The sequence below is a fragment of the Aphis gossypii genome, chromosome 1 (assembly GCF_020184175.1).
Source record: "Aphis gossypii isolate Hap1 chromosome 1, ASM2018417v2, whole genome shotgun sequence".
In the NCBI taxonomy this organism is placed as follows: domain Eukaryota; kingdom Metazoa; phylum Arthropoda; class Insecta; order Hemiptera; family Aphididae; genus Aphis; species Aphis gossypii.
The window spans coordinates 14,198,006-14,310,790 of NC_065530.1; the positions used below are offsets into that span (position 1 = coordinate 14,198,006).

A 112,785-nucleotide genomic window follows, 5' to 3' on the forward strand; every position below is an offset into this window, starting at 1 on the left:
GCAAAAAAAAAAAAAAAAAACGGTGTTGGACACGGTCGGCTCTAATCGTCCCTTGTATTTTTATTGCGTAGGTACATCGAACCAATAGGTCGAAGGACGTCTTCTAATTTTTATTTCTCTCCAGTCCTCCTCTTCCGGTTTCACGGGTAAGTCACGTTAAACATCGAACGAACGTACGTACATACGAACGAACGAACGAATGACACTCGGAACCACCGCGTTGCGCCACCGGCCGCCGCCGAGGCGCGTGCAGGGCGTTTACGCAGGTGCGGCGGCCAGACGTGTTTTTTGGACGCGCCAACACGGAACGCGAGTTATACGGTTTTTCAGTGGTAAAACGCGCGCTTTGCCGACCGCAACCGACTACACCATAACAATATTATACGAGACAGCAGTGGGCTCTCGCCAACAATAGCGCGTTAATCGTCGTGGATATTTTCGACTCGAAAATCGTTTTTGTTTTTTTTTTTTTTGGCCGAGGAATTTTCAAAAATCTCTTCCGTATTTTCCTGTCACGTCACTTGCCCGAACGGAATTCTTCGATCGGAGTCCACGCGTACAGGACACCACTGTCCTGCAGCCGTAGCCGCTGCAGTGGTCCCGGTCCACGTCGGTGGACTACAGACAACTGAAATCTTCACCGTTATTTTATATTCTTTACCTTCGCCGCTGTTACATACATTCCATCGACATGCGTTTTGAGAAATGAGTTAAAAACACCGCACAGGATCGCGGCGTGGTTTCTCTGGTCGTCTAATGTCAACCGCGGTTGAGGTTTACGATTGGAGCACGTGGACAAATTGTAAGTGGCCTTAGATTTTAAATATTTTACTATTGGTTTATATTATGTGTATATACGTATTGTATACAATGCAAATGCTTTTAATAGTTTTACTCGATCGTTTATCGAGACATTTTATTGGATTTCAAATATGCAAAAACATTTATAAATAGGTATAATTCGTATACTTTTTTTTTTTTTTTTAAGTATTTTTATTCGAGAATTAACAACAATAAAGTTAAACGACTAGTGCGTGATTAAAATACGTGCATTTTCACAGTTTATATTTTATAGGCATTATGCAGATCAAATAAAGAGCGAGTTTATATTACATATATTATATAGGTATTCGGTGTTTTAAATACCTACGTCCAAAGAAGATAATAAATTGTTTATGAACGTTTTCAAAGACCTTTAAATTCTATAAAGTATATTTTATTGATGATTATTAAATAATATATATATACATTTAGTAATAAATATTATTATCTGTGTGTGAATAAACACGATAATTTATTAAACAAAACGACAATTTTTTATCTCTGTATACTTTGGTGTTTGTGTCACAATTTGAACATTTTTTTTTTTTTTACTATACTTATTTAATAACAATGAAATAGGTGTTTAATCTACTTCAGTTTTATTTTGTTTTCTAATGTCTTAATGAAAAAACTACCTTTCAACTATAAAAACATAAATAATAATATATTATTAGTAGTATTGCTTTTATACATTGTAATAAAAAAACATTGTTATTTTAAGTTATATTATTTCGGAAAAACTTATTTATAATACCTTTACGTCATTTAAGCTACATACATTTTAAAATAAGCAGAAGAGTTAGACGATCCCTACACTCTGACCTTACTCACGAATAATTGTCAACCCTTTAAGTTATTAACACTTTTTGTATTTATTTTTTAAATTTAATAAACATTTTTTATAAAATAAATAGGTTAACAAATACCGTTCAGAAAGAATTAAAATTTTTTTACTTTTTTATTTATAAGCGGTGCAAATAAATTGTTTTCTTTATGAAATATATTTTTTAACTGAACTTTTTTTTTTTATATATCTATTAATGATTTTAAATGGTTCTATTTTTTTTTTTTGTATTTTTTTTTCATAGAAATGCGTGTTATTTAAATAATATAAGGTATTATTACTTTATAGTATATGTATTAATTAATATCTGATTAAAAATAAATCATACAACATACACAGTTAGTATAATATTATAATATATTGTCGGTTACCTGAGAGCCTATATAATTGTAACCACTTATTTTATTATTAAAACATGAATCTTGATGCATTTTAATTAAGTAAGTGGAAAATAGATGTTGTAGATAGATAGTTAAATAATTTTGGTTTACTATTTTATGTAATTAGATAAGAGTAAATTAATGTTTCAATTTTGACTCTATTCAAAAATTGAAGTGAATCAAATCACGACTGAAATATACATAATAAGTAATTAATTATATTTTTAGGACTTAACTTTTGACGGCTATATAATTTTGAGTTATTTAAAGAATGATTATTTGGACTAAAAGTTTATTGACCGGATTCAAATATGTATAATCATATTTAAATTATATCAAAGTGTAGTTTAATATTTGAATGAAAAAGCCCAATGTTAATTGAAAAAGTATTTCATACTGAATGAATATTATATTTGAAAAAAATTAAATTAAATTTGTATTCAAGTATATTATAATATTATCAATTAAGATACCTATGTAACATGTTGGAATGACAAATGTTTAGCCATATTAATTACATTTAAGCAAATAAGTAATTACTGTTAAGTCTTAAAGATATATGAATTGAGTTTGTCTACCACATCAAAATATTTCTTTAAGTAATTAACTAGCTATACGTAATACAGTTTTTAATTTTAATTATTCATTTTTATAATACTTGAGATTGTAGTTTCAAAGTGAATTTCATCTTGAATTCCAAATTAAGTGTTATTCTAAATATTATGTTCTAAATATCTAACAAAGGTAAATTATTATTATTGTTATTTTTTTTTAATTCATACGAATGGTATATTGACGCTTTCTACAAGATAATTTCACTCGAGTAATACTAACTCACTTTTCAACCACTGTTGATTAAAACTATTATTTATTGTCTGTTTTTTATAAAAAAAAAAAAAATACATTGTCGTTTCATAATATAACAAAACCATATTTCAAACAATTATATTATTCAGAACGATGATTGTCTGTTATATATAGGTATTTAATAATAAAAACATATTAACATATACAAATTATTTGTACAAAAAAAATGTATTTAGTTACAATATCATTATCATATAGGAAATGTGACGTATACTATGAATTCAATCAAATAGATACAACTTTTCTTATTCAATATTTAATTAAAATAAATTTATTAAACGAGAGCTAATCAAGCCAATACTCAAGTACAAACAATAGTATAGTTGTTCTATTTTAGGAGAAAAATATTTGTATGAGAATGTATTTCCATAGCTTTTAGTTGAAAATGGATAGATTATAGGGGAAATGCCAACTATTATACAGCGGAAGTGTCAAATAACGGAATGTCATTTTGGTTGGGATGTTAATGGGAAAGAGGGTGTAAATCTTTTGTTTTGTTATAGCAAACATATCGTTTTGCAGTTAGTTTTTGTAAAAGCGCTCAGAATTCCATTTCGCAATATTCTATGTGCATACAATACGTATTATAATTATATTAGTATTCATATAATCTGGAAATAAAAATTTATTTTTGTTTACCAAAAATACTATACTATACCTTATTAGTCACACAATCGATATGGATAATATTAATTTATGTATACTGCCTATATGCAGATCAATCTGAAATTGCTCAATTAAGTTGAATGCACGAGTATAATACACGCATGTATAACAATAAATTTAGGAAAATTAATATTAAATTCAATATTGTAGACTATTATAAATTACTTGAGTATTGTTATGTAAAATTTAAAGATAACATGAAATTTCATTGAAGTTAAAAAAAATATATAGGTATATATTTTTTTTAATGTGATAAGCGATATAAAATGTAATTAATATAAATAGATATTTTGTGTACAAAACATTGATGCCCAACATTGTGTTAAACTTAATCGAAGTAATCATATACAAGGTGATTATTTTAACAGTAAATACTTTTTATCTAAAGAAATATAAATACTATATAATTTACTATTATTATAGGTAGGTAATTCTTTTACTGTTCGTTAGGAGTTAAAACGATAATTATGGAAGTAAAATATATATTTACATTTTTTTTCATAATTTTTGGTTTGTATTTTTACTCGATTCCAGTAAAATAAAGTACTAAATTATTACTTGAACTTGTTTTTTCCCTTATGATATTGATAAACTATACTTTTATGTAGGTATTTAGACCAATGTAATATAATATAATGACTTAAAGTTATTAGTATATAAGCGTACACATAGTTGGAGATGGTAAAGTTTAATTTAGAAAACTCATCTTAATTCATTAGAATATTTCCTAAGATTTAAAGACCTTGGGTTACTTCTTAAACTCGCAACGGAATCCATATTGTTTAGCACATCGTCGCTTGGGATGTGCAAAAGCTGTCGTGATAATATGCAGGACATACACACTAATTTTAAATTACTTCGATTGTATTAAGCATTTCGTATGAACACACTTAAAATATTTTCGTCTACACTGAACTCCTTAAAAAGGTGCACTCAAACTCTATTATTAGCACATGTTATTGAGTCATGTACCTACTTGATTTAATATAAATTAATAATTGTGAATATTGTGATGATATTTCAATATTTGAGCAAGTGATTACTTGAGCTATTCTTCACGCAGTTGTTTTCTTTCTGGCTGAATGATAATTTAAAGACAGCTCGGTTAACGCTGTTAATGTAGTTTTGATAATACAATCATATATATATATTTTTTTTTTATGAAATGCTTACATTATTTGATTTGAAATAATTATTTTCAATATTGTTTCGTGGAATTTTCGAATATGATTTATTTATTCACATTGGCCAATGAATTTCATTTTATTTTTAACACTGACATTGAATTATGAAAAACTGTAATTTTCTTTAAGAAATACATTTTAGCATATTGAATATTATATGTGTCTATCATGAATTTGATTTAGTAATCTTTATTCTATTATGATTTTACAATCGACCAATTTCCCTATGTAACTGTTTTCTTATCTTTGACTTTTTGTATGATTCTTTGGGCATATTTTATTGGTAGTAATTTTATAAATCATAATTCATAAATAAATAATAGTCTAAAGTATCGTGACATTGACGTGCTTTATTTTTTTTAAATTAATTTTTATCACTTAATAGAAATTAAACCGCCCATATTAAATCTGACTATAGATATATTTTGTATGCATTTTGGCAAATAAATTATGCTAAATACATGGTAGTATTGTAGATAGTAAGTTAATTATAGTGTAATAGCAATTTTTGGTGAATTGTAAAACACATTTCATGGTAAAAATAATTCAGAGAAAAAGGAAAATCCATTATCATATTATTATTTGCATTTATTTGATTAATAAATTAAATTATTGTGAGCCACTTCCTTCTATTCTATATTAAGATTTATGAGAAATGGTAGTTTTGATTATACACTTAAAGGAATATTGTTAATGTTAGGTATATTAAATAATTGAGTTCATTTTAATTTTCTTTGTTTTATAAAGAAAAATATTAGCGGTTCTTATTATAAAATTGTAATTTCAATTTTAAGGATTCAAAAATTAATCGAGACAATCGAGTTACAATTTTATGTATATTGTACTTGATAATTTTTATTTTAGGAGTGTTATAATAATTGACATTATTAATCTGTAGTTGTAATTAGAATATTTTATTTTGTTAGCCATAAAAAGCATTATTTTCATTATGTAAATTAAAAAAGTTCATTTTTTTAAACTTTTAAACTTTGAAAACTTAAATATTTTAATTAAAAGATACTATTCAATGTAAATATTTAATTGTTATTGTTTTTTATACTTTTTTTTTTTGAAACACTAGTATGCCTAAAAAGTTATTTGTTTTGTTTTTAAATTGTGCGGGTAGAAACTTAAGGAATCAATTAATAAGATTTTTTAAAACTAATAACCTTGTGCATATTTAAACCTGTGTATAGAATGAGGGCGCTAAAGTAATAATATCGAATTTTTAGATGTTTGTGCTTATAATACTAATAATGTTTTACTAAAATGCGATGTTCAATCGTATATAATTTTTATATTTTACAAAGAGTGGTGTTACACATTTTTTCAAATAGATAATAAAAATAATCGAAATGGATCAATCTATTTCTGGCAGATAATAAATATATGAATTTATACATATATATTTTAAGTAATAAGTGATATGCGTTTGTCCTGTAAATGTTGAACATGATACCAAAACTACTTTACCTGTCATAGGAACCTGTACGCATGAAAAAGTGTATGTCACCCAATTTATATGATAAGCACGTCAGTTAGTAATCAAAATGAAAACTACTATTCTGTAAGGGCAATATCAAAATGACAGAATAAAAGATGATAGAAAGGGTAAAGAGATTTTCTAGATAACATGTCAATACAAGGGCCAAAAGTAGTCGACAAAGAAAAATATTGTGTATGAGACCACTGACGCTTAACCCTGAATGTGGGGTAATACAGGCGGGCGTGAGGAAATAATAAATCAAAATAATCTGCCGGTTTAGACGGCTTAATGTTTTCACATTTTTTCACAAGTTCTGTGAACTATTTGGCAGAAAATAACTAAAAAAAAAGTCTGAATAAGTCAACTGTGGAGAAAAAAAGATGTTACATAATTTAACGGCTTTCACTATTGGCACGTAATCGGGTGACAATATTAACGTGTCTCATGCTTACATTTAAGACGATGGATTTAAATAAGAAGTTAAACCTAGTATAATACCCAAAAAACTCTGTTTTTCTTTGCATATATTTAAGCATTTTTAAGTATTAGATGTATTGATCAGTGTAGTACATATTCAAATTGATTTAAATTAAATAATAATAAATAATTATTGTTTATATAATTATATTATATTAGGTTTATCAAATTTTTTTAGCTTTTATCGTATTCAAAACGATTTGGTAGTTTTTCTAGAGTCTATGAGATATGAGTACCTATATAATATTATGATCTAGGTTAAAAGCTATGATTACCGTCATTTTTCAAACTCTTAAATTGTTTTTTTTTATCTATTTTTAAGTTGGAATCTAAATTTTGAATTTAGGTCAACATGAAGAAAATAAATAATAATAATTGGTATTTTATTACATTTTTATATTTTAGGAGAAAAAGTGTGTTTTTAGAGTATTGCATTTACATTTAGAAATTCACGAGTGAAACCGCTATAATATATTTGTTTCTATTTTCATATAATTTGTATTTGTTTTCATATAACTAAATTTTATTCTTTTATAATATTATATAATATATTACATAATTAGTATTAAATATTTAGACTAAAAATGTCAAATTTATTATGTAAAAACGTTTTACAATATAAATTATTCTGTTATATTAATATTATATTATCTTTATTTAAATTTGCTAAAGATTTATACAAATCTAAAATATTTAATTAACAATAACTATTATAGATAATTGGATTATAATGAATTTGATTATTTATATTTAACTTTGAAATACTGATGAATATCTGTGCACTTTGCGTATTTCTGTGGGTAGGTAATATTTTAAATAAAATTAAATTTTTTAAGGAGTTTAACTAGTTTTATGATAGTAAAAAGATTGGAAATTAACAATTTATTATAGTTATTAAAATATAAGCTATATCAATAGATTATCTACTAGATAATTTGGTAAATAGGGATCAAATCATAATACCACAATAATTAATCCAATAAATGAATGTGTAATTTTCAATATCATCGTTATAATAATTAGAAATGCTTAAAATAATCGATTTAGTTACACTTAAATTAATAAAGCCGAGTTGTAAAAACAGATAAACTACAATACACAAGACAATTTTCAATACGTTATCTGATACCAACCAAACTAATTATTCAATATAATATAATTATGACAGTAAAACTTCGTTTAAAAACCACATTTATCCAGTTGATCATAGGTCCATAGCTATAGAATCAAATTAAAAAATTGACAAGATTTAACAAAAACTATATAGACATTCGTTATAATATTATTTCTTCCTTATAGTTATATAATAATTTACTTCTACCTAGATTAATTAAAACCCTGTAGACTAAAAAATCATGTATTTGAAGTTAAAAATCTATTAAAAAATTATCTAATACACTCAGATAAATTTATGATAAATTCGGTAATTTCAAATAAAAATCAACAACTGACAACGATATTTGATACTATGCATTAAAAAGCTTAGGATGTGATTTATCACGAGTTAAACGTTTTTCAACTAACTAAAATATAGCTCGGTATAGGTTGTAAATATTTTCTTTAAATATTATTTGATACATTTTTGAATTAATGATATGAAATCCTTTCAAAACTTTGGATCTCTAAGATTGATAGGAAATTCTTAGCTTTTATCACCTACACTTTGAAGTCGAATTTCCGCCATATGATTTTATGACGTGAAAATGTGTTTCTTATAGTCTCGTAAAAGTCAATAAAGTCACTGTTTTGTGTTGACAGGCTATATTTTTTTGATGATGTAGATTATGTATTTATTGTGATCTATTGTTGAAAACTTACATTTCATTTTTCTTATCATAGTAATAATCAGTAAATGTTTTGAAAATGTACTCATACCTTTTATTATCTTCTAGTCAGTAGTCACTTATTTAGATCCCATTTATTCTGCATAAAATTATGTTGATTTTTTTTTTTTTTTTTTTTTTTGATACCATTATTTATCGTTATTATTTTAGATTAGTTATGTTTGTATTTAAAATTAAATATTAATAATCATTTAAGTTGTAGAAAATGAATATTATTTTAACTTAATATTATATTTACTTTGTTCTATTTTATTAAAAAACAACTCTAGTTAACAAAAACAAATTAAATTTGTTCGACTTCAAAAAATAATATTATTAAGTTATTAGATTATTAAAACCAAACAGCTCAGTTTTTAAACGGAACTATTTAATGATGGTATTAAACGAGGAAGTTTTATTCCATTATTAGAATTTAGATGTAATCTTATGTAACAAAAAATCTCTTGGGAAATAATGTTTTACAAGATATATGTGTAATTTGGGATTTTTTTTGTTATGCATAATAAATATTATTAGCATAAAACCAAATTTGTGAATTTCACCGTTATCGAATGACGATTACCATTAAAGCCCTAAAGGTAAATGATAACCATGAAAACTTGCCAACGCCATGTTAAAATAATTCAAATTAGATTTTGTTATATGTTTTATAAAATGCATTTCTTTTAAAAATACATTTGAACCAACAAATAACTAACTGAGATAGTCTAAAGTAGGTCTAATAATTTACCAACACAATCGTTGTTAATTATTGATTTTAATAATTATTCTACTCTATAATTTACTTTTATATAAGAAAAAGGTTTAAGTTTTTTTAAAAAAAAAAAAAAAATGGGTCATATACAGTTTACACTTTACACTCAAAAGTTACAATTAATTTAAAAGAAAATAATTTGAACAGGTGTCTAGAAATGTTAAAAACATTTAAAACTTCTCAAAAATTGTTAGCAAATGTGTATAAAACTGTCTTATTTTCAGACACTTTTTCATTCTGAAACACATTATTTGTAAAACATAATTATTAAATAAAAAAAACGCTAATTGATGTGTGTACAATATAAAAGCTTTCACAATACATCTTCTGACACAGAGATTTAAAACGATTTTAATGGGAGCGAAAATTACATCTACAACAACTGCTTCAACAAATACCGAACAAATTGTATTTAAATAAAAAAAATTGCTATTGTTTAGTTGTAGTAGATTTTTTTCAAAGTAAATTTTCCATTTATGCAAAATAATATTCTTGTAATCAACGTGTTAATCTTGAAATTAATTTCAAGTATATTCAACAATAATTACAATGAAATTCTCAACAAACTTCATTATATATGGTCTACATAATTTCAATATAAAAAAACTAACTATGCAATTATATTAGTTCTCTGACAAAAATATACAAAATTATATTTATGAAAATAAAGAAATCGCAAAAATAAGACGTGATTTTTTTTATGCTCCTAACAATTATAAACTAAAGTTTTAGTAAACATAATCATTTTCAAATAATATGTGAAAATACAAACAAATAATGTTTAAACGAATATTGAAAGACGATCAAAGAACTTTTTTTATACGTTACTTACATTCATCATCAAATATAATAACATAATAATTTGTTTTTCAGTTTAATATCATTTTAATTGATTTTAGTTATTTTCAATGATTACTCGTATAATCGATGTTTTTGTAAATTATTCATATTTTATAGTCATAATACATATTATTTTACAGAGGGTTTGTTAAAGATTTAGACATTTAAGAGAAATGAAAAATTATACAATGTTCAAAAAATGATTCTAGATGAGTCTTGGTTTAGTGAAATGTTTGAATCGGTTGTCTTAAATAAATAAAAAAGATACTTATTGGAATTGACATCTAGCCGAAGATTGATTTAGCTCAGAAAATAGTAGTGTTTATTTTTCCAACAATTTGAATAATAATTTTTATTTTAGATACTGGGAGTAATAAATAATTAAAAGTCATACATTATAATAATTCTTACGAAAATCGTGATTTATGTAACATATGTAACGTGCTTTTCTGATCAGTACATATGTTTAAGGTTTAATCTTATTATTTATGTAACCATTTATTTATAGTAACTGTTATGTTATTTATTAGAATGCATAACACATTATAATATTTGCCATTTGGTATGCTTGTTAGTTAGCTATTTGGTAAGGTGATTTAAGAGGAAGGACATCACACCTCCATTAGTTTTCTCTGTCATTAGTTCCAATTTTGTTTAGGAACCTTTAAAAATAAGGTGAATTGACCTATTGTACTTACCTATGTAAGAATATTATTTATGTTTTCATAAGGGGTTTTTACGATATTTTTTAATTGTGATTTTTACACACTCACAGCTTGATTAAAAATATCAGTATCGTAATACACATGTGAAACTATAGATAATATTCTTAGACTTATGTTTGCCAATATATCGATTGACTGTATTGTTAAAACTGTGAAAAGTTACCTATTATATGATAAGATTAGAATAATATCAGACGATTTAGAAGAAATATGTTAGACGTACGTGTTGCGTCCTCCTAATAAAATAATGTGTCCATTTCAATTTTGATAAGCCATGTTATATATTACTATAAAAAAAGTGTACAATTGGTAGTACTCTGAAAACAATGTCTACAACCAAACTTGAATATGATAGTAAAGTGAAAAAGGACTATTTTTAGATTTATTATGATATTTATCAATGGTACATTTTTAAGGGTATTTATGGTATCCATCAGTCGTATCCTATGAGTTTGAAACTTATTGTAATAATAAATACAACACGAGAATCTTTATCTTTAGAATAAGGATTTAGTGGGACGAAAAATCCCTAGGCCATCCCGACCGTTTTCAAATGATAAGCTATGGGGTAATATATTTTTTATACTATGAAAAAGTCATAGGATGTTAGTGATAAGTCCGAATGGTTACCTAATGGTTACTACTGGTAACAATTTCATTGACGGGGCTTTCACCAAAACTTCGAAAACGCTACCCCTCTCATTCATGGGTATTTATTATAGAGATTAACCTATCCATTCTATAATACTTATGGTAAGTAACTGGTAAGTTCCTTTATTTATTTTATTTCCACATTTACAAAACTAAAAATTCACTCGGTGACATGGATCCCCATTCTCAGTATCGTATAAAACAATCTTAAACATCCAATTTTAAAAATTGAATATTCAGTTACTTAATTAATATGCTATGATGTTTAAAAATAATAAATAACAGTTACTATAACTACAATTTGAATCATGTAGATATGAATTTCGCTACCTATATGCAATGATATTTTAAAAAATATTTGCATTTATTCTGACCTGTGATGTATTTATTTCATGAATCTATTTACATTATTTTACAGTTAAGTACTAAAATAATAATAATTAAATAAATACAGCATGTTTTTGTAAAAATTAAATCAACCTTAGTATGTTGATACCATTATCAAAACACATTTCTTTAATACCAATATTAAAAAGTATAGCTTTATACTTAATGGTTTAGGCTTACGGATTTCCACCCTGAATCTATTTTGTATACAATGATAATAATTTATATAATTGAATTCAAATATATCATATCCATTACAATAATCAACTCGACACTGATTGCTGTATATCAGAGTGGTATTCACTTGCCCAACTTCTTTTAACTGAAATATTTTCTTCTATCTTTATTGTATTTTAAACTTCATAATAATAGCGACATAATATATTTGTTTGTTTTAATTTTTGTTGATAGCTTTACCTCGTATGTATTCATAGGTTTTCGTTTAGGTACGTATTCTGAAGATAATAGGTACCTACTTACCTACCCAATTATATTAAAAACTATAATCTATGTTTCTTAGTATTAATTTTTGCTTTATTCATAAACTGTACACAGAATAGTACAATATTACGAGTGTATAATATCGTTACTATTGTTTTAATTAAATGAACAATATTATATACATTTGATTTTAATGTATTACGGTTTAGTGTTATTCTGAGTAGTTTTAGGTTTCAAAATTAAACATTTAGTTTTTATTGAAATGTTCAATTATAATAATTACTAGATTTCCTTAGAGTATTCTAAGAAATAGAATGTAACTATGAACAGTTTTTAATAATTTAAAATTTGGATTTTTAAGTAAAAATAAAAGATACTTATTTTTCCAGTAACAATTAGAAAAACACTATATTATTACTACGCATGTTAAATATTCATAAAATATTCATATTATTATAAATGCATGCATGGCATAATATAGGTATATATTGTCTATCCGTGGTTATGTTTGCACAAGTGTTTAATCCATTTTTTCCCGATACAACACAGTTTTGTGATATAATACAAATTTCACTGATTGTATGTGGTTCCTTTTATACGCTCCGTTGGACAACTTTTAATTTATTAATTAGTAGATTTTATAGATAACATTAATGATTCAATGACTAGCAGTCGAGAATGGAACGAATTGAATCTGTAGTAATTGGTCTGGAAAATCGGGTTATGGTTTCGAAAGAAAATGTGAGGAAAAAAAATGTAACGCTATTGTACTCGTACATAGCAGGTGCCATATTTAAGATTTAAAAATACTTTTGTATCGTTTCATGTATAATAATATATGAACAACACTTGGTGTCATTGTCATTATGGTGTGAAAATGTATTTGTGTGTCACTTCTAAAAGGGGACTAACTTGAATGTAGGCACACGAATCCAACCTGTATAAATCAGAGGTGAAACTCGAATAGCGAATAAAATGCAATTTAGTTAATGTAATAATTTAGGTACCTATACAATAATAAAATACAATTTTTACTGATACACTGTTTGTTAATAATATGAAATATTACATCAATAATGTTATTTAAACATTAATATTTAAACTATAATATTGACCGTTATTTAGAAAAAGCAAATTAAAACGGCAAACATATCTACGATTATGACTGAATGATTTTTTTTTTTTAATTATTATTATTACCTGACGGCCATCATAATACAATATTTTTTTTAATTTATAGATGCAATAAGTATATTATATTTCACGAAATCAAATTAATTATCATTAAAATTAAATGAATTAGTAGATACAATTTTAATTCTATCAATGTAATATAACATATCAATATCAATTAATCATAATCATATTGACATTTTATAATCAAATATCTTTAGTTAAATAATAATGGTGAATTAGATATTTAAATGTATGTATAGGTACCTATTATTATAATTAATTAGATGTTCAATGCTAGATTTCTCATGTTTCAGAGTTAACACTGTTATGTAATTAATAAAACGAATTGTTTTTTAACCATTCTACGAATAATTGATTGTAATTGATAATTTTAATTACTATCGTTTTTATTTGTTAAGGGTTAAATTGTTATATTTATTATATGATATAATATAATATATGCGTGTACCTATGTATGTTGTTTTAAATAAATAAATTATTAGACATATTGTATACGCCGAGTAGGTAAATTTAAGAATAAATGTTTTAAATTTATTTTATATTTCATTTGCATAATAATTTCATAATTATAAAATTAAATTAATTAGTATAAGAAATAAACGTTTACATATTTTACTTACACGTGTTAGTTAACTGTCAACAAATTGTTAGTGTATTGTGTGTTACATAACCTGTTGTAATAATGTAAAAATAATTCATTAGGTACTATTATTTGGTTGGTATTATAAAAGAATTAAAAAAAAAAAAATATTTAAATATTTCAGTGAAGTATATTTTTCATGTTGTGTCATTTGTACTATCAACGTACCTAAAATATGTTTGAACCATTATATTTTTGTTTTTTACTATCCATAATTTTTACACTATTACCAATTGTGCTATAAAACTAGTTCCAAACGACGATACATCAGTGTAAACATAAGTTGAGTGCCTTTTTTTAGAATTCTGTCGTCAGAAAAAAAATCATTAAAAATTCACTTCTCTACGTAATTTTCATTATTCTTTCACACTCAGCTGTATTGCTCTACTTTAAATGTAAATTAAATTCAATTAATTTGTCCTGATATACATTTATTATGTATATACGTGTGTATTTCATGATTTTTCTATTATGTTATTGTAGTCAAATGCATTTATTAAAGTACCTAGAATTGATATGTTATAAATCTGTAATTAAATTTTATTAATAACACATCGATCGTACAATAATGATATGGAATATATACATAAATATTATACTTGTGCAGTTGAATGTATCATGAAAATATAATTTATATATCTATCTTATAGAGTTATAGCTATAAATGATACCTTTAGTTATCACTTGTCGTGATATATTTATTTACATTAATTCAAGGCGTTGATTTATGAGTACTCGAAGGTAATACTTTTTTTTTTTTTTAAAAAAAAAAGGAGGATTTTTATAACCTTATTTTAATAAGTTTCTATTGAATGTTTCATATCATAATTCGAGTAAATCGTAAAAAAACAATAAGCATAACTGTAAAAAATACTGTTCATGGATTATTATTTTTACTTTGTAAAATAGTGATTCATATACTCGTATTGTTATTGAAACTAATAAGATTTTTATAAAGTAATAAGATTTGAAAAATATAATCAATTCAAATAGCTTATAATATATGAATTAATTGTTTTTTTTTTATTAATATTTAAAAAAAATTATTAATATATGATAAAAAATGTGAATTGGTTTTAAAATTATGTTGTACAATGTGACTGGTAAAAAACTATAAAAAATATTCAAGCTACTAATCGAAGCACTAATATTGTTTTCATTTATAATCTATTATTACTTAGGTACCTATTAAAAAATAAATGAAGATGAAATATATACTAATTTATACCTACTTACTTTCATATTATACATAGTGTATAATAAATATCAATGTAAAATAACTGTTTTATCTAAATTATTTATAAAAAAAAATATATATATATATTGTTTTGTTTTTAAGAAATGCAAAATAAAGAATATTCTTCTATAAATATAATTAAAATATATTTAAATTTAGCTATTTTATTTATTGTGTTATGAATTAAAGAACAATAATATTATAATTCATTTTTTAAGAATATATTATATTATCTATAAATATTATTATAGTTTTTGAATAATATTATTTGAGTGTATTGAATAAAGTGCAATTATTTTTACAAGGTTTCGATTAGGTATAAAATGTATCTCAGTTAATCTCTTGTCAAAGTATATATTTGTGTATTTGTATAATGTATATATTATAAAAGTAATTTAAGATAATTTCAAGTTTTGTGAAACAGTTCATATTAAATTAACAATTTATCAAAATTGGCCTACATATTATGTGATAATATATCATATACACTAAGACATTTTACTATTGTTTTGAGATATGAACACTGCTCATGTTGAGAAACTTTTCAATAACCTCTTTTATTCTCCTAAGCGTCATAGACCATAGTTCACAGGTACATTTATCATTCTACACAATTCTTGCTTTTCGCCACATAAGGTCATTTACACACGACGAATAGAGAACGCAATGTAGGTATCTAGAAATACTTGATAACACAAATTTTAAGTTTTAGATTCTGACTAGAACGATTATTGTATTGATTTTACAATGATGTGTATTTGTATTTTTTTGTGTGTGTTCACGGTAAGTTAAGGATAAAACACTTTAATTTTCAAAAATGGGGGAATGGGTGGTAATAGGTAGAAAATTAATTCGAGTTTGAATTTTTGTATTTTAGAGATTAAAATAAAAAATTTCCCGTAATTTTTTTTATGATTGGAAAAAAACTTTTTTTTTATATCTAAATTTTGATATTTTAGTACAAGATTTCCCATAAGTAGCTTATGACGAAATCATAAAATCTAATGTATATATTGACAATTATTTTTTTAGACATATATTTAGTTTAAACGAAATAAATTATTTAAACAATGAATAACGATGTTAATATTTTTTAGAGTTTAAAAACAGTTTTAGTTTCAACTCAAAACTGTTAGGTATATTACTATATTATGCATTTTACAGTCACAAAGATATTTTAGATTTATTTTATGACAATTTTTATTTTATACGTTGAATCTATTTTTACTGTTAACAATATTTACAGGAAGATGAAAATAAATTTTAAGTTATATAAGTTAATATTATAATACCAGCTATGGTAAAAAAATAATATTTATTATAATAATTAAATATTAACAATAAAATACAAATTAATATAATATTTGTAGGAAAAATTTTGAAAAGCAATTTACCGTCATACTAAAAGTAGTATACATAATTTTAACAGCTATATAAAAAATATGCCTAAACTAAATTAATAAATATGGTGTGTTTGGTACATCTTTGAATTCAAATTTAACATGCCCATATTATAGTGTCCCCCTACCTCCCCCCCAAAATCGAGAACTTGATACTTAATTTACAGCAGAGTGGTATTTGCTTACCTTTTTTCTTATGATTTATTTTTTATATTTTTTTATAAATCTACCTATGTTTATGTCTTTCACGGTTAATATGCAATTATAATAGTCAAGTTAACTTTATTTACAGAATTAATTTCCCATATTTATTGAATATTTATCTGTATATTTTCATAATGTAGACTATTTATTTACAAATATTTCACAGATAAGCTTTGATAATATATAATAATGTTAGTAACGATATAGCTTGCCAATTTCTATCGTGTATCGTATATATTTATAAAACAAATATTATAATTTACCATCAAAACTGATTATGTTAAGTGATTATTGGATAATAATTTATAATACTTTTTTAAAATTATAATGTAGGTAATATTTTATAATTTAAAACCATTATATTTAGTCTCTACTCTTTCATCTTTGAATATCATACATACATTTCATGAACAATAATTTGTGCTTTTGCATTTGTAATAAATTCAAAATTATTTTAAAAGTGAATTTTATTACTATTTTTAAATCAATAGACATAAAATAAATTGTTTGCACTAAATGGCTAAAAACGAATAAAGAACCATTAGTCAGAAATCGTCTATGCTTTTTTTTTCTATAAAAGAGGAAAATATATTTTGATTCTATCAAAACTGTTTGTGATTAATCTTCAATTACTGTATATTTGATAAATTGAGTTTTTCCAATTCATATTACAATTATTCTCTTTAACGTTGGAGTTTTGTATATTTATTAAAATTATAAAATTCCATGTTACCATCAAAATATTGTCACTGTCAATCAGTATGGAGCGTGTGACCGATGACAATAATATTATACGGGCCTGTCATCGGGACTCGTCTGGCGGATAATGGTATTTGAAGGGTTCTGATAATCTTTCGGTCGAATGTGTAATTCCCCACGTGTCGCAAAGGTTTGGTTTGGAACGCCGGAGAGTAGGTAAGTAATACGACTTTGCGAACGAGAGAATTAATAGGATATAACTTAGTAAGGGTATTCTAATATGTATTATATTATATATTATATTCAACACATGTCTGAATTTTATATAATACATACACTTGTATACCTAGAATAATATATATAAGTACCATTGCAGGCGTAACTTGACCAACGATTTTAGTGGTTACAATGATTAATAGAATAATTATTCGTTTGATAAATCTACTTAAAACCGGATTACAAGGGGTCCAGTGGAGAATAAGAGAAAAACAATAATGGACGATTTATTGACGATTAGCTATATTATTGAATTATTATACTAAAAGTTAATAATACTTATCATGCTATATACATTATATCATTATATTCCGTATGTTTAGAAAATTAGATTTTATTATGAACACGTAAAATAATATACATTTATAATATTTAATTACAACGTATAAGTTAAATAATAAAAAAAATAAAATAAAAGCAAGTTTGTAACATGTGCACGATGTAAACAATTTAAAATTAAATCTAATCCAGAAAAATCGTATGCCAGCACGATGGCACAAATTATATAATACATGAGTGTGTTCCATATTATTATCCATATAGGTTAAAAATGTATGTCATCGAATGCGATTCGGAGATAAAAAACATATCCACAGAAACTATAATATTATTACATATTATTAATAATCCATTGATTACGACGTTGATCGTTTATGAATACTTCACACACAGTAGGCGACGATTGGTTCTCATATTTTTCAAGACCAACTGAAATCGTACCGTTGCTAAACTATCAAAATGTCTAAACGTCGTACGTACGTAAAAATTACAAAAAAAAAAATTGTTTTCCCTTTATCAACTCTACAAAAAACAAAAATGAGAACAGAGAAATATTTTTTCGAAAAATTTAACACATCGGGCTTGAAAGCAAGGTTAATTTTTGTACATAACTCGGACCCACGTCATATTAATTATTATATTATACTAATTATATTGTTCCTCTGAAAAGAGTAAAAATATTTAAACACCACGATACGTAAAGAATATCATATTTTATTATTTTTTTTTTTTCAGCTCGAGTGTCGTGCGTTGAACAGAAGAAAATGTAATGGGCAGCGGTCACGATGACGGAGCTGGCAAGGTGTGGTTGGCGCAGGTCATCTGCCGCCTGGTATACTCCGTGTACCAGGACAACGGCCACTACTACCACAACGGATCGGCGACGACCGCGGCCACCACCGCAGCCGCTGCGGCCGCGACCGCCGCCGCCACCACCTCGGCCACCGCCGCCGCCGTAGCGGTGGCCGGCACCGAGATGGTGATGACGGCGACGACGAACGGCAACAAGTTGCTGGTGACCGAGGCCCGGGTCGACAGGCTGGACTGCGGCGGCACCTGGACGCTGGACTGCCGGCGGGCGGCGGGCGCGCTGTCGTGCACCGACTCGTCGCTGTCCGGGGCCGCCGCCGACGCCGACGTCAGGCTGTACCTGCCCGCCAGGCTGTCGGCCCACTTTGACGGACAGCCGGCCGTGTCCGTCGGCCTGCCCGAGACGGCCCGCGGCAACGCCGTCACCGTCGTCCGTTGCGATGGTGACGGTGGCGGCGGCGGCGGTGGCCACGACCGGGACGACGTGAACCAAGTGACGTGTTCGATAAGCGGCCAACAGTGGCCGCCGGCCACTACCGCCGCCGCCGACGACGACGCGGACGACCGCCGACGTTGGTACAACTGGAAGTATCTGTTCGTCGTCGTGTTCATCGCTTCCGGCGGAGTGGGCAACATACTCGTCTGTTTGGCCATATGTCTGGACAGGCAGCTACAGAACGTCACCAACTACTTTCTCCTGTCCCTGGCCATCGCCGACCTACTGGTGTGCCTGTTCGTCATGCCGCTCGGCGCCATACCGGGTTTCTACGGTAAGTGCAAGTCTATGACCTATGGTTATTATGGTCACACCCAAATGCGTTTAAACGTCCGGTGTAATACGAGGCGTCAAATGTACAGCTCTCTTGTGAGTCTTTTGGATTAACATTTTGGAACATTCGCCGAAAACATAGGTCCGATATTCAATAAACAGTTAACTCATGACCGAATATCATTTTACTATCAGTACTTATATATTATCAATGATAGGCAAAAAAATAAAATATATATCGCGTGATTATCTGATAGCGATTGTCGATTCAAATCATTAACAAAACAAAAAACAGATAATGAATAATAATCGACATTGTGGAGATACCATAAAATTTGAGTTCCGAAAATTACCAATTATTTATAATCATACAAATAATTATAGGTACCTACATGTGATATGTGTGTCTTTTTTATACCAACATTTTATATTTTATCGTAGTACCTATATATTATTATGTAAATTTTATTACTTTTAACTGTTTTTTTATATAAAAGTTTAAGTGAATTGAAAAAAATTTAGTTACTTGTATGTATATTATAATAATTACACAGAGCACCACAATTTTTAGTTTTAAAGGTTTAAATGTTTAAAATATTTTTTTTTCGTTAATCGCAGTATATAGTACCGCAACCAAAAAACATACATATTCACAAATATTCATTTGGTAGTTTTTTGTTCATATTATGTACCTACCTATTATATTTTGTATAATGATAAAACGTACAGGTCTAAATTAATTTAATACCAACTTGTTTTTTTTTCCAGTTAGTAAGTAAGTTTTAGTAAATATAAATATAATAAAAAAAAGTATTATTCTTACATATTTTATATTGGAATGATAATAAAAAAAAAAAATGACCAACGACTATTACCTAGCGAAATTGGTTTATGAAAAGGTCATTTTAAGTGTAATAGGTAAACTCCCGTTATGACCGTATCTTACTAATCGATCCTTCTATATGTGTCTGTCCTTGGTTCATACTCTCTTAAGTTTACACTGACGTCCGGTGTCCCGAAGGTGCTTTTCTATTTCCTATCCTGTTTTCTTTCTCTCATTACTTTCAAAGTACAATCTCACTTTACTCATTCCCCTGTCCCTTTCTATATCACCTTTACTTTTAAAAACTATCATGAAAATTCCCCTAGTATCCATATAATGTACTTCGAAATTCACGACCCCATTTTTTCTCCCCAATCCTTACATAAATCTGTTGTTTTGTGTTATGCTGTAAGTTAAATTAATCTGTTTATTATTATATCAACTATAACCTCGTTATTTTGTGCTTGCTTCGTAAATATAAATAAATATGAAACTATTTATAAACATTTGGTAATTCCGGTATTTTTATATTTGTTAGATTTCAATATTATTATGCTATTTATTGTATTATTATAATAATTATCGTTTCTTTTCTACAGTTCTAGAAATAATGTGACGTAGGTTAGCTCGTATTGCTTTGCATAGTCGCAAATACATTATTGATTGATTTTCAACGGTAGTTATGATCACTGATCTTAGTCAAATAAGTAATTATTCTGTTTTACCTACCTTCGTGCATTCCTCTACACATTTCATACAGAGCAGGAAAGAACAAAAAAAAAAAAAAAAAAGATTAAACTAGGTAAAGTTCAAGTATAATTTATTATTAGATTACTTTAAATACAACCAGATATTACTGTTGAAATAATCAAGTCAGTTAGCTTTATAGACAAAATGTATAATAGTACTAGTCACATTACTACACATTCATATTATTTATATTTTTTTTATTTAAAAAACCTAGACGCCAATATTATTATTGTTTATTGTCCTAGATCTTAAATCAGCTATTCTGTTGTGAATTGCGGTCTGTTAAAACATGTGTACCGTGATATAATATGTCGATTACGAAACACAGATTTGCGTATAAATTTGCGGTTAAATTTGCATATAGTTAAAAATATTATCCACAAAACAAATTAAAAAGATTGTTTCAATGCTATATCGGATACGTCTTAGTTGAGTGATTAAGAAATATCATAAAAATTAAATAAATATTCAACGATTCAAATTAATTTTCAGTAATTTTCGGTAACCGCTAATGCTATTATTGTTATTATTATCATTTAAATCAAAATATATAGTAGACATAATTCAATTGCATTTGTATAATTACTGTATACGTAATCTGTTGTTTTCTGAAATACATAGTATGTCTTAATAATTGATACTAATGTTAATTTCTGTATTCAAAATAATTACATTTGCGAACCTATCATGATTCATGCAAATAAGATGTAAAACAATGTTTTTGTAAGTTCCATAGTGAAAAATGGTATTTCGCAGTTCGTTACATTTGGAACATCATGCAAAAATTAGGAAATACTTTACCGTAATTTAATATTAAATGCTGTTTTATTTCCTTCAAATTCGAGATTTGACTAAATTACATATTATTATTATTTGTGTTTATGAAAAGAATTCTAGAGATTTGAGGAGCTTGAGTAAACCATTATTTTTAATAATGAGGTCACCAGCACAAAGTTCAATGCTAAATTAATTTAAAACGAGGTTAGTATTATTATAATTATTATTTAAATTTATTCGTTAAAAAATGGCATTGATTTGACAACGAAATTGAAATTTTTTAACATAAGTAGGTAATTCATTTATCTTTAATAAATAATAATAAAAAAATCTCATTAGTTCTATTAATTAAATCACTTTAATACGATTATACATGTAAAAATGTACTGTTCAATAATTTAATTAATTTTGATGCTGATAATAAAAACTATATGATATTAGTTGGTCGAGGGTTGAAAAATCAGTACTTAAGAATTCCTAGAAATTATTTTCTTTTCCGCTGGTTTTATGTGAACAATGAACTGAACGACCAAATATAGGTACTTATTTATTACACAGACATTTTATTGAAAATATAAAATATTTGTAGTTTAACTATAGGTAACTATATTATTGATTTTATTATAACTGTTAAAAAATCCAAAAGTAATGTATAAAAAAGGAGGTGATTTTTATCGTTAGCTTATTTATTACAATAAAATACAATACTATGTGAGTTATATATACACAATAATGTATTAGATAAAATAAAAAATAAAAAACACCGGATATCCCACCTATACTATTCTCGGTGACTATTTACTAGAAACTAAAGAGATTACACTTATCATAACACTTATGCGATGATGTTATTACGTATAATTTCGTAAAAAAAATATATATAAACATTTTTACATATCCGTAATGATCGATCACCTAAAATAAATGCAAGTCACAGAATTCGATTTATATACATATATATATAAATTATATCTACTAAATGAATAAAAATGGATGTTTTAAATTAAATTTATGTACGTATCTATATTTTTAATTCACAGTCGGCTTTGGATATAAACTTTATGACAATTATTTTTATCAGCCTTAATTATTTAATACAATTAATGTTAAAAATGTTACTAAGTATATTAATAATGTTAGTTTTTTCCTATATCAAAATGAGACATTATTAATTTTGTAAATATATTTTTACAATATTATATAATCGTATATTGCTGCTCTATATAGGGACAATTTGTATATATTATGTACTATAATATGTTCTTATGATTCATTGAGTTAGACATTTGTCACTTAAACTCCTTATACAATGCAGTAAAATGTGTTAAGAATATAAATATATTAAAAACGGATTTCATTATCTTCTTTATTTGATTTTAATCATAATGTATAATACATTAATATTAAATGGTAATGAAAAGTACATTTTTTGATCTCTTCGTAATCTGAAAGGAAAATGTATAATGATCACGATAATTCATTTTTTGGTATTGTATTTTTATTTTACACAACAAAACAATTTTTGTAACATTTCTGTCCATCAAAAGAGGAATAATTTATTTGAGTATTACTGAAAAATAAAAACTATTATATATATTTATCCGGAAATTAGGAATAAAAAAGTATTATAATGAAATATAATGTAATAATGATTATTTAAAAAGTTATATAAAAAATATAGTTATGAATTTTTATTTCAACTAAGTTAACTGTTGGAAGTCTATAACGAATATCATACGAAAATGTACCTGTTCGTCTCTATTATAAATTATGATAAATATAATACAATATCCGCTGGTGAATAATATTAATTGAAATTATTTGTTGTGTGGTCCTTGAGTATGTTTAAACTATTTTTACTTGATTAATCAAAAATGTTTTATTTTGTTAATTTTTTTTATTCTGAATAAGTACCAACTTGACTTTTAACTAGTAATATACATTTTTATATTAAATTTTAAATATTAATTAAGTCTTTCCTCTGTAAAAAGCCATATCATTTAAAATTTAAACATAATTTTTACAAGTAGATTAATATCATAAGATAATAAATTTTTTTTTAATTTTTTTATCCAAAATTTTAAATGCTTTTCATTTGATTTCAATTGTATGAAATTAAAATTTAGAATAATATTATTATTCATACGTATAATACCAATGGTATTAAATTATTATTGCTATTACCATAAGATTAGTATTTTCGTATTCATCGAAGTATATTAGATAACAATATAACAATACTAAACTGAACATTTAAAGTTGTATAATCTATATATATATACATATATGCTTGATTCGATCATATCAACTGAAATTAAACATACCTTTCTAGTGACCCAACAAAACTATCAGTTACACACACAACCCAAGAGGGGTTGGTCACGTTTTATAAGCCTTGACAACTTCAGTTTCCTGTCATGTGCATTCTGAAACCCTTTTTAACCCAAAATATCACGGGGAAAAAAAACAAAATAAAGGATATATTAGGCGAAGGATTATTTTTAATCATCAAATTAAATTCACATCGTTTATTAAGTGTAAAGTAATCGGATAAAATATTATTAAATATTATGTTTAACACTGTTGGTATTTCAATAAAATTAATTTTTTTATGACATGTATTGAAAGCGTATTGTCATTGTGTAAACGTGAGAAATCTGTAAAATGTCTGCAAATAACACACACACACACACACATAATAGAATAGCATGCTCAATGAGGAATAAAGGGGTTAAAATATGATTTACACAAAAGCTCATAATGATTAAACACAATGATTTGCCGTTTATCAGCAAAAACGAGTTGCAACAGTCCGGTTCGATGATGTAATAATATAATTACATTATAGTGCGGTGTCTGCCTACCTAATAATAATAATAATATTTACACAATCATACTATAGGTATATAAGACAAAAATAGTATATGAATAATGAATACAATCATAATCATAATAACATAATAATAATGACGAAGACTAAGACTAAGGCGACGACGACGACGACAACAACAACGACGATGATGATGATGATGATGATGATGATGACAATGACTATAATGATAATGATAATAATAATGGCAATAATATTCTTGAAGAGTGAGTCGTAAACAGGGGACAGAGCCTCTCGGGACCAGATGTATAATAGCGCACCATAAAGACCACTGTTAAAGCTCCAAAGCCACGGCTCGAGTTGGCAAGTAGTCAGCAAAAACTGCCCTTCATTCTGGCTTGATTAATCTGTAACGTCATTTGGGAACATTTTACCTATCCTAGTAAAAGATCGCAAGGTATATCCTATATCTCTCTACGTATACATATTATGTGTGTGTTTGCCGTCGCAAAGGTACGATATGTGGTTAGAGATGGTGCCCGCGCCGGTGGCCGATTATACGTTACAAATAAGGATAAGGAAAATAACGTGCATTCGTGTTATAATTTTTGAACCCCTTAGCAGGGAAACAAATTTAATACGTGTACAGGTGTGGCTACTGATCGGAAAAATTGTTTGGATAAAAGAGAAAAAAGCTGCAAATATTACGTAAATCATGGTTTCGTATTGTTATTATAATACATTACCAGCTATACACATGCACTCGTTGCCCTTACGAAAATGCATTTGCTTTAAATTCGGTTGCCTAAATGCTAACATTTAGCGTGACGAGTGTGGATAAATAATGTTTTTGGTTTTCTGATATGGTGTATGTTTCCCAAGTATTAACTTTACATAGCTGTCCCGCCCAGAGTTGCTTTTTTTTAACCATTTAATAGCAGCATTTTTTAAAATTATTTTGTTTTTTGTTTTGTTTGCTGGACGACCCAAATTTGATTTCCGTTTTAAAATCTAATTACTCATAAAGTTGCAATAGTGTGAACTAAAATCAACGAAAAAGTTTTCAACTATTATACTACTACATCAATTATTCACCAAAATACTAACTTCTAATAATAATTAATAATTGGTAACATAGATGAAAAAATCTTTATTTGGGTATTCCCTGATTATTAAAAAAATAATAATTCGATTTTTCATTAAACTAAAGAATTATAAAAAGGTTTATAACTTGTTCTACAATGTATCTACTCTTTAATAGAAAAAAAAAATAATAAAATAAAATAATTGGATAAGTAGTTCAGAGAACAGGCCTGGCAAAGATTTGCATTTTCACATTTATATATTATAATAACATAATATGAAGGTTTTTATCTGGCGACTAGTTTGTATACTAAAAAAGATATTGAAAAGTAATTTATTCGTCCGTGCTCTAACAAACTCCTTTGGTCGGTATTTGGTTCGAATTTTTAAAATAAATACATTTCATTATTTCATTTACTTTTAAACTATTATTGTAATAATATAATAGTGTATCGTTCATTATTTAACATGTTGTGAGTCTTATTACAAACTATTTTACAATAAAATATCTTTTGCAACTCAATACGTTGAAGAACATTTATTTTATTCGATGAGGTCCATCTAAAAACGGTGTTCTGCTTCGATGTTTTTGTCGAAGAATCGCGAAACTTGCAACACATTAAATATATTCATGGTTTCTTCTTTTCTGTTTTGGTAGTTCAAACTTGAGCTTTTCAGTCAACGGTTTTATGTTTATAGTAGGTAGCTACTAAATGTGATTTATTTCCTACTTTGCATTATCCTTACAACTTCTGTTATTAGAGATTTTACATTTGAAACATTGAACCCAGAAAGAAATACGAATATCGTTGAATGATACTATTAATAAAATACAAAATAAATACATTTGTTTTTTCACGAATAAGGACATTAGCATTAAATAATTTAATAAAAATAAATTTTAGTGTTTACTTTTCGAAAATCAATTTTTTACAATTCCTTATAAAATAATGGGATACATTTTTAAAAAGGTTTGCTTAGGTTATTTTTTTAATAAGGTCTTATTGAAAATTAACTTATAATAAAAATATAAACGTCGCTGTATATTTTATTATAAAAATAATTTTAAATAAAAAATTATTTTCTAGTGTTAATTAACATAATTTATTATTTAATTATTTATAATAATGAGAACATTGCACTTCTATAAATAATATTTTTGTATCAAACTATTATTTAAATTAAAATAACTTTTCATTTTAAAATTAGTTTTGTATTATAATATTATTATGTTATTTCATGAGAGTAGAAGTCATTTTTTAAAACATTAATAAATTATTATTATTTTTATCTATAAGAAATTATTCAAATTACAATTTATAGTATATAGTATTTTAAATAAATTATAGCTTACGAGAAATACAAGTATAAATGATATATATATATATATACCATGACACGATGTCAACATCACAAATCATACAGTATTGAATTGGTTGTAACGTACAATATTACGATATTTTAACAGTTATCATATTTTTTACACATGATTCAGCATAATTAATTAAAGTGTATCATTTTTCGTTTCAAACAGTTTGTGATTATAACTTTGAATAAATATTAGAAATTTTAAATAATATTTACTACCTATTTTATAATTAGGTATTATGATCTAAAATGTATAGGTACATAATATAATGTTTAATGCAAGTACAGAAACCTCAATTAACGGACTTCTTAAAATTTCGTACGGGTTTTTTTTTTTAGAATCAAACCACAAACTTCTAAAAAACTCGACTCTCTGTTTAGTAGACGCTTCTAAATAGTGGAAAAAATTTCAGCGACTTTATTATTAATATTACCATTTAAATAAAATAGGTAGGTACATATCTATATTTTGTAGCTTTATTATTATGGTAATTACATGAATAGTATGTTCATATAAGTTTGATATTGTGTTCAAAAATACTATTTAATTTGAAAACTATGACGTGGCATTATATACGTTACCTTTTAAAAGTGTGTATGTTAATTAATAAATAATTGAAGTGAAGCTAGTTTATGTGGGTACAATTAAAATGATATTCTTGGAGTATGATTTATATGCACACAGGATTTTCTAATTGAGGTAAATGCTATAAAATATTTTAAGGGGATTCCATATATGTAATGATTTTAATATTATGCAAACCGTCTGAGAAACACGTGGGTGACGTGTGTTTTTGTTTACTAATTCCTACCTGCGTCACTAAAAGGCTTTAACTTAAAAATCTGTTGTTTTGATGCATGTTATTATTTGTATTTATTTTATTTCATGATTACGATTTTTATTGAGATTATATTATACCATATCGTTAATATACTATAAACCATACCTAAAATTTAATTTATACATTTTATAAATCAATAATAATTATTAAGATTTGTGATTATAGTATTTACGTATAATATTATGTGAATTTGTGTACCTATTTATTAGACACATTTAATAGTAGGTAGACATGAGCTAATTTTTTTAACAGAATGTCGATTTCCAATTAACACTAACAATATGTCTATTATAATATTATGTTTTACATTTTTCTATCGATTGAATTGTATGGATTTGTACAGTGAAATTTACAACTACTGAACACGTACAACGGAATTGATTTGTCAATGTTTCCACTTTCCCAATAACTATTGTTTTATATTTATCATCATTCCCTCGTACAACTACGTTTAATAAATATCAAACAATATAATGGCGATCATTTGTTAAATCGGTTGACGGTTTTGTCTCCATTATGAAAATCTACAAACGTGAACATATAATATTTTTCCGTACAATTTGTTCATTTTTTACATTAATACGATAGTTATTAGCTTGGATGATAGGTGTAAACTCAAATTTTAAATTTTGGCAAAATTCTATAAATTGGATTCATGTTTATTTTAATAAATTGTAAAATATATAAATTCCAAGATTTTTTTAGGAAAAATAAAATAAATGCTATAAAAATCAATTTGATGTAGATACCTACTTACCATTTAATTAAAATATTTCACCAATATTACAACTTGCAGTTATAACTAAATATTTTTAAAAACTAGTATACCTATTTTCATTTTAAAATCTTTTCTTTAGTATAAATCCTAATCATAAAAAACATTATAACTCAAAAATTTTAATTTATTTTTATTTTTTTCAAAATGTGATAAACAAATTTTAGCAGTTATTTTATATTTTATTTAAACAAATAATTATTAATTTCAAATAGGTACTTATTAGCGCATGATCTTGTTTGTTCTATATACATTTTTGGTAGCAATTAACTTGGTTACTCGATATAAAAGTAAGCCTTTAAAAAGTTTTGGAAAGGTCATTGTCATTAACGAAAAGTTATGTCTAGTAGAAGTTTAAGTTTATCGACTAATATCGGTGATTATTACAACTGTCGCAAACTAGAATACGTATTTCATAGAGAAAACTTGGTTTAAACCTTTATAAATTGACAGATCTAAAAATCCAATTTAGTACACTCAAAACATAAATAAGCATCACGCCTTTGATAGTTTTTTTGCGGATAACTATTATTTTTTTTTTACAAATACACAGTTTTAAAAAGAGTAAAAATAAAATTCTTTATACCGGCTGAGAAACGCGTAGTATCGACACGTATAATAAATACGTATACAAATAGTATACGTAAAATATAACACGTTATTATTTTGAATTTATATAAAAAAAATGTATCAATTGCCAATACGTATTATTTAAATTTTAATTGTTTTTTTATAAAATTGAAATTTAGAGTTTTTCACGGTATTTATTATAACTTGCATATTGTGCTTTAAATTAATCGTATGTAACCTTAACGTTTATAAATACATTAATTTAATAATATGTATATTAGATAACATAATATGATTTAATATAATATTATTACAGAATACAACAACAGGAATAATATTAATATGTAGTAATAATAGTAGTTTTCCTCACTGATTGTAGGTCTTATAGATTTGTTTTATTTTCTAACATTTTATTTGTAACTGTAATTTAGCATTTTTTTAAGTTACGGTATTTGCATTTTTTTTCGTGGTGACTGTGGATAGAAATTTTAGTCTCTTGACCTGGAATAACGTGACTATGCTGTATTTTTTCCACTAGTTCGGATTTTAATAAGAATAAAAACACGGAACTAATGGATGTGTAAAAAATAGTAATTTCTGAATTGTACAATAACTATGGTTATTGTGCTTAAGAGTAAAAGTGTAAATTGTACTCATCATTGAAAAAATTAATTGAGTACCTCATATTTTACACCAGTTTTGTTCTATGAAAAAAATGTACATTTTATATCATATATCTCATTATCTTATGGCTTATACCTTATATATAATATATATAGTTATAGTTATTATTATTTTTATAGTTATTCTTTTAACAATTAATAAACTCACATGTATTATTATGTGTTATAAACGAAAGTATGAACCATCTTAAGGAAAAATAGTCTTTGGAAAATTTGAAAAAGTTATTGAAAAACATTTTTAATAAATAATTATATTTTTATCGTTAGGTACCGTTTTTTAAGTTTCTTTGTTAATTTTTTAATTATACCTACTTTTACTATTCGTAATAATATAATATTTCAAAGCAGAATAATATTATTCTAATAATTTTAATACATAAGTATTGAATTTTGAACTTCTACCTTATCATTTATTTTTAATTTATAAGTGCTTGTTGTAAGTATAATAAATTATATATTAGCCAAGTAGAGTAGCTAAGCCGTACTAAAGGCACCTAATAAAATGTCGGCACACTGATTTGTTCATCAAAACATTAAATAGGTACTTGCTTGTAGATTATATTGATCCAATTAACTACTTCATAGAAAATTTAATTTCGATATTTATGATTTTAAAGATTTTTGCTGAAGTATTTCTCTATTTACCTGAAATACGAGTAATATTATTATAATAACGTGACTTGCTATGAAAATAGTATCCGCAGAAATATAAATTGGTTGATTGGGATTGGTAATAATATTGTATTTATATCCGAGATTAATCTGATCGTTACGGTTGAGTGTACTTTAATTGAAGTCAAGACGACATGTGCCGGACACTTGCCCGGGAGACGTAACTGTGCCCGGAAACGCGTGAAATGGTGTATTCCGCTGAGATTTATGCGGGAGGTAGCAGTGAAGCTAATGGAATACACGTGATCATCACTAAGGTGGCCTAGGTACGTTAAGTCAATTTGATTTGATTTGACTTCATGAAATATTCATCAGACAATATAACAGAAGAGTATCGAAATATTGGCTGCCAATATTATGCCGACATTGGTGGTGTTAATTTTTCCTCGTTCGTGACTGGTGTTAGAAGATAGCTCAAAAATAATCACATTTTTTTTTTGGTTCCCCAGAGACTGTGTTTGGAAAAAACCAGTGACGCACCGCTTAACACTTAGCAATAAATACGCGCAAATCATAGAGAAAAAAAATATCATAATTAAAATATTTTAATCAATTATATTCAACCATGACTAATTAATATGATAAAAATATAACTTAACTTACTTATTTTACTTTGTTTTATTGTTACCTAAATTTTTGCTTTGAATATTATTAATTTTTATACTACCTTGTCAAACTCTATATTTCAATATACTTGGGTTAGGAACATACATTTAAATTATGTCATTAACAATTTATACTTTATAATTATATAAATAAACACTTAATATGTAGGAACTTATAACATAAACCATTTTTAATAATTCAAAAAATAATATTACTATCGTTATTAAATTACATAATATATATTATAGTAAATATCTCCTTATTTTATAATAATTTTTCAACTTTGAATAAACGATTTTCGCATAAATTGTTGTGTACTTTGTACTTACATTAATGTTGAATTTTAATAATATATAATTATTTTCAACACTGCTTGAATTTCTATAAATTGTCAACTATAACGTACATATTTTGACTTTTATATTCAAATAGTTTATTATTTTTCCATATAGTTATTTTTATGGTAATCACTTCGAAATCCTTCGTCGAAAATAGGAAATAATATATTTATGTCTTGTGATCTACTATTATACGTAAATTCTATAACAAGATCCTTAGGGGTAGATGGTGACAGCTGTTAAGTGGCCAAACAGAGATTATATTATAAATTATAATATTCAATACCCACCATCCCTTCACTTTATATAAGTCAGAAGGTTCCTGCAGATTCTAGGTATATAAACGATTAACATAATGTAGGTTCTGTGAGAAATCAATAATGGATTTACATAAAAAAGTAAAATGCGTTTCTCCATAAGAAAGTACATTGTAAGACAATCAAAGATTTTTTTTTCAAATAATGTAAGATGTAAATTATTTTAAAAGAAAATTGTTGTAATCGTTAAAAAATAATTGTTAAACATTAAAAATTATATTTATTCAATGTTTATATTTTGTGAACCTTTTAAATCATGATCAACTCTATTCAATCTTATTCATGTATTTAAAAATTAATTGATTCAATTCGATTTATTTAATTAAACATGTATTAGAATAATTTTAAAATAAAATTAATATATATTTATGTAGGTATGACATTTATATTAAAGGTACGAATGGATTGTTTTTTTTTTTTAATTTCTATTATAAATATTTTATTTACTACCAGTACTTACTTAATTTTACTGCTGCAAGAAATGAATCTAATTATTAAATTTAGAATTTAAAATATACATTTAAACTCGTTTTCTAATTAATTGTATTAAAAAACTACACTCTAAACTGTTTGAACTAAAACCAGAATATTGATTTAATTTTTATATACCTACAACATAAACAAGTATCAATACTTATATTCAATACCTAAGCAATTTTAATTTTGCTAAGTAGTTATCAAAAATATTGAAATGGCTATTTTATATATTGTAGTTAATTCATTAAATAATAAAGAAATATACTAAAAATATTGTACGGATTTTCTTTTGCGAAAGTCATGTAGAAAAATTATAATTAGTTATATTACTGGTACACACACTTACAAGGAATGTACAATAAATTGATAAGATTTAATTCAATTTTTAGAAGTTCAGTTACCTTACTACTATTATAATCCTTATTGTATGTAACTATCAATGATTACATACATAATATTGTGTAGATATTTATTATACTACGTAATTTTAATTTTGTATTATAACTTTATAAATTTTTCTGAAATACTAATTATGTGTGAAATAAAAGTAAAAAGTATAATACAATGTTTGATTCAATAAACCAGATTTTGAAATTAAACCATGCTAATAAATTCACAACATTAAAGAGATTTCTTCTTAAATTGACGGTTGTTATTTAATTACTCGGAATCGTGGCTTCCCGACGTTAACCTATCTCTATATAATACACAGTTGAAAGGTTAATTCTAAAATGATAATATTCACTCTTCAATGGTTGTAATTCCATTGATGATTTGTTTGAACTGATTTTACTATAATAAAATGTAATATTTTATAAAAATAAATGTTATAACTGTTATAACTCGATAACTGAAGAACAACAATAGATTTTATTGATTATAAAAAATGATATTACATATTAATATGTTAAAAATAAAATACTGTGAAAACTATCTGGTAAATAATATCTTATACAGAACAATAACTCAAATTTAACATAAACAAATAAAACTAAAATTAAATAAAAACCGTGATTTATTTTAATGATAAAAAGAGGTGAGAAACAGATGTGAAGTTTTAAAGAAACTTCACTATTTTAATTTAATGTCGTGAAGTATTAATTTAGGTACCTACTTTTATATAACTCTCCGGAACTCTTAGCTGGAAACTTAAAAGAATGTGGTGTCGTGATATTCCAATTTAATAAAACACAATAATATCAAGCTAAGATGTATTATATAAATAAGATGTTCATGTGTTTTAGACATTGTATAGTATTGGAAGCCAAAAGACACATATCATTATGACAGATTAATGTTACATTTAGGTGGTCAAACATTATTTGAAGAAATTAATTAAAGTTTGATGTGACATCGGTTTGTGGTGAAGTTTGAAACATTTAACTTCACTCGGATGAGTGGTATTATTGTGACCACATACAACATCACTTTGGCCGGACTGTTGCGGTCTTTCACACATATTGATCAGTGCAACGATTTCCATCATACTTTACATCGCTATATCGTTGATACGTGACACGATATCGCCGCGTGTGACCTTACCCTTGTCAATATTGTGTAATTGCAGAAAACTACAAACGTTATTCATTTCGTATTTTTTTCTTTAGTTTCGTTTAAAATTTAAAGAATATATTGATAATACATGATACTTCAAGGTTGAACGTCATCAAAAAAAAAAATATATATATTTATACATAAAAAGCATGACTTGGTTTCATTTTTTTTTTAAATTTTGTGTACCTAAGTTGCTTCCATAACTTCCATAGCGTCAACGACTAAAATTTAATTTTAAAAAATACCTGAAAAACCGTAAAATTCAAATTTGGTCTTTTAAAACCGTCATGTAAATCACAGAAACTGTTGAAAACTTCTATGTCCGAATCGCTTAAAAACGAAATTGTGGAATAATTTAAATTGAGCATCGGTAAATTCTAATAGTTTTACAAAAAACTTAATATTCTTAACCATCGTTGATTTTAGAATTTATTACTTTAAATTCTTGTAAAAACATTTGCATGATGTCATAGTTATGAATACATCGGTTAGTTGAAATTTTTTTGTGACACTTATGAAGTTTCGGAACGAAACGAAGATTGTTGAATGCTATGATTTCACACTGAAATTTTTGAGAATTGACTCACATCAATGAATAGTTTTTAAATATTGTACTTAGAATTTTCGACAACATATTATATACATATAAATCAAATAATAGTTATAAATCTTTTATTTAATAATATTATTCATGACATTTGTTTTAGAATACCGGAATAAATAAGATTAAACATTTACATTAGGATTTTAATTTCTCATGTTAACTATTATAGATTTAATTCGAAATTAATTATTATAACAATATGGCATAAATCAAATTATTAATTAGCAATAGTTTTATAAATGCATAATTTTCATAAAGTATATAAATTATTAAACTTGTGTTTGATATTTATAAATTTAATATGTACAAATTATGAATAATATAATGGTATGACATTATTGTATGTTTGATATAAATTTTCAATTTATTTAAATTATCAATATCTAGATAATTATCATAATTATATATAATATTATACTATGATAATTATCTAACAATTTGGGAAGAAAAATTAAAACATTTTATCATAACATAATTTTATACTTATCATATCAGTATAAAGTTATTCACACTAATTAGTTATGCATTAAACAATATAATATATATTAACTAAAAAAGTTTTTATGCTTTTCTTATTGGATCTACTGAAAAACAATGATTTAGATATATATACAAGTTTTTATTGTTTTATATTTCACAAAACTTCTTGATTAATTGTCTAGGTTTCTGTGTACTTCGAGCACTAGTGTAAAAATTATTAATACAATATTTGTTTATGTGTTAGATAAAGTTTATTTTTTTATTATTCAAGACTAAATTTTAGTTGTTTCTTTTTTACAATGATAAAAGTATAATCAGATATTTATGAAGTTGAATTTAATTAACTGTCCAATTTTATATTACCAAATTAGATTTTAATATTTAATACATACAATTTTCATTTGAAATATTAATATGTCTATATACATATTAAAATAAAAACTGAATATGTAAGCAATAATATTATGTTTTTTTAAAATTATTTTGTGTTACGAACGTATTTTTATCAATCAAAGGCGTGTTACAGGTAAATTCAAACTTAATATAACAACATGAGATTTCAATGTTAATCATTCTTAGATATAATTCTCAAGCTTTATTTGTTGTGAAATTATATTTTTGTTTCTAATAAGTAAACAATAATATTTAATAGCTCTTAAATTTATTTGTAAGCGTTAGATTATTTTATTAATGTATGTATGTTTATAGAAGAACTATTTATTATATCGTGATTTTATTCATTAATAATAATAAAAAAAATAATAACAATTCAATATAATTAAATATTAGTTAATTCACATTTATTTTAACTATTTGGAAGATTAATGAAAAAATTCTTAGTGTTTTTTTCTCGAGACTCAATCAGCATTGGATTGCTATTCTGAATGCAACAAAAAGTTCTTACTATGAAATAACCATAGTTGAACATTGAACAATTTGATGTTTTATTTGTAATTACGATGGAAGGTCGTACACATACAATTTTTTTTTGGAATTTGGTTTATAAAAAAAAACTTTTCAACTACCCTGCTCAATGCTCCGTCTACAATGCTTAGTTTCTAAGTTTTTATGCTACGGTTAGAAAACTTTCAGAAAACAACTAAATCCATTTTTTTTTGAGTTAATATCGCTGAAATAATTATAATTTACATCATTACATAATATTATCATATGTATTTTATGTTTTTATGTTTGAAAATTACCTATAGTATATTAATTATTAAAATTAATACATTTTTAAAACATTGTCAAATATTAAAAAAATTCTATTTTACCATACTTGAGAGTGACTACATTAGAACGATGGATTTTTAATTATTTACAAACAACTAGGACAAATAATTTACTCTTAATTACTATAAGATAATATATAGTATTATTTTGTTTTAATTTAAATCATTCGGTTACGTATAATAAATTTAACTTCGTTATTTAAATTAATGTTGTTTGGAATATTTTTTAATTTAAAAAACATGTAACCGAATACTAACAATAAATATAAGTTATAATAAGTCAATCTTAAAAATTGTTTGCATGTAAAATACGCCTATTGAATAATATTAAATCATATTTGTACCTTTCTATGACTTAAATTCGAAATCCTTAGCAAAAATTGTAATTTTTGCTTAATATGTTTAACATATATATATATTTTTTTTACTACCTATGGAATTTATTCATTCAAATTAATTTACATTTTATAATATTTCAATAAAAATTATAAATGTATACAAATTAATATCTAAATTAAGTATAAATATTTAATATATTTCAATGAATTACAATATACAAGATTATTGTTAGCAATTAGTATTATAAGATATTACTCCTATTTTTAACTATAATTTTTCATTATACTTTCATCATTTCTTTTTAAGTTCTAATAATTTATTTATAAAAAGTAAGATACAATTTTAGTTTTAACCATAATTTTCTGAAATGTGTATGCTATTATTTATTTATTATTAAATCGAATATAGTATTTTTAAATTATTTTAAACCCATTTATATTACCTAATGGATACTTAAGTTTTTGAAGATTTTTATAAAATTTGTTTATTTATTCTAACATTCCAAATAGTATTAATGGTTTATCAAATTAATTTAATTGAAATTATTCTTTATATTCAACATTTAAATAATTTAGACATTAACATAAACTCTCAACTCCGATAATGTATGTGTTGAGGATTAGATTGAAAAAGACGCAATGTGGTACATAAGACTACCTATCACATTTAGAGACATGAATTATCGTTTAGTTATTCATTAACAAAATTCATTACCTAGAATGGAAATCTAGCTGTTCAGTATGCGTAACTGATGCAAATGCCTGCTGTTTTTAGAAGACATAATTTGTTACAAATATAACGAGAATTCAAAAATACCAAAGGGTAAAATAATATATTGTAAATATCATTTATAACTTATTACAGTCTTCATCTGTTCTTAAACTTGTTGTGATTAAATATAGATACATTAAATTGCTTTGAATTATACATTATGAATCTGTTATAAAACTGTATTTATAATCTATAAACTTTATTTATTATAACATTTTTTTGAAATAGTTATTTCTTCTTTTTATTCAAATTAGTATAATTGTATTTTAATTGTATATTATTAATTGTTATAGGTATCTATGTAAACCATAAAACAATATAGAAGTGATTCTCTTCGCTTCATTATTTTTTTTTATACTTCAAATTTTGACATTTTGAACACGGTATTGTAGATAATGTTGTTATAACCCTTTATTGAATGAATATTCAAACATTTAATTAATTTTTCATTTTAGATTCCTAGTTGAGTAATACATGTTTGATGTGTATGTCTTTCGTTACCTTTTAGAATAATAAAAGTTTTTTAATCTTCTACTCTGAGAATGGTACCTAAATAAAAATTGAATGCATTTGGTACTTTTTCAGGGTATCGAGGTCAAAAGTACAAAATTTCCGGTACCTACTTTTCAAAATGATAATATTTATGCAACACTAGTTTTTGACAAAAGTAGTTTTATTATTTTTTTTTTTTTGTAGTTTAAAATTTAATAGAAACTTGAAGTTTGCACCATATTATGTATATAAGTATTTCCTTGACGTGGTAGTATAATTATCAACATTTACATTGTTGGTTATTTTTGCGATATTTACATATATTTGGCATTTTCGAATTGTTTAGTTTATGTTTTTTTTTCAATTGTTGATAAAAATGTTTTTGTTCAATCAGAAAGTTTTAACTTTTATTAAAAAGTTGTAATACTATTTTAAAAATATTGAAAATAAATAGTTTATATAACTACAATTCTCAAATGTAATACTTGTATTATGTACGTATAACATATTCTTTATTTATTTACTTTATAAGTAGGCTTTTTTGCTCTTTGCGTCGTCCATCAAATATCTCTAATACTTTCGATCTTTTAAACCTTCTATGTTTCTTAATCCTATCAAATTTTCCGTTATTCAGTCCATTTAACGTTGACGTAGATTTTCTATATTTTGTTTTTTATTTGATTTTTTAGTAAGAACTCCTTCCAACCTTTTTGATTTTAAAAAAATTTCATAAGTTCATTATCCGCTCGTATTGACCAGTTTTAAGATTTAGTACAGATTAATAAAATAAATTAAAACAATTAATAGTACAATAAAATATTCGATATTTTTATTGTAAATTAATTAAACGTATCGTTCTATTAATAAAAGTATAAATTATCAATTGTAATATAAATTAATTACAATAATATATTCTTGTATGTAGACGCCGACACACATTTTTCACTTAGAATTGTTTTTCATCTTTAACGAACGATTTATTATTGAATTAAAATTTGACACATCCCTTACGGTGATCTATTCAATCACGAGATACAATAGAAACATACAACTATACAACAGACTGAGTGTTTTGATTTTATTATATTATAATTTGATTTTATTATTTTTAAATTTAAATTTTCCTGTTTCTTATAAATAAATATTTATTATTTCACATTTTGAAAAACATAAAATTGTTTAAGTGAATAAATATCAGTAAATTATGCCATAGCTTAGGATTAAAATGCTTATTTAAGTAATATTTATTTATGTACTATAACTGCAGTTAATATTTGATTAATATTAAACTATACTAAAGTGAAAAACAGAACATATGTTAACACTCATTTTTATTATTTGTTGAAATATATATTAAAAGTATCTATAATAAATATGAATATTCATCAAAATTGTATTAGCAAATATATAATATAAAAATTTAAATTCCAATGATAATGCAATGAGTATTTTTTTTTTAATAACTTGTCAAAATAGAAGTAGACAACATCCAAATTAGAAAATATTATAATCTGATCTCATATTCTTGTGTATTTTTTCAATTTTATCTATTTTCATCAGTCTTAATGAATTATAAATAAAATAAATATTTGTTTTAATGTCATAATATTTAAGATAAGCGTGCATGCAATTAAGTTTTGCATACTTTTTCTTAGTGATTCCGTTTGATAAGAAACATTCATCAATTATTTTATATCTATATTTTTTATTATTTCAATCATTGACATACGTATTATACTTAATAATTAATTATTATGATCTAAAATTGATAAAATTTAAATTTTTAAATTATTAAGATTGAAAATGCGTAAAGTTTTTAAGCTTTTTAGAAAATATTGAATATTGTTTTTTAGTTCTAGTCATTTAGTTCAAAATACCAATATTTGATTTGTTTTTAAAGAAATAAAAATAATGATTTATTTTTATTGTTTGATATTTGGTATTTGGTTATCAATAGAATAATTTGAATGTTGTTTATATTATGTTTAAGTCTTATTTAAACGTTATTATTATATTGTTATTTATTTCTCAGGACATCAACGGTCGTCGATAGTTAATTATTATATTGTTTTAAAAAGATAGAGATAAATATTCGGAGTGGTAAAGTCATTCTAATATTGCGAATTGCAGTATGTTCTTAACTGTTTCAAGATCGTTGATCTCTTTTGTCTCATAAAAATGAGAGCAGTTAGAGAGTGAGACTATATATTTTCTGATAATGTTCAAATTACATATTTAGTCTCCCTAGCACTTTCACTACACACATTTTTAAATTGATACAAGCTAAGGTAGACTTGAACCATTTAGGGTAAAAGCAAACTGTGACATTTTAAAATTGTAGTGCTGGGGAAATGTAGTTAAGCTAAAATATTGTTATATGATATTATAAGCTTATAAGAACTACAAGCTATTTATAAATATTTTACTAACTAAGAAAATCAAAACTGTGTTATTTATTTTTGTTAATCTCGTATTCATGTATAACTACTTTATAAACTTAACATTTTTATAATTCAAGTCAATGGTATTAAACTTATATTTATATATTACTAACATTTTTTTTTTTTTTTTTTAAATTGTATTTGTAAAATTGTAACCTTTAAAGTACCACTCTTTTACTAAAAAATTAAATCTCAATTCAATGTTTCTTATATTTTTTTTTACCAATTCTGTAAATCATGTCACGTGTATAATAATCTTTGAGTCTCGTATATTTACTTTTTTTTTATGATTGCACTTGTAAATCATATTTTATTTTTGATTACTATGTTAAATTTCTAACATATATTCTACATAACTAAAGTTAGTTATACAAACTACGTTTGTATGTTATTCAATTAATAACAAAACATACTTTTAGTCTTTGGTTACATCATACGATTACTAATGTAGTAAATTATTCCGAAGTATCTATAAATTAGTTTCCAATATTTGGTTCTCAAGTTAAGTTAGTATTGAGAAACTTGCCAACCTTTGCTTACTTCAGGTTACAGTAGAAAGATAAATCTATTGGCAGGTAATAGTAGTTGTTGCAATAAAAAGCATCTCAGCAAAACCATTTAAAAAAAATAGACGTTTATTATATATTTTTATTTCTGTAGCTAAGCCAAAATCGTCTTTATTTTCATCTGTTGATTTATTGTATATTATTATTATTATTTTAAAAAATATTTGTTCACGTCGTTTCAGTGTTTAAAAATGTTTATTTACGTAAAACATAATTTTTTATAATGACTATTTTCAACTTAAAAATGATCACAATGATTTTATGATAAAATAACATTATATTGGGTCATCATTATAGAAAAATAAATTGTGTATGCAAAGACAGTACATTAGTACCTTCTCAGTAAACACGAGAAATATCTTTGTTCACCACGTAGGCACGTTTATATAGCACAAACCGTAAAGGTACAATCTGGAGAACGTTATGTTTCATATATGATTAAATGTAATATTAATATCTATTCAATATTGATTGACTTTTATGAATAATGCGATTAATCCGTGAAGTTTCTGTGTAATCCTATAATCATTCGAACGGTTGCCATCTCCGTTGCCGGATGGAATTGTCTGCGCTCACAGCGGTGGTGAACAATTTTAAATCATACCATCAAAAACTTTTACATTATAATACTATCGTAATACTCTCATGCCATCATATTATTATTATTATCATATATTATAGGCATGTTCAGTCTACAGTAAACGCTGACGATAACAATACCATTATTGAAAATAGTATTAGACATTGGCTTTGTTGTGTGTTGGGTACCTATATTGGTTTCGATCGTAGGATAATAATAATTATTAAGATTAAATACGTATTCGAACTCGACCGCGTGCACATAGAATATTATCATTTTTATTTAAACTTTTCATTAGAAACGTTTCACAGAAACACTCAGTCAGTTGTGATACTATTATATGTATAACAAAATATGTACAACCAACGATCTGAACAATGAATACTTTTACATATTTTATATAGGTACAGAATTACATTTTTAAAATATTTAGATTACTTTGATGCTATTGCCTATTTATACCATGCACCCACTTACACCGTTCTATGGTAAATCGGTTTTAATACAAAATGTATAATACCTAACAATAATAATATAGACGTGTATGATATCGGCTTTTTTCGAAAGTTTGTTTATCTAACTTAGATATTTCTTTAGATAATCTACTCCGACCACAAACAAAATATACATTGATGGTTGGCAAGGAGTTATGATTGTCAGTTTTTAATATTGTTATTTTTAAATTGAGTTACTTATGTTATTTTGTGTACCACAAAATGCGATATTATACCAGTGCTAATATTAATTCATTATAATATATTTGTAATTAAAGTTACCTATTGTTAAATGAAATAACATAAATATCAAGTATTGTAATAATTAAATATTAATTATATCATAAATGCAATGTTATTGGTAAAAATAAATAAAATCCCCACTATATTAATAATGAAAAAAATTAATTTAATAGCAATATCAAAAATATTAAGATTTTAGATATAGTTGTTGATGTAGGCAACAGACGGTTTTCGGGCATAACGTTTTTCGCATACCATGATTTATAATTGTATAATAATACGTACAGTAGGGAAGTTACCTACTTCTCCCACTGTTTTTAGATTAAATAAATGTTGTTTATCCATGTATTTTATGTTCATTATTTCATACTCAATTACTATTCTTATAGTTCTTATTTTGTATTTATTTGAACAAGTTTTAAAATTACTTTAGAATTTAGTTTAAAAACTATCTTTTATTATATTATTATGAAAAAACTTAAAAAAAATTAACAATCATATCACGAGAATACAGTACAGTAATTTTACTGTCAATGTTTATTTCCAAGAGAGTCTTATAACCTTCTTCTTAATTTTATCAACTTGCACAGTATATTTGTTGAATGTTTATTATCCGACGGGTAGGCTATGAATACATTTATGTGTGTCACAAAATCGTAAAACAAGAAAGTCCATATTGTACATAGTAAAGTGCAACTCTATAAAATATCCAAAATGCTTATATTTATAAATTAAACTTTTACAATAGGTATCAAAATAATTTAAAATAAAAACATTATTGTACACTTGTAAAATATTTGCGAGTCAATGTATTAAATAATGAATGTATTGATCTTACAATGATATATTATATTTGTTTCTATTATCACATTTTCGAGATCGTAAAAATACTCAAATTTTCAACATTAAGGGTGGTTTCTTGAAGAAAATCGAATCTAGTTATATTACGATTTTCACATTTTCACTTTACATGTCATCACCAATTGTTGTGCTCGCGTAAGTATTTATTTAGATCAATGGCGTTCGTCCAGCATGAGGGACGAGGGTGTTATAGTTGAGGATCCGCACACATTGCATAATATTGTTATTCACAACTCCCACCATCCTAAAAGACCTTACCATGATAATATTACCATATTATGTCCGAGCATATTAAAAAAAGTCGCGATCCTATATAGATCACAACATATGATTTAATTTTTTCGATAAACTCTGAACGAAAGCGGACTATTGCTTTGAACACTAGTACGGTTAAACGACGACAATGATAATAATAATTTCTATAATTTATGCTCGTCCTGTTTGTTTTCAGGTGAATGGCCTTTAGGCGTAGCTTGGTGCAACGTTTATGTCACGTGCGACGTGCTGGCGTGCAGTTCTAGCATTATGCACATGTGTTGCATATCGCTGGGAAGATATTTGGGCATAAGACATCCGCTCAGGACCAGGCATCATTATTCCACCATGAAATTGGTGTGTTTCAAAATTGCGATCGTCTGGTTTTTGTCTTTTTTGGTATCGTTTTCGGTCACGCTTCTCGGTAAGTGCTTATAACTTTTCAATACTTCTTATTTCATAGTAAATTATTTAATATTTAATTGTTTTTCCGTATAAACTAGAATGTAATATATTTTTTGTACTAATATATATATATAAATATATATAATATTATAATTATTTTTTATTTATTCTTAAGTCAAAGAAGTCCTCGTGTTATAGACAGGTACTGGTAAATATGAATATAAAGCATCTTTCACGGTGCCTTCTTGTTTTCGGTATCCAATCCATTTGTTTTTGTTGTAAACAATTAAATGATATATATATTTACTGTATTTAGGCACATGTTTTTATTTACATCATTTTAAATATAATATTGAAATTAATTAATTCAATACTGAATATATTATAAACACTTATTATATTCCTGATTTTCACCAAACAGATTGAAAAACTTTTTTAGTTAATTAATAAATTGTTTGTGCTGGTGTGATTCCTAATAGTTATATTTTTTCTATAGGCTTACTGCTCAGGTACATATACCTACGTTTTTACTAATTTTTTTTATTTATTCTTAAGTCAAAGAAGTCCTCGTGTTATAGACAGGTACTGGTAAATATGAATATAAAGCATCTTTCACGGTGCCTTCTTGTTTTCGGTATCCAATCCATTTGTTTTTGTTGTAAACAATTAAATGATATATATATTTACTGTATTTAGGCACATGTTTTTATTTACATCATTTTAAATATAATATTGAAATTAATTAATTCAATACTGAATATATTATAAACACTTATTATATTCCTGATTTTCACCAAACAGATTGAAAAACTTTTTTAGTTAATTAATAAATTGTTTGTGCTGGTGTGATTCCTAATAGTTATATTTTTTCTATAGGCTTACTGCTCAGGTACATATACCTACGTTTTTACTAATTTTTTTTATTTTAGTTGATAATTTGATACCATGCACTCTCTTTAAATGAAATATAAAAAATAAGTTTGATTATAAAAGGTTTTGTTCATTTATTTCTATATATAAATAATCATTTATTTACGTTGATTTTTACTTAAAAGATAAAATAATAAGAGAATATTATAACATGATATGTAAACCTTTTTACTGATTGGGTTTACTTTTTTATTTAAAATAAAAATTAATAAAATTCTGCAAAATGGAGAGTTTTTCAAGTACAAGAATTTTTTTCTATTGAATTATTTTATATTGTTTTATCTATTTTATAAATTTTAATTTATATGAAAACTTGGTTTTATTTTTAACAAATAGTTCTTGACAAAATTTATTGATTAATCTTTTAACCAATGGTTTTGTAACTTAAAGTATTTGCTAAATAGTATAGAATACAGACAAAAATAGTTCAGTAGTTATTCATGTTGCAAATTTAAAATTTGTTTAAAGCATCAAAAATTCCAAATACATAGTTGTGTATATCATATTTTTTTTTATATTTTAAGAATTTTATATTTTTAGAGCCATTTCACCAATTTTAGTGTAATTGTGTATTAATACGAATTAAATTATGTATTTAACTATAACAAAAATAGTAGTCCAATAACTTATGTAAATTTATATGGAACAATACCAAAATTGTATTACGTTTAAGTCAATTTTGGTTCTTGTATATTATTAATTATTAAATAATGTAAGAAAGTTATACATTATTAATACTATAATATAATAAATCAAAATAATTTTAAATTTAATTTAAGTAATGCTTTTTCCAGCCTGAAATATTAAAATATTTTTTACTAGTGAAAAAATTATTTTCAATTTTGAATGTATTTAGATTCACTACTAGGTTAAGTGTGTATTCACTTGCTTAATTTTATGTACTTACTTAAGAACTCGTTTTAACTGACTCGACTGTCTAGAGATTCATTCAATAGCGTCTTGTTTTTGTTTACACTATTAAATAATTCAATTAATAGCCCGAGTATTCTAAGTATGATCTTATAATATATACACATCAGTTATTTTCAAATCTCTTCCGTCTATTTTATAATTACGTTAAACAAACTATGCATAATAAAATACAGTCTAGAGTATAACACATTAATATGTAATATTTTATGCACCTCTCCTAAGCATTATAAATACGTAGGTATACATACACGTACTCGACTAAATTATAATGTTAACAAATTATTTGTGTTTGACTATGAAAGCTTTACTGTTTGATTACAACTAAAACTTATAGAGTGACATAAATAATTTATATTCTGAATCAAAGTTTTTTTTATAGTTTTATTTTTATAAAATTGTATCTAACGCGCCTATATTTAATTTTAATAAAGCTTAAGTTTTTTGCAACTTACATTTTAAGATAATAGATACCATAGCAATTTAACTTAGGAAGAACGCTTGTTATTGTTATATGGTTTACGGAGATTGAGGCTTAAAATATAAAATATTTAAATACATAGATAATAATTATATTCTATATAGGGTGTATATTATCTGATCAGTATATATTACAAACAGTTTTATAAATCATAAATACTCATAGAAAACAATAATAATACTTTAAAAAGGTCATGCTATGTTTGATCCTCCATAATATAACATTTTTTTTTATTGATTTTATGATTTTATTTAAATTTTAAAACAGTTTTTATGGATTCTGAAAACATTGATATCTATAACTATTTTATTGTATATTTAATGAATATTATGAATATAAGCATTTAAAGTGAAAACAACTAGATAATAACAGTTATAATTATTTGCCTTAAAAAAAAAAAAAAAAGCGTAATTAAACGTACCTATATAAAACATGATTAACTACTAATTTCATTTTAAACATATTGTATAATATACATATCATCGTATCGTTTTGATTACACACTTCGTAAAACTTTAATTACCTTGGCTAAACAGTGTCAAAAATATAAAAGAATCGAAACGAATTATATTTGATTTGAAATTAAAGTTTACGAAAAAAAAAATGTACACACATTTTCGATAATGACCGCGTACAATTAATGATAAAAATCGAAAAGACATATAAATGCTCATCTAACGGTTAGACGGGTCGTCGCCACGAGTATAATACACCAAGCCGCACTGTTATGTAACAATGTGGTATACTCTCTCAAATGTTTTGAGTGTCGTGTGGTTAATTAGCCGAACAGACGATTGGACCTAACGAGCGACATCGAGGCGTCACGAAAAGAAAAACAACGCTCGAACGTAATGGTTAAAAGGTATATCGCCGGGTCTTAGCCACTTCTCACCGGTGCATTCGTCTTATCAGAAAAATATATGCGACCCTGCGAATTATTTCAAGGCTCTCGTGTATACAACTACGTACCGTACGGGTATAAGTCCTTCCCCAACACCGTAATAATATTTCCACGCCACCCACACTCATCCACATAAATACAGTACACATTCGCGTACTCCTTTTTAGCTCTCCTCTCTATTACTCTGCTCTCTTTCACACTCGTTCGCTCACTCACTCGATCTCTCTCTCTCTTTCTCTCTCGTTCTCTCTCTCTTGACGTACATTACACTTATATAGCTCAGGAGTAGGTAGGTATATAATATAATATACCTACGCGCGTATACACCAGGCGAGCTGGTTATAAAGACAACAAACGAGCACCTGTCTTTTTCTCACGGTTCGCCTTGAATAATAAATTATGAACGTGCGTCGACGTCCTATAGGGGCGGCAAGTCGGGGACGGGCTCTCCGGGTATAATATATAGGGGTGGGCCAGTCAAATGTGCAGCGACGGCGGCGGACTCGGGAACTGCACGGAAAAGCGTTCTTCTCTCGTACACACGCTCTGCGTAATCGCGTGATATTATTATAATAATATATTATAACACGTCGTGATGTTATGATAACATTACGGGGGATGACGATGTTTTCGTTCGTTCGACGTAATAACATAGTACCAGACCGTTGTAAAATTACGGCGTTTCGTGTCGTTTTCACGTTTTTACAATTTACATTATCCGTGAAAATTTCCAATATTTTTTCTGTTTCTACGAGCGCGTAAATTATTACGACTGTTGTAGTACTATTATCACTACTACGGATAGGTACGCGTCCGACCTTTGATCACGTGTTTAGCACCGTCCACACTACACCCGCACACCATCTTATATCAACACCGTCAGTCGTTTATTGGATTTATGTCGTCATATTTTCTCGGTGTGTATGTGGTTGAAGTGTGACAGTGTTGGTGGAAGGAGAGAGAAAAATAAAATAAAACAATCTCATCACATCGAATCCGTCTCGCTGCCGTGCGCCCGTGTGAGACGTGAGTTAACAACAAGTTGTTGCTTCGAGGCCTCGAGGGGTGTTCGACGCGATGTGTTTTGTTTTCTTTGAAAATAATGTGTGTCAGTGTGCGCCTGACTGAGCGAGTGGGAACCCGTGACGAGCTCGGATCCAGGAATGAAAAGAAAAAGGGACGGCCATCATCGATCGGATACGAATAGTGGTTATATTGTTATATACTTTATTGAGTGTGTCACAATTGGAAAATTTAAAACGATTATTTTAAGGAAAATTCAAAAAAAGAAATAACTTAAGCAAGAAATGAAATCATACTTTCTGTTCTGAATATTTTTAAAAAATATCTTATTATTGTGTTTAACATATAAATGTACAGCAATACATCATCGAAATGTTTGAAAAATAATGAATTAATGGAAAATTATGATTAGATCATAATATTATTATCGATGATAATATTGACAAATTAATATTGATGAATGACAATATTATTTTAATTAAATAAAGCCCTTTTTATACATAGGATTCCTTGATGTTCTCGAAAGTATAATAGTATTGTATTCTCTACACCAACATAAAAAAGTTTTTATATTAAAATAGCTCATCAAAATACAAAAAAAATTCATTCGAAGAAATTGTTAAAACAAAACATTCAAGTGACCCAAATTCTGTTCTTTTTACCATTTCTCGTTTTATTTATCCACCTTATCCGTATCGCAAATAAGGTAAAAAAAAAAAACTATTAGTTTAAACCTTTCATCAAACATAAAGTATTTGTTTATAACAATAGCGTTTATCTTAAACTATAACTGCCATTTAAAAATAATATATATATTATGTTTATTTTATTTTATTCAAGATTGTATATAACTTTTTAGAGACTATTAATACTTATTTTACATTGATAAATCATATTTTATATAAGACGTATTTTAATTATTTTTTAGCCTTATTTAAAAAAAATGTACATTTCTGGTAATTTTTTATCATAACCATACTAAGCTAATTTAAAAATTATTCTTAATTTTTTTCAAAAAAATCTAAAATGTACATCATCTTAACATTATGTAAACTAAATATATTATTTATTTTACATATCGAATACAAATATTGACTAATCCACTTTATTTTTGATTGTGTTTATTCATTATTGTTGAGATTTATAAATAAAGTAACTACAGCAAAATTGTATAATAATATATTTGACAATATTATCATTGATGTTGAAACTAAACAATATTAAAATCATTTTACTTAATTAATTAATTAAATACTTCTAAATACCTACTAAAAATATAAAATTATTAAAATCAATCGAAAAACGCAACTTGTGTGCAACTTCTTACTATAAATATACTATTATTCAAACACTAAATAATGTTTTATATTTTTTGCTCGTATAACATATAAAAAGAATTGAAAGTTTTCGACTTAGCTTTAATATTGTATTTTGTATTATATTTTACAGGTCTATACAATCCTAAGAACATTATGCCGGATCCAGGGGTTTGTGTAATCAACAACCGAGCTTTTTTCGTTTTTGGTTCGTTGGTCGCATTTTACATACCGATGATCATTATGGTGGTCACGTATGCCCTTACTGTTCAGGTGAGTTTTGTGAAGTTTTTTAATTGGGGGTTTTTGTCTGATATAGTATTGTATTACATATTGGATATTATATTTTGCGTATGGTTTTTTAAATACATTTTATATTAAAAACGATCGTCGTATGCAATAAAGTCGCATGAACTTTTTAAATTACATGGTCAAATACTATACCAACAGAAACCATTTCTGTACTTTTTTCCGTACGAAAATTGTTGAAAAAGCAAAATGATAAATGAATGTTTGAAGGAAGCCGGAGAGTTTCACTTTAATATATTTCATTACGTATCCCAAATTGTCCGTGATGTTGCTGAATAAATGTTATATTTGTATAAACTTGTTTGTGTATGTATATAAAATTAGAAAAGTTTTGTATTCATTAGACTTTTGTTTAAAATAAAATAGTTTTTAGATTTGAAAGATTTATTATATCAAAAAGTAGATATATCAATCAATTGGAAAAAAAAAGTTGTTAAATGCACAATAAATGATGATGGGCTGATCTGCAGATTACTTAGTCCAACTCTTTAATATACGTAAATATTATTTCTATTGACTTCACAAAATCATAAAATATTTAACTAACTAGAGTATCTCGAATAAGAATTAATTAAATGCAGGAAATCTGACAATATAATTTTAAATTTAAGTAATTTAGTTTGTGCTTAGTTTTTAAATAATAAATCATTCCAAAATAAAATAATTTAGGTCATTAAAATCGTCATGTACATATTATGACATTATATACTTTACTTAAAATAAAAAAAATTTAATATAGGTAATTTACCTTCTTTTAAAACGTTTGGACTCTGAGGTCTCTTGACAAATAACAAACATATTCTATATTATATTTTTGTAATTTAGTTCTTTCTCAAAATATTAAAAAAAAAAAAAATTCTTGTAATTATAATAAAAAAAAAAAAAATATATAATAATATATAGTTACGTATTATATTATGTTCTTAAATTTATCTTTTATAAATTTGTGCATTACAATATTATTGTAGTTTAATGGGTATTGAATACACGAATACCTATTCCTAATATTTTATAATATTTGAATATATAATTAAATCATTTTTATCTGTTATCAGTTATTTTTTTATTACACAATATTGTTCAACACATTCGTAAATAAAGGATAACAAAATTAAATTATTTGTAGTATACCTATAGTACTATAACAACAATTTGTTATTTCAATAATAAAATTAATTGTTTAGAACTTTCAACCCATGACACATCATTCTTGACGATGGGGTAAATTAAATTTAAACAAGTGAGCGCATACCAAAAGTTATTGAACAATATTAAAATAAAAAAAAAATAAAAATAATAAATTTATAAACTATCGAATAAACCCTTATGCAATTTAGATGTACTCCAACTTTCAGTCTATAAATGTTTAGTACCCATATTTGTAAAGTGTTCTATACACATTCTATGTACCTTGTTCTTAAATTTTAATGGCTAAACCATTCTTATTGTTATACTATTTGTCATTAAATATTCTACAAAATCATCAAAATAATACGAATAAAATATTATGCTCATGTATGTGATGGGCGATGGTATATATAGATGACTGACATTATTAGGTAGGTACTGCAAATTACAAACAATACAAAATACATAAAATGAAATGGAGAAGTTAAATTATATATAGATAAATAAATCAAAGAAATATAAACATTAGATACCTAATAAAATGTAGAATATAAGTTTGCCATTTAAAACATTTATTTTAAAAGGTCAATTTTAATAGATTTTTCTTTTCATTTTTCAAACAATTGTTAACTATATTTCGTTAATAAGCTTTCCAGATTCTTAGAGGAAAACGAATAAGGCTTCACTAGTGATTAAGTTAACCAATTGAATTTGATTTTTTCATAAAAGAAAATATCTATTGCTAGTTGATTTTCCTTTGAAATTTCGGAGACTGTATTTACAGAGGCAGCTTATGGTGGTAATTTACAGAGAAGCAAAGTCGTAAGAGGATTGATAAAATGAATGATTTATTTTAAACGTAATCATAAAACTGAAATTAAGTTTAAAAATTATATTAAAATTATATACACGATTAACGGTCAATATTTTTTTATTACTTATTTTTTTTTCAAAATTATTTTTCATTTTTTATACAAACATAATAAATAAATAACCCCAATTGGTACATAAGTAGGTATATTAATTAGATATAAAATAATACATAATATTTAAAATTTTTTATTATTTGAGAATAATATATATATATATTTATAGTTGAATAAAATGTATTATTTGAGACCGTTATTTTATATGTTTTGAGAATGTTCAGTTTAAACGGACGTAGGGGGTATGGCTACAGCATCCATTACAGTTTAAATTATATATTTATATATTTTAAAATGCGTATAACCGATAAGTCTTTCAAGCCAAACAAGTGAGATATTCTAATTACACATTAAACATACAAAATGCTTTTTAAACATTTTTAACAGCAATTATAACAGTATTATAGTATAGTATAATAATAAGCCATATTTACATAATAACATTATAGGAGGGTATTTTTTTTCTGAATAAACTCTGTTGCCAATTGCCATATGATTATTTGTCACTGCAGGTAGGTATAATTAATCGGCATTGACTTCATAAAGTACGTAATAAGGTTTAATTATCATATTATATTTTGAATTTACAATAATTATACTAATCCAATTTATTAGAGATATTTGTAATACTATAGTATCCACTTCTCAGTACAACTAGTCAGATTTAAAAATAAAAGAGGTTGAAAAGGTTGGTCATAAATAAAAAACTAACTACAATAGAAATATTAACAAAACGTATAATTAGTTTAATTTGAATTCGTCGAATATTTAATTAATGCGTTTTTAGCATTGGATTTTAATAATTTATTACTATCCATATCGATTAATGTACATCAATATTATATCACGATATTTATTTTTTTAATATAATTATTGTACTATCGATGAGAGATTAACTGTCAATTTTTTTCACATAATGAAATTTTTTTTTCGTAAATTAATAATCTTATGTTATACCTACTATACACCTACTGTACAAACGCAATAGTAAAACACACACATATATATATATATATATGTATAGAAATAAAATAATAAAAATAATATGAAGATATTAAATAATATTTTGCTACTTTACAATATTATGTACTATAATAATTGATATCTAATTAAATAGTTTATTTTATTAACTAAAAAAATATAAACTCTAATACATATTTTATATTTACAATCAATATCAAATAACAATATGGATTTTGGTATAGGTATAAATATATAATAACTCGTTCGATATCATTCATCGTTATACATATTTTTTTTATTAATTAAAATATTAAAGTAGGATATAAATATTAAATATAAAATAATTCATTATATTTTATATTTTTTTTTCTGGGTTATTTAATAATAAAAATTGAAATTATTCATAGCAGTTTTATTCAAATTCGAGTATGACAATAACATCACTTTTTATGTATATTGATTTATCGTTATTACCAAGTGTGTTCGTGAGTTGTAACTCGGATTTAAAGTGTACACAAAACATACGAAACATAATATCAATGTATACACGTATTATAATACCTGTAAATGTGTAGTATGAATGGGACATGAATAAACTATGTATCTATGTATATCTGTATTTACGACTGTTAACAATCGGGTGAATATATGCAAACAAATCATAATTTAAAAAGACGTAAAGTGTTTTTTTCTGTCATCACCCTAATGTGGGACACTCTACTAATTCTTTTGAAAAGTATACACGTCTTACACGTTACATATACTTAACCGTTTTCAATTTATTTCAAAACAGTAAATATATATTTTTGTAATCATTAAATGTCAATATGGATGCAAAAAAGTGTTAAGCACTTGATAATAATCATGTCGTTCAGAAAAAATTTATAAAAAAAATTCAAATAAATAAAATGTATTAATTCTTACATATTAATCATGAGCTGTTTTTAAATGAAATGGAATATAACTTAAATAAGTCTACTTGCTTTATGAATATATATATATTATATATTCAAAATTTACATATTGCGTATCATCTGCCTCGTGTGTAGATAAATATAGCAGTTGTATTTTAAGTTAATTTAAAACATTATAATTGATTTTCATCTTTAATTTTTTAACTCGAATAGGTTTTTGTTATTATTAGTTTTTCATCTCAGGCTTCATTTAGATAAGACACTTACACGTCATTTTATGTGCCAAAATATCCAATTCAAGAATTTAAAACCAAAGCAGTTTTAACATTTCCCTGAGCAAAAACATTAATAATACTTAATTATATCAATTTATTGTATTCAAGAATTGTTTAACTAATTACAACTTAATGATTTCAACACATTTTAGATTTTTGATGGAGCAAGAAATGTATATTGATTTATTGATAATATATTGGTGTAATTAAAAAAAAAATTTAAAAAAAATGATTTAACATCCTTTTTTGAATAACAGTAAACAGTTTGCTTCAAGTTTTAACATCTCTGTATAGTGTATGGTAACAAATTGTATGTATAGTATATGTTTTGGAAAATAAAAGTTGGAAAATCCTAGTATTTTTTTTAATAACTTAGAAAAACTAACAAAAATCAGTCAACTATGTGTACTAATTTTTTTTATAAGATCATTTTTTTTTTGTGATTTACTGAATTGAATAAAAATTACTATTGCAAAATCAATGTCATATGTTATATCACAAGTTTAATCAATGGTTACTTATCTTTTGAAATATAAGATTACGAAAGTTGATAATTTTTACATTTATGTTTTAACTATCTGTTTTTTATTGGTTGGTATGTATTTTAAATAATCACAATATTATTGTTATTTATTTATGAAAAACATTGACTAGATACCTATTTTATGTAAAAATTTAATTTTCAAAAAAAATGTACTACCTAATATTAAAATGTTGTTCCTATCGTTTGTTCCAATAAGACTTGTTTATGAATTCCAATATATTTTCCTGTATAAAACCGAAGTACTTAATGTAATAATTAAATGTTTGTTAGACACAGAGTAATTTTACGGTCATTAAGTAGTTTTGAGTATTTTGATCTTCCGTTGAAGATTACAAGTACATGGGCGTGTGTACATCGTTTATGTATTTCATGAGTGTTACTATACTTATCGTTGGGTGCCACACATACTAATGTTAATTTACTACGTGGTCAAAGACAATCTCGTGCAATAGATAGACCCCAATTACGCGTTTAAATGGTCCAAAAAAGAACCCTATTCTCCCGCCAGCTCCACATTGAATTATTATAATAAGACACGGTACAGTCGCATCAAAAATTTAAGATACTGATTTTTTTTTTTTTACATAGATTTTGAAATCTCAATAACTAACTTGGAATATTTATCATTTTGTAATGATAGATTTTCATAAAAATTAGAGTAAACGAAGTACAAATAATTTCCTATATATATTTTTTCCTATGAAAACTAAATACGAAGGTGCAGGGAACACAGACACCTAAAGAAAACGACACGAATTCTCGTCTTAATACCTTAAGACATTTTTTTGACTTAAAATTTTAACGTTTCAATTTTATTATGACGAAAGAAAAATACTAAAGTTGGTTACGTTGTTACGTACCTACTTTAAACCGAAAGAATTTTAATCGGTGCACTCGTAGAAACGCTCAAGTATAGTATCTTGAAAATAAAGGTTCACTGAATCGTATTTTACCGGTATGTGTCGAGTAATTTACTATTCACAAGACTTTCGATTTGCTATAAGAACGTTCGGAACATGACGTGTTGTGTTTTGTTTCCAGTTGTTGCGGAAAAAAGCCAGATTTCTGTTGGACGACAGTTTCGTAGACGGCCGGAGGAATGGATCGTCAGCGGAACCGCATCTGTTCAGACGTTTGGGCGGCCGGTTTTCAGCCAACAAAAACCAGAACCACTTGACTGGGTAAGTGTGTATGTTAAGACGGCATGTCGTTTTAAACTTGAAACCATGTATTATTAATAGTTTGTCGTAGTGTTGCACGATAATAGCGTTAGCATGATCGTTATTACAGACACTTAAAACGGAAGCGAAACACATATTATTATGTTTTGGTATAGGTATCTTGAAAGGCGAATATTTTATCATGGATCATATTTATTTTTCTATTAAATATACTTTTAATATACCTTTTTTACAACGATTTTTTTATGATTTTAAGTCATTAAAATACGATCGTTTTGAAAACCGTTTGATATAATTTTTATTTAATGTTAATTATATTAAATAGACATTTTATGAGCCACTATAATAATATATTCCTATTCGTTTCCTCAAACACAGATTTAGCGAGAACTAATTTACTGTTTTGTGATAAAAGTTTCACCCACTCTCGATGGCATCTATTATATATATATATATATATAATATACACTATACAGAGTCCTGGTCCGGGGTTACGATCAGCTTTCCTTGCTTTTTTGCACTAAACTTTTACACAAATAGCCACGCCCGACATCAGATGATTAGTGGTTAGACATATATCTCCCGTCAGAATATCACCTCGAAGATTATGTTATAGAAGACCACCGTTTATCAGAGAATAAATTCCTCACCGTTACCGCGTTAAGCTGTCTTAATATTATTGTCGGAGACCGTAAACCGCACTTAATTAGAAAAATGAAACCATTACCTAGTATTTTGTTAGGGGATCGTTGAGAGTCGGCTGTTTTTGGATTAGTTTTTGTCGCAGATAATAGGGCAATGCATTTAGTACCACCGATTTATAATATCCACGAAATCGATATTTTAATATTGTACTCGGGTGATTTAAACGATATGAGAAAAATCATAATATACATCTTGTCACTAAGAAATTTTCAATTTATATTGTATTTTCATCACATTTACGAGTGATACATAGGGTGAAGAGTAGGTAAGGTAACTATATTTATGTACCTATCACTTTGATTGTTGCGTTAGTAATCACGAGTTTCGTAGAAAAACATTTTTACGTGTCTTACATCTGTTTCAAATGGTTGAACGGTCTTCAATCAATGATTTTTATGTATTTGTCAATTTAGAAAGACGAGGACTTTTTGTTTTTATTTTTTTTCGTGTTGTATGGTATGTGTTCAATAAGAACAAATATAAGCAAATATTTTAAATTACACATCATGTTAAACCAATGTATTTATAAATTATTTATACGAGTATTATAATTCATAAACAAAGATAAAGATCGCATTTTTATAATATAATAAATAATATTATATCATTATTATATTATAATATTATACCAAAAATATAATAATATATATACCGTAAACTTTTGCTATTAAACATAAAATTTATAAAAATTATTGAAGTTCAAAGAAATTATAATTCAGTTATACTAGAAAATATTATTTTTGAAAAAATTTGATTTTGAATTTTGAAAAATAAAAATCGAATTTCTAATCATGAGGTCATAACTAAGACTAGGTTTTATATACAATTAAACACATTTTTAATTCTAATTCTATTAAAAATTAAATAGTTTTCATATAAAACAATGATCGCGAATAACACGATTTTAAGTATTTTACTATTAATATTTAAATCGTCGGTAAATAATTCTTGAACACATTGTCATAATAATTTAGCTCCTTCACTTTAAACATTCTTTAAAACAGTGTACAAAATTTAAGTAAATTAACTCATGAATAATAATGCCATAGGCATTATCACAATATAACTATATATCATATTATATATTATTATGATAGTACTGTATATTTTATTAGATATAATTGAACTATCTGTTTATATACATAGTATATTTACGACAAATAAAATAGTAACCATAGATATTTTTTTTTAGATTGATACGATTTTACATTAGTTTTTTTTTTTTCAAATAAATGTTCAATAACTAAATATGTAAAAAAAATGTTCTATTCAATATGGTATGAGCAAAATCGTGGACATGATTGACAGCCAATGTATTTGGACACAAAGGAAAAACAATACGGCAATGCGTAGAAATCGTAGCTTTAGTTATAGTTAAACATTATCTAGTATTACATTTTTGATGAACTTAGTATAGTACATAAATCATTATCTAGAACTCTGCAAGTATATTTTGATTTTGGTACAAGAAATTAAAAATGTATGTTCAATCAAAGTCACCCGTAGAAATCATTCTTGGAGATAATCACTAGTCAGCAATAAATATTTTGTACATCATAAATAGTAAATAAATATTCTTGATTTAAATAATAAATAATTAAGTATTCATAAAATTAATTTTATCTTAAATATAAAATTCTTTTTCCAAAATCATTTTTCGAAATAACTTTAAATAATTTAAAATAAATAGTTTTAAAAACGTTAATGTATTTTATTTAGTGTTAAAATTAAATAATAAGCTACCTAGTTTAAATAGATGCATATATCTTTCATTGACCAACTAACGAGTAAAAATCGATGAAAACATGTATATTATGTCATAACATATCGATTAAGTTATTTTTGACGCAACAGTAGGTAAATCAGCCTCTTAACGAGCTACATGCAATTTACTATAACAACTGAGTTTGAAGAAAACTTTTTTGCATTTTAAAAACTTAATTTTTAATTTAAATTTTTATGTAGATTATTATTAATTATAATAAATAATTATTACAATAATTTATACAAAAAATAAAATGTATACATATGTATATATACATACGAACGTAAAATCCTATTTACAAATTATAGTATATTTTAATAAAACAAATAAATTATTACTTATATTATAACGATAGCATTAATAATAGATTGAAATCCTTTTTTAAGATTTTAAATTTCTACAAATATAAACTACACTTAGGAAATATACAAAATTATATTCTCTATACTTTCAAAAGTGTACTGAAATATTCAACTGGCTTTATTAATTTTGGAAATAATTATTGTTTGACCGATGTGAAACTTATTAAAATTTTATCAAAACATTTATTACAGACATTTGTAATAATTACTTACTAATTAAACTCATATAATCAGTTGGCTATCAGTAGCCGTAGTGTAAAGTCGTCCGCAGTACTCCGTTACTCCGTAATCGCGCGTGTTTTTAATTAATTTCAATGCATTCCAATAATAAAAACACTTCACCTCAACCTTCCTGACACTTCAAAGAAAAGAACTAGCAGTGCCGCTCTTACACCTCCTCACACTAGTAAAAATAGATTCTCTCCACTATTAACTCTACAAGACACCGGCGAAACGAACATTAACACAGAAAACGACAGTACTCAGCAACCTCAGGTCAGACCTAAAATCCCACCTATATATGTTTATAATATTTCCGACTACGAAAACTTTCATACTTCTTTAGATAATATAACTTTCGACAATTTCTCCATTGTTAATACAAAATCTGCCCTAAAAATTAATTTAAACTCGATTGATGACTATAGATCTGTAACTAAACATCTCGACGAGACCGAAATTGAATACCATACATACCAACTTCCTGAAAATAAACAACTTTCTGTAGTCATTAGAAATCTACCTGTTAACATATCGGAAGCTTGTATTTACAATGAACTTCAAGATCTTAACTTTGAAGTTGCTTCAGTCACACGCCTTCAAAACCAGTTCAAATCGCCAATTCCAATCGTAGCAGTTTTATTATCAAAATCATCTACTGAAATATTTTCCTTAAACAGATTTCTTCATTGTATAATTATAGTTGAACCACGTAAGCCCTCCAAGGATATCCCATAATGTACAAATTGTCAAAGATTTTCCCACACCAAAAAGTTCTGTCACCTACCATCAAGGTGTTTCAAATGCGCGGGTGACCATCACTACAGTCAATGTCAGAAACCAACAGACGCCCCTCCAAAATGTGTCAACTGTAATAGTGATCACCCAGCTAATTATAGAGGGTGCACTTTTTACAAAGAAATATCAAGAACCAAAAATAAAAATAAAACTAGTAAAAATCCGTCCAATAGCAAAAATCACATAAACACAATACCCAACGCAAATACTCAAAATATACATTCAAACCAAGATAACACTAATACGCATTACACATACGCCTCTGCGTGCAATAGTAATAGCAATAATAATAATTATAGAGGCAAATCAGCCAAATCCACAGATAACGATAGTGATTTTATGAAAACTCTTTTACCACTAATTAACACATTTGTTACCCAATTAATGCACAAAATAATACAAAACCTGCCAGTCATCATTAACAGCTTAAACTTAAACACCAATGGAGCCCCATAATACCCTATTATTAAACTGGAACGCTAACGGTCTTAAAAATCAAAGAAATACTTTACTAGCTTTTCTTAATCATCACAACATTCATATCGCATGCATTACTGAAACGCATTTGTCGCATTCAGATAAAATTAAATTCCCTGGCTACAAAATTTATCGCACTGATCGTATTACACAATCTCGTGCCATGGGCGGAGTGGCTATTCTAGTACGGAACAAAATCAAACAACAACAACTGCCTACACTTGCCCTTACGTACCTAGAAGCCGTAGCAGTTTCCATTAACATAAACAATAAGTATATAACGTTCGTCAGTGCGTATCAACCTCCTAGTCGCCAAATGCTTATCGCAGATTACGAACAAATCATGAACCTAGATAACTCGGTTATAATTGCCGGTGATTTAAATTCAAAACACATTAACTGGGGATGCCGTGTTACAAATCCAAATGGCTCTAAATTACAAGCATTCATAACAAACACACCTTTTTCAATATCAGCTCCAAATACTCCTACTTACTTCCCAACAGATATAAACCGTCTGCCCGATATATTAGATATTTTAATAATTAAATCTGTCCCATTTGTATGCGTACATGAACCTCTTATCGAACTCGACTCGGATCACATACCTGTTAAAATAACGATTAACTCACCCTCTCTTTTCCGCCGTACAAACTAATCATTATTCAAAGGCAAACCAGACTGGAATAGATTCTCTAACCATGTACAATCTAATCTGAAAATACCTACAAGCATACTTACCACTCAAATAGCAGAACAAACAGCTGATCATCTGACGGACGTCATAACAGAAGCCGCTCAGTCCTGTTCTAATTCAGTACCGCAAAATATACACAGTCCTGGCATTTTACCACACTCCATATCTTCACTTATTCGTCGCAAACATTTAGCCAGACGTATCTGGCAAAACCATAGGAACCCTACAGATAAAAAAATACTAAACCGACTCACCAAAGAAATTCAAGTAGCATTACAAAATTACCGTGTATCCTCATACAATAGTTACCTGTCAAACATGCGACCGGGTGAATCAAATTTGTGGAAAGCAACAAAACGACTATTAAACCAAGATATCAACACCATTCCCCCTCTCCGCACTGATGATAAACTTGTCATATCCGATCAAGAAAAATGTGTTGTTTTTTCAAACATGCTGCAAAATACCTTTTATCCCAACCATATCTGTAATCCAAGCAATGACCTAAGAGTAAAACACACCTTAGAACTACCAAATTATGAAGTCCAAAATTCTATTAATCACGTAACGCCAAATGAAATCAAACAAATTATTAAAAATCTCCCGAACAAAAAAATCACCGGGCCATGACAAAATTACAAATCTTATGTTAAAAAAATTACCACCGAAAGGACTAGTGTTTATTACCACTTTATTTAACTCTTTATTGCGTCTTGGTTACTTTCCACCCAAATGGAAAGTCGCAAACATAATACTAATAAGCAAACCAGGGAAGGACAAATCAAATCCTGACAGCTACAGGCCAATCAGCCTCTTATCTTCAATTTCAAAATTGTTTGAAAAAAACCATTCACACTAGACTTCTTTTCTATTTAAATGCCATAGATATTATACCTAAATTCCAATTCGGGTTTAGATCAAATCATTCTACGGTTCAACAATTACTTAGAATAACTGAACATATTAATACTGCATTCGAAAAACATTGTCATACTGGAGCGGTATTTATAGATATTTCAAAAGCTTTCGATAAAGTCTGGCACGAGGGCCTAATGTTTAAACTAAAATCCATTAATACTCCAACTTACTTGTTCAATATTATTAATTCATTTCTACTTAACAGGCAGTTCGCTGTTAAAATAAATGATAACACCTCAGACCTTATGCCTATATCTGCTGGTGTACCTCAGGGCTCTAAGCTTGGTCCCATACTATTTAATATATATGTTTATGATATTCCCCAGTCACCTCGCACGAATATTGCCCTATTCGCAGACGATACTACAATATTCACAGAATCTCGTAACATTGAAGCAGTAACTACAAATCTACAAGCACATCTTCATGAAATATCTTACTGGTGTAAAAAATGGCGTATTCAAATAAATGCGTTCTAAAAGCACAGGTGTTATCTTCAGTCTTCGTCCTTACCGCTCCCCTGAACAACTAACATTTAACAATGTAAATATACCTTGGAGCTCGTCAGTAAAATACCTCGGCTTGATATTGGATAAACGGCTAACATGGCAGCCTCATATCTCATCCAAACTTCAACAGGCATATCAGCGACTCTCTATGTTATACCCTATTCTCAATAAAAAATCGCCAATACAGAAAAAATGCTCTCTTCTAATATATAAACAAATTCTACGTCCACTACTCACTTATGCGTGTCCGGTCTGGGGAAAATGCGCGTCCACTCACATCAATGAAATTCAAATTTTTCAAAATAAAGTGTTACGTATTATTGCCAACGCACTTTGGTTTATAAGGAACGCAAACTTACACAAAGACCTTCTCATCCAGGAAATCACAGACCATATTAAAACCGCATCAAAAAACTTCCATACCTCACTGCTCAACTCCTCTGGCTCACTTCACTATCAACTTCACATACATCCGCCTCAACGTAGATTAAAACGTGGACGTCCGCATGACCTTCTGGTTTAATAACTCCACACAATATACAGTAGCTATTTGTTACTCGTAGCGTCTAATATTAAGTTTTATAACTTGTTATGTATTATATTATATCTGTTTATACCTTTTTATTGTTAACATTATTATATCAGTTCACTGTTACTCAATTATAGTCAATTACGTCTCGGCGTAACTATCACTAATGTACATATTATACTAGATAGCAAATTCATCATACTATTTAAATTTTATATAAATTAATAATCATGTTAAAATTGTTAAAAATGTACCATCCATTGTATATCAATAGATGTAGATAGCCAAGGCTAGGAACATCTTATTGTATTAAATAAAAAAAAAAAAAAAAAAAAAAACTCATATAATATATGTATATAAACACATATATACAAATCAATAATAGAATGATACTAAATGATGAACTAATTAGTTGTGAAGTATTTATTTGCATTAAGTAAACATAATAATGCCGTGAATCAATTTCGTTTTGTATTTACTGAAATGTAGTGACAGAATCACTATATTCGTAGAATTTAACAATTTCAACTATATTATTCATTTAAAAATAAAAACCTGATTTTTGAAAAGTATTAATGTTTTTTTTTTTTTTTTTTTAATAGATAACATACATTTTTTACGTACATTGAACTCATTATAATATAAAATATAAAAATTATATAAGTCGTTAAAAATTTACGATTTTTTGATTTTTTTAAAATTGTTCAAGTAATTTATTTTTTTTTTAAATAATAATGCATGCATTGAATTCATATTTCAAAGCCAAATATTTTTCTGATTATTTTGATATTAAAAAACTGAATCTCAAACAAGCAGTTATTTACTATGTGCTTTAGATGCACGTTTAGCTTAGATGAATTATTGGAGTAGCACTTAAAATATACTTTAAAATTCCAGTTTATTTATTGATTCACTCAACTGAAGTTTAAATTGTATTTTGATATTAATACACATATACATATTTTTATTTAATTAATAATTAGTTAATTATAAGATTTATTTTTTATATATTGAAATCATCACAAAAATATTATATAAAGGAATATTTAATCAGTTATTTCATTTTGGAACGTTTTAAAAATCCACAAAAAAAATTTACAAAAACGTTTATACTTTTCTAAAATATACTTTAATCTAAAAAATACCTTGTTGATATAATATTATAATAGAATAATAAAGTGTGAGATTTAATACCAATATGTTTATTTATTTATAAATAGTTGTTATAAGTTGTTTGTTATTAGTTGCATATTAATATGTTGCTTATTTAAAAAATTAAAAAATTGTAAAAATATTAATATTTTAATTAATTTTATGATTTCATACAACAGTTATATTATATAAAAATAAAAAATATTTATAAATTTTTATATATGATCTTTAATTAAGAATAAGCAAAAAAGTTAGTGCAGGTACGTTTTTTTGTTTTAAAAAAAAAATAATAATAAAACAAAATTAATAGATATTAGTTTAAAATATGTTTTGCTAACACAAACTATGGTTAAAAATATACCACTGTATAGTAACTGTTAAGTTTGTTTTATAAAATTAAATTTTAGATTTTTTATTCGATTTACAATCATTAGGTTGGTTTTATAACAGTAAGTCAGTTAATTATTTTTTCAACTGTTCATACTGTTATATGCACTACTAAGGTTATACTTTGCAGTGAGCAATAGTTTCCCGTTGTCTTTTGCACAGATTGAACATAAATAGTTCTAAATGTGTTCAAGTACTGAACAATATTATTTAACTTCATATTTAATGTATTCTGTTTGTGTAATGTTCATCGTGATCTTTCGGAAATTTCAGAAATTTAAATTGTGTATGATCTATGGATCATAATATAATTATGTTTGTGTTTCGAACAACTTGTTGTTACAGATGGCAAGTATTTTTTTTTCAATTATCTGTATATTTTTAATAACTCTAAATATTATATTGTTGTTTCAGATCTAGAAATTACCACATTATATTAGTTTTAACTGATTTATTGTTATAACAATATTGTTTTCGTTTTAAATATCTTTGAAAACTTTCAATCCTAATTATTTAATTTTATTAATAAAAGAAAGAAAATCTTCATTCTATTTAAAAGTGAACTGCGTAGTCCGACACTAGAATTTTTAATTAAAAACGCAATAGAATGAAACCTTACCAGAATAAAATTTATTCAGTAAATGATAACCGATAAGTCCGTGACAACAAGATTTTTTTGCTATAAAGTTTCGTCTCTTGTGTTTCCCATTCTGAAAATTTCTTTTTTTTCCGTAAGGTTGAATAGACTTATTGTACTTATAAAAGGTTGATTTTACCAACGTTTTTCAGGAGATATCCCTATAGAACTCTAATCTGTAGTTCATCTATACTTAAAAGTTTAAATACTTATAACTAATTAACAACAAGTTCGAAATTCGAGTTTTGTCAAAAATCGAATTACTCTTAAAAATATCCCGCTTTGAAATATGAAATTAAAAACGTGTGTTGTTATTCAAATAAATAAAATTATGTAAAAAATATATTTTCATAAAAGTTAAGATTTTTAAAACTTTGGAATATAGAAATTTAAATGGATTAAGCACTTTGTAAAAAAAAAAAATCATAACCTTGGGTAAAGTAATAATTATTCTATTGTACAATTTAAGTAGATTCGGTTTATGTTTATTTGATAGATGGCCAATGTGTTTACAAAATTGATAAATATTATAAATACGAGTACGAGTACGAGCATTATACTCCGACGTTACAATATTATTTTTTATAAATTTAGGGAAAATCACATAATAAGCTGTACATAAATTTTATTTTATAATGTGGACCAAATCAATTATCGTTTAATTATTCGTCAAGATAAATCATTTATCAGATTATATTTTGAAATATTAATGTATTATTAGGTGTTTTCTATTTTTTCGGGGAAAATATTAAACTACATTTAGTAATAAATATTGTATAAAATCAATTAAAAATTAAAATTGTTGTTTGTTTATTATGAGTTAATATTTGATATATTAAAATCATTGATGTGTAGATTGCCCTAACAAAAAGGTAGTTACATTTTAATTTTTATGACACTCCCGGTGGGTGGAATTAATTTATCACGGTGCGAAAGGAGTTATAGTAACAGTTTGTTATCAAGTATTTATAATTTATGAATAACTTTTACTCACTTTTAAACCATTATACATGAATAATGATATTATGAATGTACCTAAGTATAAAAATATAATTCGAAGAAAATATTAGATTTGTATCATATTTGAGAACATTGTATATAGTGACTAGAAAAAATCAAATTAGGTTTTGTATTATAAAAAAAAGTTTTCTTTTTTTGTTTTAGTTAATATTGAAGGCATAGTATTTATTCTTATAAAATAGGACTGAAAATCAAACATAATAAGAAAATCATTTAGTACTTGAACATAATACAGTAACCAAAAACTATTAAAATTATTTTTATTTATTTTATAATTAAAATAATAATTTATAAAGGTTTAATAATGTTTACGCAAATAACTTACTATTAACATAGCTTGAAAAGCAATACAAGTATAATTCTAAAATAATTGTGTGATGTGGTAACCTTAGTGTATCCAAGACTATAATGTTAAATAAATTGAGTTATTAATAAGCAATATAATATTTTAGTAGGTTTATTATTTTTCTAGGTTCGAATCATATTTGAACATTTTTCATAAATTTTTAAATATTTAAACTGTTTTAAAATTTATATTTTTTATTAAGTCCCGAAATTATTTTATAATAAAATATTATATAAATCTGTTATAGTTCTAACATATAGATAAAAAATACATTTTTTTTGACAAATTGAACTATTTTATTTATCTCAAATAGTAAAATAATAATATTCAGAAATAAAATATTTGAAATAACCCGATGTTCCTGTAGGCTATATTGCTTGATATTTTAAAATGAGTAAAATTCTTGTATACATTATTTATTTATTTATTTATCGTTTGTGATTAGTTTTAAAATTAAAGGATAACAAAAAACGAGTACAAATTATATTTAAATCTTTTTGGAAATTCTTGGTAGGAAAAAATTTAAGATGAAATTAAAAATGATAAATATATCTTAAAATAATATTAAGTATTAACGGTACGCATAATTTATAGTTTTGAAGTGTCGACGAAAACTACCAAAATATTTTTTATATAAATGAATAACACTTTATTTACCTACTTTACCATAATTTTATTTACGTTACATTTTTTATAAGCTGTTTTTTTCCTTCCGTATTAATTTACCTTTTAAATTTGATTTTCTCTTAACGCTTTACATTTTTTTTTTTTTTTTTATGAATTTCCGTTTTTATGTGTTTATTCTTATAGTTAATTATTAATTATCAAATATTGGTTATAGTTCACAGAATTTAATCAGCACAATGAGAATATGTCAAAGATAACTTTTAAGAGATAGATATTATAATATTATAAAACAATAGATTGTTATACTTTACTTATTCTACTTGAGTTTAAACAAACTAGTAACTATTGCAATTCATATTATATACGAAGTTATTTTATCATCTATAATGGAAAACTTTAAGTATCAGAAAATTCAAATATTTGAATGAATATAGATACCATATATTATTAAACTAGTAATTTAGCAAAGATTAATATATTATTTTAACCAACTTATTAAATCGAAAATGTGATTATTTCTTATGGCATATAGTTATGAAGAAAAAAACTGCATTATTTCAGATACTTTTTTTCTTGATTGGTTAATTTTAGGTCTTGAGGGAAGCGATGAGTTTCAATGATATAGCCTTTTGTTTTTTTTTTTATTTTTTAGAACAGTAAAAATCTTTCAAAATTTAAATGTAATGTTGATTTTTAATTGAAAACTCTATATTTTTGTTTTTTTTTTTTTTTTTTTGAAGAAGTTAAGTCAAGACTGAAATTAACCATTACATTTAAAAATGGAAATATTTATACAATATACTGGTTTTTGAAAAATAATGTTAAATATTTAGTTTATACTAAAAAAATAATATTCAAAGATTATTTATTCAAAGTTTTTCCATCTTGTCATTACTTTATATGCAGAGAATAATTTTAAAAAAAAAAAAAAAAAATAGATCAATTTTAAGTTATTTAATGTACCGTGATCCTATCGTATTAATCAATAACACAAGATATGATTTATATTTTTTATTAGTAGAATATACTTATTGTATTACTTTCAGAACAGTAAGTTTATAATATAGTAATATCCTTAAAAATATAGTTACGCTCACATACCGCCTCCGGTGCGGTGTAACGACTAATAATCGTTATTGGCATGTAACGATATATCATTTAATTCAAATTTAACACATCCATCAAAGTGATTTATTCATTTACGAGGTACAATCGAAATCTACTGTACAGCAGAGTGAGTTCCTCGGTTTTTTTTCTTCACAGTTTTATGAACAATCACGGCTGTGCGCAATGATAAATAGGAAATCACTGCACATACCAACACAACTAACGACAGTGTATGTATTTTCCTGATACCCGTTGTCAATCAATGCTCAAATGATTCACGCGATCATTTAGAAGTGCCAGGAGTATAACGTTTTCTGGTTTAAGTTGATAATATGTTCTAGCACTAAAACCAACTACCCTATTCATCAGTATAAACACGACAGGTGCGCGCCTCATTTATAATAGACTTGTGAAATTATTACTGTTTGACATTATTTTTCATTATTTTTTTCAATAACGTCGATCGACAATATTACAGTTTTATGGTTTTCGTGTTTAAAATTACAACGGTATAATAATTACTATAGCAAATAAAGGTATTACTTGGGTTATACTTTCAATTGAATTTTCATTTAGTTTAATCGTGAGTTATTATGTCTAGGTAGCTAATTTAACTTTGTTGATACTGTTAGCATTATTCTTTCAAGTACTACGCTAGAAAGAATTTATATTTCATAGTCAATACTTGGTTTTTATAGGTTTATATAGAAATACTGATCCTTATTTTTAATAATTAGTGAAAGTTTCATAACGAGAAGATTCACATAAATATTCTTAACATATTTTGACGGAAATTTCCATTTATTCTGTTAAATACAAAATAATATTTCAAATAGAAACGTTCATTAGTCAAATACTTAAAAACAATATGTATATGTAAGGTACTTCTTATTTGAATTTGAATACATTAATTTTCTTGTTTATTCTTGTTTAAAAAGGCACTATAAATAATGTTTCTATTCTGATTTAGTCTATTAATGGTTAGTTTCAAAACAATGTTGCTTAAAAATTATTATAAGAACAAAGTAATGATAAGACGGAGTTAAAATACAATAGACATACAAGAACAAGTTTGTGCATTGTATGACCCAAAAACTCACAAACACGTATGTAATTTAAAATGTATTGCAACTTTAGCTGTTCTAGTGATAAATGGTAATGGCTTTTCCACATACAGTGATAATCTGTTATCCCAAGAACAAATTATTTTTAGTTATATTTATTGTATAATATATTAGTTTTTTTTTTTTTAATTAAATAGTTTCGTGAAAAATAAAATAGGCCATATTAAATGTCCGTAAAAGAAATACAAGAAGTTATATCACATACAATATACATGTAGATTGTTAAATGGTTCAATTATTATCTTAGTTTGTTAATTAACATATTCAAATGGTACTATGGAACATTTTAAAATCTATTTATCTATAGGACAATCAAAAACTATTTGTACTTGATAAAGGTTTTTTCAGTATAATAAAATATAATTGTCTTCAAACATGTAAATAAAAAAAAACAGTAATAGGTACATACTTAGTAGTTATATAATAATAATTGAGAATCGCCCTAATTTTTTTAAACACTTTTCTGACTGCCTTAAAGTTTTAACTGAAATAAGCTAGATCATATTAATATTATAGTTAAAATTATTCATTAGTCTTTATGTGTAAAATATTCAAAATGTATAATAGTATTAACTATAGTAATATCACTAATAATTCATTATTAAAGTCTAGTTTCAATTTATTTTTCGTATAAATGTTTAAGGACTCTCATAGAATAATATTTCCAAAGTAGATTCAATAGTTGTATTCAACTCACAAATACAGTTTTAAGAAACCTGTAGGAAGAATTCAAAATATATTTTCCATAGAACCATTTGTATTTTAATTAAATAAAAAATCTTTTACAAAACACCTTTTGCCTTCTAGCTGAAAACAGTCATGTGAACCAAATATCTTGATAAATACCTTGAACTACTCAGTACATTATATCATTAAATTTGGGTTAATGTTTTTAATCAATAGAGATTTAAAAAACGTTTCTTCTATAAAATTAACTTTTATTTAAAAAAAATCCTTGTGATATTTAATTAAAGTAATTGGTTTTTTTATTTATTTTTAAACTTATGATACATGCAAATAGTTTAAAAAACTTTTCTTAGCTGCTATTTTACTATAATTTTTTTAAAAATTACATGATCATAATTTGGTTTTTCACTCTTTTAAAAGAATATTATAGCTTGACATTATCCAGTTAGTTAATTTTTTGTTTGTTTTTTTTTCTGATAATAAAAAAGTCATAAAAAATTCAAAATTGACATTTTTAAAGTACATCCTATATCCAATTTGCTTAGTCGGCACTACATAATATAAGTATTATATTTAATGTCTTAATTTTAATAAGTATTCATAATTATACGTTTTCACATAATATACCTATTCAACAGCACTATTATAATAACGTTATGATTGTACTAATATATCTATAGAATAAAGTTTTTTGATAAGGTGTTATAGTTTTTGATAACGATTATAATTTTAATTCAAATACTGAAAGTTCTTAAATGTGTGTTGTAATTTTGCTTCTCATTTTATAACGTCAGGAGTACTTAATACTTGTATAATGTATATACATATATAAACTATATATTGTTTGCTTTTTGTCTAGACACTGTTTTGAGGGTGATAAATGTTCTCTAATTCTTTCACGTAGCGAGTCCATTAATCGAAAATTAGATGTAGATTGTACTTCGAGTTTTTAAAAATGGCAAAACTCCCATTATTTTTCGAAACAACCGACAGTTTTATCGGTTGGCGTTTCCGGTCCTAGCGGTACACCGAGTACTCGGTTCAGTGGCAGGATCCTTTTCCACATACACACGTACAAAACTTCCATCGTTATTGGCAACAAGTTAAACGTATTCGCAGTTCAAAATATAAATCGTTAAACGGTTGTATCTATCCATCGAATAACATCATTAGAAACAAGTAATATCATCATAGGGACGAAAAAATAAAACATAAACTGCGATCCACAGAATTATTTATCAGAAAGGTTATATTGGGTGCTTAGCAAATCTGGTTATTAACGTATCACCAGGATAAGTATGATACACGATAAAAAACATTTTACCGTAATAGGACTTTTAGTGTGTGGCTGATGTAAATGTTAACGCAGTAATTCATAAATTACTACACACACGCTTGCATTCGTTCATTTTAATGGTTTTTTTTTTTTTTACACACCTAAAACATAGTTGTACGATTTTAATTTCGATCATTCAGCGATGTGTATAAAATCCGAAAATACAATTTTCGCTTTGGTCGTTCCTCGGGGAACTTGTAAGCGTTGACGGTTAGATGCACCAAAACTTGTAAGTGTCTTCACATAAAATGCCATCCGTTAATCAAAAAGTTTCAATTCTTTTTCCTGTCTTGTTTGTTTTTAAAAATCTACAGTTTCACATTCAATCAGAGGAAGTAATATTCCCTAGATAATTTATTTCACAGAAAAATTCAACCCGTCACCATTATAAATGTGTATTCTTTAAAACGTACACGTGTATAGTATTTTAATTCAAAGTCCATTGAAGATATTCCGACCATAAACGACCAATTTTAGTTTTAAGTTTTCACGAAATTTCCAATAAACAAAATTAAAAATATTTAGAAGGTACCTATCTAATTTTCAATAAATGTTTAAATTTACGGTGTTATTATAGTTTCACAATGTGATCAATTTGAAAATAACAATTCATCTTCTTTAAGTATAATAATAATATATTTACGCATATATTAATTATTGTATGTTAATTTTTGAACCAAATGGGCAGACAGTACAGACAGAGTATATTATATGCATTTCGTACGTCGTCATAAACATGTCTGAATACTGTTTTGACGTAGTACGATAAATTGAGACCTTGGCTAAAATATAATCTATAATTTTCTATAATAATTGTATAATTCATAAATTTATAATACAATACCGAATTAATCATTTTGTCAGTGATACTTATATTATATTATGACTAATAAACTATGAATAAGTATAGATTATGAGTATATTATTTTTAAATTGTAATTATTAATCGTTGTTAATTTGCTTTGTGTTAATTTTTTATTTGACCGTGAAATAATTAATATTGAACTAAAAAATTTCTAGGAAAAAAAAACAATTATTAATTTTGTAAAACTGTGAAACAAAATTTTCTTTTGTTTATTGAATACGTGTTCGTTTTTTTCTAATAAATATTTAAATGAAATATCTTTTAATTCATTATTATTATTTTTCTGCATATTCTGGTATGAGTTTTGATTTTAAAATATAAAATTAATTTTCTTTTTATCAAGTACATCATTAGATGGTACATTATATAAAGACATTTTAAAATATATATACTGTTTTTCATTATTAATTAAAGGCTTTATAAGATGGTAAGGTAGACAAAATATTGACGTAAGTAAGATGATTTCCATAGAGTATTATTGTTTTACATATATTTTGACCATTAAAATCGAATCAAAGTCAAATATGTTAAAAATGAATGTTATTTTTTTACCCTTGTGGTTGTTTTTTGAAAAGTTGTTAAGGTTGTAAAATGTCTGTTTATCAGGAAAATAATGGCCAATGGGTATTCTGCCAAATCACGTGGGTTTACGTTTTACTTTTTTTTAAATTGTTTTATAATTACTTTTATTCGAGAAAAGGATATCTACAGCTTTTTTTATTCAGTTTTATTTATAATGAATTGTTTAATTTTTTTTTAAATACCTTAAAATATTTTTTCAGTACCTATATTAGAAAGTATTGCGAAATATTCATATATTCAATAAATAGGTCGGAGTTATAAATCTTATGGAATTAAATAATTGAAATATTTATATAATGTGTAATTTAAACATAATGACGCAGAGTGATATACAGCAGATATAAATTTTATATAAATATGCATGTATGACAAATTATGGACGTCAAAAATATATACTATTTTGTAATAAAATTAAATAGCGAGTGATTTTTCAAAATAGTACAGTAAATTAATTATTCATTTTTCATTTTCCTTAGGATGGTGTATTTTTTGAGTAAAATATCAATTAATTTTGGACTAATAACCATATTTATTATGAAAGAATATAAAACAAAAATAATTTAGTAAAGTATATAGGTAGTATTTGTTTTCTAAAAGTATAAACAAGTACATACATTTCTGAACCTCTTCGGCAATACATATATTTTATCGTGACAATATTGTGAATCTTCAAAGACATTTAATTAAGCTTTTTTTTACTTTGAAATGTGTTGTTCTCTACCGAGGGTAATAAAAAAATACTCACCACATTATAAATATCTAATAACCAAGACTGTTTTTTAGTCTCGATCATATTTCATAATAAATCTGGTTTGTTTGAATTATGACCATGTATTTTATTATTTTTACTTATGATTTTTTTCTTTGAAAAATTTCTTTATATTTCCAATTTTTAATCATTTGAGTATAAAAATCAATTAACGATTTTAAAAATAGAAAAATAAAACTGTTAATAATTAATATTGAATAATATATATAAATAAAAGTGACAGTAAAACATATTGGGTTAAAATCAGGTTCATAAAACTATTTTTATTTTTTTTTTGTTACCTATACAAAGAAAACAATATTTTTATTGTGTTGGTTATAAAAATGTAAGTATTTATACATTTTTATATTAATATTGATTATTTACTTTGTACTAAGTTCAACTTATTATTATTATTATTTGATTTAATATAATATGATAAATATCAAATATAATTAGAATTGCTATACATAAAACATAAACATATTATATGAGTGAATATGTATTTATAAAATAATTTATTTAAATATATAACAGATTAAAGTTTCTTACATCAAATAGGTAATCTTAACTTTCTGGTATACTAAGTTTAACTGATATTTTACTCTACAAAGACCTTTGCATTTAACAAACCTATTCTCGTTGTGTGCATAAAAACTCACAAAGGGTTAATAACCACTTAAGGTTCTTAGTCAATAGTCACGCCTATAAAAAAATTCCAAGTAACCCACTTATACTTCTGAGAAGGAATTTGCTCAGGAACCGTTTTCAGCTTCAAATTAGTACTTCCCCCTCTCCTGTTTCATTTGATCTAACTCTATATGTAATGTTGTATTACTTTTAAACACAGATTTAAGTAATAAATAAATACATTTTGTCCGAAATGTATAATTAATTACATATTGTTCTTTAAACATTTAAAATAGTTTAAAAGTTAATCTAAAAAATAAAACATATTTATTTATTACAACATAATATATCTCATTACATAAATTATTGTCATTATTATTATGAAAAGCCAATCTAATTGTGTCACTTATACTTTATAAATTGTCTCCAACTTATTAATGACGATTGTTCATTAATATTTATCGATTGAATTGAGATACATTTATGTTTTTTTTATTACCATAATAAACAATAATAATATAGTATGGACATTTTAAAAGAAATACAGTTGAATAATAAATTATCGACATTTGACATTAAGAAGAAATTATAACACAACGACGTGCACAAATCGATATGCGAATAATTGAATTATCGTGCAAATTTGCGGCACAAAATTATGTACATCAGTGGTCATTTAAAATTTAAAACCAATGACGAAGCATTTGTGAAAAATTAAAAAAATAACAGTTGTACATAGTACTATTGTGGTATTGTCATTCCAACTAAATCAAGATGTGGTTTCTATCACCTCAAAAAAATATGATAATAATAATAACAATAATAATAGAAATAGAAATATTAAATATTGTAAAATAAAAACATACATTTTTCGGACATCAGTCATTACTGAAAAATCGTAAAGCGATTGTCCATATCGAAGAGGTCAAATATATATAAACAAAAATATATATTTGTTCGAATCGTTCGACCATATAGTGTACGGTTAATATTCGTTTCTCGTAAAAAGTAGATTTATATAATTTTTATTATAACATTGTAATTATTGAAGTTAAAATGTACTTTTTATGTATTACCTACCCCTAATTAGTAGTTTGGATGGTGCGTAGTTTAAAATTGTGTAAGACGCGTGTTTTGCATGAACGATCATGATGTATATTATGTATTTATATAGCTGTACCGCACTTAAACGTTTGCACATTCCAAAATCGGGGCAACCAGTACCGATGTTGATGATAATTATATAATATTATATGTCGAACCGATAACGTGTTATTGTTTTAGGCGGTTACAGGCGGGCAAAAACGACAACAGGCAGTGCGATCAGCAGACGCAGTTGCCGGACGCGGGGTCCGCTGGCGCCAGCGACTCGAGGAATTTCCGGTTGAAGACTCTCAGACTTCAGCTGAACATGAACCCGTCGACATTGAATTTGAGGTATACATCCGCACGCACACGGTGTCGAGTCTATATTATACGGTCGTGGACCGCTCAACTGTCTAAGTGTGACATAGGTTCACGGTTCGTAAAAATGTACCGTCGCGGTGGTTATCTACGCCTTTTTAACGCACATCCACGGTCCGCCAATAACAATATAATGATTGATATATAATAATTGTATACATAAGGTTTACTCGCACTGTACTATTGTAATCGTGTATGTGTTGCACCTCGGGGAAAAAAGCGATCGGTATTATTATTCTCGATATTTTCAATTTTCCTTTCGCCTACCGCCGACGTTTCCGGCTACCCTATATACGCACCCTTTGTCGGAAGGACACACATAAAGTGTATAATAGGTATCCTGGTCTAGGCGAACGAAAGCTCACGTCCCGTCTCTCTGTCGGCGGTCGGTTTATGGATTTTCGCGCACTTTGCACTCGGTGAACGGAGAACTACCCTATTGTGAACATCCCGTACACCGGATCAATCAACCTGAGGAAACAGCCATCCCCGTTCCGCCGCGCGCAATGAATGGAAAACATCGAATATTGACGGACTGCATCAGATTTTTACCCTTTCTACCTTTGTTGTTATGGCATATAGGCTTCGAACCTCACGGATTACGCCATACCTGCACAGGACGCGCAGTAATAGCCGCGGAAGAAAAAAAAATATTACCCGAACGCTCAGAAAATACAAGCGAAACAGACTCATTAGCATAAGACTGTACGCGAATTAATGTATTTGATTACGTTAAATAACACGATTTATAATTAAAAAAAAAAAATAACTAAATAAACCACCATTTGACAAACGGAGAAGAGCTCGCAGTACGAGCCTTTTTTTTATTTTTCGTTATTATGACTGACTTAATTTTTAATACTTATTCAATCCCTTCGGTCCTGCCAGTCGACTGCGGTTTTATAACCATCGTCGTGGGATGACCGTATTCGTTCTTTTCATTCGTTTTGGAGAATATTAACGAACTTAAATTTAACTAATTGGTAAAACTACTCTAATTATTATTTCAATGGCGTTATAAGTTAGTCCGTAGTTTATTTTAGGTACGTTTCGGAGCTAAAATTAAATACTACATTTCAAATACGTTCTGTTTAACATATTTTATACAAACCAATAGAATTAACATAAAATTATACAATAAATAAAACTAGTACACAAAAATAATTTAATTATTATTGCATATTGTTGTATATTTCTTAATTAAGATTTACACTATAAGTATTAGGAAAAACAATTATTTTATGTCTACCCTACATAAATATTTCAGTAGAATATTAGTTCTTAAAGAAACTTTTCTCTATTATGGGTATACCTATTGAAAATTATAAAATAGTTTTAATTTTATAAAATTTCTTATCTCAATAAAATGTCTGATGTTTTTAATAATACTTAGAATTTAAATTAATTAAAAATTTTAGCTATTTATAATGTGATTTTTTTCTTTTATATTAAACCTATAGGACGCCTTTTAAATGTATTAAATTAGAACTTTAAAATTGCAGTTGATTGTTATTAATTAATTTTTTTTAAATTTACTAAAATGTTGACGAATTTGTAGCTTATAAAAATAATGCAAGAAAATGTTGACTTTTGTATCATTCCAAAAAGTATTTCTGAAAAAAAAATCATGTGGAATTGTATGATCAACAGTATAGTTGTGAATCAAAATATGAAAATTATTATTTATGAACCAATGAAAAATATACAACGAGAATATTGTAGATATAACGGTATCTTCTTATTTCTGATATAAATACAATATATATTACATTATATTTATTCTATTAAAAAGTTTCCATTAGAGCTATTTCCTTGAAGATTTAAGTTGAAAATAGAGAGGTTTTAAACTTGACCTATTTTTTGTTATACAATATTAGTGTGTCTTTTCTTTCTCTAAATTATGCGTGATATGTGACCGATTTTTGGGTTATAAAAGTACTCTAAAAGTTTTACAGAACAACTCCTTCAATTAGAAGTATCGATTTCTTGAGTGTATAGGTACATTAGATAATATTCTAATTTATAAATTATATTGCTATAAAAAACTATCACAAAATAGAGAAAAAATTTGAGACAATTTAGGATGTTTAGTGCCTACCCAATACGGTTATTTAAAAATAATTAAACACGATACCTATTTATCAATGATAATTAAATATTTAAATAAAATAATTTTCGTACAAAATTTAATTACAAACTCAAAAATCGAATTAATAGACATTTTTGTAAAAGTTAGTGAATTTTTTAGAATACTTATGTTGGTATGATTAGAGGTCGCAACTAACCTAATTTTTAAGGAATTTATATAAATAATTAAAATTTAAAATATTAAATTATATATATTATTTAAAATTTAAATATGAATTCAAAGCAATTCATAAGTATTCCCAATTCCCATGTATGGACATTTATTACGAGATTATAAAGAAAAACAGTTTCACTTGAAAAAGAACCACTTAATACGATTTTAATAACTATTAATTTTCTATCTCTATATCAATTGGAGCATAGCAAATGAACAATCAACTGGTCCAAAATTATGCTGTTCACATTAATAATAAAATTAAATCCTTTCTACATAAGTTAAAGATAAAAATATTATCTTATTTACCATACGGGATTTTATTGATATAACTTTACAGCGAGTTAAAGACATTTTAAAATTGTAATATTTTACAATTATAACTGACTTTTAAATTCAAATAACAATTAAAATCTATCAGGGTATTAGATCATGATAGAAAATATTCTTAACTTTAATATAAATTATAGGTGAATTCACTCTTACATTAAGACTAGCTAATATCACAAGATTGGATTTTCTAAACTCAAATTAACTATGACGTGCAGTGCAAGCCAAAAAGAAAGATATCAAAAATAGTTGTCACTATAAGTTATAATTAAGTTAGAATCATAGTTAGAAAACTAAAATTAAACAGTAAAAATAAAAATAATGTTTAGTCGTGATATATAACATTTTTTTTTTTTTTTTTTTTTAATCATTAATACGAAACAAACGTATTATTGTTTAAAAATTGGTTATTTTTTAAATTTGAATTCATTTTATATTAATATAATATTATATACTCGTATAAATAAATAAGAAAAACGACGTCACGGCAAAAAATATTGTCTTTACAGTTTACATTGTACATAAATTAGATTTATCGACTATGAACATTGTAGTTTAAGTGATTATTTTATAAATAAAATAGTTTTTACTAACAATTTTTGCGTCATATAGGTAGGTATAGTATTAATTGTTAATACTACTATATAAAGATATATAAGTTATAAAACATATATCATTATGTTCAAACAATATTTAAATTGTTGTCCATTTTAAGTAAATTTTAAAAATCTTTTCACACTTAGTGTTTTTACAACTGTCTAAAAATATAACTTTAAATTCATTTAAACTGTATAATAATCATATTTATTTATATTAGAAGGTATTCTTAATCTTAGACTTGACTTGAATTTTAAATACAATAAAGTTTCATGAATAATTATTATTGTAATACTTTTTGGTACTGTATATTTTCACACATTTATTTTATCTACTTAAATTATGAGAGAATTATAATTTTAAAGACTATTTACATTTAACAAATTCTTATTATTAAATCATAGCATTAATAATTCAGTTTTAAATCATTTTTTTTTTTTTTATATAAATAATCATTTAACAACTTATATAATTACTGCTTAAACATTTTTAGATATTTAAAAAGTGCTCGTGACTCGTGATCTCTATATTATCATGCACATAAATTTGTTTTTAGTATCATTAAAAGTACTATATCTATTTCATATTGTTATCTTCCTACGCTAAAATTTATGTCAAGCGATACGATTATGATAGCGTATCGGCTAAAATAACATGTCCTTGATCTTAGTTTACACACGAAAAAGTATACACGTAACCTATTCAAGTGTAAAGTGTGCTAACGTAATTGTTATTATTAGTTATATTATAATGTATTATTTGGAAAATATCCAACGACCATTATTTTGAACAAAAGGCCATTTAATAACCTTAAACATATATCCATACGTATTAAATATATATATATATATCATAATACAATAAATATAATATCATATTGTAATTTAGGTATAACTACCTCCGACATTTTACAGACGTGATATATTAGAAAATAATATGGTAGCTATACAAGTATTAGTGTCGCTTTGGTATTTATTATTTTCGTTAATTTTCGGATACATACAGTTATAGTGGCTTTGTGCACAGCGTTTGTACTAGGGGAGATTAGTTTTAAATAATTTAATTTTAGTATCTATATACTAATAGCGATTACAAGAGAAATTATTTTTATAACATTACTAGTATAATATTATTATTATATGCATCTACTTCGATTTAGTTAATCACCTTATAATAAAACGGATTTTAATCATTTTATCTTGTGCGTGTAAATAATATTTTAGTCTATAAAAGTTATTGTGATTTATTAAGGATTATATATTATAAATATTTTCAACATATTAATTTATTTGTAGTGACTATGACTTAAATCAATTGTTTCGAGGTAGGCATGTATATATTATGTTCGTACAATAATTGAATTAAAAATTACAAAACCGTTTATTTGGTTGACAATTGTATATTATTATATTCATATTATTATCTCAATTAGTCCAATTTTCAATTATATCCGAAACATAATATATATATTGTATACAATTAAAAGTAAAATTTTAAAAACTTGTCAAAATAATATAAAATATATGATTTTAGTTATTTAGTGTATTATTTTTTGTGTACAGAAAATTGTATTATAATATGTTCTGATAACAAGCTACGATTAAAATAGGAAAAATAACATTACTGAATATTGTTAAATTATTAGAGTACAATATACTCGTATTGTATGTATACTGCGTGTACCTAAAATGTAAAAGTCCCATAATATTTATATTTTCAAAAAATATTATTTTTAGTAGACTTTTGTTATAGGAAAGTATTTTATAAATTATTTTTTAATACTAATAAAGGATATTAGTCTTTGGGGACTTTTCACCATCAAACAAATGATATAGGTTTTAGATATACCACGGAAAAATATAATATGATTTTTATGTAATTAAAGTTTTTTCATAAATGTGAACGATTCGATTCCTTAATTTCATCATAAACAAATATAATATGTAGGTATAGATATTTAAAACGTATATTATTTTAAAACAGTTATTCCCGCTCAATCATACAACTTTTACGATGGTCCATGAAATATACAAAAGTTATAAAAGAACATTTTTAGAGTTTTTATCAGCTAATCTATATATACATTATTGTATAATTCATGAATTAATTTAAAAGTAGATTATTAAAATACAATTCATTTTATCATTACAAATATTGTTGTGCGTAAATAAAAAGTTATATGTTCGTGATTTTCTTTATTATTATTAATTATGCAAATAGTATTATTTTGTAAATTCAAAAAAAATGTTTAACAATTACTTGTAAAAAAAAAAAAAAAAGTAATAAATATAATATTGTTTATCTATGTATTATTCATCGTATAATAATTTTATTAACGCGTGTTTACAGATTTCTCGCTAACAGACAGAAGCGCCAAAGTCTAGCTGCCGCCAACGCGGTTAGAACCGAACAAAAAGCCAGCAAAGTATTGGGAGTTGTGTTTTTCACGTTTGTGTTATGCTGGTCGCCATTCTTCTTGTTGAACATTGTGTTTGCCGTCTGCCCAAAGGAAGACTGCCCCGTGCCCGACCATGTTACCGAGGTGTGCCTGTGGTTGGGATACGTGTCTTCGACGATAAACCCGATCATCTACACGATATTTAACAAGACGTTTAGAGCCGCATTTATCAGGTGATTTAAAGTCTAAAAAAAAGACTGAAATCAATATTACATAATATTATTGGTGTCTAAATGTACCGATTTCGTCGAGTAAGCATTGTTACGATGTTACTGTGTACGAGACCATTGGTTGTTATACCTACACACTCGTCGACGGTTTCAGTGGTAACATTTCGTAGAATATTACAAATTATAATAATGATACTAAAAAAGTAAAAAAAAAAAAAAAACTGTACGAAAAATTCTTATTGAAAAAATATTACCGACGATTATTGATTAAAACCGTATTGGCTTGAGGTAGGTTTCATTCCATCGGATTATTGAAACGGGTTGGTCTAGAATATTGCGTTGCTGTAATTAAATTTACAATCGACCGAGTGTACTTAGAACTTTCCAATTAAAAAAAAAAAAAAAAAAAAAAAAAACTAACGTAATATAAATAAGGTTTCCTTTGTGTTTCGAAAACAGTGTAATGCTTTTCCAGATTTGTTCAACAAAAATGTGACAAATGATTTAATTGCCACTAAATATTCTTTGGTACGATCAATCAGGGGTACATTTCAAAATTTCAAAAAGACTAAAGATATATTTGTTAAAAAACCTTTTTTTTCTTTACAAAAGTTACATCCAAAGTCAAACTATTGTGGGTCTTCGTAAGGATAATTTGAAGTTTATTATCTCACTTTTATGGCTGCAACTGATAACTCGTGAATTATCGCATCACCGCACGACTCATCTTGACTCATCTAATCCATAAGAAAAGGAAAAACTAAAACTATTTCTATCTCACTTTTGCTGATACCGTTTACGAGGCGTTTTACACAACAAATAATTTTACTGCAAAATGTGAAATTCAAATACAAAGCATACAACGTAATGGGTTATAAAAATTATAAAACACCTAAAAAAAACTCCAATACTAAATACACTAAAATGTGTGGATATATTGTTATATAATTACTATAATAACAATAGTGTTATAATAATAAAACGTAACGTTAAAATGATAATGACGAAACAAATTACGGTCGACGTGTTTGCGGTGTTCCCTCGCATATTATGATTGTAGGTTTAACGGATTGGGGTACCTGATAAATATATATATACATACATATTATAAATAGGTAATTTATTGAGATCCATTTAATTATTATTTTAACTGTAGCCAGGGAGAGCTTCAACAAATAAAGCTCAAATAATATTATGTTTTTGTTTGTACCTATATTTATTATGACTCATAATCAACAATAAACATTATTATCCAGGGTTTGAAAAGACACTTGCGTATTTAATAATTATCTCGAGTACTTTAGTGTATTGGAAGTTGTTGGCCAAAAACAATTGAACTTGACACAACGTATATCTTTAAAAGTTTTAAAATGAGATTTTATATATATTAAATTATTTAATATATGTATAATATGTGTATGTTGATAACTATAATATGTCTATAATTCGCTACTCAAGCTAAAATAAAAGGTTAACTAGTTAAATGATAGAAGCCGAGTTATAAAGTAAATTTATAATTTCACTATTTAAGTATTAATTACATTAACTTAGCTTTTTCCAATTTTTTTTTAATAATAATACAACGATTTAAAATCACTTTTAAATTCATAGTGAGTAACTATATATCATTGATTTAAATCATAGTAAGGCTATTTGTTTATTTTTTTTCGTTTTATAACATTGTACACAACAATTTTAAACAAAAATATATAATTATAAATTCCTTGATTTAAAAACGTATTTGTCACTAGCGTGCAATTTCTTAAACAGTTACAATTAGAGGGCAATAAAAAAGAATCATAAACGCATTTTTAACAAACTATTCGGTTGTTATTTAAAAAATGTCAATGTTTAATTAATTAAAAGTAAAAATAAATATTTGACTTGACCGAGACAAATTAAATTGTTTTATAAAATAACTTAAAGCTTTTACAGTTAAATATATATTTTATGTTAACCATTACTTTATAACTTAACGTTTCTTAACGTTTACCTAATTGAAATAACTCAAGTTAATCGTTTTAGGTTTCTAAACATGACTTTAGAAAACCTTATATCCGGTCATTATTTACCAGTTCATAGTTTGTTGATATTGTTGATAATAAAATATTTTATGTATTTTATCGACCAGGTCGAATCCAAATTAGTAATTTCCATTTTAATATTAGTATTCACAATTGAAAAAAAAAAAAAAACTAGAAATACGTTTAATTTGTGTCTTGGTAATATAATTAATGTTAAATTTTTGCAGTTGAATTAATAAATGATTTTTAAACGGTTTTGTTCAGAGCGTATTCATACTATTAATATAGTCATTATTAAAAAATATCAAAAACGTCTTATTATCTATTTAAAATATTATAAGCTGTCCATAATATTAAAAAATAGGTACTTTTATCACGAAACCGTCAATCCTGAAATATTATTGTCACGTGTGCTCGCGGTACACGTCGTCGGGTCACCCATTCGGTTCGTCACCACTCGACCGGAGTCGGATCTGACCGACTTCCGGTTTGCGGTGTTGTAATTTTATATTATACGAGTAATCGCGTCCGATTCGCAACAGATTTTTTAAATATTTTCGTCACGTCCCGACTGTTTCAGGTTGCTCAAGTGCCGATGTCACAAGACCAGACCCCACCGGTACAGATCGGTGACGGACAACCGACATTCGGCTCTGATCAGCACTCCGTCCGGCGCGGCCGCCGGAGCCGCCGCCGTGCCGTTGTCCCTGTCGCTGCAGACCACGCCGCTGACCACGTCGCCGCCCGTCAACGACGGCGCTACGACTACGTTCGCCTCTACGGCCGTCGCAGCCATCGCCGCCGCCAAGAAAACGCCGGCCGGGCCCAAGTACCCAGACTCGTTTCGCGTCCAACAATGTCCGGAAGACACGGCCAAATACTGACCACCGGCGACAGTCGTTTCCGCTCAGACGAGATGTCTCGTACCCAGAATCCCGAAAACACACATCACGAGTACCTAAATATTGTCATTGTGTAGACTCGCGGTATAACGATAATAATAATATGATAATATTATTTGGATCTCATAAAATCATATAAATATTATACCTATTATTTGTGTCCGGTCAGACCGAGTTGTTCGCGTACGACACGTGTTGTACGCCTTCGTGTTATTATAATATTATAAGTACCTATAACGGGACGACGTGTAATAGAAGGGATTTACTATCTGTGTAATCGTGTAATAATATTATTGTTTTAGAATTTTTCTTGTAATCAATATTTCAGTTTTTTTTTTTTTTCATTCAACTATGTTTTACGAAAAAGAAAAAAAATCGTTTTGTTGATTAGAACAAAAGTCATCGCACTAAAATTATCGCAGATTTACATTATATTTCTCAGTTTAATTATACTGCGCAGTTATACCCTGCAGCTGTAAATGATTATACGCAGAGTGTCACTTTTGGATTCACTTCCACCAACGGTCCGTGTTGAAACCGCGGTAATAATATGTAAAGCCGGAGTTATTGTACATTATTATCATTATTAATCATCATCATTTTAATAGACATATCACAATATGCGTCCACTCTTCTTTCTTTCCTACTTTTCTTCTCACTAGCTCTTTGGCTGTGCTCTCACTCTCCCGGTACGCCTACACGTTCATGTCCATGTTTCTTCGTACGGTGTAGATCGGGGGTTCATTCGCGCTCGGAAAATATAAACGACCGCCGACGACGATGGAGAAGGAGGTCAATCAATCTTTATGAATACTCCCTATCCGCAAGAAAAATCCACATGCACCGAAGACCGAGAAGTAATATTATATGAAATATCGCACCTCTCGGGCGGACGAAAAAAATAAAATAAAATAATAAGAGCGCACTGCGGTTTTCGGTCGTAAAATTGATGAGCACCGGGCCTAAAAATCCGAGTAGGTATAGGATATCGGTTTAACGAGTTTCGTCGGATAGGCGGGGAGAAACAAGAGATCGACGAATTCTTCGCATTGATAATTATTATTGAACTATTACTATTATTAATGTTAATATTATTATTATACGTGTATGTGAAAAATATTATATCAGCGTGTTTTTCATTTTTATTTTCGTTATTATGTTAAATCTATAATATTTCGTAGGTAGAAAATAATATAATATATCTATAAACATAGTTATTAGGTACGCGTTAAGAATAGTTTAGCACGATTTTGAGGTATACCAAAACTTAAGATGTTAATTATACCTATTCTTGCTTTTGTATATTTTTAGCAAAGTATAACGGCAGTAGTAATTGTTATTTAAACACCGATGTTTGTCAAACTGATTTACAGATTTATAAAATGCATAGTTTATAAGAAGTTAACAGTAGTTACACAATAGAAAAATTAGGTTATTATTATTATAGAGCTTTAAGCTTTTAGAAATAATAAAATTATCGATTAGTCATTATTGTTCTTTATTGTTATTATTATTGTTTTTGTTGTTTTTTTTTTTTTTAATATACCAGTGTGTTAATGTCTTAAGTTACGTTCAAATTAATTTAAACTTATTATTCGAACATTTGTATTATATAATACGTGCGTGGAAAAATAGTTACTTATTTATTTTTAACGTAAAATAAATTGTAGTTGATAGTATTCATATAAGTATTGTTATCAAAACAAAAAATAATATTAATGGTATTCTTGACGTTAATGTAATTTAAAAATTATGCTGTTTCAATTTAAAAAATAATAATTCATAAATTATATAATTATGACAGGTGTTGTAAAAGTGTTCATTGGTATTTCTTATGAAAGTTGAAGAATAAATAAAATCATAAACATGTAATCGATGTGGTAATAGCCTATTTTATATAATAAAACCATCAAACTATCAAATCCGTAAAAAAATATGTATTAAGAATATTTGTTAATTTATAATTTTTAAATAATTATAGAAGATAAATCTATAATAATATAATATTATGACACTCTTAACATTCATAACCTGTTATCAATATTTTAAAGTTTTTAAATAAAGTTTTCTTTTATTAATAATTTTAAAACATTTTTATTGTACACACTATGGTTAGTTTTTGTTTAAATCACACACTTCATGTGTTGGAACTTTAGGAGTCTATAAATACGTAGCATTAATATAAATGCATTGTATTTTACTGTTTCAATAAATTTTAGAAAAATTCTCTATTTCCATAAAAAATTTAAATCATTTTATTTAAATATTGATGGATTTCAACAGATAATTTTTTTTTATATTTTATCGAATTTACGGTGTAGAAATTTTAATAAAATGTTAGGTTTGTAGTTCGAAAAAGTATCGTTTTTGAGATACGATTTTCTACTTTGGTTCTAACAAAATTCTATGAAGCTTGAAGATGAATGGTTTAATGTAGTTTGAGAATTATTTACGCAATTAACAATTGAGAAGTTCCCAAAAAAGCCCAGTGATGTAAATTCACCCAATTGTTGTTCAATGATGCTACACATGACTATTACTTATACCTTAGTTATTCCGGTGAAATTTGTAAATTCCATTCCACATCGCGAACAAAATGTTGACGTTATTTCTTTTGTTCACGCGATTTGATCAAAAAGTGTATTTTTTTTTATTATTATTGATTTTATACCCTTTGAAATGGGTTTGATGTTTACGCTGTATGATTTTCATTTCAAAACCTTATTAAAAAAATATTATAATCATTAAATAATATTTTTATGAAAAGGTATATATTATCGCATTATAAAATAGTGTAACAATATCGGTCAAATGTACTTATTAACGAGGCTTGAATTTAATGGTGGCCTTGATGACGCTGGATCACTTGTAAAACAATGTTATATAACTGGTATTTGCTGTACGTTACACACTATTTTAATCAAACGCCACACACGAGTGGTATACTGTGTCGTGTCGATCAAATTATATTTCTATGGATTTGAAAATATATATATATATATATTATTCGAACGATTTGATTACCTTTAACGAATTTCGTTGACACACCACAAGTGCAAGCTACAAGACCGTTTCATGGTACATGCTGTTTTATTTATTTTTGAAATTGGTGCTCCAAAACCTGTCATGTTATTCTCATCATTTTAGTCAATCGAGTTTTCTATTTTTTTTTATTTTATTACTATTATTATTACTTTCTCCATAATAATTTTGATTTTTGACAATACCATAATTTTATAACACGTATTGTTTTTTTTTTTTTACCATATTATGAACTTATATATTAATATACAAGAATATTATAAATTAATGGTTAAAGGTAGATTTAAGTACCATAAAAATTTATTATTTTGCTAAAAATATTGGCTGAAATTATTTGGATATTCGTATATTATAATTTTGCGTTCAAAGTAAGTTTCATAGAATATGTTACGTTATATGTAATGAAATATACATCGTGTCTCATAGCAAAAATAAAATCAGCTTGGACAAAATTAACTTACCTATACCCCAAGTTCCAAACATATTTAATATAAGAAAATATATATTATAAAATCTTCTCGCAAGGTTAGGTTAAAAATAATTATCCAACTCGAGTTTAACGTTGTATCTGAAAAGTTGTCACCGGATAACATATAATAACTTGCTAGTAGTCAGTACACCAGGGTTCGACACGTATCAAGGTTAGAAGACGTGCCCGCTTAATAAAATAAAAAATAAAATAATTATAATCGTACCACAAATAGTTGTGAAAGTATTCATACAAAATAAAATGGTAATTTTGCTATAGCTTATCCCAATATTTTTTTGTTATTAGTAAATTTACTTGGATTTCAGAATGAAATTTATATTTTACTCCAGAGCACAACACTGCTGAGTAAAAAAACAGTATATAAGAACAATTCTTAAGGGAAAAGATGATTTGTTTTAACAGTGGAGATCTAATTTTATAATAATATTATACACAAATAAGAAAAAAATGCTAATTGAATAATAGTTTTAATATTTTAATAATTTTTACACCAGACCATTGTGTAACTAAAAATATTTTTTTTTTGGAAGACTTTCTAGCCAACCTTCGCATGGTGTATTTTGGGTAAAGTTAATAGACTGGCCCAATTCATGTGTACTCGATAAAATGTTTAGGGACCCAACTCGCGTACTCGATAAAATATGTCCGGACCCAATTCATGCTATTATTGAAATTCGGACCCAACTCGAGGTTAGATAGGTTGACTTGATAGATTTTTGATAGTAAACCAACAACCGTTAACTGTTAAAAACGCATTAACCTTTATCCTGATGATTTCTGAATATGATAACAAGTCAAAATTTATATTTTGTACAATAAATTAGTAACTATAAAATGCAATTGTAGATTCATAATATTATACTCATTATTAAATGATAATATAAACATTATTTACTGTGAAATATTTGAAATAAAACAGTTTTGCTGTTCTTATATTTTAGCTTATCTTACCCCATTAACCGGATGGTAAGTTCCGTTTCCGGGGTGTTTGATGTAATTCCGGACCATAAACCAATACTTAGATTATTTTTTTAAATGATTAAATTTCGTAGTCACTGTATTATATACTGTTAAGTTAATCATTACATTATACAATTGTAGTATACTAAATTTAGTATTTACACATACAAAACTTTACATATAAGTCAGTTAAGAAAACATATTTATCAATATGATTGAAATCAGTGATTTGATGTATCGCAGTATATCATACTCGTAAATCAGAATTCCAAAAAAGTTCTTAAACAAATTAGAAAATATATTATGTAAAAGTAATAAGGCAATGCTCGGTATACTTTAATGAGATAAGTAGATTCCTTTTTTTACTAGCTACTTATGTATAACACAGCGCCACAGTCAAAAGCAGAAACTGGACACACACCCCTCCCCCCAATCTTTTTTTAGCCGTATTGTAGTGTAGTTTACAGACATTTCTTATTAGCTATATAAATATATTTACTTAATTCATAGTAAATCTATGATGAATTGGGTATATTTTATCAATAGCAATATAAATCTGCAGAGGTAAAAAAAATATATTGAAGTGCCTGCAAAGGTTATATGTCAATTACATCAGAAATCATAGTTTTATTATATTATATATTATATTATTACGATTTATTTTATACGTAGATAAATTTCATATTTTTTTTCACAATTTATTTTTTATATATTTGATTATATTTGAGGCTTAATGCGATGTAATTCTCAATAAGTAAATTGTACGCTTTTTTATATTGCTTTATAACGTTATCGATTTCATTTTATTTATTATTTGTAATTTGTTTTTTTTTTGTTTTTTTATTTAATTAAAATAAAATATCTAAAAATATTATAGAGAATATTTTTGCTATGATATTTTCTGGTGCAATAGATATACCTAATTAATTTATGATGTATTCACTGACGTAAAAATTATACCTTGTTAGCTTATGATAAATCTACCAGTGCAAAAGATGTATATATTACATATAACAATATTATAAATAAAAAAATGTTTTGTGCTGCTATCTACCTACCTACTAAGCTTTAACCAAGAATTTAATACAATATTGGTAGATAGCACTAATAGTTATATTATGTTATATTAAAACGACTGTTCATAATATAGAAAATATGATTTAAACTTTTAAATATATTTTTTTCTTATAATATTTTTTTTTTACCTACAGCTTTATAATCTAATCTTTACAACAGAGAGTTTGAAATATATTACACTTATATTTTATTTATTATTTTTTGTTCTACATTTATAATTTCATTTTCAGAATTTAATACGTTAAAAATTAACAATTTCGTAGGTACCTATTCTGTGTACCAGAATTAATTGGTAGGTATGTAATATGTAAAATAAATATAGAATAGTTAAAGTATCACTAATAGGATTCACTAAACAAATAATCAAAAATACCCACACTAATAATAATTACACATTGACAAGATCATATCTCCATTAGCACCATTGACAGTTCATTGGTCACATGATATTCATAAAAATAGTTTCTTTTTAAAAAAGTACAGAATTTTAAAAAATCCGTCAGACATTCCATATCTATAATGTTTGGCATACATATTAATTTAAAAGAATCATTAACATATTATTTTTCTTTACCATTTACAATAGTTTTCACATAGTTAATTTTTCTCTTATAAGTATATAATTATTCGTTATTGAAATAAATGTATTTATTATAATTAAAATAAAATAGTATTCGTAATTGTATTATTTTTTAACATCTACCATCAATGCGGCCGGAAAACATACTTCAGCTCTTCTAAGTATAATATTATATACTAATATATTCAAAAAGATATTGTTAAAATATTAAACTTCTTATTAGTGTTTCTTCTGTTTTTTGTTACTAATGTTATGCTTTTATTTATATAATTTATTTGAAAACTCTCTTATAATTTTTAAAATATAAATATACAATACATATAATATATTTATCGATTCACCTTCACAATAAATTTACGCAATTAACATCATACAGCTAGTGCAATATCATTAAAGTAACACAAATAGAAATATAGTATTATTGCTTATCGAATTTATTCATATTTATTTAACCAAATATTATACTTAACAGATTATAAATATAATAATCTATATAATTCTACAAATCACAAGTTACGGTATGAAAAAACAGTTGTAGAAAATAATAAATAGAAATATATTAATTGTACGCAAATCTCAACCACAACCGTCAAACACTTGGTATCTTTTCTTCTTATTTTAATTTTTTTTGTATTCGTACCTACATTTTTATTTATTATTAAAATTTTGTTATTTATATTACAAAATATAATGTAAAGTATGCAAATTCAAGATACTTGCACATCTTAATACACATTGCTTTATTATAATATTTCAATAAAAGTTCTAGTAAATGAAAATAATATAGTTATTAAAATTATACTTCAGAAATTATTACTATTTCATGAGGCTTTTTTGTATTAGATAAAGTAGCCGACAAGCAATTATAACCAACTCCTCATACAATTAAAATTTTGTTTCAATATATTTGTGAGTTGGTAAGTTGTCAAATATATATACTAGACTGATTTAATATGCAATCTTTTTATTTTATAGACTTTTATCAGAATATCATGTAGACGATTTAAGATATAAGTATTCTTTAAGTATGAATAAACCTATTCGAAAAGTATGAGTTAACATTTTAAATTTAACATATTACAATAAATTATTATTTTTCAAATTGTTTGAGCTGCTTTTGAAAAAAATCTTTGAAATGGAAGAAGAAATTGGAAAAAAAATAATAATAATAAAATATTTTTAACAATTTATTGGTAATTTTTTTTTTTTTTTTTTAATTAATACGAAATAAATCTTGTTCAATTGACTCAAATTTTATTTTGCAATTATTGTTCATTACTTTATTGTTTTTAGATTAAATATTAAAATAATTAATAAATCATAATATGTATACCAATTGTTTTGGTTTTTATAATAAATTTAATTTTACATTTTGAAAGGAAGAAAATCAATTATCTTAATAATATTTTCATAATATTGATGATGAATTCTTCGTTGTTGAAATTCCTTATTTATTTCTCACAACAATATACTTTTATAATTTACTTTCAATAATAATAATAAAAAACAAGTATACTTGCCTACTAACTTTAATTAGACGAACAACAATATTAGATTACATGTTATTATAGAAACATATATATTTTGTAGTTCTTTACAAATGGATTACGCACTCAATTTTATTCGTCGAGTACCCGCAGTTAATAAAAACAGTGTTTTTGAAATAGAGAACTCTTACTTATAATCGAATTTTGTATAGTTTGTGGAATGAAACGTCGAGTTTTTGCATTTATTCCGATTGTCACTCAATCAGATAATAAAAATAATAACCTAACTCAAAATCGATAATTTCATGCGACGAAACATTCTCAAAAATTATTAATTTGAAATAAAAAATAATTTATACCGCCGTAGAAACAAACGGTCAACTTGACAAAGAAGTTACAGTATAATTATTTAGAACGATTGTCCTTATCAAGTATAAATAAAAATGGCAATATTTTTGGTTCGATGTTTATTAGTTATATCGTGGTCTATGAATTATTAAAGTACCTACCTTTATTTTGTCCCATAAGACTCGAAATAGTCTTACTGTCCTAGTTATAGGAAAAAAAGTATATTCCTAATGTACTACCTACTTTTGACCTACTTAAAACGAAATTTTTCCATAGAGCGATGTGGACATCAGTATTTTTCTCTGATAGTTCCATAGTGGACAATAAAATTAAATAAAATTGCCTGTATACCTACCATACAGTAGTATCATCGGTTATGACAATTTAGATCATTACGACCGATTACACACTCCAATATATTATAAATCACAGATACTTATAACGTTAATATTACTTATAATTGTAATTATTTACATAATATCCATAAGTGTATTTATAGTTATTGGTTACCTATGACGTACTGACAATTTTTACGGCCCGTATTATATGCAGGTTTTACTGTATATCAATATATTATGTAATATGTCTAATAATTAATAGAGAATATCGTACATAATATTATGAGCCACGTGATATAATTATTTTATATTATAAGTATGACGTAGAACGTGTTATATAGAGCGGATATTATTTCAGTAAGATACACATTATTAGAAGATATCGTTTGTAATATTATTTACAAATTAATGGTAAATTATTAATACTATTATTATTATTATTTATTCAGCAATTTTTAGTCTTTAACGTTTGAATAATTTTTTGTGTTTTCTTTTGCATTTTCATTTTTTATGTATTTTTAAGAACGTTATTAGCAGGAAATATGTAATCATATAATTATATATTTTTTTTAACATATTAACAATCAATTTGAGTATAAATGGAAATAACAAAACCATTTTGTTGTTTGATAACTAAAAACAATAGCACAACAATTTCCACCACATTTATTAAGTAGAAGGAAATATAACTTTTCGTCGTACAATAATAAGAAAAATGATTGAGTTGAAATAAAATATTTTTCAAACTCAGAAAACACGACAAAGAATGCAACATAAGTCTAATGTAATTATTTAATGGTATTACAATAACCTAATTTTACTATGTAATTTGGAAATGCTTATTTAAATAGTTTTGAAAATCAAGGGCATACGAAATCATAATCACTATCGTCGTATTAAAGCTAGTTAGCTACTTTAACATTTGCTTATTGAGCCAATGACATTGACAAGATAAAACATATTTACTTAAATTTAGAGTTATAAATTAAAATAATATTTTGTGAAATACCTATAATATCACCTATACTCTATAGGTAGCCATTATTACAATTTTATTATGCTGCATTTTGGTTTAAAATACGTACTCTTGCTTAATATGTATCAAGCCTTACTTCGTAATTCTAAAAACGTGGTTTTATATTTTAGCCTTTAGGAGTTATTTAAATTTATTTTAGATTCCAGAAGACAATATAAATTTTTATTATATCTATCTCTCCCACAATATCTTAAGTACAATCTTGTGAATTAAGTACAACGAAAGAAGATAGTCTTGAAAGTTAAAACTATAAGTATGTCAAATAAATCAATAATGGCAATATTACAAAGTGATAACTTATGTCAAAAACATTAGTAAGCCAAAAGTCGATCATTATCTTGTGTACAATATAATAATAATAATAACTATTATTAACGGTTTAGTTACGGAAACAAGTTTCTAATTTCTAGTTATATAAGCTAATATAAAGACCATTGACAAAATTAATGACTAATTCAATATATTGAACATAAGTTGTTTGAAGTATTCGATAGTGTGTATTTTGATTGATGAGTAACAAGGCGGTATTGGAGAGTTTAGAGCTCTGATTTGTTGATCTTTTACTTTAACCTTGTTCATTAAGTTTTTAAGGACATCCAATTCAATGTGATTTATATTGATTTTGAGCAAAAAAAAAAAATGTTTGATTTGGTTGATTGTGCCGTATAGATTAAGAAACTTTGTTGTAAGGATTATATATTATATCTAGTAGGTACACGTGATCCATCTTAGTCTATACTCTTTTCGTAATTGGCGAGATGGTCTTAAACTGTGGAAATCGGTATCTCTCTTTCTTTCTCTCTTATTCCCATTACCCATTATTTACCCCTCCTTATTCTCTCTCCTACTTTCACTATATTTTCCATTATTTCAATTTCTCTTTCACATTCCTTCTCTATCTAATGAAATCCCAGTTACTTAAAAGTCTTCCCAAGGGTAATATTTGTCAATTTTAATCGTATTTATTTTCATTAGTGACCTATGGCTGGTGTAAATCTATTTTATCATAAATTTTATTTGTTTTCAAATGATTTGAAAATATACACTAGGTAATGAAAATCCATTGTTTAATATTGAAGCCCAGACCCCCCCCCTCTTCTTAGTGTCATATAGTATAAATGATTTAAAAAAAACTCCAGTACTTAATACTTAATATCTATAAATATTATTATTATTTAGTTAGTTACACTTTTTAATATCATTATGTTATTGTATTAAGTAAAATTAAATACCTGTACAATTTAGATGTTTACATTATTACAGTATGCAAATACCTATCTAATAAATTGCATTAACTAAAATATATTTTATATTCTTCAATAATATATTAGAAAGCATGAAAGTCCAATATTTTTTCAAGTTCAAATGTAATGTACAATTTATTTACATTTATTTTTTAGAAATAGCTGATGATTTTCCTATTTCAATTGTATAAAATAATTTATAATTTAGTACAAATTTAACTTGTCGATATGAGTTCTTATTTGGTACCTACTCGGTGTTGCTATCTTTATTAATAAGTATATTTATTTGTATTATATATAATTGCATTATTAAATTATTTAAATAAAATATTATTACTACAGTAGTGGTATTCTTTTTTTATAAAAAAACATTATTCGTTATAGTATTATATACAATAATTATAAACTTTTTTGTCAATACCGACTTAATGTATAATGGTTAGAATAAGTTATTTAGTTCATAGTATTAATAATAATAATATTTTCATTCAAATTATTTCAAATATTTTTATAAATTGTATTGTACATGGAAAATTATAACTTTAGTAATAATAGGATATTTCAAAATTCTATGATTATTAGTTTTTCAATAATAGCAAAAAGCGTTAGTGAATAAATCGTTCTTATCTGAGAATCTCCTAAATCATCGAAATTTAAATTATTAATAAAAAATTCACGTGGCTTTAAAAAAAAATCTTAAGGAATCTTGTATTATATTTTTAAACTTATAAGATTTAAATTTTTTAGAATTTTATTAACATTTTCTTATATAAAGTATAATATAATATATAATTTTGAATAACCTTTTAAATTAATTTCCAGCTATCGTCTATTTATATTACTATAACCTATTCACGAAGTTGTATAGGTAGTGAGTTTGTATTGACTCAAAATGTAATAACAACAATATAATTTAAGTATATAATACAATAATACACTTAATAATATTATATATTATGTTTTGACGGACAGTTTTTGTTCAAAATCATTGAATTTAAATTTAACACGTTTATTACAGTATAACCCAACTTTTCCAATAATAGTGTAAACTCAATAATCTAGGTAACCTAATATACAGTAGAGCTACTTCTATGGGTTTATTTTTACATTTATAACAGCATTAATTTAAAAAGAAAATTTTATTTCACAGTTTGTTTTCATATGGCTTATAAATCCTAATGATAACAGATTACTGAGTTCATGGATTTTCGGTCAGTTGGATTATGTGTCAAATGGACCAATAAATTATTCATTGGTCGGATAGATTTCAGATTATTTGATTGTGTTTTCTTTAATACTTTTAACTTACCTTTTTCTGGATTAAAGCTAGGTCATTTAAAATTTATTGTCCACCTATAACGTTATATAGCTTAATTGACAATATGGGGCGCCATATTACACTTCATGCTAACATAATAATAATAATAATATACATAAGCTTATCCCCTTAAATTTTGTATTTTGAAATAATATTACCGATATTAATCATATAATTTGTAATCGGTGAAAATAAATCATTAAATTTTATAATTATTTTGTATTCTATATTTATTAAAATTGTATAAACACTCTGAACTATTGTTTTAAATAAAACATTGTTAAATTGATTAAACAACTTTAATGTTAAGATACTCAAATATACAAAAATACCATATTTTATTATTATTATTATAGGTATAAAATGTATTCTTATATTGTATAAACAATTTCTCGATTGTATTTTATAATAATATTTTATCCTCTTAAGATTCTCTATGGCTATTAGGCACTCTTTTACACTATTTTTACTTTGAATATTCATTATACAGTAGAACAAAAAAAAAAAAAAAACCACCAGTGTATAGTTTATCATAATATTATATTTTAAAACAGTTTAAAAACACTCACGAATTTGAAACAAACTTATCTAAAACACACTACTCCAAAAACAAAGGTATAAAGATGTATTATATACTCTTTTAATTATTTTGTTGACTTCCTCTGATTGTGGTAAGTCCTTTTGAAAAATAAGATGCAAAAAAATCTTGGAAATGGTCTCAAGGACAATAATAAATTATGATTTTCCACAGTACAATAATAATGTAATTATTGTTGCGTCTACAAAAGCGACATGATTACCTGCAGCAATATTTTTACATAAATGTACCGTTGTATATAACAAGGACGAGAAAGGATGTACAATTTTAGGTAAATATCTATTTTTATTCGATTTATTCATATCTCTATACAAAATATATAATAATATAATATTATAAATATTATAATTATATATAATATTCATAAGCTCTATACATTATTGTTTAGTGAATTTTCCATATAACAGATCGCTGAATATCGGAAGGCAGAAATAAAAATAGTAATAATGAAAAAACCGTTTTGATAAAACACTTAAGCTCAAAGACTTAGATTTTCTTTCAAATAGATTTAATATAAGTTTATTGTTTATACTATTATTATATTTTAATAAATACTATCTTTAAATGTATAAATAGAAACTTATCAAGATATTGATATAGAATAATAAAAATACACCATATTATTATAATGTATGCATATCCACTGAATATTCGTTCAATCGCACGTAGGCATATTGTATTTGCATTGCATATTGTTAAATAATTTCCAAACACGTTGTCAACTTATCTATTCAATGCTCAAATATGTTCTTATTACAGGATGATGGCATTTAATAAATTATGAACATATTAATTGTATATTTGTATCATTTGTAACATGATACTGTTTTGTACAATTTTAAAAAACAAAGTTTTAACCGAATGAAAAAGCTGATTTATTGAAAGTGACATTTTTTATGTAAGCAACTATAAATAAAATATGACATATTGAAAAATTGAAAATATTAAATTTTATTTCAAAATATGAGTTACTTATTGTGTATTAAGTAAAATAAAATTATAACGCAATATTATTTTGCATTATGAATAAAAAAATATTGATAAATACTAAGAAAAATAATTTACAGAATTAAAAATAGTAAGATCCACAAAACATTTTATATTAAACCTAACTTAACTGTGTAATTTTTATATTATTATATTATGGTCTTTTAACATAATGGATGATAAAAGTGATAATGCGTAAATATAATTATTAATTATAAAAACAAATATATGATAATATAAGTCAATTTACTGAGTATGCTCATTGTTCATTATTACATTAATAAAGATCCTTTGAATTAAAATAACCTTGATTTAGTAAACATATATATGTTTATACCATATTTTTGATACTTTAATTTGTAATACATTTAAAAGAATTATCTGTGATGATACAAATTTATATTTTTAAATGAGAACCATCCATTTTTACTGTACATTGTTAAGTAGATAACTTTTTTAAAATTGAATATTTATAATGTGTCTTAATTTAAATATTAAGAAATACAGTTTTTAATGTTTTAACTGTATAATATGATAAGAATAATAGGCTCTTATAGTATAATTAAGTAAAAATACAATTTAAGGAAATACAACATAAGCTAACCAATCATAAAAATTGTATCATCACATCAAGAATACTCCTTAAATAATGTTAAGAAATCCAATTAATCGAAAATATGATCTTTAAGAATACTTACTTTTTTACACTTATTAAAAAATAACAATGCTACGTGAATATTAAAAAACAGCATAGACATAAATATTAAATAGATATAACAGATCAGAATAATATAAAGAAGGAGGTTATTTCAAGGATTAAAGTCAACGCGATTTTTAAGAAAACTTTTTTAAGTTTTAAATTTGAGTTTTTACTCAAAAGTCAGAATTTGAATAAAAAAATAATTTAAGAATAATAATATAGGAATTGGGGTTAGTGAACTTCAATTTACTTGTATAATAATTTATAGCTTCATCGTTTTGAGTGTGTGATGCCATATTTTACTGTATTTTAATAAAATAAAACTAATATAAATAATATAATAGTTTACACATCTGGACGGGGAGTATAACATAACTTCCTAATCAATAGCTAGACAGCAAATGATTCGTAATATGAATATCATTACATAATACTATCTATATTATACGTGAAAATAAATTTGTATTTATTATTATTATTATTATTTTGTTACGTGTATTGGTTAAAAGCTGTCACCGCCGTTATAATACGTGTCCTGAATTTGTAAAACATCTAAAATGGTTTCTCTTAAGAATTATTGTAAATCTGCCTGTAAGAAGTTTACGGTCCAATACTCTTTTGGCGTGTTTTCTAAAACATCCATCCGAAAATACCACTTGATCGTCAGAGAAATTACTGCGTAGTTTACTACGTTGATAACAAACAATTATTGGCTGTTAGCCGTGAACGAGTATACAACGCATTTTGAGAGCCAATATAATCTATAACTTAGGATAGGTAGTCGATAAAATAGATATTATTATATTATCTGTTTTATTGTGCCGTGAGGTGCAAGATCGGAGCAGAGAGCCTCTGAGTATGTATCACAGGAATTAAATATTTTCATCTCTCAAATGTGAAATATTAACATAATATATTTATTAGAGGTAGTGACTAATTGGAGAGAAATGTATAGTTGAACTAGTATAGTTTTAAAATACTGTTTTTGGAAACATGTTATTGGAAGTAAAATATAATCATATTTATCCGAGAGAGGGTGAGATCAAAATAAACTTACTATTCAATTATCTACTCATTTTACAAGTAGGTAAAATTATTCTAGAATTAATTCAGCTGAGGTAAAACCATCTGACGAGAAAAATTGTCTGTTACAGGTCCCGTCGACCTATTGAATCAATATTATTGATACATGATAACAAAATAGTAGGTACTAAACGTCTATACTGCACAAACGTGCTTATCATATTAATAAAATAGTGTTATAATGTATATGCAAAATCGCAAATGCTTACCAGGTGAACGATTCTTTTTACCTACTCACAACAGATCTCATCAAATTCAATAGAGAGCAAAAATTCGATGTAAATTTAAAAACCATTACGATAGTCTGCATGTTATTACGATGACTAGTTTGTACACATCATCGTCTCTCAAACCATTAAACAATATGAAAAATAATCTAGCTTGTACTTAGGAAGGTTAAAAGATAACAATAAAAGTATTTATTTTTTTTTAATTATTGGGAAAGGAGACATTTTTACCCAAGATGACTTTTTGATAAAATCAGTTTTTTTTATTTTGTTTTAATTTAAAAACAAATTTGCAACCAAATCTTTATATTAGGCAGCATTTTCCATAAATAGTATAATTTTCAAAAAACTTGAAACTTTTAAACTTGATAATATTATACAAGGTTCTTCATTAGTTGTAATTATACTATTATAACCATTTAATACATGTTTTAGTTATTTAGTTGTAATACAAAAATATTATCCATCATTAGAACTTGAAATATTTAGTATAAATTGTAGTGAACTACTCAATGGAGACTGCATTCGTATTTATTTGAATGCTACTTTACAGCATATCAGTTATTTATTGTCTCACTTTTTAAATGTATGTATTGTATTTTTCTAATTATTAATAACAATAATAACAAAAAATAAATTTATTTTTATATAACCTATGGCTCTAGGACATATAAATATATAAGTCAAACATATATATCTAATTAAATAGAATTTAATTAAATTTGTTTTTTTTTTTTAAGTAACGAAAATAGGTAATATTATGTAAACATTTCAATTATAAATAATTTCCATGTTTGAAATTTATGATTATAGTACCTAGTTTTATAAGTAATTGTTAATATTATTTTGTAAAATTGTTACATTTTTATTAGATATATTTACTTGGAATTATGAACTTAAAATTCATATAAATATATATTTTATTGAATATTAATAAATATGGTATTGAAAATTATTATATATTCTCGAGTATAGTTAGTTCAATGAAAGAAATATTAAAGGTAATATTATATATTATATATCAATAATAATTAATAACCTTCGTAAAGTATAACTAACATAACAGCTAGTTTGATGAATAAAATCAGTATAAAATAAATACCTAATATTAAATTTACAAGTAGGTATGATTCGTATATTTATAGTTTAATATTATTGGATACAAGTTAAAATACTATACGTCATTTATCAATTTACTGTGATCAAACTAATCTTATAACGTATTATTATTCGTTGTTGAAAAGGTGAATTGTGTCCAACTCTCTTTATATTTTGAAGTAGTTTGGTGACAAATAGTGGTGCTTAAATCCATGGGCGTTGACTGCACTGCAAAACGGCAAAGAACTTTGCCTGAATCTAAAAACAAAAAATAAAAAGAAGAAGAAAAATAATGTCTGTTTTTGTCACACCAAGTGGATTATTTTAACAATAATTCGAAGCACGTCCCAGGCGAATAACCTTGTTTCTCCGATATACCTGCACCAATTTATATTGTTTACGTGCTCGGTGACTTTTTTTTATATTTAACATGAATTACGACCCATGGCACTATGGTTAAAAAATTAAAACTAAAATAGCCAAATTAAATACTGAGCGGAATAGGTTGTATTAGAGGATTATAACCCAATTACAATATAAACAGAGCAGGTATCTAAACGGTGAACGCTAAAACCGCATCTGATTTACGTTCTTACGGCGCGGTGGTTGTATCCGATGAACGAGAGTCAAGGACGGGTCACGTAGTCAATTGCACCGCCCAAGTGGAATTACACCAAATATATTTTAATATAAAACCCAAAAGTCCAGAGAATACGTGCTCCCTTTTGTCTCTTCTATCGATTAGAGAAGTCTTGACACGTGTAAGTGTTGTCCTGCAGTAGTAGATTTTCTAGAGTGTTGGAGTGTGGGTGGCACGTCGTTGAGACGATCGTCCACCCCGTCGTTATGAGCCTTTCCTTCTGTCTCTCAAATGCTTCGATTTGGAATCTTTCAATATTATTACAAAACATTATTTATTGAACTATAGATTCTATAATTGATCGGTCCCTGTCGTACCTAACACTTTATAACGTATTTTACCTAATATTAATTAATTCTTTATTTTTGATTCAGGACGAAGCAAATGTAGGACCAACGACAATATAGGTAGGTACTTAAATATTTTTTTAATCAATAAGACTATCTTATTTCAATATATCATATTATTAAACCAACTACACATGTTATCATAACTCATAAGCATTAAAAAAAAAAAAAAACCAAAAATAGCAAAAACAATAAAAAAAAAATGAAAACCAATTTAACGTATACCTAATATTATAATTTCGGGGTAAAACCTACGTTTACACAACTGTAAAATGTCAAATACTGCAGGTTTTCGATATTTTGCAAATTACTTTTATCTTTTTTTTTCTTTTAAAATTGAAGCAAACTTTTAATTTGTCCCGAGAATCCACGAAAAAGTATAGTGTTTAATATTATGTAAACACGTAAAAAAACCATTTACAAAACCCGTCGTACCTGTCACACATAATGTAGTCAAGTACAAAAAGGAACTTGAAAATATTGAATTTATGATGGTGGCTCTTAAACGTGTTTATTAAATTTCCGTTGCCGTTTTGTTGGGTGTATAATTTAGTACTAACCTAGAAGAACCAATTATATTTATAATTGGTTATTTTTTATGTCAGAATGAATTTAATGTATCTATACATACGTGTAGTGTGAATTTAGAATTTAGAATATTTTTTTGTCATTAATATTATTAAGAAAAGAGTGGGATATGGCATTTTATATATTATGTTTTGAGCATATTTCATCATTGAGTTACTGTAAGAAAAGTATTAAATTTGAACTAAATAAAAAAAATAATTGCATAAAACAAATGATTTTGAGCATACACATAGACGATGTGACAGGATCTATTTCTTATGATATTTCATAGTTATCATTAATTATTTATATTATTAGTAATAATTAGGTAGATTAAACATATTATTTATCTTTTTACTAATAAAATTATATTATACAATTTATTATTGTGTATTATACATAAAGCATCATCATTTTTCAATGTTGGTGTTTTTTATAAATATAATTTTGAATTTATTTTGAGATGTACTAGCTGATGATTTCTTGACAAGTAATGACATTCAAATCATTTTTTATTTACGTTAATTTATTGGAGATGATTTTCGTATAATTTTTTTGTCTAAAAACTTATTCACAAAAAAAATACCTATTATAATATTATGCGATGGTGATTACTGATTTTTCTATAGAAAAATAATTATGTCACATATGTGACAAGTCCTTAATATCCGAAAATACTTATAAATAATATTATAAAATATATTACCATGAGATACAATGGGTTCATGTTTAGATTAAAAGCAATTTTATGAGATGGTTTATTTAAAGACCACTCAAATTTACCCCTTGGTCTTGAACGTGTTAAATATTCAATTTTGTCAAAATTGAAAACTCTAGTCTCTAACTTTATAAAAAATATTAATTTATATGTTTTTGATATTTTTTTATGAGCTATAATTTATGAAGAACTTAACCTGATTAGTTTCATTCATTTTAATTTTGTTAAAAATAATATCATCAACATAAATTAATTATTATTGATGTACCTAAGATATTTCAAGTTTTTACAGTAATTCATTTTTAAATGGCAACAAAATAACAAAATCAATTTTGTCGAAAACAGGTGTCGTGTAAGTGTTCCCATTTTACAGGATTTCTTTTTTAGTTTTTCTAGATTATTTTAAAAAAATAATAGGAATATTCTACTTTACTCCTCACTCACATATACAAACACACTATAAACAAACTAGATCCAATTTTCTACCAGAAACTACTACTCAATATTGAAGATTAAACCTATTTTCCACCATAAAAAGAGTCCTCAGAACAAATAATAATAATAATAAAAAAAAACAAAACAAATATAATTTTAAAATCAATAGGTACATTCATCGCGCTGATCGGAATCTAAAAAAGCTTCATAAAAAATTTACAAAGGCAAATAAACGAATGTGGGTTAATTGGACAATGATGTTTTTAAATAACATCAAGCAGAACAAAAGAAAGTTGGTAATTGAAAGTAAACAACAAATTTCGTTTTGAAATTACACTAAAACCCTATTAGGAGTTATTTATCCATTTTAAAACACTTCATTGAAATTTGATCTAAAATATCATTAATAAAAAATTGTCATTTGCTTGAAATTTATAATAGTACCTACCGTGTATAAAGTTAGATAATTGAATGTTTTAGATCATGATATTAATTTTATTTTTTACAATAATACCCTGTGTATATATTTAGACTAGATTTAAACTAGTGCAGGGTATACAAGACATATCGTTATTATATAGAATTCCATATTAATCATTACAACATGTAAGATATTTAATAATGGAATAAAAAATCTGAGAATTTACTATGCGGAAAACAGTGTTTTCTGTCGTTTCCAGTCATCATTGAGTAGGTCATTGCATGGATATGTTCAAATTGAATTCCATGATAAAATATCATTTACGTATTACGTAGTTAGGATAAGAAAATGAACCATAGCGGAAACAGCGTGCAATCATTTCCTATTTGTTAGGATATAATATACATATTTATGTTACCGTTAGTAATTTATTTTTCTCTCAGTTCTGAGATTGAAATATTTTTTTCCAAAAAGATCACTTATTAATTATCACCAATATTATACTATGCTATTATAAAAGTAATTATACTAGTATGAGCAAATATCTACCGATGTATACTAGAATACTGAAAATGAATTCATGGTATAAGTATGTTTAAATATTATGAACGTTTCATTGTTTATGGAAAATAATAATATACAAGTATGTGATCATGAATATTGTCTATATTTAAATATATTTTTAATTGCAATAAAATTTCCTAATTGTTAAATTTAATCGGTTATAAATTCTGATACGTTCAACTTCTGAAAGACTTATGAATAACAAATTGTCAATTAAATTTTCAGACTTTTTCAAATAGATTGTCTAATGATTATCAATTTATCACTTATCAATAGGTTAGAAAAACATATTTGAAAAATTAAATATGACTAAGAATATCTCAAAAACATTCATTATGTTTTGAATATTATATTTAGAAAAATACTTTTAGTACCTATTATTATTATAAATATTTAGAGAAAATTTCCAGTGTATAATTATTCATTTCTTAATTACAATAAAAAACAAACTATATTTTTATCGAGTACTAGCGTTGCGTAATTATTATTACCTTTTTTGTTAACATAGTTCTAATACTTAAAAAAGGTACTTGGAGTTTGTTTTATTGGGCACATACATTTTCAAGAATATTACATTTTTCTATCAAGATTAATCCTAAAATAGTTGGATAATAGTATTTTTCTGCTCTAAAAGGTGATGACAGAAACACAACAAAAATAACACAACAATGGAAGAAGTAAGAACAATAGGTATACTCAACACTCTAAAAGTACAAAGGTCATAATACGTATTATGTATTGCACGTAAACACGCACGATGCAACAAACTTAATTTGTGTATTATTAACAGAATAAAGAACACTTATAAATGTACCTATTTGTTTTCCAAACAAATTATTTTCTCACTTCGAACACTGAATATAGATTTTACTTAATAAATAAAACGTGTTGTCAGTTTGGCCGATGTGCACCTACATAATTGTATGTGAATAAAATATTTTTGTGCCTGTGCGTTCATCAACTTATTTTCAAAACACAAAAATATTAATTCGTAAAGTAAAACAAATTTTAATAGAATATATTAATATACTAGTTCAAAATAATTTACAAATATTTATGTTATTGAGAAATTTCGGTTAGTTATTTAAATTAGTTCATTAAAATTTGTCTATTATATATTTTTAAATCATTAATACACAATATTGTACTTAGTTTTTAAGTTTTTAACTTAGAATTAAAAAACTCTTTTGATATAAAAAAGTCAAAGTTTCAAATTTCTATAAATATAGCGAGAATATTAAACCAAATTTAAAAATTGACTTAAATATACGCATTTTCAAAATTTTCTAGTTTCTACAATTATTAATGAATTACTTAAAAAAAAATACATAATCGATTTTTTTGGTTGTATGTATTTTTTACTTTTGACCTTGCAAAGTACCAATATTGATTCCAATTTCTTATCACAAGCTACCTTCGATGTTGATGATTGAAGCATTTGTATTGCTATAGGTCTAGAATATGATGACTGATGAGATACACAAAAACACATTATTTGGTCAAACTAACATATTTATACTTCCGCTCAGAATCTAAAGTATTCTCATTTCTCAGTATGGTTTCTTTCCGAAGTAAACTTAAAATATTAACTTAATTTAGTTAAAAACGAGTTAATTCATATTTTTTAATAATCTCCATGGTTAAACTAAAATTATGTGTATACTACATTAAACATTTTTTTCTTAAAAATACAACTTTAATAATATTACATCTTTTCGCATTAGGTGTGGTGGGCTTAGGCAATTGCACGCATGTTATAGTAACAACTAAATTATTAAATTCCGGAAATCAATTTTGTTTGCATACATCTGTTAAAACCAAAATAGTATATTTTTCTGTATAATATTATAAAATAATATACTCGAATGAACATATATTATCAAATTGTAGAAAATACGATGTGGAGCTTGTGGTTGAACCAGCTTAGGTATAATATAATATTATATAATATTATACGTTTTAGCCGAACTGCGATATTATTCACGCGGCACGTAAAAGGATATAAAACCGCGTGAGTATTGTGTACGTATATGGTGCTATATGTGTATCGAGACCTCTGGAGAGCTCGGAAATTATTCACGCGTTAATGGTTGCATAATGCGCGATTGTAAATTAATATACAAATTCGTTAATTGCTCTCGCATAAACTATTATATATATTTATCACGTATACGGCGTGATTTCGTACGATTATATCGCGTGAAATATGAATAGCCTATTTCCTATATTTTGAATTCGCAGTACTTGGCGAGTGTGTGCTCACGGGTCTTGTGATTTTTCTAACTCCGATATTCTCGCCGTGCATTTAGCACATTATTTTATTATTGAAAAAAAAAAATAAATGATACATTTTTATTAAAGTCGCATTATAATTATTGACTGCGAAATAATTTATCAACCCCAGTGACCGACATGAAATCGTTCTCCGAGTTAGTACGAAAAACCCGAGAACACCCTGTATAAAATATCGTATGTATTAATATGAACTGTATTATAATATATTGCACTGTTTCCACCGGAGGGCTGCTAGTTACACGCATGGCGACCCACAAAACCACAAATACGTAATCCGTTCATTAGTGGCTCACTAGAAATCGTGAATATACACATAATTATGATGCGATCGTTATAATTATTATTATAACGACATGACTCGAGACGATCTCGATGTAATATCATATTTCATCAGACGTTTTAAGAGAATTTGAAAAATCGATTAATATACGCGAAGAGTTACATAATATGCGTGCCAGGGTTGTAGATCTCGCGACGGAAGTTATACAAAATACTAGAGTATTGAGAAGCTCGTTTATAAACTGTACGGTGACGATAATATTAATTAAAAATAAAAACCTAGAACGTTTATACAAACAATGTCCTTTAATATGCTCCTCTCCCCACCAAACAACTATTGTACACATAAAGATATTATATAGATATTAAAAATAGTAACCGAGTATCACCGTACAGTTATGTGTCACAGATGTTCAGCTATGTTGAAAGTATAAGTTTTCAGAAAACAATTTTAGATTTTTAACACTTACGGTTTGTCGTTTTGGTACAAAATATATATTATAAGTAATAAGTATATATTTTATATGTCTCAAACTGTGTTATATTCGTTATCTATGATTATGCTATCATTTCTAGCAGTTTATATTTAGATAGATAATGGTTAAAATATACTAAGTTTTACAACGATATTTATTTATATATTTTTTAACTTTTAATGCCATAGACGCACGTGATATGGAAACAAATAACACAAAATAATAATGAAAAATTCAGGGATAATAAATTCTTTCACACTTATTATTATTGTTATTATTATTGAAACTAATAGTAACCATCTATAAACAAAAATTTCAATTGTAAATCTCAAAACGTTTGTTTGAGCACCTACCAGGGTTTGGTTCTTCATTTTATATTTTAGCCTATCTTCTGCCCATTAGTTTAATATATCTCTGTACCAAATTTCGTCACATTCGATCCAGTCGCTTATGAATACATAAAGGACAAATAGACAGAAATCCATTTTTATGTATATAATATATCATTACTTGTTATTATATTTTGTTAGGTTTGAATTAAAATGTACAGAATATGTGCCGATTACCAGGAAAAATACGTTAACCCTTTGAATCAGATTCTGTGCGTACAGTCAATAGTGCAAGCATTAAAATATTAAGTTATATAAATTATTTATACTAAATTAAACTAACTTTAAATTTATTTAAACTACTGTTTGCTTAATTAGCTCGATTATCAGTTGTGGTGGGATTGTCAGGTAAACATTGAAAATAAGTAGAGCTGCGTAGGATTTAAACATCCAGACATTAAATAAAAGTCAAATCATTAACTACTTTCTATATTTAGCTTAGTTCTAACAGACTTATTTTACAGTATTTGGAAATGAAGTCTAGATTTCAAATCTACAAACATATTTGGGATATTATGATTACTTTAAGATTAAATAGATAGCATATTTACGAGATATTATAATATAATATTGATATAATGAATGGTATGCGTCTATAATTCATGTAAAACGGTTATTTTCAGATTATAAAAATATATTATCGAATCGTAGTAGAGCTTTTGAATTTAAAAACATTGGAAAAATATGTTGGAATTGTAGGAATTGTAATAACTATTAAGATATTTATTTATTTACAAATATATAACGTATTAATGTACGAGTATAATGATTCGTACAGAGCTAGTGCTTGTGAGGGCCTAAAATAAGTTGTTGAAATCTGTTAGGTATACATATATTATGCAGAACTTTTTTTTTTTTGTAATTTGTTAGCTACGGAAACAATACGAGTTCTACAAATAATTATTTAGCTTTTGTTGCTCAACAGTAAAAATATAAATATGGCAATTATTTTGATCTGCCAAGATAATACTGCGCTATAATATTACAGAGAAGAATAAAATAATATATTAAATCGATAACTCATTAATGAAATAAGTACTCACAAGCAAAGTTGGCACACAATATTTTAACCAAAAAGAGCTGTTGTCTAAAATCCAATTGTACTATATTCTTTGAAAAAACACGTAGGTAAGTAAACAATAACAAAATATAATATAAATACGACACCTGCATCGTGCATATATACTTGTTTAGATCAATGACTCACACACTTGTGTCTTGTGAATATTTATATAACAATAACACCTACATTTCTCGACTATTCAAACCGAATTACAATGTTAAAATATATAATAATTCATTTTTTTTATATATATATATATAATTATTAGAGCGGTAAGAGTATATTGATAGCTATTAGTGAGTTACTATTAAAAATACAAAGAACACAAACGAAGAGCAGGTATTATTGCGGTTAATAATATTATTAATTAGTCATTACTTACGTTATACACACAATAGTAGTAATTATCGTGTAATCTATAGCTTAAAACGTTGACAGTCTGCAATCGAAGGATGGGGACAATTAAAGAATTAGGGCCGTTTCGCAAGTAGGTACGCGTTAAGTTCGCATTCATTTCAGTTTAGATTGGTAACCTACGGATCACCGTCGAAGCGGTGTGTATAAATTTAAAAAATGTAAGTCGTAACACGTGCTTTTGATGGCATAGTGGCCATAATATCGATTTGATATATACGACCGGAAATTTAACGAAATACACAATATATAATAATATCAATTCTTATATTTATCGATGACAATCGATACGTCAAAAGCACGTCTTCTGATCAATGCTATCAATGTAGTGTGCCATTGCGGCTTGACGGAGCCGCGGAACAATGTTATTTTTACAATTATTATGATATAAATAACGCACTGATGATGACTATGATAACAATAATATTATGGACATGATATTGGAGCTTGTTAATTGTTTATTATTAATATAATATATATAGGTATATATTATAAAAGTATACATTTATAACACGATTAAAACCAAGCACGGTCACTAGCTCCGGAAACAGTTTCAGTCTCGTGAGTGTGGTGGTGTGTGCAACGCACGTTCAAGAAACGTTTATTATATCCGGAATATCTACACGTCATCCACGCACACACACTCTCTCATTCGTCATCCCTAACTCGCCCCTCTCTCACTCGCACTACCTGTCTGGCCATATGCGGATTGTGTCGTTTCATTATCATCCGGATTACACGATGACGGAACAGGGTCACCATGTGCGTTTATGTGTGCTATGTGTAGGTATATTAAGCACGCAGACTTTCTGAATCCCTATCTAGCAGATTTTAACTTGAGCTCACACCCGTTAATGGCTTTATCGACTTAAAAGTCTCCATGCACACCTTGAATAATATACAACGTGGACGTCGTCGAGTTCATCTTCATCGTTAGTATATATTTTTTGAAACACGATTTTGGATGCACGAATAGTTGAACTATTGACGTCCGTTGAGTATTATGTTGTGTTTAAAAAGTTTTATGCTCTTCACAAATAATACTTACGAATTATTTAACACGTATATTATTTATGTTTACAAAATAATGTGCTGTGTTATGAGTTCTGTTTACAGTATAAGTATTGTAGAGATTTAAGAGATTTATAGTTAAACGGCTTTTGACTGAAATCGTTACATTATAGCATTCACTTACATTTTGTGATAGGTAGATTAATATAACACTTAACTGTGTTCGGACATCATTGTGATATAACAATTAATATTACAATTGACTAATAATATACTCATAATATCATTTATAATTAATGGTAATAAAATATGTTGGCTAAATAATGTTTATACAGTGTTTTATCGTTATGATTTCGTTTGAAAAAAAACATTTAAATAACTAACATCAGTTTTTATATTCATAAATAATATTTATGTCTCTTCAATAATTTTTTTTCTTTATAATTTCTAAATGTTTTCGTCAACTTTTTTTGAAAAAATCATATTGTTTAAGTAGAATTCGTTTTTTTATATTGTGTACAAATCATTACACTATTTCAGATTCGTATAGATGCACACATCAACAATGAATGTAATTTAAATTAACGACTGTACCTATTCTTCAGAACATGGATTCGAAATAGTTATATATATACCTACCTCAATGTTACTCAACAGCTTATTAAAAGTACATTTAAAAAAAAGGTATCGCTAGTCCACGTGATAGTAAAAAATTACTTTTATGTAAGTCTCGGTCAACACAACTAACTCAAACTAAGTAAGTACCTCATCCAAGTAAGATAATTTTTTGTATTTTATAAATAGGTATATGACGTGTAAGTATAGATATTAAATATTATATAGAATTATTAAATTATTCTTAGGATTTTTTGTAGTTTTAGTGTAGACGTGTAGTATATTATAATATTATATAAGTTTAATGATTTACACTTCTTTAATAAATTTATAGATAGAGGATCAACCGAAGTTATGGTAGATGATATTTCGGTGATTAGAGGATTTCGGTGATTAAGTAGATCGGAATAAAAATTGTTTTTGGAGCATCATCTTCGTAATATTCGTACTGCGTACCTATTCCATTATTATAATTATTATTTTATTTTATTGTCGTACCCTTATGCATTATCACTCATAACGTCTTCATTATCTAACACATTAATTATCGCCGGCCGGCAACATACACATATTACCGATTTTTCGATATTTAATATTTTGTTGTATACGATTACAAACTGCAGTTCGTAAAACAGTGCAAATTGAATGGATCTTGAATTAAATTGAATAGGATCAGTTTATCAGTCAGCGCTTCGTTATACATTTAAACATAATTTTGTGAGTAGTATTAATATTTAACTCAACTGTTTTACTTTTATGTAGACTAAAAAAAAAATTAGCATATTGTAATTTTAATAGTTTAGCTACCAGCTCCAATAATAGCCGTCTTATCTAATTTAAATATTTACAATTAGATAATATTCTTAGTACATTGATAGTTATATATTTTTATAGATTTATATATTAGTACACATATTATTATTATAAAGTATACATTTATATATTAAGTATATTTTTAGGATAAGAAAAGTGTTTAATTATTTTCTCAATTAAGTTTGTTTTACGAACACAGCAATTCGCGATGTATTATCCATTTAAATATGACCTTAACTAAGCTAATTTATGATAGAACATTTTTGATTTGAATGATTCGAAGTAGCTTTTATATTATCAAATCAAGACGTAAATTCATAATTTTTGGATTCGAGTTCCATCTGAAGTCAATATTCTTTAGAGCATAGATCCGAAATAGTTATATGTAACACGGTAGTGTGGAAATCTGGTACGCATCAAGTATTAACACAGTACAGATTTGTTTTTTCGCTAAATTGTGAGTGATTTAGAATAATGTGAGATGTACTCCGTAAATGTTCTACGTACGAATGGCTATTCCATAGCATACGCCATATATATCTAACTCAATGTGACACACCAGCTAATTAAATGAACATTTAAGAAAAAAGTATCGTGAGTTCATGTGATGTGGTAAGAAATTACTTTTATGTACTTAATTAAATGATCAACACGACTAACTCAAACTAGGTACCGGATCCAAGTAGGACAATTTTATGTATTTTATAAATATATGTGCAAGTA

The 112,785-nt window shown here is 25.8% G+C and overlaps 1 protein-coding gene across 2 annotated transcripts; it reads left to right on the forward strand.

The window, feature by feature from the left end:
* Nucleotides 1–301: 301 nt before the first annotated feature.
* LOC114120633 (5-hydroxytryptamine receptor 2C) lies at nt 302–86,426 on the forward strand. Of its 2 annotated transcripts, XM_050210187.1 has the most exons (8): nt 306–802; nt 19,036–19,880; nt 43,899–44,126; nt 49,822–49,961; nt 55,789–55,928; nt 75,440–75,592; nt 81,198–81,479; nt 84,081–86,424. In XM_050210187.1, the coding sequence occupies exons 2-8, from the start codon at nt 19,070–19,072 to the stop codon at nt 84,382–84,384; spliced, it is 2,058 nt and encodes a 685-aa protein (XP_050066144.1). In that variant the 5' UTR covers nt 306–802; nt 19,036–19,069; the 3' UTR covers nt 84,385–86,424. The 2 variants fall into 2 exon arrangements, with proteins under 2 accessions (XP_050066147.1, XP_050066144.1); XM_050210190.1 differs by lacking the exon at nt 75,440–75,592 and having other exon boundaries at nt 302–802; nt 84,081–86,426.
* Nucleotides 86,427–112,785: the final 26,359 nt, after the last annotated feature.

Bases quoted from the DNA above. Each gene is read 5' to 3' on its own strand.
- LOC114120633 (XM_050210187.1), top strand. From the start codon at position 19,070: ATGGGCAGCGGTCACGATGACGGAGCTGGCAAGGTGTGGTTGGCGCAG. The intron at 49,962-55,788 runs GTGAGTTTTGTG...TTTTGTTTCCAG, and splicing joins CGTATGCCCTTACTGTTCAG to TTGTTGCGGAAAAAAGCCAG. The intron at 81,480-84,080 runs GTGATTTAAAGT...CGACTGTTTCAG, and splicing joins TTTAGAGCCGCATTTATCAG to GTTGCTCAAGTGCCGATGTC.